This window comes from Apis florea, unplaced genomic scaffold, assembly GCF_048593485.1.
Source record: "Apis florea isolate Af1SG1 unplaced genomic scaffold, ASM4859348v1 contig_2508_pilon, whole genome shotgun sequence".
Lineage (NCBI taxonomy): Eukaryota > Metazoa > Arthropoda > Insecta > Hymenoptera > Apidae > Apis > Apis florea.
This window is the reverse complement of record NW_028256599.1, coordinates 264,422-408,600: the sequence shown is the minus strand read 5'-3', so window position 1 is coordinate 408,600 and position 144,179 is coordinate 264,422. Positions and strand designations below refer to the sequence as shown.

Here is a 144,179-nt window from a genome sequence, read left to right as displayed (position 1 = left end):
AATGAAACGTAAATGAAATTGCTCGGAGGTCTCGTATAATGCGATTCACTTAACACGAAGAGAAATTTTTTTCCTTCCATATGAAAAGGGAAGATATAAAATACGATTGTACAATTCTACGATAAAATTTTTTCAATTCGTGATTTCATTAATTAAATTCGTTTGAAAATTTTTTGTTTGGAAATTCAACCTGAATATTTTCATTCTGTTCCTTTCGAACGAAAAGAATAAAACGTAAATATATGGTAATTTTGATGGAAATAGAGAAATTATTCGAAAAGTCAACGTAAAATGTATTCTTTTGTCCTGCGTGAATTTCATTCGTTCGTATTATGTGAAAAATTCTCCTTGAACTTTTTTGATAAAGAGTGTCTATTATATTTTTTTTTTTGTTTCTTATTTATACTCTCTACAGATAAATCGATTTTTATCCTTTTCTTTTTTATATATTCTTTTCTTCTTTTCTTTTTTTTTTATTTTTTTAAAAAGTTGTTCGAGATTGAAAAATTAATCCGCATATCTCTTACTGTTTTGTTAAATTGTGCCACTTGTTGCGAATTAAATTTCATGTCTTTAAATCGTATTTTCAAGTTCCTTCATCCCTCGTGATTTTACCGTAATTTAACGAGTAAGGTTTCTGAAGAATACTACCACAGTTTTCACTTTTTTGTAAAGAATGTGTGCTTTTTTTCTAAAAATTTTTACTTTGTAGTGAAAATTTCTATTTTTCCCTCTCTAATGAGACGTGAGTTTAATGAGACGTGAAAGAGAAATGTAGGAATTGCGCGAATTTGATGAAACGTAAAGGATGCGAGTGAAAAGTGATACGAGTGAATCAAATATTTTACATTTAAAAAGAATACCAAAAGTTAAAGTTAGAGAGGTTATACAGAAAAATTTATTATATAAAATAAAAATATTATTAATAATAATTACATAATTATATAGTAATGTAAAATATACATCAATTAATTATTCTATTAATTATATTGTAATATGATACAATAGAAGGTAACGTAATATCACTATAATATATCGTGTAATTATATCATTCAGAAAATTATATTATGTAATTATATAATGAACAGTGCTTTCAGAAATAATTATTCGTAAAACACATATTTAAAATGTTTTTAAAATTATTAGAATATCATCTTTTGTTCGAAAATTTAATGGAAAAAATAAAGAGAAAGAAAAGAAGGGTGGTCGATATATGTGGAAAAGATTAAAACAGGAACAAACTTTTCGCTCGAATGAATTCCGATGTTTTCATATAGTCTTTTCATATTACTGCTAATGAATGTAGTTACTATCCGGAAAAGTAATTTTAATATATCGCATTGGCAATTTTCATCGCCGCCTGGGGCCGTAAAACGTGTTAATAGTTTCTAGTTGTCGAGCAGCAGCCAACATCCGGTTAATTAATTTTCATCTCGATCCTCCCATTATAATGGGCTAAGCGATTCCCCATTTTATTTCGCAGAAGTCATTCCAAATCGAATATAAAATTATATTGATCATGATTGTTTCCACGAAAAACAATATCATATTTTATCAAAATATTGACAGTAGTATTGAAAATATATAGAAATAAAATTCTGACTCTTCTTCTAATTTTATAGAATTTCATAGAGAAAACATTTTTTTTTTTTGCAAACAATTACTTTCCTTATTATTACAATTATCGAATCTTTTGTTGATTTTGTTTTGATACTAATTAAAAATTAGTATTATAAATATTCGTAATAATTTTACTTACTTAAGTGTATAGATTCTTTATGGAAAGAAGGAATATTGGTCAATATTGATAATATTAATATTTATTGCGTATTAATTCCAAATATTCCATTAAATCTCTCTACGAATTCAAATTGCAATTAAATCATTTAACTAAAGGTATTTCTCGAATTTTTGACAGTTAAATGTACCGATCAACTATAATCAAATTCCAAATCTATTCTCAAATAAAAACCAAATTAATCCCCCCTCTCTCTCTCAAAAAAAAGGGAAAAGAAAAAAAAAGAAAAACGTACAAAATGGAAAAAAAAATTGGTCAAAAAATTTCTCCGCCAATCTTCTCCATGATTGATGAAACGAATCAGGAGGATTCCATTTCCATCCTCTGTCAACCGAGCGCGTACCAAAATAAATCATATCCGACTACACAGAAAATATTTACAAAAACGAGATCGATTATAATCCAACCCAGAAAGAAATATCCAGATTTTTACCTGTAAAAATAAAAAACCCCTCTCTCTCTCTCTCTCTCTCTCGAGCTCAATAATCGAAGCTCAAAAAAAAAAAAAAAAAGAAAAGAGAGACGGAAGAGCAATAAAAATCGGTGGGGAAAAGTGATCGAAAATGGACGAAATATTAATCGAATTCAAGTAGGGAAAAGTTTCGAGGCTATATCCCGGGATTACTTCATCCCCTTCCACCCTCTCGTTCATTCACCAGTGTGCGCCAACGATTGAATGCATCCGGCGCCAGATTTTTCAAGGGACGAACGTCACAATGAATCCTGTCAAACGAGTGAATCGCAAGCTTTATTTCGACCGCGTCAATATTTGACGAAGGTTTCGATATTTCATTACACGGATGCGCCCCGCCCGCTTTTCAACCCCCTGTTATTTCGTGAACGGCCATGACGAGAAATCTCCCGGAGCGATTTGCACTCCTTTTAACACGGCCGCCATCGAATTATCGATCCCTTTTATTTTATTTCCACCCGTTGGAAATTGTGTAAATCCAAGGGAAATACCGTTACCCTGACACCTGATGCAGTTTGCCGCGTTTAACTTTCCGTGTCGAGGCTCGCGTATTTTACGGTCAAACAATGTTGAATTATGATCGGTTATAACGTTTGTTCAATCCCTGCTGAGGGTTTCGATATTGTGATTTTAACGATATTTTAGAGAGACTTTCTTTTTTTCTTTTTCTGGTTTTATTCTTTCGTATGTCGTTGTTCCATTCTGTTGCAAATAGTGTTCAATAATTATTGTTGTGATTATCGTTACGTGAAATCTGTTGTAATATCTGTTTCGAACGAATGTTTTTATAACAAATTAATACAAATTATTTTACATACTGTGTGTCACGTCATTTATATATTTTAAAGTTGTTAAATATTCCCATGTTTTTTAACATGTATGCAATATCAAATATTAGTGTTACGGAAATCACAGAATATATAGAACTAAATTTTGAAATCATTAAAATAAATTTCTTGTTAATCACCATCCCTACCCAAAAAAAGAAAGAACAAAGAAATTGAAAATTTCACATAAAATTTTCAAATCTAATTACACCAACATAACAACTCTCGAAATATCAATCGAAAACAAACGAGCAAACAAAGTGGAATAAAAACCGATAGAAACGAAGCTTAATTGATTAAATGATCGATGCAGTAAACACGGTGTTTAACTCCTTAATGAAAATTTATCCAGAGTCAGAGGCAACGATTTCCACCACGAACGGTGTAATGAATCGCGGAAAATTCGTGAGTGGGGGAGAGGGGGGATTAAATGTAATCGGTGTGGAGGATCCTGGGCCGAGATTGGGTAATTTGCAACGGAAACGTGAGGCTGCAAATTAACCAAACATCTATGGCGGTTTAATGAACGTCAGGATTTAACGAACGCAATTGGTCGGTGGCCACGTCGAATGTGCTCCTCCAGCAATTTCGACCGCGTCTCCATGACACGATTACTTTCATAATCACGATCCCTACCCCCGATATTGCGTTCGCGTGCAGAATTTTAATTGAAATCGCTCCCCCTCGTTTTCCGTAAATTCCCAAAAATTCCGATATATCGTTACCCTCAAACGATGTTTGCGGCTTCCACATCCTTCGGGTATTTCAACTATTTTAATTTCGCGTGTCAACGATTTACGTGATAACCACTCTGTGTTGTTTACGTTGTGTACAATGAAAATTAACGAATCTTGCGATAATATTCACTCTTCTGAAGGAAGGAAGAGAAACGTGAAATTCTTGAAAGGATATTTTAGAATGAAAATCATAATCGTTGATGCATAATCATCGAAGTAGCAGGAGACGAAACGAGTGGAAACGAGGATCAAGGTCGGGCAGAGGTTCATGAAGCAAGACTAACAGCCTTGACGATGTTCACTTCGCCGGAAACTCGTCCCCAAGACGAGTCACTCGATCGTGGCGGCCAAGAAATTCGTGTGGAAGTTAGCAGTTTCGCAAAGATCCGAGCTTCAGACCGAGACCTCGTCACCCTTGAACCCCGAAAAGTGCAGTGAACGTGTCCTACAGCGGGATGGGAGACGATAACGAAGCTGGATCGATCGACAAATTGCGCTGAACGATTGACCAGAATAAAAGAGATTCTATCATGAAATCATTTTCAATCGACGATGTGTTACGTTCACATCTTGCTGAAAAGATTCTGAATTCGAGATTTCTTTTCTTCTGTTTAATTGGTCCAAGAAAATAGAAAAGTTTAGAAACAGAGCGAGTTTGGTGAATGGAGAAAGGAATATTTTCTGTCTCATAATGACAGCTTTCTACTATTTGTTCAATTATTTATCTTGCTTCTTTTATTCTTGTCTAGTTATGATTCTCCTGTATTATATTTGATTATGGCACTCTATTTATTTGAAGGTATATTTGACTTATTTATTTGTTTCCTTGCTGAATTCGAAAGAGATTAAATACAAGATTAATCTTCTCAAAAGATAAGAAAAGTGCATTGGTCCAACAAGCAACCAACATTGCCATCGAAAATCAATAAATTAAATTCTTCAAATTACAATACAAATACCATTCTTCTACCAAACCACAGAATGGGTAGATCCATTGTGGATTCCTATATATAAATTTCTATAGAAACGATCCTTTAGAGGCCATCCTGGTCGCGACGGTGGTCGCGAAAGAGCTCCTCGAATGATTACGCGACCATTAGAAAGTTTGGACTAACGAAATGAGAAGGTCGGGTTCTAAGATATTCATACGAATGGAGTCCAGGTCGCTCGAGGAACTCTCGGGACAAAGGGGCAAGAGAGAAAGGGAGAGGGAATAAAAAAAGGGTGATACGAAGGTGGATGCATTTGAATAAAGTTCGAAGAAGCGGCCTAGGGCATCTTATCTCTGGGGGTGGAAGATGGGATAGTTTATTCAAATTGAACGTGACAGAGGCAGAATGTCTGGAGCCACCGCGTGCCCGCGGCTTGTCAACTTTCCATTTTTATTTGTCTGACGTATTGAGTCGAGTGAACTTCCCATACATCCTCTTCGGGGTTGAAAACTCGAGAATTTTTGTCCTTTTGATAATGGAGAGGGGGAGTGGGAAATTTGTTGAAATTGCATCCGAATGCATCAATGATCGAGACGTAATTTTCTTAAAATATGTAAAAATATATATAATCGATAGAGACGAAGAAAATTTTATTATTTTTTTGAATATTATTTTAATAGGTTCAAATTTATTAATGATTTCGATATAAAAATGGAATTTATTGAAAGAAATTGGAAAAGAACGAAGGGGTAGTTTATTATGAAATATATTGATAATGGTGGAAGATTAATATATTTATCGAATGAAAATTGAAATTTAAATCCAACTTTTTTTAAATGCATAATAAAAATATGTATTATATCTTCATTAAAGTTATTACTAAAATGAATTATTCGAATTGTAAGTATACTTCAATAGAATGTAAAGAAGTTAGAATTCATTCGGAAGAAAACGTATCCAATTTTTAATGGAATTTCAAAAGAAATATTAATCGGCAAACCTGTTTTCACGAAATTTCTCGTCGAAGCAAAATGGTACAAAAATATTTCACTTTTCACGCAAAATTAATTCTGTAAAACATAAAATTCAATTTTTCAAACAAAGCAAACTTTTAGCAAAGTTAAACAACATAAAGTAATTCCATAGCAGAGAGAAGAAGAGAGAGAAGGATAAAGGTAGAGACAGATATTTTTTCACTTTTGTTCAACGATATATTTCAAGATAGTTCGTTTTCATGGAAAAAGTGGTAATGATTTTCCTTTTATTTGCTTTCCAAAAAGTATTAATTTTTAAAGTAAAGAGGAATGTTATTTAATTGGTAGTTACAGTTATGATGAGTAATCACAAGTTGGCGCGACGAAACTTTGGATTTCCTTCGGGCAATAATTTTAACCTCATATTTCTCAATCTTCTTATTTCACTTGGCGGGAACTTGCCGCGAAAGTTTCACGATCTGTCCGTGGTCGGTGCAACGCAATATAGAGGGACGGAGACAGATAAATAGATCATTTATAAGACTGTCAGGATTGGAGTAGAAAGCGTGGACAAAAGAAGAAAATTGAAAAAAACGCGTAACTTTGTGGACGATTTTTCAGAGTTTTCAATTAATCATGGTGAATTGAACTCGCTATAACTTTAATTCCCTTCTCGACTTTGATATTGTCGTATCATAAGTGATTCAAACTATTTCGATTCTTACTTAAAATTACTTTTTTATTTTTTATTATTTATATACTTCAAGTCATTTTCTTTGTATTTCTATCGATGTAATTTAAATAACATTTTTTTTTTAAATCAGAAAATATGTGAATGAAAATTTTGAATCAATTAATTAATTAATCTATTTAATTAATCTCCAATAAAATAAAGGAATTATTAATCTCTTTCTCTAATACAAAAATTATTATTATTCCTATAAATAAAAATACTATAAATAATAATGATCGATATTAAGTTGCACGATATTAAAAATCAAAAGAGGAATAGCAAAAGTGAAATAGTGGAAAGATAATGTTCCACTTCAAAAAGACATTTGATTTAGGACAAAAGAAAAATCGAATTCGATGTCGAAGTCACGGTTGGATACTAGTGTCGAGATATCGTGATTTAGGGTTGCGGCCCTGGAAGATGAGGGGCGGCCGTGAAACAGTATATTCAAACAACTATGGGATAAAACTAGGGGTTGTAGATATCCAGCAGCTAGCGTGTTTGATATTCAAAACCATCCCTCGATGCCAAGTAATACGCGTAAATTTTTCCATCCCTCATCAAACATTTATGGATCTCACTATTTTTTGTACAGACATTTACGATGTATTTATTAAAATCTTCATAGTATAAGTCTCTATAAAATTTGTAAAGAATTTAAACAAAATTATTTTAAAATTTTGATTTCTCATTTTTTCTTTACTTTTTAATAATAAATTTACATTTTATCATTTTCGTCGAATCCAAAACGTATAATATTAAAAATCTAATTATAACATATAATTTTTTTTCCTAAACATTTATTATTCTTTTCTTAGCTTGTAAAAGGATAAAAAAAGAAGGAATTAACAATTCTGCGGCTTTCGCACAAATAAAATAATCGCGTTACTTATTAAGCGAATAGTAATTTCGCTCGTTGTCGAGCAAGCAACCAAGAAATGCTGAATCCCTCTTGTTCAGCCTCTCTTTCTCTCTCTTGTTACTCGTAAAAACGGGAGTTTCGTGTTATTAGAGAAGTTCGTGCTCTTGAATATTTTACTGGGCAAGGGCGAAAAAAATGCTTTCGTCCGCTTACGAACGTACGAGAATATGTAGTCCCTGGATACGGTGTGAAATATAACACGCCTCTGGGAACATACCCGCCCTCGATGTTTCTCCAACGTTCAAGAAAACAACACTTGGCTTTGCAATTTTTTTCTTTATATATATATTTTCCTTCTTCCTTAATTTTAACAATTCCCTCCTTTCATCATTTTATAATTTTTATATTCTTCGAAATTCTTTCGATTGGAATCCTTATGCATCGAGAAATCAATACTACTATCCTGCTTTCAACCTCAATAAACAATTCTAACAAAAATTCTTAGAAAGCTTAGAATTGCAAAACGAGTTCATGCTTCATTGCGAGAAAAGAAAAGGGGAAGAAAAAATACACGTCGAAGTGGAATTCGTGGAAATGGAAACAGGGAACGATTATCGGGACGATACACGCGGCCGTGTCGAGGAAACAAAGAGACGTGACAACGTAACAGGACGAGAGACAAGTTGTTTAAGTTGGCGGTGAAGCGACGACGCCGGTCTCTCGTTATTAGTTACTGCCACTCGGGGGAGGAACTCTTTTTGAAAGTGCACGTAGGAGTTGTGATTAACTCGGAAACTTTCGGTCTAATAACATGCGACACAGGACCCAACGATTTACGAGCGCGGTTGCGGTTTCGCGGTTCAACCTTCCTAGAAAACTAATTCCGTTCGGCATAAATTCCATTGCGTTTCATCTGCAACTTCGCCGCGGGGATCTTTGGGAGCGGAAATTTCGGAAACTTGCCGACGATTCCGCTTCGATGGGCGCAACGCCCAAGAAGAATCGTCCGATTAATAATACTCGTCGATCCCTTTCTGCACAAGGAACGTTTTGTTAGTTTCTATGGAAAATTTCACGACAGGCGTGAAGAGGAAATATGCAAGAAAAATTGTAAAAGTAATATGTTATCACTTGGTCTGACCACCGTCGCTTCAATCCACTTGTTCGATTATAATTATTCTGTGCTACTTGTTCGTCCATAACTATCTTACTCCACTGTTGTTTATCTCGTGTTACTTGTTCGATTATATCCGTGCTGTTAAAAAGAGAATAGAAATTCGTTAATTAAATTACGTTTTACTCTAAAAATATTCTTGCCAGTATTATTCTTACAATTGTTAAATTTTTCCGCATATTCGACGATTTTCGATGTAAAACAAGAAAGTGTAATATTCGTTAGAAACCATTTATACAATCCAACAACAATTCAATTCATCGAGACGAGTTCGCGCAAACATCTCGCAACAGGAAGCAAGAAAACATGGCAGAGCTTCAAAATGATGGGAGGGGGGAACAAACTATGGCCAGTGTCGGTCGATTTCTCGAGACTTTTATTCTCGTCCCTTGCACCGTGTCCACGAAGACACCCTGTCAAACCCGATTCCTTTTCCGGCGTATCATCTTTCGCCTGGAAAAAAGATGTCGCCAGACGACCATGGCCACCGGACGTGGAAAATGGAACGACGAAGGCAACATCCCACCGGGATTCCTTTTTACCGCCGCGCGAAAGTCTCGTCTCGGGCAGGGCTTGCCAAGACGTTGTCGGCCACGACTGATCGAGCATCGTGTCGATAAATCAAACTCATCGACGCCGTGGAAAAAAAGGTTGCGGTGACCGTTTCAGGAAATAGTTTGCAGCTGTGATGAAATATTGGTTCGATCGGTAATTAAAGCGAGACGAGTTGATGAATTTTTTAGAATTTTTTCCCTTACGTAATTGATTCGAGGTGAACCTTTACATCCTCGATCGCGAGTTTTTGCTTTTGGAAATTTTCCTCATTCGAAAATTGTTCTACATTGAAATCTTCACGGATCGGTTAATACATTTCTTTAGAATCCGTGTTTAGACTTTAGCTTTCGTTAAATGCCTCGTTAATCGCACAGCCAATTTTACCAATAATTGCTTCGAGTCATCAATGTTAAAATTCGAGTAAAATCATTATACGCGAATTCATAATAATCGTTGGGGAATTGGTCGACGCGGTTCGCGCCAAATTAACCCGAAATCCATGGCAGTTGATCGGCCGCATTAAATAAATCCGACAACAAAAGATCGGGTATTATCGAAATTTCGATAATCCAGGCGGGATAATGAGAGTCAGTTGCCGGACAAAAGGGAGATCTATGCGCTAAACACCGGTATCGATCATTCAGAGTTTCTCTGGTTTTATGAAAACGACCAATTGAGAAGCTGGTTTTTTTCTTTTCCAATCCATCTTTTCGCACAACTTCCTCTAAAAAAAGATCATCGATTAATACGCACGTCTTTGTTAATCGTTCGTGGAGAAAGAAATATGTGGTGACAAGAAAAGAGAAAGAGGAACAAAAGAGGGCGAAGTGGAAGGATGTAAAGCGCCCGACTAATAAAATGTTATTAAGCCTCGCCGTTGGGCTTTAATATTCGTCGGTGTGCCTCGTTAATTCATCATGGCGTGTGATTTATTGCCGGCCGATTAGAATATTGGATTAGCGTGTTAAAACGATGACGAGGAGTGGTCGTAATGAACGTGGTCCGAACTTTTCGTAATATCAGCGTGAGATACTTTAATCCTCGGTTAATTAAAAGGAATAAAATACGAGGGAAACGAGTTGCATTTTACGAGACGGATATTAATTTCGACAGGTTCGCCGTGATCATGGCCGACACTATCTTTGATCCGTGACGAATCGTCGAGGGGGGATTTTGCTCTTTAAAAGAAAGATAGAGATTCGAGAATTTCTTATCGAACGTTTTATAAGAATGAATTATAACAATTTTGTGATTTTTTTTTAGATGATCCCTAAAAAATGAAAATTTTGAATAGAATTCTCTAAAAAGATTAGAGAATTGCTGATATTCCAATTAAATATAGAAAATTTGCATTATATAATCAATCTAACGTAACAAATTATAGAAGTCATTAAAATTGATATTTCTCGATGATCCAATAGACAAATTTGTCCTTCCAAAATCAAACAATGGAGACATTTCACGATTCAATCTAAAAAAAAAAAAAAAAAATCCATTTAGCTTAAAAAGCTTCAATTAGCCGACATACCATCAGGAGATTGAAATCGATTCAATTATGCTAATTAAAGTTTCCATCGTCGCGCTTTCGCAATCAAACAAATACAACTTCCGGTCCCAGGCTACTTAATAGAAGCCAAGAAGGGAGGGAAAAATCCACGTGGCTCTGAAAAACACTGGGCAAGCTTCGTCGACCTTCGACGGAGGGATGGTGGTGTTCACGTGGCGTAACCAGACTCGTGGCGAGAGTGGGTGGCTGGTGTGGTGACGGTCGACCATTGATTCGAGCCTGGAAAGTTCATCGTCGACGAGCGGCGACAAAACCGCGGGTGGCTTTTATTAAAATGTTGAATCCAGACCTTCTCCCCTTCTCCCTTTCCGCCTGCTTGCCCTGACTTACGTTTCTCATCCGCCCTCGCAACGGGGAGAAATCAATTTGGCCCTCCCCCCTCTTCTCTAGACGCGATATTACCGCGTCACACCCTTGAATATACTCCCCCTTAAAGCTTCGCGTGTGCCCCTTCCTTTTCTTCGAATTTCGATTTCGTTCGAACTCGAATAATATAATATATTTTAAATAACGAAGCTTCACGAAGCTTGTCACGAAGTTCTAAGGCGAAAGTGATGGGAATTTATGTGAAAAAGAATGCGTGCACTTACTCACTTCAATTTTTTTCATCTCTAAAGAATCTCATTTTTCGAATTAATATAATATTTATCACGTTTCGCGTGTCTATTTTATTCTTCTGATATTACTGTTCTATTTGTTCAACAATTGTCCGAGTCTACTTGTTCTTCTTCTGCCTGTTAAATCACGAGTATCTGATTACAGCAAATAATTTAACAATTAATTTTAAGAGTATAGAATATACAACTTACCAATCACTGTATAAAACTTTACACGAGAAAATATTATACACTCTCCACTTCCTATGTATTTTATATTTTTTTTACGTTTTATCTGCTTTATCCCTTCTCGAATCACACCGTGACATCCTGTACGTACATCCAGCAGCTATCGACTCGCACGATGGATTATCCAAGAACGAAAGCGTGGGGAGGCATCGAGCGAGAAGGTAAGAAACACGTAGAAAATCGAAATCGTAAAAGGAGCGAAATGGAAAGATATCGTGCACGAAGGGGTGGTGAGCTCGCGAGAATCGAACTCGAAAGGGTAATCCGCCGCGATCCTCGCGTGGCCTCGCGTGCACTCTGACACGAGGTAGGGGGAGGGGGGACACGCCCTTTATTTCCTTATCTCCACCACCCATTTCTCGAGATGTATTCGTAAATTGACTTCCATTCTGTCAGGTTTTACACTTCAACCCGCATTGCGCGCCGATATCCTAGAGATGGTATCGCGAACCAGAAGGGAGGGGGGAACACGAGAGTAAAGAAGTTGGCTACGCCTATTTTATTTTCGTGATTTCACTTTTCCATTTTCGAGAAATCGCGACCCGATCGAAACATCTTCGACGAGGATTTTTGTGAAAATCTTTTTCCTTTATCGATAAGGAAATTCCTGATGGGATAGGAATTTGCCATCACGAATGTAATATTGGATATTACGTTTCAAAAAAGGATAGAAGGAAACTTACGATATATGATAAATATATTATAAGTTATATAAACTGGATAATCATTTTCAATAATTGCTACGTAATTCAATACGCCATCAATCCTATTATTTTCCAGATTCGTCGCACAGTACTTGAAAATACTTGGAGAGTTTAATATACCCAACTGTAACTGCAATATTTGTCGAAACACCAAATAACAAAATTACACGAATCCGCACGAACGCGAGTTCATTTCAATCTTGTGAGTTTTCTTTACCCTTAACAAAGCCAGTGAGACGTAATTTCCTGCCAGGAAGCAACAAACGGGGAAGCAATAATCCAGAACCACGATTCACAACACACACTTGTCGCGGAATATTATAATTCAAATTGCGCGCCCTTCGAAGAAATCGGCCTCTCAGAAGCGTGGACGCTAGATAAACGGAAGTCTCGTTGCATAATTGAACATTCTTTCCACGGGATGAAAAGAGCTTCCTCTTTTGGGGGGGGGGAGGGAGGGAGGGGCGGAAGGAAGTAGAAATCGGGATGTAGATAGCGAGGGGTCGTTCGGCCGGGATGAAATTCTTCGCCGGATTTTTCGTACGAATTTCTTCCACCCCCTTGTCTCGTCTCTCGAGTTTCTTTCTTCCTTCCGGCGAGTTGGAAACCCGATGACTTTGGAGGTTTTTGAAAAACTGCCAAACGAGGATGGGGAGAAATTTCTTGTCGGTTATTCCAAGTCGGGTAAGATATTTTTAATTGTTACGGAAGAGGGATGAAGTTTGACGTGATGAAGTGGAGAAAGATACGAGGAATCGACTTATACGGACAATTTTTCGAGAAAATAATCTTTCGATTATTTGAAATATTACAATAATATGTATTTGTTATTCAAAGAATTTTCGTATCGTAAGAAATAACGAGGATAAGAAATGTTTTAATAGCCAATCTTCCTAATTGAATGATGATTTGTTGAAAGACTCGTTGAAAAATATATTTCATTTGAAAAACCAAGATTTAATTGTCGAGAGAGATTTTCAAAACATTTTCACTTTATTATAAACGCGACATACGCTGTACGATGTACATATTGATACGTACTACTGATAATACATTACTTGCAAAAAATATTCGTAAAAAGAGTGACGCTGAAGAGACAAATATCCGAATATCCCATCTCTCCGAAACCGATGTTAAACACACCCCGCATTTAACGTCACTGGGCTCGATTCCCTCCCTCGAGGGAGGAACGGAATTCCTATTCCTCTCGAAAAATTCCGCAATCTTCCAGCGAGGGAACGCGTGGCCGGCCGTAGAAACGTGAAACGAAAGCGGATGTCGCCCATCGCGGCTACCGCGACGCGGAACGACGATGGTAGGAGGAGTTGAGATCGCTAAAAGGAATGCGCAGTCGAGCGAAAGAGGCCTCAGGGGGGCGGTAAAAGGGAGATAAAATAATGTAGGAAGAGGTTTAAAAAGCTTGGGCCGAAACGGAGCGGAGGACCTCGAGGGGGGGGGGGGGCCCTATTTTTTTACTCGCCTCCATCGTTGCTTCGCTATCGATCGATTCAGGAAATGAAGAGGGGGGGATGGGTCACGGGAATCTCAGTGACGAGGAGGAGGAGGGATGACGATTCCGTTTCTTTCGACGATTTACATTCGCCGGTCGAAAATCGCCGCTGATTCCATCGAATGCATTATGCATGACCGAAGTTTTGTCTTCTGGTGTCGTTGGTGAGCTGTCAGAGCTTGCACAGCTCTGAGGAATATTCTGTTGCCGAGACTTTGTTCAATCTTGGGTGATTGTGAGACGACGATTGTGGAAACGTTGTACACGTGTTCTTGTTCGACTATGTGGAGGTGATTTCGAGAATTGTTGTGGGACAGTTTGTAAGATTGATGATGAATTGTTGGAGTTTGGAGAATTTTTTAGGTTGAGGTTCGAGAGAGAGATTTGATTGGAAAATTTATTTTGTAAATCCATTATATGTTGTATTGAACTCGGTGTAATTTATTATTGCTTTAAAAGTGATCGATGAAATGTAATGTCTGATAAAAAGTGCTCCACTTTTGAGCACTTTTGCAGCTATTATAAAGAGAGGATATAATAAATTCCCACACGGAAGCCAAAGTAATTAATTGAATCATCGATTGATTTGATTTTTAGAAATTGTGTAATAATGGTGTAATGAGATACTGCGTGAAATATGAAAATTGATCGTTTAATATTAATGATGTATTGAAAATTATTATCGTTATATTACTCATAATAAATTACATTATATGATTTAAAATTATATCAGAGATGGATGCTCAAGATCGATAAGAAATTCAGTAGTACGAACTACGAATGGTTCAACACTTTGATATCAGATAAAACAAAATAATCATTATACGTTACGTTAATTTTAGTATACTACAAAAGTTAATAATTCATTTATAATTTAATTCTCTAATAAATAAATGAATAAATATTTTGTTGTAATTGGAACAACATTGAAATAAAAATAAATCAATCCAGAAATTAACTTATAAATTATGAATTATTTGCATGAAAAGGAAATTATATCAATATTTATATCATATTAAAAATAAATTTTTAGTCAGAACGTTTAATAGTAAATAAAATAGCAATAAACGACATCCTCCATTAATTAAATAATGTTAACGAGATTGTTGAATAACATGCTAATGGGATACATAGTGTAGTACAGACGCTTTGACGTTTTCTTCCAGGAACAGAGCGGAGGAACAAGCTTAGTTTGCGGGTTCTTTCTTGCCTCTGGGAATCGGAAGTTGTTTGACTAGTTGGAAAAGCTTCGTCGAGTATTAAGAGAGTGTTTAATCGGGAATTTACATCGCTTCCCGTCGAATGGTAAATTGTCGAAACGCCGGGAAAGCATATGTAAGCAGCAACTTGTTGCGCGTTGTTCATTTCGAATTTCGGCGCTTTACGTTTCGAGTTCTTTGAAGATATTATAAAAAAGAAATTACGGTTGATTGCTGTTTGCTGAAACAGAGAAGAATTTTCTAAACGAGCTTTAATAATATTAAATTAACCGTCTAAAAATTATATTTAATTTAGATGTTTTTTTTTTTGATCAGTGAATGAAGTTCAGTGATATGAACTGAGAATGGGCCGTGTAATGCAAGAAAATGTAATAAGAAGTAAGGAAATTAAATAATTTCATATTTTAATCTAAAATATGTAATGTATTATAAAAAATATATGTTTGTACTTTTGATTTTTATATTTGCTCTTCTTTTTATAAAAAATTTAATTAATCACAAGTCAAAGAGGAATTAGTATTAAGAGGATGATAAGAGGTTAATAAAATTTTTCTTTAAATCTTAATCTTTTTCCATCAAAATTTAATAAGATGTAAATTCCTTTCAGAATTTAATAAGATGTTCCGTCTAAGAAAAAGAAAGAATAAATTCTTCACTGCTCCCTATATTATAATTTAAACGATTGAATCGATTATATATTTTAATTCGCTTCAATTTTTCTCAATTATCCTCCGTGAAATTTCTTGAACTATAATTATTTCAACAGAATTTTCAAAATTATGAAAAAACTTTTATATTAATATTTTACACAGAACACGTTTCTTCCAAAGCATTCTTAGACGATGGAAACGATTAAATTCCCTTCCACGATCGATTCACGTGTACGAACGCGTCGATTCTCGATTGTTTGTTAGCCTCGAGAAACGAGAATCACTCCTGTGGTCGTCAAGCTACTAGTATCGACCGCTCGAACTCTTAAGTAGGGTTTGAAGGTGTTCCCGAGAGGCTCGTCTTTGGTTTATTAAGGCCGTCTTGGATCTCCAAGAGGTCGAATCTCGCTTATTACCTCGGCCACCGCTCCTCCAGGATGTGTGAAACCGCAACATCGTCCTCGATCCTTAATTGAAACGTTGTCTGCATAAGCGTGCATAAAGATTCTTCGCCTCTTCGAAGGCGAGAACGCGGTATTCATCCATTTTCCAAACACTGTACTTTCTGAATTTTTGAAATTTCTAAAAGATTAATTATTGAAATTTCCCTACGAATTTTTAAATTTTCCAAGCTTCAAAAAAGAAAAATCAAATATTTATATTACTTCTTCAATTTCCAAAATTGTTAAATTACTATAAATTGCTTGAATTTCTGAATTAATTGTCTTCCAAATTTACGAATTCCAGTAACAATTTTTCCCACTTGAAACCACATTCTTATCGAAGCTTTGCCCTCCATTACAATCCCATTATCTTACTGCGCAACAATCCGATCTTATCTCTTATCTATAATGGTTATCCCAAAACTCTAGTCGCCACGAAAACTTATAGGAATCGTTCTCTCCATACAATCCATACAGTTTCGCGTAGTATCGTGTCCAATGTCACGTGATAGACAGAGGAATGGAAGGGAAAAGCGGCGTGAATTTCTGTCGAAACGAGGGGAGAGCCTCGTCAGAGGGTTTAGCGCCTGCAGCTGCGAACGAAAAGAAAAGCAGCCTCGTTAAGGTGACTGTTTCAACCCTTGAAAATTCTGCAAACGGTGAACAGGCGGTGAACGAGGGTCCGGACGTTGACGAGAGGAGAAGAAACGTGAGCTTCGACGCGCGAAACTAAGCTCGTGTATTTATTTTAGACCGCTCTACCGCTCATTAATCGTCGCGCGTAACGTTTTAAGGGCAGCTGGGAGGAGAAGTGTATCTTTGAACGACAATGGAGAAGAATAATAACGTTGATCGGGCGTTAATTCGGCGTGTTAATCAGGAAAGAAATTGTTTGGCAGGTTTTTCTTTTTATAATTGGCTGTTGAAAAGAAATGTGGGTTATTAAATAAAGATCGAATTTAATTGAATTCTTGATTGAAAAATTTAGCTTATATAACTTCGAAGATAGTTGTTTTTAATCGAACGAATGAAAGATCGTTGGAAGCGTGGAACTTTAAAACGCTTTTTCATTCAACTCGATACGACTTCTGGTTCCCGAGATATCATTGTGAATAAGGAAGTGGATAATTTTTAATCGTTCGATATCTTCATCCTTAGTTGCTTATTCGAATCTCTTGTTCGCACTGTTCCAAACTTTAGACAAGTGGCAGATTGCTGGAAAAATAGTAGTATATACAATTCCAAGAAAAAATATGTAGGCCACTAAGTTGTGGACTTACCTGTAATCCCTGCACTTTTGTTTTAAGAGAAGACTTTTAAGTTCTTATATGGTCGAGGTAAAAGAAAAAGTGACTTTAATGGCACGGTTTCCTTTATTTCTTGACTAGATATTGCTAATAAAACTTTTATAACCTTTTCACGTTTTTTTTTTATTAAAAATCCAAGTTTCATTTGTGATTGCAACTGAAACTGTTGTCGTTGTTATAATATTACATAGAATGGTATATAGAATAGTTGAGAACAGTGAAATGTTATAATGTAACGCGTGTATATCCTTCAAACGACATAAGGTTAAAAGAAGAAGCGATAAAAATGAATTAAAAGTCACAAGAATTGATGATGAAAAGAAAAATTCCATTTTAAGACTCGTCAATGATAAAAGGAACAGACATCACAAGAGATTTAACATTATATTTCGCGAGGAAATGATAGACAGTTTTTGTCTCGTTTAGTTAATCTTACGGAAGTCGTTAGAAATATTTTTGCACCACCGCGTACTTTCCAACGCGGTTTTTCGCAGTTTTAGTTTCGCTCACTCGTTTCTTGACGCGTTAAACTTGCTCGACAGGAGATGCGCGTTAATTTTTTACGAACTCATGAATAATAACACGCGCACGAAAGTTTGGAGGATCGTCTAATTAACGAAAATTTTCTGAACAATTTTCGTGAACAATTTGCAAATATTCTCGCTTCTTAATTTTCTTCGTTGTTTCCTTATTAACAATTAGTTCAATTTTCCAATCTTTTTTTTTTTTTTTTTGCTTTTGATCGGAGTTAAATTTTGTTTCTATATATTTCATTCGATATTTTTGACCAAATTTATCTCTATCGTTAATCTACGTCTGAAAAAAAATAAGGATTAATTTACGATTTAAAATGAAAGATATAATGAAAATAATTATGTTGATGAATTTGTTGAAATACAATCAAATGTAAAAGAAAAATGAGATAGTAAGTGTGATGATTAGGAGAAAGTATTATTCGGTAGGAATTATTATTGTTCGTAGAAGTTAGCACGTAATGATAATATTTACATGGAATATTTGAAGAGAAACGTTGAAATCATCGCTTCAGTATTTTCATAATAAACATCTGAGAAATTGCATGATACATATAATCGTATAATTTTCTTCTTTACACAAATTTTGTTTGATATTTTTTTATTGAATGTTGTTTAATAATTGGTAATAATAATTAAAGATTATTAATATAATTTTTCATATATCAAATATCATCTCTATCATCTATTGTCAGAAACTGAAACAACAACAGAGATTAGAATATCGAAGACCATCAATTTATTATATAATTTATAAATAATAATAAGAAATTTCTATTTCTATAACGAAACAATTTTTATTTCTACAGGATCAAATTTATTTCTTATTATCTATGGCCAAACAATTCACCTCCCTCTTTTATTCCCTTTTTTCCCTCAAATTTACATAATAAATTACTATCAAATTTATATATATTTATTATAAAATGATTCACGTTTATATTGGAAAATTATGAAAGATTTAAATGAATAATAATTTTAGAATCGCAAATACCGGAAGGATATAAAAAGCAACTATTTCCTTTTTCTCGATCGATCTCGAGGAAGGAAGTTTCGTTTCTTCGTTCCATGTAATAGTAAGCAGTTTTGCCATACCCGTTCTTTACAGTTCCCTCATGATGAACACTGCCAGTAATGCGCTTCTTGGTGCATTAACCTCGACCTGCACACAAGCTCGAACCGAGCACACGGAATTTACAATAGAGGCTTGCTGGTTTCACTCAGAACCTTGAATTTGAAACCATCACGGAAGATCTCTTCCTCCTCGATGCACGTGTTAATTGGAATCATTAAGTCTCGTGTGCATGTTTCAAATTAATTTTCAATTTTGCTCATCTAGATCTTGTCAGTCGTTTGAATTATATAAATGCAAAATCTCGACAATACAAATAAACGTGGATCGCTCACTCAGTTAAACAGATTTGTGTAAAGTTGAATTGCGATTTGAAAATGAAGTAGTGATTGTTTCAATGTTTCCATAGAAATGATTTTACCGGAAAAATATGAAGAAAGAACAGCAATTACGAAAGAAGATGAGAATAAATAGGATAAATTTGTGTAATATTTTCAAAAAAAAAAAAAAAAGAAAAGAAATATAAAATATTAAACTTTGAATAAATATATATAATGGATCGAAAAAAAAGCCAGCCAAAAAATTATTCTTTTCTGAAGTATTAAACAATAGAAAAAAAATATATGTTATCGAAGAAATGTCAAAACCATAAACTATCTCGGACCGATTAAAAGAGTTGACAGGAGTATTTCCACGAGAATGGACAACCGCTCAATTTCCGTCAACATTTTCGCGAGATTTAATGTTTAACAACGGTTCACGATCGGTATTTGCTCTCACGGTGGATTCATGGCTTTCCTGGCTGCCTGTTCCCAACCTATAATTTCTCGTGTCGACTGACTAAGCATTTCCACCCAACGTGGGCCATCCAACGTGGCCGACCAAGCGTTCTCGGACACTGCCAGATCACTTAACCGACTTGTTCCGTTCGTTTCGTTCGCCGACAATCTGCTTCCGATTATCGTTAGAAATTCTCGAATTCTCTCTCGCCGCGTTCGATGTTCGCGCGATCTTTCGTTATGGAAATTCGCGCCACTCGCTTCGTTTCCTTTTCTTCACCCATCTATATACGATGTTCAATCGCTCGTGATCAGTGATAAATAATCGTCCGTATAAATGAAGAGAAAATTTTACATATCTTGTATTTCTTATTATCATTCCGCAAGAAAGGATCAATAAATTTATTCTCAGGATCAAAAAATATTAATTTTCGTGTCAATATCCAAGAGTATCCGAAATTGTTAAATATTTACTGCTCATTTTAATTCCAAGATCGCAACTTTATTACTGTAGAATTATTGAAATTTTGTACGAAATTGCAAAATTAAAACTTTTGATATGGAGGCTTAGAATAAAATCTCTTCAACATACCCTGCCAATCGGTCTCACTCATATCTGTAACAATTTTTCAAAACGAAGCAAAGCCATCAGGTAATTGGTTTGCATTCTTCAAGGTAACGCAATTTCATCATTGGAGAATCTTGAGAATTCTCATCTCACATCAATATCGCATACACCTGCCATTCTCGAAGAATAATTCGAAAGCAAACCTCATTCATTTCTCGGACGTTTCAACTTTACGACGTTTCAGAAAATAGAGAATAATCTTCTGTGGAGTGGAGGCAGCGTTTAAAGCGCATTCGCGCTAACGAAATGGAGGCTAAACTGTGGCCACCGCCAACCCCTCCCCACGTAGAAACGAAACAATTACAACTATTACCCCCAACCCCAACAATTTATAATTCCTCGCAATCCTTCGCCCTCTTTCGCCACGAGGGCGCAGTTAAACGTTATTACTTGAGCCGTTGCAGATAATTTCCCGCCGTTTATTCGCCGGGGCATTTAATGCTATGCAAGCGTCCCCGCTGACGAATTCGCGCCACCGAGAAACGCGGAGGATGAATGTAATTCGGCTTTAACTCGGCTGGAAACGAGACACCGGTGAATGAAGGAATCACGAGGTGTGGGCTTGTTGTTGGATGGAAGGTAAATGGCACGAATGAATAAAATTGTAGGAAGATTGGGAAAGGATTATTGGAGAAGGAAAGGAAGATGTTAAGGAAGATAATTGATATTAATTAGGCAAAATTAAAAGTGTTGATAAAAGTAGTAAGTATTGGAGGAATGATAAGAAGGGAAAGAGAGAAAGAGATTAATAAGAAATGGGGAAATTAGAAGATGATTGAGCGGGGATGAAAGGAATTCATAGAAAAATTATTAGTTAAAAGAAAAATATGGGAGATTATATAAAGTATGGAGAAGATACGTAAAAAGACGGATGAAAAATTGATAAACAGCAAACAAATTGTTATAATATTATTAACAATATTTTGATGGCACATTTAAAAGTGATTTTATGAGAACATTATTATGAGAGCATCATTCGTATTTATTTTAATATTCATGTTTCTTTATGTACGTGTGTTAAACAATATTTATGTTTTGAATGGAAATAAATATGATTAAAAGAGAAGAAATAATTTATTGATAAACACCTAAATGACTGAAAATATAAATGATAAAATAAATAACAAAGAGAGACTTAATTAAGTTCTCTTTACGTATGCATGTAGAATTTATACTTTCGTGTATATGAAATTCTATCGTAATTATATATATATATATATTTTTTTTACTTTATGAATACTTTATTTATGAATAATTATTTAACGTTTTCTAAACGAAATTTATTTTAATATGAAGATTTAACTTACTGTATTTCTCATTTGCAATTATAATTATCAGTGTGTTCGAATGTGTAATAATTACAGATCATTAAGTAAAAAGTAAAACTTGATGATCATTTTGTGGTAATTGTTGTTTCTTTATATCCTTATATCTTATATCATTTTATATTTTTATTCTTTCAAGACTAATTATATATTAAAGATTTTTTTAATAACCTTTTTTTCACTTCGTATCTCACTTCTTCTTCAATTCTTGGTATTTTAAAACTTTTTTCTTTCAACTTTTATTATTCCGATTCCTTTCTACGCGTTTTGATCCAATTTCCATTCTTTTCCTGTGAATTTCTATTATCTTTCCATTAGTTCTCTTGACTTTTATACTTTTTATTATCTTTCCCTTTCCAATTTTAAACTTTTTTCAATTTATATTATGACTTTGTCATTTATCTTTCAGTTCCTATTATTTTCTTTCTATTCATTCCTTCTTTTTATCACTTTGTCTCACTTCAATATTTCAAAACTTTTTTCCTACCAATTTCCATTATTTAAATTTCTTGTCAATTTTCTCTTGTCAAATTTCTTCTATCTCTTTTCCATTAAATTTTCATATCTATAAATTTTTATTATCCTACCGTTATATCATTTCGATTATTATCTCTTACGCCACTACTTTCCCCTTCCTAATTTCAAAATTTTCTCTTAACAAAATTCCTAACAACATTTGTATCTTAATTCAACCCTTAATTATCATTTGTTTAAAGTTGTTAAAATTTTTTTCTAGATTACAAGTTTCAAGTTGTTTCAATATTTTGTGATCTCCTCTCTTTTCATCTCTAACTTTTTGATCGTTTAATTTTGTTTGTCTTTACTTTAGACGTAATCGTTTTGAAGTTTCAGGAGAAGAGTTTCAAGAACTTGGAGCAAGTGGAAGCGGATTAAGAAAGAAAGCGGGAAAGACGTCTTATCGATAAGTATTAAGTAGTTATCGCGCAGTTCGAAGTCGTAACTCTGCAGATCTTGTAACTCGCCATTCTATCTCTCTCAATATATCAAACATAATAAAAAAAAAAAACTGAAAAAGTATAGATATAAATAAATATTGAAAATTAAAAAAAAAAACGAAACAGAAAATACGAACGTGGTTAATATCCAGAAATTTTGAAGACAATTGTAAATAAATAAATGTCTCAAAAATGTGAAAGATATCAGTCCATCGATATTTCATTTCTTCCAAATTTTCTAAAATTTCCAAGTCGATCCGATCTACAAACTTCCACTGATAAAATTAAATATTACACAAAACTCTAAAATCTCGACACAAGACAATGAAAAAATTCCTAACCCCTATATCAATGCCCAAGCACATCGCTTCACTCGACATAAAATCGTTCACCCTCCTCAAAATTTCCATTTTGATCTACACAAAATTTCATCAGACGAGACGGCTACGAAGAGATGAAGAATTTTCTCAAACAAAATTAAACCCGCAATTTCGAAGAATCCAACACCTGTCGCCCAACACTAAATCTCCATCGATGGGAAAGACTTGCACCCAGAAGAAATTTTTCCAAAAAGTTCGTCACGTTCGATCGACGATAAAACTGGAACCTTTTGGCGTGGGCTGCGGCCGGCCAAATTGCGACAAATAAATTCTTTCCAGGCGACACGATTCACGCGATATATATATATATATATCGCGGAAACCGATTGCTCCGCGCCTCCCCTGTTATTGGGGCCGAGAAAATCGAGCTCGTATTGCTTTCGAGGGCGCTTTGATGTTCCGCAGGGAAGAAGAACTTTTTCGCCACGGCAGAGCGTAAGGGAGTTCCGCGATATTGTATCGATATCGATTCCGCCAATAAAACGTCACGTCTGATCGGGCACGCACTGAAACACGGACAAAAGCCACGTCGCTTCGGCTACCTGTTTTCATTTCGCAAAGTCAAACCAAAGTTGGACGAGGAGGAGGAGGAGGAGGAGGGGCAGAGTCAACACCTGCCTGTCGGAAATTATCGCGTTGCAAATGGCTTTTGGCAATTTATAGTTCGGGATAGAGAGGATGGAAAGTGTCGAGAGAAGTGATGAGATGGAAAGTTGGAAAAAATTTGAATTATTTTCACTTGATTGTTCTTCTTTTTTTTTGTTCTTCTCATTGATTGTAATTAATCAAGGATCTTCAACATTTGATATTCCGATGAGTCTAATTTGTTCTGAATTGGTTTATTATTGCAGACTAAAAAGGAGTGATCTTAAAAAATAAAATAAATTGAAACATCATATTGTTATTATTAAAAAAGAGTGTAAGAGCGTGTGTCGAGAAACAAGAAAGAACAGAAAAATCAAAAAATATCTCAGCAATCGTGAAAATCTTCGATCCATGGAACACGAGAAAAGACGGGAGTCCAAAGTAATCCCAGATAAAATTTAGGTAATAAACCCGGGGCCAGGTGGGCGTCTCTCAAAAAGATATGAATCACAATTCCCAGCGCGAAATAAGGGACATCGATCAAGCGGAGAATTCCATAGGATTCCAAAGAAATTTCTGATCCAAATTCCACGAGCTGCGAGAGGATTGCACGGCCCTCGAGAATCGAGAGGAACGAGATCGAGGTCCAGTAGTAAAGCTCGATATAAATCAGACCGATCCTTCGCTTTCGAGTTTCGACCACGTTTTGCTCTCTCCTTCTCTCTCTCTCATCCTCTTTCGGGTTATCTCTCGCGTCCATCCTTTTTCTTCCCCCCACAGTGGCCGACCTGTACGCCACGGACACGTAATTACGAGCCCTTGCAGAAGAACTTCCGGCTTCCGCCGCTTTTACCTCCCCCAACCGTGATTACCCGACGATCCACGAAGAAAGGAACGCACGAAATGAAAACGAGATCTTCGACAGCGAGGGCACCGCCTCTTTGTAAATTCTCCAAGAGTCTTTGTCTTGGAGCATCAAGAATGGGGAATTATATTTGATTAATTGTTATTTTTTTTTTTTTGTTTAATTCGAGGGTGGAAGGATCTTGCAAGGGGAGAATGGATAGTTTGCATTTTAATCGGTTTTTCTGTCTTAGAGATAGATGCTTTTCGAGTGGAATTTTCGATTATCGGGATTGGTTCAGAGCGGAAGAAATAGTACAAGGGGATGAACGTGAAAATTGAAGCTTTAAGAGTGATAAATTAAATTAATTTTGGAGATTAATCCGTATTATATGTGGTTGAACGTGGTATTAGAAAAATATATACTATACTTTTCGAAGAATTAAATTATATGTAATAAATGTATTACTAAACACAATAGGATGGCAGAAACACTCGTATAAAATATTCCTTAATTCACGTATATCCATTACATCCAATTTCAACGTTTTCCATATTTTAATACCCGTTTCAGTTCGAAATCAAAAATGTATCGCCGGAATCGAGCGATTAAACGCGACGTAATAACACACAAAGTCTCCAAAAAGGGGAGGGGAATTACACACATTCGTATCCCCCTCCCTGTACCTGATTAATCCATCTAATGGAAAAATTGAGTAGAGACTTTGAAACACGAGCACGCGGTAACACGAGTTAAATATTCACAGGGTACAGGGGGAAAAAGTATTTTTCCCGGCAGTAGTTTCGAGGGCTTTTACATTTCGATTAAAATTTCGTTCGGAATACCGGTGGTGGATTTTCAGCGAAATTTATACACATACACAACCACGCGTATATATTTCTCGCGTATGCTCGCTGTATGAAATTGGCGAGCTTTCCGCGTGCTTATATCTTCGAATTCACGGCGTGGAACGTACACGGGCTTCCTGCGAAATCCGCCGGCTGGCGTACACCACGAAAATAAGAGAAAGAATCGGGGAAAATGGAGGAAACGGATCCGCTGGTGTGTTCTGCATGACTTCATCACGCGTGTGTCCTCCGCACGGTTCGAGACAACAGGGGAAATATTTCGCCGCCGATACACCGATGAAAAATTCCCGCAACCGCGACGACAATGGTAAGATTGTCTCGATTTTTTCGCCTTTCTCTCTCTATCGTATTTGAAACGATCGTTATTCCATTCGTATCGGTATTCTTCGGTTCAATTTTATTATTTATTATAGGTTTGTCTTTTTATTTGAGAAAAAGGTGTTTCGTTTAATAGTGGAATTGTTCAATGTTTTATTTTATATATGGAATGATCGTAACTCGAGTTATGTGAAAAATAAATAGGTGGATGATCGTTATTTTAATAAAATTAATAAAACGTGTTGTAATAGATAAATAGAATTATTATATATAAATATGTAATGCAATATTGGTTTGTTTAAATAATTGAATTAATTTTTGATCAATAAATATTCACTTTTCAATATCCTTATCTTTGGAATTTATATTGATGTGCTAGTTTATATTTGATTATCATAGTTTGTATTTGACTGCACATCTAATAATTAAATATTGACAAATTGATTGATTAATCACTATATTCCTAGAAATTCTATTTCTCATTTTCCATGTATAATATTTTTCAAATATTTTCATGTAACGCTTATAAAAAGATCCGTCAAAATTGGATCTTTGGTAATTCTAGATTTAACTTCCCATAAATACTTGACAAAATGACACCTTTAACAATTCCAATTCCAATAATATTATAAATTGGATGTTCTAATCCAATTTTTCTGAGGAGAGTTTTACATAGATCTAAATGTTTCCAACCCTTTAATCTAATAAAATTATTAGGATAAAATTCTAAAAATTTTATAATTTTCTAAAAGCTTAAATCTAAAGACCGATTTCTCTGTTTGCTCTGTTATCAAACGGAAGCCGGAAGCTTCTCGTGGAAACGAGTCGGGACTCGATAAATTGGCTGCTAATTACAGCCAAGGCAGACGAATTATTTGGTAGGAAATCGAAGGGATGTCGCGTTTTATTCTTCCGCTCGAACGACGATCCCATCCGACCGATTTTTAATCGAGCCAGATTCATCGCGCATTCAGGAATACCAGACTTTCCCTGAATATTCTTTTTCTCGATTTTCCTTTTATCTTTCCTCGTTCACGCGCTAGATTTTATCCGAGTAGAAAGATCCATCGATACAGATTCGTCGATTTCGTTATATTTTTTACTACTTTTCGATCGATTGGATTCTGCGATCACGAAAATATTTAATTCTATGATGCAGTCTGGAGTGGAAAAGAAGAATTGAAAAAAAGACGTAGAATTTTTTAAAAATCCGTTGATTTGTTATAAAGTCATCGTTAAAATATTATATATTTACATAGATGAATAAATAATTTTATCAGAAACAATGCCTTTCTCTCTTTTTTCATACTCACGCAATAATTGTAATTTCTTGAATATCTATTTATAGATTAATTTTATCATTAAGTTTATTACTTATACGTAGATTATTAAGAATCATTTTTTTGAATTGCATTTTTTTCGAAGAATAACTTTGTTATATTTTCTTATCGTCAAAAAAAATTTCTTCCTATATAATACCACAAAATGATACACTTTCGTTGATTCCTGCACATCTTTAGCAATTAAATGTACCTAGAATAGAATTTATTTCTTAATTTTTCTATAGAAAAAGATTTATAGGTTTCGAAACTCTTCCAATAAATTATTACCATTGAAACTGAAAATATTACGAACGAAAAACATACAACACTTTCGCGCATTTATATAAAATACCATCGTAAACAGAGTAGAGAAACACGGATAAACAATTTACACCTTTTCTCGGATAATCTCGGAAAATCCCTCCCCAAAAAGAAGAGAACAAAACCGGAATAACCAAGTAATCCACTTTCATCGCGAAAGCCGCCCCTATCCCATTCAACATGTACACGTTTTTATTTAATAAAGCGATTCATCTCCCGAGGAAACAGTCTCTCGAATATTAAGAAGCCGCATCATTGGCAAAGGTACAAACCTTCCTTCCTCTGTTGGAACAAAGAGGCAACTTGTGCATATACCCGATTCCAAAGCGGTTCATGAATTGTTCAGACGCGATTCTCAGTTGAGGAGGATCATGGATGTTGACTTTTCAACAGGGGGTTGAAAGTGAGATTGATACACCGCTGATATTTTTCACATCTCCCAGGAAAAGGGAGAAGATTGCAAACTCGATACGTGACCGGTGAACGAACGACTTTCGGATTACGAAAATCATCCCTTATTCTTTTTCCACCGCCTCCCTTCCTCGCGCGTGTTAATCATCACGTCTCGTGTGATATTTTGCCGGATCATCGCTGATTAGAAGCGAAGATCATCTTTTTACTTTATAACATTAGATGAGATTCTTCTTCTACGCGTTGAAATGTGATTTTCGAGTTGTGAAAATTCTTCGACGAATCACTTGCTGCGATTTCTTCTTGGTTTTCTTTTTTTTTTTTTTTTAAATTTGGTTTTTTCGTCCTTTCTTCTTTTGAAGGAGAGCATTGGCGAAATTCGGATGGAAGAAAGATTGTGTTGATAATTTGAATTAATTAGCGTTTTTCGTTCTTTCTTTAAATGCTGATTAAATAGCTGAGAAAATGTGGAGTTTTCGGCGAAAGTTGTGGAAATTCTTCACCTTTTAATTTGGAGAAGTTTTTTTTTTCTTACGATTCCTCTTTTTGGAGAAATGGAACGAATTGTAAGAATTTTTTTACTTTTCTGCCCTGTCCTTTTTCGAGGGGTAAATTGTCGAGCCCATGAAAAGAAAATTACCGAGAAGAAGAATGGATCCTTTGCTAGGGATGAAAATAAAAAGATTTTCAAATGGCGTTAAATGTACATTAAGCTCGGTAAATTGCTCCCTTACTTTCTAATTTCAAGAGATCCCAACATATTTCTTTCTTCAACCCGATTTTTTTCCCTTTCTTTAATAGTCTATCAAGAGGTGATTATTAAAGACAGATAGAACTAAAGGATATCCGACCGTTCAATTTTTCATGCAATATCAATTTTGAAATAACTTTTTAAACGTTCAACTGCTCTATCTTTTTTTTTTTTTTTCTTTTCGTTTATGTTTCAATTTCGAAGGATCTCAACTTTGCAAACTTCTCTTCCTGAAGTATACTTTTAACCTTGTTATAAGCGAAAAGATGATAAAGATAAAACTTTGGACAAGCGTTCACAAATTTTTCAACCTCAAAACGCGGTATAATATAATTTGTAAACGTTCGTAATAATGAGCAATTTAATAATATAATTTATAGAATGGCAAACTTTGCTCGACTTTGATTTCGCATGAAAGCTTACCACTGAGGAGAAATAATCCACAGGCCACCAGAGTTCTATGATCCGAATAACAATGTCCAATTAAAGCTGAAATTGTAGCGGCGAGGACTAGAGCCACAGCAGCTACTTGAAACGGTGCTGAGATCCTGAAATGAATTCGTGTGTACCATTAGTCAATTACAACTAGAACAAAAGTTACGAGCGAAATTAAATTTATATAATAAAATCATGTTGCAAAATTTTTTAGTTTTTTATATTGACAACTTTTTTTTTTCACGATGTTACGAGAAATATATACAAAGCATGACAAATGATGAACATCATTTTTCTCTTTTTTAACGAAAAAATGGTAATAATAACAGAACTGTTAAATCACTACTACCGTTGAATTTTTCATTTTATCTGAAATTTCTATCTCCAGTTGTAAAATATATTTTCATCAAAAACAATGTCGTGAATTATTATATATACATCGCGTAGAAAATGACGTCTCTTAAAAAAAAAAAAAAAAAAAAAAAGAATTTGAAAAATGCGAATACACAAATGATCGCGCGCTTTTAAATACAATCGCATATTAATCGCACGAACGAAACACTTTATTTATTTCAGAATCTGTTTATTGATTTGGAACAATCCCCGTTGTAAATAGCGCGATGTACAATGGATATTGAAACGCGATATGAAACAAGCGACTACAATGGTGGATGTGTGATTGGCCGACAACGGCACACGTCGTTGGAATCTTGAATATCTATTGTCGCCACGTTCGAATATTTCACGGTGGTTCGCGGCTGGAAGTGAAATCGGACATAGTTGTCGGCCGATTTATTTATTAGAGGCGAATCGGGTAAGAATAATCGTTGCCGTTTCGATCAATCTACGAAAAATTTTTCGCGATTGATAATCTTTGATCGAACGAACGATTTATCTTTTTTATTTTTTCTTTTATCTCGTGACAATTTTATTTCCCGTTTTCGCGAGTCAAAGTCAATATAGGAAACGCGAAACTGTCACTTGATTACACGTATACCCGTAGCAAATATCTCTTCTGTTTTTAATTTAATGAAATTTAATTTTGCTGATGTTTAATTCGCGCCGTTTCCATTAAGTGAATTAAATACAAACGTTAAGCTATCACTCGATTGCTTGAAGTTGGCGATGGGAATATATCTGCGCTGTGTAGTTAAATAAAACAAGTTTTGTGTACTTTGGGTTGAAAATTAAAAGCGCGAATTTTTGTTAAATTAAAAGGAAAAAGAAATTATTTTTCTTTCTTTCTATTTTTTACCGTGTTAAATAAAATTAATGCGTTGTAACGTGGTATTACCATGTTTCCTGCGATATTTTTAATCAATCGATACTTTAATGAAAATTTTCTAACGCTTTTTCTTACAATATGATTTATATAAAATTAAACTTTATTTTAATTTTCATGCACAAGTGCAAAGTATTATATAATAATCTTTACGCTCTTCAAAGTTGTGTACTAGAATTTGATTTAAAAAATATATTTAACAACACGTTCAATCGTTATATTTTTTCCAAGAGACACACGAGTCGAGTAGTAACAGTAAGAAAAGAAGTTGACAGAACATTTATTGAGCGCGTTGGATCCAGTTTGAACTGTCACTGAAGACACAATACACAGAGACATAATGCTAAACGCATTAAAACTATTAACTATAAATATATATTGTTACACAAATAATTAAAGTATCATTGTGAAAATAATTGAATTCTTTTATCTCAATATAAACTGTTAATAATTTTGCTTAAAGCAATTTTGCTATGCATTTTTAACATTGTAACTGTAGAAAGAAAAAAATTCCAAATTAAATACCCATAATTCAATAATTCTAACACTAGTGAGAACATGATACATTCTGCGTTCATAAAGAAATAGCAATAATTGAAATTTTTCTATAAAATTTCTTTTCGAAAAAAAAAAGAAATTTCCAAACGAGTCAAGAAGTCAATATTTGTTTCGCACGAGAGATATCTCGTCTCGTGAAGCTCGACGCAATTCTTTAAATGCGATCCTATTAAGCGACGAACGGCATTAAAGACTGAAATCGTATTTGCATTATTAAGCGATCAATTCGACGCAGCTCGGATCTCTACGCCACACACCTGACGCTCTTTTTCGCCGCCAATATCGACCCATTAGCTGTTTATGGACAGTGAACGAGTGGTTGAGGAAAAAAAAAAAAGAAAGTAGAAAAAGGAAACACAGAGCAGAGATATTCCAATTTGAAACTCTTTAATTGGCCCATCCTGCTGCACACGTGGTACTCTTATCTTTAAACTTCTGCACATTGCACGCGACCTATTATTTCCGCTCGATTTCATAAGACGATGCATTTAATAACCGAGCGGTGGTATCACGAGATTCTATCATTGAGAAGTACCTGCGAACTTCATTTTTCTCACCTACTTTCTTTGAAATATTGTGAATTGTGAACTGATCTGAATAATTTAAAATTAAAAAAATTTTTCTATAATCGAATCTTTTATTTAACCTTAACTTTTTTCTTTTCTCGATGAAATTTGAATTGCGAATAATAAATATAAATTTTGTGTAATATTTCCGTGATTTTCAAATTAAAGTTGTTTTCTATCTTTTGTCTTAGCTTTCCCCCTCTCTTACTTTGTTTCTTTGAAATAATCTGGAAAAATAATGAGAACGTTTGAATAATTGTGATTCTAATTTTGTTTAAATTTTTACATGAAAATTGAAGTGTTCGTTGTTTCTTATTTTCACTTATATATCTCTATATTTTATATCGTTCAACAGTGTTAATAATTCTACTAACAATGTAACATTTTTACAATTGAAAATTTCGTACATGCAATCCATACGATGTAAAATTGAAATACTCATGGTTTTTCTTCTTTCTACTAATTCAAACATTTTCTATCGTGCCTTTCAAATATTCTTCATTGTACCAAATTGTAGAAAAAACGTTTTAACAATTGCAAATTTCGAATCACGAACTTTTATATCCACTTTTATATCCAATTAAAGCACGGAGATTAAATTATGCGCAATTTTATTTTATTTTATTTCTTTTCTTTTTCTTTTTCTTTTTTTTCCTTCACATTTAAGCAAGAACATTAAAGAACTCGATGAATGCACGATGAATTCACTCTGTGTAACCGCAAATAGCCGAAACTGTTTGCAAAAAGAAAAAAAAAATACTTCACCCACTGTTTCACTCTTTCAAACGCCTACAAACGATTCCAGCAAGGATCGCCAGGAGCTAACTTTCGTAATCGCAGACGCTCGCGAAAAAAAAGCTCGTGAACGAAATTTCGCACCTCCGAACTTTTCCCTGACCAATCTCTCTTTCTCTCTCTATAAAAACAAGCAAAAAAAAAAAAAAAAAAAAGAAATGAAATAAAATAAAAAAAGCAAAGATACAGAAAATGATTCAACGAAGATAAAGAAACAAATCATGTATCCAATAAATGTATATATTAAACAATGATATAACGATATATTTTATTCGAACGAACCTTTCCTTTTCCATGAAATCGAGGAAAAATCAGCAACCTTTATCCTTCTAATTTCAAGCGACAAAGTCGCGAATAAATTTTCAAAATGGAAGAAAAGAGATTGTCTCGTCCACAGTTTTTCCACAGTTGGGTGAAATTTTCGCGATATTGTCCCGCGGATCGTTTTGTCGCGGATGGTCGTCGTTCCAGGTAAAATGGCCGGAGAGCAAGGGTGGCGGAGGACAGTGTGTCAGGGTGGAGGGGGCGAATTTCGATACAGCGGCTGTAATACACGTATTCGTAGCTATCGGGGTAAATGGAGCATGCCGGGTAACGGCACATCTCGCTCTAAGGGATGCTGCTTGCCGGGATACGCAATCAACTCTCCCTCTTTTTCTCCTCCTCCTCCTCGAGTTTTGAATCGATGCTCGTTTCACGCGGGTCATGTCGATCAAAAATTATCCGGGGATCGAAAAAAATGGTCGTTCCACTCGAAACATTTTTTTCTTTTTTTTTTTTTTTTTGGAAAATGGAGAGAACCGGAATTTGAAGAATTTGAAAAATATTCGCTGCTCGTGAAAGAATTCTTTCAACCGACACTTGTGATTCTTTAAATCACAATGATCGTGATCGTTATAATTCGAAATATTTGATATTTGTTCCAAAAAGCGTAAGATTCCTTTAATTAATTATCGTTTCTTTTTTTTTTTCTTAAAAATATAAAAATTCATGTTATTCTTAAAGTAGCTTGTTTATACAAAATTGATTAATATAAAATTTGTTAATTAAATGACGATCATACTTTCTTCTTAGAATATTTAAATTCTTATGCATAAAACTAGAAAAATTTTATTAGTATATACCGAAAAACGTTATTAATTCTCTTTCAATCACGCGACACCGTAATCACGCGTTAATCAACCCCACGTCTCATAAACGTCGTTTATAATGGCTCATTCTTCGTCATTCACAATGGCTGCCACATCTCGCTATAATGACACCGACGACGCGATTGCACGCCCGTTTCATCGTCAATCTATCCATCTAATAGCCAGCATTTATTCCACTTAATGATCCCTGTTAACAATCATCAATATTCAGCTTCGAGTCGTCCCGTTTCTCGTTTATCTTCCCTCTCTTCAAATGTTCCGAAAAAAATCTCTAATCCATCTGATCTGAATCTGACTCTGCCTTTCAGATTGGTATAAACGTATATAAATACATCGAAGAGAAAATCAACCAAATCAAACATTTCATTTGAAAACTCGTCTATGTATATTCGCAATATTTCGTACAAAACTCGTTCCAACTTTAATAACACAACTTATTACAACTCTCACTTAATGTATACCGGAAGACCTTCGTGATTAATCGTACAATACTTTGTAGACGATAAAAAAAATGTTAGGAATCCAAACGAAATTTCGATTCTTTTAAACCGTATGGCGTATGAGTAAAAATATCTGGTGTAGGATTAAAAAAAAAAAAAAAAAAGAGCGTAGGCGAAGTAATGGAACGTTTCTTTAAGCGGACCCGCACATTTTTCCATTTTTCCGTTTGAAAGTCACGTCTCTCTCGTGCCTGTTTCTCTCATTCGCTCTGCCATGCCTCTGGAAAAGGCCTTTTGTCACCGACCTATCGTGAAACTATATTCCGATACACCTTTTTATTCGAGAAATCGAAGGAAAATGTGCGACTAGAAACGAGTTGTTTAAAGTTGGGGTAATTGAACGGGGAGCATGGCGGGAAGTTTGAACGACGTCGATCGCACACACGGAGGAGGATGGGACCACGTGGAAATATTAAACTGCGGAATTAATAACCAGTTTTTGCGGAAGCGCCGTGAGATTGCACGGGATTGTACACAGTTAGAAATATATATGGGAGATTGGATGTAGATTTTTCGATCGATTTCGAATAGGAGATTGCGAGGGGGAATTGGTTTGGATTTAATGAAAAATTAGAAATTGTGATGAAATTGTTAATAATTCACCAATATCTTTTTATATATTTTTTTAATTCACGTATCGTAAAAAGTGCGAATTAATTTTCATATTTTCTACGATTCAGATCTCTATTATTGGCCTCGAAAAATTTTCAACGCACAAAAGAACGTATAGAAATTTCTTTTCAGAGACAACTTTTCAATATTAATTACCCGTATCTGGCAAATTTTAAAATCAGATATACGTATATAATATTCATATAATTAATGAAATTCGAGTCCTCTTTATCGAGTTTATCTCCCCATTTAATCATCATTCTTCTGTCCTTCGTTGATCGTCGCCCAAGCGAAACAATGTAAAATTGATTAAAATTTTTGGTCGATCGGTGGAACCGTTTCGCAAATTTACGCCTTCGTACGTAAATTATTATTCAATTTTGTCGTTATCATGTGTCATCAGCTACCACGGCCGCTAATTACTGTCCGGTTTTAATGTTGTATTATGTTTTAACCGCGATACGTGCCCATTAAATCCAAAGGGGATGGGGGAGTATGGGTGTGCATAAAGGTACACGTTTTAACGAACAGCACTACCTGGCTGGCTTTTAATTAACAACGCGTGAAATGACCCCCCCCCCCCTCCCTGTGTCTCGACGAGGTTATTACGTCCTCGTTTTTCGCATCGTGTGCACCATGGAGAAGTTTGTTTCGACTTCTCGTTTCGATTGGAATGATTTTTGGACTGCAGATTGAACTCGAGTTACAATATCGTCTTGCTACGTGTCCGTGTAAAAGATTAAAATTAAATTGGCTCGTGATTTCGGTTAATATTTTAATTGGAAGAATAATATTTTGTCATCGGAAGATCAAATATTGTTTTTTTTTTTTTTTTTTCATTTGGAATATTTTTATTTTCCATTCTTTCGATTCATCGATATACGCGAGAATGAACGTCAGGATGAATGCAAAATTGAATTTCCTATTTTATGATTATGCAGCGAATGTAATTAAACTTGACGATGCAACTTTGATACGCATAATGAGACAATCTAATTGTCACTGACTCTTGTTTATGTTGCCCTAAATGGGACAACTTGCGTCGTACTAAACGATCCAGCTGTTTATATATGGTTCTGTTGAAGTTAACTTATCAAGATTCATTGCGTCAAAGTAAACTCATCTCTGAACTCGTGATAATCTATTTTTAATTACATTCATATCAAAAGCATTTAACAATTACCGAATCTTATTATACATTTCTTGTAAATTTTCCTAATTACCAAGATTATATTCCTTCTATACATTTATAAAAAAATATTTAATTCGTCAACATTTTTCACGGTATAATTCGTATAATCGTATAAAATATTTACACCCTCGAATATTTCACGAAATAATCAACATTGATCCAAAAAAAAAAAAAATTTCTCGAACATTATTTTTTACCACCATTCAAATTTTCAAATTTTCTTCGAACCCTCTCCCATTTCTCCCAAAGATAATTCATCAATCACCACGCTGCAGTGCTTCAAAAACACTCGAACCCCTCGGTCGATATCTCACCCCAGAAATTAGTCCAACCAACGGTACCAACGCGGTTATACACCCTCTAGCAATCACCAGCCCCGATCCAACGCGATTTTACAAAGGCATCGTCACGCCAATCACCTGCCAAAAGACCCAAAACTGCGCCTTCGTATCGAACATTATTCCTCGTACATTATTCAACCGCGACGTCATTTTCACTCGCGCAGCGCACCATGAATTCACAGTTCGATCATTTCGAAATTAAGATAAAATTCTTTCGAGTCCTACAAAATGTAAACACTTTCGATGTCGGAGAATGAATAATAAAAAATATATTTCAACGAAGAAGAATATCGCTCAATATCACGAGGATTAAGGTCTAAAAAAGAAGCAACGATGGATCAAAGTTAAGCAAGTAGTGGACAAGAATCAACAATTCGGTCAGTGTCCAGGGTGGGCTCCCGTTAATAACGGGCCGTTGTCGCAATAAATAACAATAAAACTCTATTAATGTGGTGGTACCGCTAGTTACCGGGCTTGGCAGTCGGCCAGAAACATACCGGGACGGGTATTCACCCCACGGCGAGGGTGGGCCTCTGGCCAGGCCTCCAGCTGCTGTTGTTGCAACCGGCATACCTCACTGGCCGTGTGTAATGCAGCATGGTTATACAGTATTGCACGGTGGAATGGTCCCACCCTTTCGGTTCGATCGGTGGTGAAGATGCACAAGATGCTCGCGAAATTGTGGAAATCGATTCGAATGCCTTTTGCTACTGCGGGGCGAAAGAGAATGGGGTGGATGTGGATGTTGCGATGGAGGCGTTGCACGGTGAGAAAGTGACTCTTGAGATTACATCTTGGGTTTAGTTTGTACTATGATAGAGCTGTGCTTGGTGAGATAATGTTTTGACTGTTAATAGACCATGATTTAATGGGGATGGGTTTTACACAACCGTGGAGGTTAAGAAAATTGAAAGAAATATAGAAAGTGAAGCATTGTCGATTGACGTTGGACGATTAATTCTATGAAAATATTATTTAGTTAATCAAATTTAATAGACCAAGAGATAATCGAAGGTATTCTAATTATGACTTACTTTTATCTACATCATGTAACTGTCATAAATATTGTTGCATGTGATTATTGTATCGTAATTTCAATAGAATATTTTTACTGAAATTGAATATTACAAAAACTAAATGTGAAATATGTACACTCAAAATTTCTCTTTGAACAGAAGAATTACTAAACGTAATCTGATTTCATTCGAGATACATAAATTAGCAATATCAAATGGAAATTATCGTTTAATAAATTAATATTTATAGAATGATAAATATCATTTGATATAGCAATAACGAATCACTTTCATAAGCATGAACATCATTTCGCGCGCAAATATGTTCGCACATGTACTGATTAAAATATTCAATATGAATATTTTTTGTAAAAATAATTAATGTGCTATAATTTTTTGCAACAATTTTACATAGATTATTTCACGATTTTAAATAAACGAGCAGCTTGTTTGATGCGCCTTCGCAATCGCCAATGCATCAATTTGTCGTGCAATAAACCGGATACGACTGAAATTTGACTTTGACTTCAAAGAAGCCAAGATGCAAAATCAAGAATATTTGCTGCTCTCAGCTTAAAAATTCCGTTTGCTATTTAAAGATAAAAATTATTCCTGCTAAGAAACTATTTACTCAATTTTCTTTTTTTCTTTTTCTATTAAATCTTTCTTTATATAAAATATTATTTTATAAATTTTGTATACGAATCATTCTATGTATATTACACGTAAATATTACACATATATTTGTAGTGGAGAATAATCAAAATTACACGTTCGTCTTTCACATTCTATCTCGATCATCTCAAAAGTTCCAACAACCACATCTTAAAAAGAATATCTTGTAGCAACGAAATTACGTCTCAATATTCTTCTCGACGAAACAAAATGTCATAAAAACATCCACCAAATAAAACTACAATGGTATCCACCAATGTACGACTCTTACACGACTCGTACATAAAAACAAAATCCAATCAAGCTTTGATCGTCCATTTTTTTCTGCGTTCATCGTGGCCGAAAGTTAGTTGGAAGGGGCGCGATTTCGAAGACGAAATGAGGAAACGTCGATTACCACTCCCTCCACTTTTAGCCGAGTTTATCGAGACGAAAGGTTGGAGATCAAGAGAAAACTCGAGGATGTGAAAAAGTTTCTTTCCTGGTGGGTGGCGCCGACGACAAATACCGTTTCCATCTCGATCCGATAGCAATCGAGAGAAAACAAACGCCTGTGCTCGAGCAGGCCCTTTTCCCTTGGACGACGGATCACTCCAAGCCCTTTCCTTATTTCATCCCACTCGCCGACTTCCGCCGCTTCGGGGCTGGTTTTTTGCGGACCGTGCTGACGCTCGTTCTTTGCCCTCCATTTTTTTCAACTCGCTCGAAATTATTACTTTCCACGGCTTGCATGCTGTTTGCTTTCGCGAAAGTTCGCCAAATCGAAGATCTTGCAATTAGGAAAAATATTTTATCCGTTGGAAGAAAAATTAATTATCGAGAAGGAGCGTTTGTCAAGAGAGAGAGAGAGAGAGAGAGAGAAGTTTTTCTAATTCTTTTCGAGTCTTTCATCTTTGTTGAATCATCCCTTGTTTACCTTTGAATTTATAAAACGTGAATATTATATTCAAAGGGAGGAAATTTAATAGGAAAATACGAAGCAGTTTTCGAAGTGAAGAATGAAAAATTGAAAAATTTATGCATAAACACAATTATTCAACATATTCGTAATTCATTCGTATTCACCCTATGTTGAATTATCATTTTGTTAAAAATCCCTTTCGTCGTATCTCAAAATCAATCTCTTACGACGATGATTTTGCAATTTTTCCGCATTGAATACGACCGATGTCAAAAGGTGGTGTACACGGAAAAATGAAAACTGTTGCGTTGGTTGGGTAGCCACGTGAAAAGGTTTTTCTTCCGTTGTAAAAGGATAAATGTGGATGAATGTATGTGCGGGCTTGGAAAGCAGACTTTCGAGTGCACTAAACCATTGTTCGTGCCAAAATACAGCACGCTTAAGTAAAACACATTTTAAGGAAAGACTCGGCTTTTAAGCTCCTTGAAATTGAAGTTTCTCCCGTGCATTTTTATTTCGTCCTTGAACAAAGTTTAATGAAAATATTCAAGATTCGTATTATTATGAAAAAGAGATTTCCTATTCGTAAAAGATTTTTATTTTCGTCATTTCTTTTTTTAAAAATTAAAAATCCAATATTAGTTTTATTAAATTTTAAAGATTATAATATTAAGCACAAGAAATAAAAGAAAAAAAAATAGATAGAATTAAATAATTATTAGAAGCATAAAAATTCAATCCAAGAGTATTTTCTATTCCTTTCTTACTTCGTATCAATGACAATTTATGAAATAATCCTCTGCAACGTGTTACAAAATCGTAATAAATCAAATGGAATAAGACAGTTAAGTCTATACAATTAATGGAACAGTGTCTTTGCGGTCATTCAAGCAGAATAAGATTATTCGAGCGAGCAATGTCGGCCAATCATAATGAATAAGATAATCCTAGACAACTGGCGCAATGAAAATTATAATCGAACAAGTCAACCACAGATACCTATTAAATTGTACGATATAAGTTCGATACACGAGACCAAGTTGAAACAATATAATACATAACATTTCAGTGAGATTTCATTATTCCATTATCTGCACTTGTAAAGTATTCGTTTAAACATTGTCGAACTATTATTTGTTTCAATCGCTATTTATTTCTATTTTTTTTTTTTCTTCCAAACTTTCCACTAAGTATAAAAAGCACCACAATCTCGTCCTCATCGGCATGTGCGCGTCGTTCCCGGGGTCGGGGAGCGAGCTTTATTCTTTCGATACGGCAGAGAAGGGGTCGTTACAAGCGTTTCTCAATATTACATTATATATCAACCGACCTTTACACGTTTCGACTTTTAAAACTGCGGTAGCAGTTCCAGAGGGTGGAAGCATCGTGCGCTGGAAGATCAATGGCTCAATCTCGAGCCGCGAAGGCGCCTGCATTTTTAAACCGTGTAATCCTGTTTCTCTGGCTATGGACGAGCGAAAAGGGAGGCAACATGGTAGATAAGAAGAGGAAGGGTAATTGATAAGCTTTGGTCGTGAGATTAAATCGAGCGTGACGCGTGGTTAGACCATTAAGTTTCTCAAGATCGAATAAAACGTTTACTCCAGATTGATCTTCAGTTTCTTTCGAATTTTTCTTCAACGAAAACTGTTTAATGCCTCTGTTCTGACGAAGACACGACAAAAATCCAATTGAGAGAGAAAACCACGTTCCTGTCACTGAGAAGATTTTGTCGAATATGGGTAAGGACATTTATGAAGATTTTTCCTCGATGAAAGGAAGTCTTTCCTTTTGTTTCGTTTTGGACATTGAAAGATAGATTTTGACAAGATGAATGCATAGTATTGAGGAAATTTTTGTGGAAGATGATTATGAATGAATTATATTATAAATAATATGTACTATTATATCCTATCAGTTTCCAAAAAGAGAACAATATGAAAACAAAACAATCATGTACAAAAATCACCACTAAACACCTGATAATTCACCTGATAGAAAGCCACTTGCCACCGTAACATCCGTCGAACCGTTCTTCTTTATGAAACTCATCCAGATTCCATAACTGATTCGATAAAAAAAATTATTTTGCGAAAGATCCGTGGAAAAAAGTTGGAATCTCGCAGGTGGACGCAAAAGAGGGGAGAAAAAATTCACTCGAGGCAGGCTTTCGAAACGGCGCGCCCTCATCATCGCGCACCCCTTCGAACCACCACGATTTTATTTCACGGTGCACTGCACCCGCGCAGCCTTTTCCAGAGTGTATTAATGGCCTTGGATGCAAGTTATACCGGCGAAATACCCGCCCGTTTCGAAGTGTTTATCGCTGGATTAGCAATTCTGTCGTCCGCACCCCTGTCACGTTGAGAACAGCCTTGAGATTTAATGGAAAAAGTCGTAAGACGGGGGGCATCGATTTCGCGCCAACCGATTCCATTCACTTTGTTTTGCTTCCATTCGTCCCTCTCCTTTCATTTTTTCGATCATTCGTATCGAAGTTTCTTTCTGCCATTGCGTTTGTATCGCGCGCAAGCTTTTTAGTTCGGATAGTTGGGGAGTTTTTGTTTACTTTTAGAGGGGAAACGAGAAAGGAATATTTCTTTGATAGAACGAAACATGTTTTAATTAAAATAATATGCTCATGTGATTTTAAAAAATCATTTGTTCATAGCGACACTAAAGGGTGTAATGCTCTTATTTTTCCCCGAGAAATTTAATTAAAATGAAAAACATTAATTCGAAGAACTGGTTTTTGTGGTGGAGGGGAATGCTTGAATTACAAAAGAGCGAAGGCATTTACATTTGATCACTTCGGTTTTAATTAAGCTAGTAAATTTCACGTCTCTCTCTTTTTTTTTAAAGTAGAAGTTGAACTGTTTTAAAGTTGGATTAAATTCCATTTTAAATTTAATCGAAATGATGTAAAAAAAAAAAAAAAAAAAAGAAAAAGAAGAAAAAAAAGTAAGCGAAATTAAATATTTTAAAATTTATCTAGAAAACTTCCTTTCGATTTTTATTTTAAAAATATTATCCGGATCATTCAATATTGGTTTATTTTATCGATCGAATAAAATAAAAAACACTTCTCTCCTCAAATTTTGTGGCCGTTGGAATATTTTTAACAGAATAAATTCATATTTCGCGTCATCTGTACGAAATACACCTTCGGCAATGCCATCATCGCAACGATTGGTTGCAACCGACTGAAGGTATGACCATAAGGAAGATTCGTGAAAATTCTCGAGGATAAACTCGATATTTATAATCTTAATATACATAAAATTCAGTGGTTGTCGTTGCCAAGATGCCTAGTCGAGGTTGTCGGCCGAGAGCAATGCGCTTTATTACTACTAAACAAGCCGCACTAGGCAGTATATTACTAGTGGACGGGTCTGATATATTACTAGGCAGGTCTGCCAACCCACTGGCCAATATCCATACCGAGGTCCCATCGGCGGCCAGCTCGTTGCCCCATCCCCAGAGCGTCGCCTTTCCTTCCAGGCCAAAACTATTAATTTTGGTTTCTCCTACGCTCTGTTCAACGGCTAATTCAATTTGCGGCTTGGTCACCATGGATCAGTGGATTATACCGAACTCGTCGTCGCCTCGCTGCAATTTATCTTTAATGAGAAAAATATAACTAAAGTTTCTTGCTGTTTCCTAAATTAAAAGTTCCAAAACCGTCTGTAAAATCGAACTTGAGTCCGAGAATTCGTCGAAATAAACGTCGTAATCGAACAGCACGAATTAAGAATCGAGACGAAGTAGTATTACACGATCATGAGCAGGCAAGTAGTGAAGACTGATCGCGTACATCGCTTAAGATCAGACGCGTGGAACAGGACAGTTATGGCCGGACAAGTGGAACAGGTCAATCGTAAACGATGGTCAGCCAAATAATTCTTTTCCATTCACGCGTAAAATTAATTCTAATGCGAATTATTATTGATCACGAAGAATAAACACGGATTGAAACTTTTCATACTTTAAGCCCCAAAACTAACAACGAGTTATTATTATTACTCGACCACTGAATGAAAACTTCGAACCCTAGTAAAGCTCAATTTCGTTGAATACGAATTTCCTCCTCCTTTCGTAATTGGAAGTCTTAAGAGGTTTTATTGAGAAAACGTTCTTTCATCCATTTACATTTCTCAATTATTCCACGATGCGAAATTCTCGAGTACGCGGCATCTTAATTACCGGCAAGTGGGCACCGTATAATTTAAACGCTTCAAAATTAGACTCCCTTTTCCAGTTTGAACCGCGCCAGCTTTTTCCCTTCATTTTTTCCCCTCTCTGTTTCCCTGGTTTCTCCAACCGATCCTCCTCCTTCTGCCCTTCTCGAGGAATTGCAACAGAACTTTTGCCCCGTGAAAAATACGCTTAAACATTTTCAAAAACTCGGTGAACTTAGAAGCGCTCGCTAAGAATTTAATGAAATGCTTTCTTTAAAATCAAGCAGTAATAATCTTGGGTTCAAGATAGAAGAGGCAATTAAAATAAAGCAGGGGAAAGGTATTAATGCTTTTAACCCTTTAACCCTTTCAAAGGAAAGAAACTTTTTGAAGATAAATAATATTCTATATATTGTTATAACAAATTTTGTTTATCGCATAATTTTGACTGAAAATGGAGAATTGTATAAATCTACTACACGTTTTACGTTTTCATGTATAAGAAATGAACTAAACTGTGTTTAAAAAAAAAAAAGGGAGAAGAAACAAAAATATTTCAAAGTGGAAGAAACATTATTCGTATTATTACAACCAAAAACCTCAAGACGAAAAAATCCTTTCATTCACACGGTCGAAACAGATTATAAAATCACTCTCCTCAATTCTATCGTTTATTAATTCAGGAAGCACAAGATATATTTATTATATTATATTATAATTATGTGATACATAATTAATAACGCTACCTTAAGCGTTTTCCAGATATTCAATCGAATGGATTCAGGGATGGAATGATCAGAATGCCCGGAATAATACGATACGAATTCCACGGTTCGAATTCTATTCTATTTACTTAAAATCACGAGTTATCACGAATAACGGCTATAACCCGCTCACCTCTCGAAACTGTTTTCCTACTAATTACTCGCTGGCTGATCCAGTTTATTCGGCTCGATTACAAAAGGAATTATCTTGGAAATTTTTATGCAACGCCGCCGCCGTGATAAACGCGATTCATTTTTCTGCCGAATAAATTGCGACCGCGATATCTCGCGTCTCTGATGAACGGGCCAGTAACAAGTTGTTGGGCGAGTTCAAAAGCTGAATATCTGGTAGGCAACGAATTTTTATTCTTTAATCCGGCTTCTACGCCTCCTATTTGCATACACCAATTTTTTCTTTCTTAATACATTCGATTCGGGATGATTTTTGGGGAGAATTTGAAACTTTATAAATCGATGTGTTAATATTTGTGTTTACAATTTCTTCTCGCTCGATTTATATTTGAAGTAAGGATGTATGGGTGTTTTATTAAAAATGCTTTTTTACGTGAATTATTTTTAATTGAAGCTCCTATGCGTTAAAATTTCATAGTGGTTGTCCTCTCGGAAATTGCGTTTTTAGGATGGAAATTCTTTCATATTGCCAAATTGGAAAATATAAATTTTGCGATATTTATTTTTAAAGAAATTAATTAAGATGAATTAAAATAATAAAAATATAATATAACGAATTCGAATAATTTTCTCATTGTATGATATTTTTTATAAATATTTAGCACAAATATATATAATATATTTTATTTCGCCGACTTGGATTCGAAGATGAAAAAATTTCTACTTTTTCGAGTCGCGAAAAAATTTTAAAACTATCCAAATTAATCTAATTTAAAATTTTTTCCAACTAAAGTGAAAGTTTCGAAATCAAATTTTTCGACGAAAAAGCTTCCAACAATCTACAATGTACTCGACATACTGTATTCCTTCAGAATCAAAACGGGTTGCCAAATTAAAAAAGGTAAATTACAAAAGTAAAGAAAGACCTCCTCCTTTTCAAACGATTTTGAAACCTCGTAATTTCCAAATTTCATGGAATTTTTATGGTTCGGGTTATCGCGACACGAAATACAAGAAACGGTCGCTTGTTCATAATAAAGTTACACCTTCCGCAGCTGCTCGAACTCGCTTGCTATTCCGGTTTGTACGTAATCCGAGCACCGCCATGCATTTCCATTGGCCACTTGCTGCGGAGGCGTTCATCTTGCCGGAAGCTACTGAAAATGCATAGAGGCCTGGCTCGAGCTTTATTTTCGATTAAACAGAATGTTGCCTCCCTGGATGCAGCAACTTTTTACTACGCTCCACGTCGATATCACGTTGTCGATAAGCTTCAAAGTGCATTTCCTAGCGAAAGCACTTCTTCTTCTTCTTCTTCTTCTTTTTTTTTTAGTTTCTATTTCAATATTTATTATGCCATTAACCCGATGTTCCAGTCTCACTCGATTCTGGAAAGAAATCTGATAGACGAATCGACAGACTAGACGATTAATTCACTCATAAATCGTTGTTTTAATTCCTCCACGAACCCTTGATTAATTAAAATTATATTTCGATAAACCCGTTTCACCAAATGAAACTGAGAATATCTTCATTTTAAAATATATCAACGTGTGATGCGATACAATCAAAATGAATCAAAGTTTAATTAATAAACGATTCGAATATTTGGTCCACTCTCTTCCGCTTAATAATCCTTTCGAAGGAATATACGAAGAAGATTGTCGGACAAAATTTATACGAATATCTCTTGTTCCTAATATACATCAGGGGAGAGAAGTGAATTTACATGATCTTTTTCCGACGATCCAATGTCTCTGTTTTCGCGCGCAATTTCAATTGCACAATTAAAAGCTCGAATCCCGACGAATTTCAACTTTCTCGGGAAATGGAACGTTTCGAAACGTTCACGGTGTGCCTCGGTGGCCCGGCGACTGTACACCGTTTATAATATATACCCGGCCGAGCACCATGCTAGACCATTAGCGCCCCATGAAAGAGGGACGTCGAATAATTTACGCGCTTTGTCGGCAATTTCTCGCGATAAAGCTACCGGATATTGTTCGCGTCGAAAGAAAAAAAAGAGTAAGTAATGTTTTTTGTATAAGAGTGTGAAATTAAGTATCGGGATGGATCGATCGAACGGAGATATAAATGAAACGTTGATTTTTTTCTAATAAGAAGAGGAGAAGTGGAGAGAAAAGTGGAAATTCTGTCATCGAAATTCAGTCGGGAAATAGAAAATATTATTGAGATTATTTTTCGATTCGACCATGATATCTCAATTTAATACGTAATATAGCGTGAAAATGGTACGAATAAATCTAGTGGCCTACATATTTTTGGAAATGCGTACGTTTTTTCCAGTAATCACTTGTCTGGAGTTTAGGATAGATCAGTGACACGAGATGCAAGGGAAAGATGTAAATAAGCGACAAACATGAGGAACGATTAAAAATTATCCTTTTCTCTGAACGATGGTATCCGGAAGTGATATCGAGTTGAATAAAAAAGCATTTTAATAGCGTTCAATCGAGTTTTAAATCTCTAAAAAAATATTCCTCATAACGATTATATATAATCTACTTCATTGAAAATTCTGAATTGATTTAAAAAACTTATTTCGAATCGTGTGTTCGAACATTTTACAATCAAGCTTTTTTAAAAGCTAAGAAAAAAAAAGAAACAAATAAAACCTTAGTTATTCTTCGTTTCCTTAAATTTTCATACATTCTTAATCGTACCTCCTATCTATCATACGCGATCAAAAATTAGCAAAAACTTCGAATTACAAATATAATGATATTCAATTTCTTCTGTCCAATTCTCAAGTAATATAAATATCAAGTTCGCGTAAAAGTTTCGCTCTTGTCGTAAAAAAATGGACGAAACTTTATCCGGGGCTCGCATTAACGATCCCAACCCCAGGGAAAGGGAAAGTATTTTAATTATCCCCCCTCCGAGTTTACACCCGAGGTTATACGCGATGCAACAAGATACTCGACATTTAAGTCAGAAGAAATATAGTCGTTTTATCGACGACGAGGTTTTCAAGCCGAGGCACGGTGACACGTTTCAGATGCATTCTACCGGTAATGCTAAAATCCAGCGGAATGTTTCAATTGTCCGCGTGGTTCGCCGCTGTTCCACGTCCGATCCTTATAATCTATTACCGCCCACCCCCGCCCTCGATGCAAATCTCTGTTATCCGTTACACGGGAAACTGTAACGAGCTTTCTAATTTCGAAAATATTCGAGGATAAATGGGGCGCGATTTCCGGCAATTTCAATTTGTAATTAATATTGTAATCGTCGTGCGCATCGTGATTTTGAATAATAACGCGAAAAGGCGGAATCGTAAATCGTATTTGCCCGAGATAATGCGATAAACGACGAGGAACAATTTGTATAAATTTGTAGAAAATTCGTGAAAATTCTGACTTGGGGAATTGTAATTTTTACAACAAAAGTTAACAAAAGTCTTCGTGTTGTACGCGTTCTGTAAAATATTTTATTATTATTGGAATTATTATCCCACGTTCAGGAGATTAAGAATTGTTTTGTTATTGTTTCGTTTTATTTAAATTATACTAAGAAATAAATTTATGAAATGCGTATATGCATTGTTTTAATACAAATACTCCTTTATACGTACGAAGACTTTTGTTTCGTATAATATAATATGTAAAATTTCTATTATTGTAAATAAATATAATTATTAAAGTAATCAATTTCGCGAGTTTGTTCGATTAACTTTTGATTTTATCAAATTTGCACGATAAATTATTTTGTATTAAAAATATTATACATTTTTTTATCACGAGGTCGATACACACCGCAAAAAAACACTTCAATATCGAAACTTTTACGTTTCACGAAATAAATTCGAACAAGTTTTCGCGAGCGTACTTTGTAAACATACCGCGCGAACGTCGTTGGCATACTGATTCGTCTTTCTCGAATAACAGTAGTCTTAAACTAGACTATCCCCTCCACGTTCCACGCGATAAATTAATTAAACCAATTCTTATCTTTGTCCTTTGTTTCCTTTCATTGCGATTGTTTTAAAATTAAAATATTTTCCATTTTTTACATAAAATTCTTTCGTTTCAAGTAAAATATAAAAATATAAATATAAAAATGCAATTTATACATTTATACAGTTTCCTTTTTATTCGGAATCTTTCTAAAAAACAATTTATCGATTAAAAAATTAAACTTTTTCCCGTATATATATTTATAAAAAATAATCTTACCTTTTCACCGATTAAAAGTATTTGCTTTACTTTCTATAAAAATTAATTTTACAAATTTTAATTCATAGTTAATTTCATTTATAAAAATACAATTTTTACATTTACGTAGTAAATCCTTTTCATTCGGAATTTTTCTAAAAAACAATTTATCGATTAAAATATTAAACTTTTTCTCGTATATACATTTATAAAAAATAATCTTACCTTTTCATCGATTAAAAATATTTACTTCACTTTTTTTAAAAATTAATTTTACAAATTTTAATTTATAATTTATAATTTCCTTAACAAATTGTGGAGAATTTCTGCAAACAGTTTACATTAAAAAGGCCATGGGAATCAGATTATACGGAAATTAATGTACCGACGATCAATTTCAAAAAGAAACAAATTGATCACACGATAGAACGATCATGAGCTATTTGTTCCACGATTCTAATAAATCTTCGCTCGATATCTCGCTCCTGCTCGACGTGAAATCGTATTACATGCAGATTTTCGTGCATCAAAGATTCTCTTTAATGAGATTCGTTCACGTTGAAGTTGTCCGTAAAGCTCAATTGTAATATCTCGTTCTATCATTCGTTGATTTTCATATCACACGTCTTAATTAAGAATTTTCTACAGACGTTTTCAATCGAATCAAGTGTTCCTTCAACGTTTGTCAAAGTCTGATGAATTTTTAATTCCTCAACTCTCCATACTCATCTACTAGCTTCACACTATCAAATTATCAGGCCAAACCAAAAAACGCACAAAATACAATTCCCCCGATCACGTAATTAGACAAATCGAACAATTCCAGCAATGAAAACAGATCCGAGAAAAATAAATATTTCCTTAAATTTCTTAAACGCGACCGCGTTTCACAACTTAATAACAACGTTTCGCGGCAGATTTGCAGGCGACGGTTCCTGGAGTTAGTTAATGAAAACACGAGGCCTCGTTTTTCGCGGATTCCCGCGTAAACCGTGACTTACTCGGATCGCGGCAGCCGGTGATCAACGAGCAAAAACAGCGACGAGCCGCCACGCAACCGTGGAGGAACGTGGGTTATACCTCCTCCTCCCTCTCCCCCTCCCTCTTTCCATCCACCCTATCCTGGGACAAGGAGAGAGAGGCTCGTAAACAAATAAAAGCAGCCGTTGAACGTCGCCATCCGGTTCTCGTCGGACGGCTGGGAAATGCTTTAATTTTCCGCCCCCGTGTTTTCAACCCCCCACGTTCTCCATTCCCTCGCGTCATCAACGGCTCGACCCGGTGTCTCGCCGCGAAAATTTCAACAACGCGACCAGTCATACCGCCGCCGCTATTCAAAAAAGCGACGCGTGAACTTCGGGAACATCTGTCTGGGGATGCCTTTTTTGTTCTCCTGCCCGGGACACCTGTGCGTTCCGGGAGGGGAAACTGTGATAAAAAAAAGCGATAAGTCTGCAAATTGAATCGTAAATTGACGCCTCGATATGGTACGTATTTCGTATCAGAGAGAACCATGGGTGTTTCATTGATCGTTCTTCTTTTTTTTTTTTTGTTTTTTAAGAATTGGAGTGCACGATTTTAATTTGGAACGTTGGAAAGGTGTTCGATTGATAATTTTTAGCAACTTCGCGTAATTGAGATGGAACGGATGTGGTTCACAGGAAGATATAATTGGAGAAAGTTTTTGGATGTTTTTTGAAATTTTTTTAGAATTAATCGCGAAATGGAGGATGATAATATTGTTTTGATAAGGAGATTCTGTATTTACGAAATATATAGAGATGCGATCGAGATGGAGTTTTTTTCAATCAGAATTGGTATGATCGAGACGTGCAACGATTGGATATTCGAGCTTCTCCGTTCTCTTATATTGTTTTTTAAATGTTCCATTCTCGGATTTCATTCTACGAATCCAATTCCTTTTATCAATAGGCGATGAAATCTAACGTTACCGACGTAGAGCCTTGTCAACCTCGTGTCGTATTCGTGAAAGAAGATAGGGTTACTCGGATCCAAATTTGATATTCCATCCCTCTCCTTTCCTATTATTTCTTTACAAGATTTTCCTTCTATCGTATACACCCTCTTGAAGAATTCGAGGAATATTCATCACGTTTCATTTCTTAAACAATTATAAAATGCATTGTAATGAAAAATTGTACCAAAAAGTTCTCAAAAGTTTATCACAAACAAGAAGTAAATTAATTCGTTTTAATATCTTTTACCAAAGTTCGAGTGTACCAGTAAGTGTAAAATCAAATTTCTTTGTCGATATTCAAAATAATTGAAAGAAAAAAATTAATATTCGCCAAATTTCGAGTATCAAACATACGTGATTGAGAATTATTGCCATATTGCAGGAGCTGTTAGACAGATTCGTCGCCTGTGGCCAAGAATTTGGAAAGAGCCTCGCTTGGTACGATTCGACACCGAGCAAAGTAGCACTCGCACGAAATCGGAACCGTACTCTCTAGTGACACACTCCAGCAACAATTCCCCTCTTCTGAAATTCCACTCTAAGGTAAAAGGAGTTGCCAGGTACAGTTTATAAACAGATACTCGACAGGAAGATCCCGAAAGATGTATATACTCACTCATCTCCCTGAAATAGATCTTACTCCTTGCGCTAATTAATTTCCATAATTAGTTTGCAATACACATTTGAAGGATCCTTGTCAATTATTTCAAAATTTCAATTTTTTTACGACATATTTAAATTTTCTTCCACGAAATATTCAATTTGTATTCACACGTTATTGTTACACGTGTTGTAAACGTTACTTGCAAATTATATTGCCAAGAAATATTCTAAATACAAATTCTGAAAAATTCTGATTTTAATAATTATTCACTGAATATTTATTCCCAACCAAACACTGTTATTGATACGACAACAACAGATCCGTTCTAGAATTCGAAACTGCATAAATTTAAATATCACGCATAATCATCGTGGAAAATAATCGGGTCGAAAATTCGCAGGAACAACAATCCTGTGTTCCAATGTAATTAATCGCATACGAGTCGATAACTTCTCTAACTAAGTCGATATAATACGTAATTTGTCTTCATTTAATTTCATAATTCGCTTGTCCCGATATGTCCACGCCAATGATCAAGTTGATGATAATTAGATTTCCGCGGCAGCGTATCGAAAACCTTTCTAACGGTGATAATCGTATTCGGTACGAATTTAACACGACCCCCGAACGGGATCATCGATGTAATATTCACGATTCGGCGAGATATATATATATACATACGTATCTCTGTGTTGTGCAAATTTATCACGAGATACCGGGCGGTGCATCGGTCGCATCTACTTATCTAGAGCGTTCGAGGGAACGTCTTAGAACACGAAACGCGCGGGTAAATTGCGCTCGCCGAGTTAAATGTTTCGGAATTCTCATTTATCATTTACGAAGCATGCGACGTTCCACTGAATTCATGAATCTAGATGCAACTATCCGGCAAGGGAATTACTCGTCAATGAAAGATCTCGAGATAAAGAAATTGCACTGCATAATTTCTCTGTGCTGCTCTTCTAATTCGATGCGATTGATATATGATTGGTATTCGAACGAAATTTTTGAACGGGTCTGGATGGGCGATTTCTTTGTCGACACGTATTATATGAATTAAACATTAGATTGTTCTATGACCAATGTCGTTTTAAAAAGGACAATTTCCACAGATACACTCTTCGATTGATCTTATTCTGATTCAATTGAAGAGCTTGTTCAATTATTTATTTTTTATAAACAAAATTATCTATTTTGATATTAATTCGATACTGGTATATATATATGATTTTATAAATGCATCATGCATGTTTTAATTATTTATGAGATTGCGTTCGAAATTATTAATTAATCTAAACGCCTCTCTCAATATGAAATGTTTATTATTAATTTTAACCAGTAATATTCGTATGTTTAAGAATTTTTAATTAAATATAATCTCTATTCGTGCCACCTGTTATAGTGTACAGTATTAACATCATGTTCCAGAATGTTGGATGTACATTTCAAATAAAAATTATGAATTTCACTCTTGATAAAATTACCAAACAAATTTAATCGAATTAAAAAGTTTTCGAATATAGTTATCAATGAAACCTCTCGAAAATCCACTGTACGCTCCTCTTCCCAGCGAGCAGGCACATCCGCAATCGCTCGTAAATTTAATTTCCACGAGGGTACTTCGCCAATCTCGATCTTCCTCCACAAAAAAAGAGAAGCCAGCTCTCAAAAATTTTCATTCCGCCTGTTTAGAAATTTATTCAATTTTCCGAGTGGCGGCCAATTTTCTCGCCTCGATTTCATCAAGAAATTCCCCGACCCCGAATTCCACCAACGTTTCACACGGGAATGTATAATAATCTCATTGTTGCGGCCATGTTGCAACTCTGAATGCGTTTACCTCGAAAAGCAAGCCACGAAAGCTGAAGATATCTTTTATCGACCGGAAGAAGCCGGAAGGCTTAGATGTTACCTCGTGTTACCTGACCCTCCACAACAAGAGAAATTCGCGCAGATTCAAGCTTTGTTCGAAGATGCAAAAGTTGATTTTCGAACGTGTTAAAGTACAGCGAAAGTCGAATTAATTCTGACACTGTTTCGATCGAGCAAATGATCGATCTTCGAATATTTAATGGTGGAATTTGCGACGAAACGGAAGGGAATATTGTTAAATATTACTTTTCGATGATTCGATTGTTCATTTCGTGAAAATTTTTTTCAATTCTTTTTTGTTATCTTGGGTAGAGAAGAATTGTTGGTGTTATTTACATTTAATTCTATACGTTTATTTAACACGTTTAATCCGAACTGTAATCAAATCGAGTGAATTTATATTATTTCTAACGAAATTACATCGATAAATAAATATTATTCTACAAACAGATTAAATTTCGAAAACATATAAAATTCAATAAACCAATTACCAAGACAAACAATCTATCGAAATTTATCTTTGTTTAAATATGTCCAAATTTGCACGATTCCTTTGAGCGCACAAATATAAAATTCTACCAGCTTTCCGGATTATAAATACATCCCACTATACGATAAAATCAACTCATAAAGATCCTCTCAACAACGCCTGAAAATTTTCAAAAAAGAAGAAAAGTACTATTCGAGCAATTTCAAATATCCTTCAATCCTAAAAAAAAAAAAAAAAAGAAAATAATCCACAATCAGACTTACCCAACAATGGAGCATCAAATCCTCATCAAACACCGTCCAACTTAACAAATTAAAAACGATTCCACCAAACCCAACCAATCTTTCCACCCTGTCTGTGAACGCCTGTCCGTTCTGACCATCGACCAGACCTTTCTCCACCATTCTTCCTATTATTCACCTACACGACATCGAACACGGTGTACACCTGCGTTCGAAAAGGTAGAAACGCCAGCTCGTCATTCGTCCCGTTCCAAGCATCCCTCCTCTTTTCAGGCCTGGCTTGGCGTCTACAGACCCGTCTTTCCACCCCCTCGGGGGCCATTGTTGGCCAAGCTCTCATTGTCTCCGCGGCGTTATCGGCCGTCCGCTGGAGGCTGGCATTCCGTGGGCAGATTCGAAACCGTGTCTCTGACCCAGTCGCGCGCCAGGACGCCGCGAGCCAACGCGCCACGATTCATTCCCCACCGCTTCATTCAACCGTGGAATGAATGGGGAACGAAAGGTGGCGCATCGCCGAGAATAACGGAGATTGGACGCGGGGCCGCGGTTCCAATGGGCCGTCGATTGAAAAAGCGCGGAATTCTGGTAATGGACGCGGCCAACGGGGATGGAAAGTGACGAGAGTAATTTGCTGGACGCGCTGGCGACTGTTCTTGGATTAAGGGGGGTGCCGCTGGAATGCGTTGGCTCGGGGTTGTTTTCTCTCTTTTTTTTTTTTTGGAAAATTTGTCTTTTTTCGGTTTTTATATCGGTTTAAATCGGTGAAAATGGATCCTTTGTTGGTGAATTGATTGCACGAGTATGGTCGAGTAGGAGTGAATTAGTTTCTTCGATGGACAAACCTTGAAGGACAATGTTTATTCGATACTTGCGTGGGAGAAGAAGATATTAAAAATGGCATTAAAAATTTTGATAAGAGCACCATAAATATATGTACTAAGAATTGAATTCTTTTTTTTTAATTAAATCAAACGAAGATTTCGAATGTCTCGAAATTTTTTTATCACAGCGTTTTATAGCTCTGTGAAAGGAAAAATGTCTGACTTGTTTCCAAAAAAGTTTTCAAAGAAGCTTCATTTATTTTTATGCAGAGTTTTACAGCCACGTTTTATAGGCTTAATAAAAATAGCTACAAATCACCAATATATATTGGATAGTGGAATCCATTATCGGATGGAAACGACTTTCTAACAACGACTGATAATTTCGATATCAGTTTATATCAAAGAATCGACGTAGTCGTGCAATATATTACACTTTCATTCAATTCAACGCCCATCGAAATAACAGATTGTCGATATACCAGTTATATAGATAGAAATTTCTCAGAGGCAATTACAGATCTATCAAACTCGAAGAATATTGTTGAAAAATTCTCACATGTTGAAAATTTGATCGACAGTACAATATTCTTGTTCATCGAACCAATGCATAGTTGGCAGTGTGGACTTTTTATTTCTCTGAATATCGCGAAACTTTTCCGATAAAACATTGAATACAAAATGTGAGTTCGAAGTTTACTTTTTGAGAATTTGTGAAATTGTCAACAGGAAATTTCGTTGATAAGAAAATCTCCATATTTATATATAAAACAGTAAAAAACTTTATATCAATGCCGTATATTCTTTCATTTGAAAATCAAACTCAAAATTCAAAATTGTCATCTTCAAAAGATTTTCAAATCTAGTTTCAAATTGTCGTTCTTCAGTGCATTCCAGATTATTATGCACTTTATAAAACTATTCAGATATTTTTCGATTTAGAATCATATTTAAAAATTTATTATCTTATTATTCGCACTATCATAATTGATTTTCCTCTTCGAGTGCACAATTTGGATGCAAGTTGCATTGTAAATTTTACAACCACGGCTCTTCTGAAATTTCGTCTCCACCATTGAAACGTCTGAAAGATACCTTGTTGAGTGTTGATTGTTCAGAGTGTATGCTCGAGATGAGAAAAAACTGGACACAAGTTTAAGCATTCGAGCCTTGTAAAAAGTCACTTGAGTATGAGTATGCACTTTAATTAAGATAGATATAAAAAAGTAAAACTTGAGTGTAAATCCTTGGTAAAAGATTAAATTATTTTGTGCTTCTCGGTCAATTAAAATTTACACGTTCAATTTAAAATATCTTCTTGTAATCGAAAAATTCACTATTGAAAATTTTAATTTTAATTTAATTGTTATTTCTTTTTATATAAATTAAGAGATATCGTTCTGAAATAAAATGCATCTTTAAATTCGAAACGTATTGAACGCGTATAATTACAGTTTCGGTTTATGCATAGCTTCGTGAAATTTCAAACATCGAGCTAGTTTATACCCAGAGATTGGTCAACCTCGAACCAAACGAAATAAACTGAATTTCCATAGAGGTAAACCGTTATGGTGAAATGATTATCAAACTTTGGATTCACGCAATGCGGAATATCAAGCACGTGTTACACGAGAAATATAAATATAAATTCACTTGTAAATATCAGCTTTCTTTCAATGAAATTTGTTTCGATAATTGACATTTGTTCGAATCATTTAAATTCTTACGACAGATATGAACCTAAAAAAATAACTAAATGAATAAAAGTTTCTGTAATTTCTGATATTAGCAAAAAGATAAAAATGTAATAAAAATTAGGATTAAGAAATATATTGCTCTAAAACCGATCAACAAAATATCAGAAACGTGTACGATGAAAAGTGCGCGACCCAAAAGATTCGCGGTTCGATTCAAAACGAGTTTTCACCGTGGTTAGTGGCACAAATAAATGGGTAGAGAAAGACTAGGTGAAAGGACGATGGTGGACTGAAAACAGATCGATATCTTCACCAACTATGATGCGAAACACACAACCTATTCTCTACTTCCAGACACAGAATCTTTTCTTTTCTGCAAAAATAAGAAAATTTCAATATATAAAAATTACTGAAAATTTAAAAAAAAAACAAATTAAAATGCTCGTACAAATATAAATTAAAAATTCATTTTACGTTTAAATATTTCCAATTTTCTCCCTTTTTCTTCCCGCTTTAAAAAGTCAAAATAACAGACGTACGGCCATATCCGTGGTTCCACGACATCCGAAAAGGTTTTGCATTTTCGCTTAATGGGAGGTTTTTTTCGACCGATTTTTTCCATGTCGAATTTATTGCTCGCAGGATAATCCGATAGCGGCCAATTGCGGGGATATTTTGTCACCGATTAGATGGCGATTCGCCGCGGTAAATTTTTCCCTTGGACGCGTTGCCACCGATTAAAATGGAAATTCCGGCCGCATTTGCATAAATAACGGAGAAGTGGCGAGCACCGTTCAATGAAACTGAGAACCGATCCTCCGAGAATTTATGTATTCGATTGTTTTCTTTCTTCCCTTTTTTATCGACGATCGGTATCGGTCACCCTTCAGGGATCTGATCATATTCCATTAATTCGGCAGGCGACCGCCACGATTTCGACAGGAAGTTTGCGCGCTACTGGCAATTGTATCGTTGAATTGCAAATACGATAACTTAATTGAATTTCGACGGACTGGAGTGGCGCGTGGATCGCGCAGCATCCGCGTTACGTGTTATTTTAATGGATGAAAATAAAAGCCCGGGAGTGATTTCGAATCAGTGATTTGTGTACCATTTCCTTTGTTCCCACTGTTCCAATTTGATTTTCAAGCGTGCACTCTTTTATTTTCCACCTCGTTTCGCCGAAAATTAAGAGAGATAAATCTCTCCAAGATCGTTTTATCATTTCCTTCCTCGCGTGCAAATTTGAAATTTTGCAATGCAAAAAGTACGGCTCGAAATACGAATTACAAATTTTAGAAATCTTTCTCCAAGGATCACGAGACAAAAAATCGAGCCTCGCCACCTGAAAATCACGGGAGAACAAGCGAAGGACAAACAAATCCTGTGCTTCCAGGGTTATCGTTAACGGATAATCCGATCCGTGCCGGTCTTAATTAAAATACTGGTGCGGCGAGGCGGGAAGGTGCGGTGGGCTAAAATTCGGTTGAAAATCGAACGCGACGCCGTCGTCTAGGGGGCGGCTAATTCGAGTCTACCCTTTAATTATGGTTGCGCGGGCCGCGGGCGCATCACCAGGGCCCGGCCTAATTAGATCAAACGTTCACGACAATTTCATTTGGCCGTGATTCCCCAATTAACGTGGCACGATCTCCGCTCTCGCTTCCCCCTTCGATTCTCGCCCACCTTCGCGGACCACCCCTTTGAGTACGCGTGTGTCATCGTTCATCTCGATTTCCACGGTGTCCACTTTCGCGCTGGAAAATTGAGTGCTCGGTTTTGCGAGCATCGATAAGTGGCGTGAACGTGTTTCGCGCAATTAGAAGAGGAGGGAGTTTCAAAGGGGGTTTTCGAATGATCGATGGCGTTGGAAAGTTGGAGTGGCGAATGTGCTTGGCCAAGGTGTTCAAGATCGATCGGTGAAATTCGGGTTAATTTGAGATCCTTGCCTCTTCGGTTTTTGCGACAACAGTTTTCGTAATAACGGTGCATTGGAATGTTCCTGCTAACTATCGGGACAAGAGAGTGAGTAAGTTTCAACGCTATTAGGAATTATTTTATGGCGGGCAATTCTTTTAAGCAAACGATCGAGTCTTGATTTGTTGTTTGACGTGAATTAACACGAGGCATTTTTTATTATAAAAAGAGAAGCCATGAATTGTCAGAATTGTCAGAATGTAATTCTAAATTTTCGTTTAACGATGAATCCTGTTATTTTATTCTCTCTCTCTTTCTCTCTCTCTCAATTTCATTGATTTCCTTTCGAAATAATCGAAATAACATTAAACGACAGATAGTAGATAGCGGAACGAGCGACATTAAATCAGAGGATCGATCTAAAGTGCAACTTTCAATTGGTCCGATTGCATTTTAATAGCTGCGGGCGCCATTAAGTTTCTATTGCGTTTAACACGAGCATCGAGGCCACGGGACAATGCGGTTTACAGTTAATGGAAAACTGAACCCAGGAGAATTCTGGTCGCAATCAAAAGTCCACCGTAGCCGAGCTTTTTGTCCCGGCCGATGTTTGTTCCCCGCATTCGTCGCGGCTCCTACTTTTTCTCCTCGCTCGTGGCCGTCGCTAAATGCGAAGATTTCAATCATTTTATCGTTCAATTTCGTTTCGAGAAGAGAAACTTGTTCCTCCTCCTCTGCCGGAACAAACTACACAGAACAAACGATTCAGATTGAATTGAATTGTCTCTTATTTTATTTATTAAAATATATATATATATAATTGAATAAATTATTATTTATTGAAAGTTTGAAAATTGAGAACGATATTTCGAATTGCAATAAACGATACAGAGAAACATCTTTTCTTGATTTTTATAGATTTTTGAACGGAAGATAACAACAGAATCATAAATTATTATTTCTCTTCTCAATTTTTCGATCTACATTTGAATGATTCCAAATTTTTTTATTTTCCTATCCTTTATAAACGATTTTATTTTTGTACTTTATAAATCGGGGGAAAAGTTCGCGATATCAATTTCCACTCCTCTTCCTTTTACGATAGCACCGATCATAAAGTGTAACGTGATCACAGCGGGATTATAAGGATGTGTAATAAATAGCCACATAAAATTTCATTCACTATTATGGTTTGATGTTACATAACGAGGTTTCGCGTTACGGAGTACTGCGGCTCCAATTGCGGGGGTGAATTTAAGTTACCCGGAAACTTTACTCGGAAGCTACCAGCAACAATTATTTCCAGACGTAGGCCGTTCGATGGGGAAACTTGGGTTCGAAACTTTTCTAATGGTTATCTCCAAACTCTTATCTCGTGTTTGATCTCGTTGATCTCAGTCGTGATTACTTTTAATCCTTGTTTTACTACGAAAATTTTCCCTATCTTTGCAATTCTTCAACTCCACTTTCCTAATTTTTCGAGTCGAATCTTTACGACGTTAAATCAAATTTGTTTATGTCACCCAGAATATTTTTGATTGCTTTCTTTTAAATATAATTTTTTTCTCTATTTCTTATACATATTTTTATTGTATTTCATTTATTCGTTCTCGTTATAAATTTTTAAATTATACATTTCAAATCTTGCAATTGTGAGAGTTAAGATAGCAAAAAATCACGATACTATTTTATATTATATTAAATATTTGTAATAAGATAACGTAATAAGATATTAACATATTAAAGACGTGTGTAAGTGTATAGGATTGAAAAGTGTAAATGTACGGTATTTAGTGATTGGATCCACATTCGTTCGGAGTTTGGATATCGAGTAACTATATGTCTGTGGTATTGAGCCATCTCGGATTCGTGGTAAATGAGATAGAAAGTTAGACGAGGCTGGAGAAGTTAGGGAACCGACTAGGAATTCAAGTTCAGAGGGCTCTCTCGTGATTATTATTACCGGGAAGAGCTTAGGCGAATCGATTTTAGACATTCAATCTTATTACACTGGCTTATGGTCGTAGGAAATATTTCGATAACGAATAACTAGATACACGATACAAAAAACTATGGAATAAGTTGTATAAGCAAGTAACAGAAATTCAAATTAATTTCTATATTTGATAAGAGAATAAAAAAATTTTATCCTTTTTAATTAAATATTATATTACCTATACATCATTCTCTTTACTTAAACAAGTTAGATAGATTTTTAATTTTGTAACTCCATTTGAAAGATAAGAAAACATCTGGACTTTCTAATGTTAGCGATAAATCTTGAAAAATGAAGAAATGAAAGATAACAAATTATTTAATTAAATAGGACAGAATATCTTTTTCGAAACTCCCTGCCAACATGTGATTATTATTTTATAAAAATAATTTAATTATGAAAGAAAAGGAATCCTACTTCTCTCAATTTGTATTTCGTTAAATGATTTCTAAATTAATTAAAGAAAAAAAAAAAAGCATCACAAACACGTTCAATTAACCCAATTAAATTTCCAGCAATCAACACCTCAGCCATCCCTAATTCGAGGCCGTACAAGGTTCACCCTAATGCAACCCCATCCTTCATCCCCCTCCTCCATGTTACGTCAAGCTAATTGAAACGAATCGTAAGGGTTGTGAAAATTTTCCAATGCGCGCGACAATAACTCGGGATTGGAACATGGACAAATCATTTCGCGGATGGAAACCATGGCGGCCATTATCACCGTGATAATTAGTCCGGCGTGTGGAATTTACACGAATTCTCGATTACTCTCGACCTGCTAACAGCTTTTAACTTCCCTATCTAAAGCTCTGGATCTGGAGAAATCGAGTAACAAACTTTGATGAAGCCGTGAAAGCGGCGAGGAAACAGGCGGTTCCGCAGCTTGTATTCAACCAACTTTCTATGACAAGAAGTTAGGGGGATGACTCTTGGTCTTTGGCAACTTATCCCACAAAACGGCCCATACGGAGTCCACTATGTTTCAATCGTGGCTACTTAATCTGGCAATTTATCGGATAATTGAAAATCAGACACGAGGATGCCTCGACTATGTACAGTAATTTTTCGAAGAATTTGATGAATTATCCTTTTAGAAATTGTAAAATTTTTGAAGATTGATAAAAAGAGGAATAAAGTAACTCGTTGTTGAAGAGATTTCATGATATATTCTATTTTTAGAATGTAAATCGAAAATTAAGAGGAAACTTATTATACTTTTAATATTCCCTGTAGAAATTACTTTTACTTGTCTAATATAACATTTGGCTATATTAAAATAAATGGAAACAGGCAATTTTTTATCGCGTCAAATTTTCATTTGGTAAACACTTGCAATTAAAAATAATACTCTGCAACCTGGTTACAGAGGCACAAAATCAAATTACTAAGACTTTCCTGAAGGAAAATATAAATCACTTTTACGTATTACCGTTTTAAAATTGAATCGAAGTTTTAAGAGCACTCCAAGTTTCGAACATTTTAAATGTTTCGAGACATTGTAGGAATTAAGAGGTAAGTCTCTGTGGTGAACTATTAAAGTATTAATTATTATTATCGTCCCCTCTCGCATACTTTCGCGACAACATAATCATTTTACGCGGTATTAAGATCCCGAGAGACGTTCGGCAACTAAGTTTCAGCACCCTCGAAACTTTCAAGACGTTTCTCCGTTGTAGACGATTTTAAATACTTTGACACTCTTCGTGTAATAGATAATATTTAATTATTTCTCGAACCTATTAAAAAAAATAACATTTTCTCTCGACTTGAGAGAAGAAAGAAAAAGATAATGGAATAAAAAATTAAGAAAAAATCAGATTAGAATTTTGTTACTTGACAAAAGTCTATCGATACGTAAATAAAATTACTGTTAATATTTTTTCAGTTTTAATTTTAAAATTAAACTTGAAGATTCGACGATTGAAAAATTGAAAAATTGATTCGAAATCGTATAGTAAAAGTATAATGGAACGTGGAATATTTGGAATTTGTTTTCTATTGAAGAGAATTGTGATGAAAGATAAATACTTTTCAGATATTTGTAAAACAAAACAATCCATAAATAAAAATAAAAAGATACCAAATTGAATAATGTAAAACGCGTATCTTCCTTTTTCTTGTCCATGCATCTTTTTATGGAAAATATATTTCTCGTAAAATTCACGAATCCTCGTTGCTCGTTTTACATAACAAATTTACCACAGTTATAATGGAACGCATTGCACGAAAAAAAAAGTATATAAATAAATAAAAATAAAAAATCCAATAAAATTCTGTCGCAACGTTAATGCAGTAAAACTGTACTCTGTGCAACTACCATTTTCCAAATATTGTCAAACGAGAGCAAATATAATAAATCTAGCGTTGAAACCTATTACATTCAAACGTTTAAAAAATATTGAGAAACGACATTCAGTCGACAAAATCGTTAGAATAATATCTATTTCAAAATTTGAAAAACACAATGATTGAGAATAATTTCTAATTATTTAAAATAAAAATAGAATTATTGAATTTGACAAAATTTCTATAGAAGAATCTATATGAGAATTTCGAGAAAAAATTATTCATCTTTAAAAATAAATTAATGAAATTATAACCTATCTAATATAAAGTGATAAATTAAACAAATGACGTTTAATTTTCAAATATGAAGAATGATATATCAATTTTGCTTCTTTCTCTTCTCTTCAATTTACACTTCTTAAACTTCTCCGTTCCAAAATTTTTCAGAAAATCCTTCAGTTCCAAAAACTAAACTAAATCTCTCATCCCTACTTGTCACAACTTCTTGTTGACGATGATATTGTTATAAATCACATAAAAGTATGGGAATCATAGTGACAAGGGTGAATTTGGTAGACAGCCGAAGGGATTACGAGAGACGGGGCAAAGTTAAATCGTGTATCACTAATGTTGAATAAATGTACTGTAAGCAGAACAAGAGCGCGCAGCGAACATCAACTTGTCTCGATGGCTGAAATTACTTGTTGGTTTCGTAGATATCGTCATTAATCTTGATCAACCGATATCCTGCGCTTGGCCTCTGTGCGCGCATCACCTCGACATTGACAGAGAACTTCGTTCATAAATCTAAGTCCGTCAAATATCTTTATTTTGTCTTTATTATATAGGGACTGGGAGGACGAATTCAATTGCAAAAAAGAAAATGTACTTCGTTATCGTGAAAATTATTCAGAGAAGATGGAGAAATAGAAGAAACTCGAATTTCCTTTCAATAATAAATTAAAATGACTTAATACGATGAAAGTAACACGACGAAGTAGAAATTTTTAAATGTAACAGATTAACTGTAGATCTAAAAAGAAAAATTGGAAAAAATATTGTTGAGGATTTTGAAAATAAGTAAAATTATTATACTGTTGATATTTGTGTAAAAAATTAGCACGTAATTTATTACGTGTGTTAATTAGGGATTAATAAGATAATTTATACCAAGAATCTTTCTGTTTACTTGGTAAATAGAAAGAGAAACACACCAAGGGGAAAAGTGTTTCTCGGTCGCTGTTTCTGACCAAAGTTGGAAGTTTCTACTTGCGCTTGAGGACTGTTTCAACTGAAAACAAATAAGCGCGGGAAGTGGAGACGTGCGAATAAGTTAATCTTCTTGTTAACTTTCTGCTCGCAACACTTTCAACATTTTGAAACAAGTTATTCAGTTTAATTTAACCGCTTTGTTAACTCTTCAAACTTATAATTTCTTACACACCACATTATTATTATTTTAATTATACTTTTTTAAACAATTTTATAGGGAAATTTAAACGCACTAAGTGCAATATATTTTTGCAATATAATTATTATTATATTTCTTCTTATAATCTTATTATAATTAAAATTCCTTAGATTTCTCTTCAATTTTTTCATCTTCTCAATGCAAGTAATAATGAAAAAAAATTTTTTACGAATTGTTCGATTAATCTAACACTTTTGGAATGGTTTAGTTGTCAATATGATGACAATTTTAGTTGTCCCTGATAACGTGGCGAATCGATAATTTATGACAATTACTATGGAAATCTTTCGATAAATTTTACAGTTAGCTGCAATTTCAGCCTGGTCTTGTACTTTCTTACAGAGAAACTCTCTTTGTCCAGCGATTGCTACGCGTCATCCGTTCCAATTTCATTTTCTGCGAAAACATCGATCGAAAATTTTAAATTATTCTAAACGACAAACAAGTTTCGAAGGATAAGATATTTCTCGATCGATTAATGGAAATGTTCATACGAAAATTAATAATTCGTATTTTTTATCATTTCATCATAGATATTGAAAAAAAATAGTGTTTTAATGCATTAAAGAAAGGTATTTGTTTGAAGGGTCGTTACGCGTTTCTACTTTCGAAGTTCACGAAGTGTCGTAAATGGCAGACTTTCGAGCGTCAATTTATAGCAATGCCAAATGTTCCAAACGACAATCACATTAGTATGCGGCTGATTGCTCGATTCCTAGGTATTCTAAGATCTGACAGTTCTTCCAGACGTTTGAGTCCAACTGAGCGATTAAGTTTTCGAGATGGAAGTTCGTCAAACTCAATCGAACTCGAACACCAAACTTTCTTAAATGTCTCTTCTGACCAGACAGTTAACAATTGAAAAACGGGATGAAATTGTAGAAATTGTAAAAAAATTATTTTTAAAGGGCAAATTTTATTTTTTGTAAATTATTATTTCTTGTCACGATTCTTCTTTATTATTGATTCCCAGCGAAGAACATTTTGGAAGTAAAATGGAATCGTAATACACAGAGTAAATTTCGATCGCGAATGCAATTAAATGATACACCTTTCGAATAAGTAAGTTTCCACATTGAATGAGTGAAAACAAAGAGGCACCTGAACCCTTTGCGTGTAATGAAGGAAATCGACTAGAGGGAATAAGATCTCTATATGGTTAAGATCGTATCGATTAATTAGATTATACAATGTCTAACTTTCTCCATTAATTAATACTGCTAAATAGTTCAATAAAATTTATTCGAATAATTTAAAAACATCTTTAAATTATATTTCTTCTTTTTTAATGCAAACAATATCTTAAAAAAAATTTTTAAATTTTACTTTTCAAAAATACTTTCTGTTTCTAGAATAAAATAATAAAATAATTTACTGACATCCTATGAGACCGTACATTTCACTGTAACACTTGAAACACAATGAACTCTCCCTAACTCTCGTCCATTCAAAGAATCGACAACCAAGAATCTTCTCACAAAACCAGCATTCAAACTATATATATTCTGTCACTCTTATCTCTACCCCTAGAGAATCCTTGATCGTTGTAATGGAATAAATTATACCTAGGATAGGATATAATTTATACACATACACGAACATACATGCACGACTCATAACTCCTATCTAATTGCACATAATGTGACTCTATTGCGCTACATAACTCCTTGTACTCGAAAATGACCAAAACTCAATTTTACAACATTATTATGGAGTGGCAAACAGGACAATATCATTTATTCAAAAATGATAGAAATATAGACTCTTTCAACTCATTCGTTCCTCTCAACATTTTCATCTCTGTTCTACCCTCGGATAAGCAAATATTAATTCAAGTCTAATTTACATTAAATTCCTTGAACCAATGATGAATCAATATCAACCAATCAAAGATAATTTATAAACTACTTTACAACTTAATCAACCTTTCCTTCATCTTACTATGCTCCATCTGTACCGTTTTGGAGAAAAATATAGAAAGGATGTATTTACCTATATTTAGACAAGATCCAATGCGGAAGATCAGTTTTCTTCCCATTTTCACCAACTGCAATAACTATAGATCCGTTTCTCTGCCCGAACAACGTTAAAACATCAGATCGCATCCGATAAATAATATAACAGAGGCGCGAGATGGAATTTTCGCCTCATCAGCGATACTCCTCTCGAGGAGGAACACCCTCTCCGCCCAATAACTGAGTTATCACCGATGGCCGGCGGACGATACACGAATAGGGCGGTTGCGCGTATCCAGTCCGGCTACACGTCATATGGTGGATCCCTTTGTATCAGCCCATTCGAGGGAACATCGGCAATACCGGCGTCGCGTACATTCTCCTGGCGTACAACGAGGCCGGTATTCGCGCGTAATTCGTGATGGCTCGCTCTGATGGTGCTGGTGTGCGTCGAAACGTGAGCAGCCCTAACGACGCGGAACGCTGGAATAAACCGTGTCCCTGCGTCTGGCAGCTCGTCGTTCCATTTCTCTCCCCCTTTTGTGTCTCCGCAATTCCCTCCAAACAGCCGTCATTTCTCGCCACGCGTCTCTTTCTTCGCCCCCTTCGTTCGCTGTTAGCTTCTACGAGGGTGTAAGAATTCGAAAATATGGATCTATGGATCTCGTCGAGGATAAACACTTTCGATTCTTTTTCTTCTTTTTTAATACGACACGATTCTTAAAGTTCGGCAAACTATGAAAGATACGTTTCTGGAAAGATGGAATGCCGAATATCTCTATGTGGAATTTTGAAATCTGAATATTCGAAGAAACGTCTTCTGCATTACCTATTCAAAGAAAGTTCGTCTCGAAGTACGGATTTCGGTTCTCGAAGTTGCAAGAATCTTGATATTTGCGATAGTCCACGAGATACTTTCGAGCATCCGAAATTTTCGAGTTCTGGCGCACTTCTATCTCCGCTCGAGATAAAAGTCATTATCGATGGGTCCTCGTCCGGCCGAGAAAGCGATCGAGTCGAGTTCTACTTTCTACGGGAAAGGAGGAATTGGGTTAAGCCCGAGAGCGAGTAGTCGAGGATCGCTCTTACCGAAACATGCCAATGGAATCGGTCGAGGATACAAGTGGCGCGTAGTAGTTCGTTGCTACGGTTACCCGGAGGATTTGTCGTTTTTCGTTTCGAGGAGTTGGAAGTTGAACGACAGTCGAGAGAGAGAGAGAGAGAGAGAGAGATGGCAACCTCTCTCTTCTTTCTTTTTTTCTTTTTTATCATCAAGGAAATATCCCCGTTTGGAGGGGATGGTTGGCGAGGAACGAAAGTTTTCAGAGTAAGATTTCTGGAAAAAGAAAAAGTTGCGAATGCGTCTCTACCTTCGATTGATCTTCGTTTTTTTATTTTTTCGTTCCTTTCTTTTCTTTTTCTCCCTCCCCTGTTGGAATGGGTATTGCCTCGATTCAAAATTATTTGAATGGTTGAAGTGTGAAGTCGTAATTATTCCCTTGAATGGCTTGAGGCAGGATAATGGGCAATGGCGAAAGTTTTCCAATTTCCATTAAAGACGCTGGTAGATTCCTCCAACGAGACATTTAAAGTATTGCAACAACTGGGAGACTCGTCGAACTTCTTTCGAGAACCTTTTTTTCTTCGAATAGGGAGAGAGAAGGGAGAGGGGAGGAGGAAAGTTTGTGGTAAAATCTCACATCGATTTTCAAAATATAAAATTCCTTTTTTTTTTTTTCAACTCGTAGAGCTTTTTCTCCCTCGAATATTGGTTCGCGCGCGCACACGCGTGTTTTCGAACTTGTTGATTTTGTGTTGGTAAAAGTTAGAGTTGGAAATATTTTTTTCTTTTTTTTTTTTTTTTTTTTTGCAAATGAAAATACGTATATTTATTATAAGCAATCGCAATGTATCTATTTGATTTGATTTTATAACGTTCTCGCTTGCAGATATCGAATCTTGTTATCTAATAGAAATTTGAAACGATCATGTTTTAAGAGATAATCGAATTAAAGTTTCGAAGAACGTCGAAAGAGAGAAATCTGACTGAAAATAAAACTAATTTAATGCGAAACTATTCTTAGAAAAAAAATTTGCATTAAATAATGTTCCCATTAAAACAAATATATATATTGCATTTGAAATTATTTTTTTCAAACAAAGAATAATTTCCACCCTCTTTGATGTTCCTATCAGTGCATAAATGGATTCTTAATTGTTCTATTATTTAACAAAAATAACCAAACCAAACAATTCTCCATTCTCTTCATTTAAAACGATCATGTTTTAAAAGATAATCAAATTAAAGTTTGGAAGAACATATATATATATTCTATTTAAAATTATTTTTTTCAAACCAAAAAGTAATTTCCACCTGGTCTTATTAGTACACAAATGCATTCTTAATTGCTCTATTTCTTATCGAAACATGCCATTATTCAACAAAAATAACCATCAATTTTCTATCAAAAACCGATGAAAGTGTCGTTTCGAAACGCGCGAAATTGACACGATCAAACATCATCCATCCATATCCAAAATCACGGTCGGGTCCATATGTCGTCGTTCAATTTAGGGGGCGTGTTTCTCTGGAATTGCCCTTCTTGCAAATTTTATATCAAGAACCGGGTTGGCCGCAAATAAACGGGACAACGAACATTCTCCCTGATCTAATTTCGAAGGAAGCCACTCAATTTAAATGTCCGCCCCTTCCTCTCCGCCCCTCTTGTCCTTTATCGCCCCGCCGGGAGACGGAATTAATTGCTTCTTAAGGAATTGGAATGATGTTTTCAAAAGCCACCACCTCGAAATTTTCCACCGCGGCTCGGACACGTTGCGGAAAATTGATGCTAAATAAGTCTGTCAGATCAGTGTTTCCTCGGCGGAATAATTAGCCGTAATAACAAGCATCGTCTCGCGGAATAAATTCGAGCCGAAAATTCTTTCGATAAAGTCTGTTTACAATACGGGAAGCGAAGATAAAATGAGTCTTCTGGAATTTTCGTTCGAGAGAAGGCTCATTTCGTGAAAAATACCTGTTACGACGATTGGAAAGATTACGGAAGGATTAAAATTACGATACGAAATAATTATAATCGTAATTGTAAAAAAATAAGCTTGGCTAATAAAATAATAACGACAGAATTAAATTGACCAATCTCAGGTTTTTGTTTTTTTTTCCTCTCTTTTTCTCTCTCGTTATTACTAAAAACATCCAAGATTTTATTCCTCGCTCGAAGAGGGAAATTATCGTATCCAATTGTTTTTATAATAATTCCTTAACGACGCGACATTTTCATCCACAAAGATTATTAGCTTTCGAACATAAAACGTACAATAAACAACGCAATATATATAATCACGTATAATCCTTTACATTCCCATTTCCACCACCGTTCAAACGCTTAAAGACGTTCCGAAATTGCTTGGAATGCGAAAGGAACCCGTAAAATTTCGCGTCATCCTTCTCAGTTTTCTCATTTCTCGCGTCTAATCTCCGATCAAACGTTCTTTCGCCCGTTAACGTAAACCGTTATCGTTCGTGTTTCCATTAAAAAAAAAAAAAAAAAAAAAAAAAAAGAAAAGAAAAAAAAGGAAAAGAAAAAAGAGAACCGGTTCTACATCCAGGGTTGAAAGGTATTCCTCGATCGAGGGGATGAAAAGGTATTCGAGGGAATCGTGGAAGGGTGCAAGGAGGTGGCGCGAGAGAAACGGCGGAGTCTCTCTCGCGTGGGAATTGCAAATGCAATCACTGGAATAAAAATTGGCTGTCATCTGACGTGAAACGGGGGAGGGGGAGGGGTAGACGAGGGGGGAAACAGTGGAAGAAGCAGAAGGAGACAGGAGGAGGGAAAAATATACGTAACCGTTAGATGAATCGAGCGGAAATCGATTTCGGGTAGCGTGACGCCTCGACTGGATTGCAAATACGAAATTGCATATGTGTATCGCGTGAACCAAGTTTATCGGATTCCTGCCCGACCGACGTTTCATTCCTTTCGTAATTCAGCGGATGCTTTGAATGAAATCCGTGGGAAATTTATACGGACAAATGTCGCTTTGAATTATTTTTCTTTTTTTTCTTTTTTTTTTTTCTTTTCTCTCCCCCACTTTTCTCTCCCATCCACATCACTTTAGAGAGATTACATTCGTGCAAATTGGAGATAAAATTTGTTGAGGTTATTCGGATTTGTGTGGAAATTGCGCGATAGACAATTTACAGCGGATATAAAAATGGCGATAAAAGAGAGATTGGTTTGGAAAGGGTATATATCGATTCATTCGCCGTTTCACGCGACAATACCCGTTTAAAATTCTTTTAAACCTATTACGTTTTCAATTTTGCAATTCTAATTTCGCAATTTCGATCGCAAAACAAGCAACAACTTCGAGATAATATTTCCCGGAGAGTGAACAATTCGCCCAACCACTTACACATCGACGTACCTATGAAATAAACTGCAACAACGGAAACGATCAAATCGAAACGCGCCTTCATCATTCTTCTAACTTATCATTTACCTATTATATACTTCGTTAACGCAACAACGAACGGGAAAAGTTTCGAATGAATTCTCAAAGCTGAATAATTAAGATACGAGAAGAATTTACGAGCGAGCGTACGAGCCGAGAGAAAGAAAGAAACCCTCTCGCGAAATCCCTTACGTTCTCATTTTCCACAAATCCTGTCCGACAATTTCCACTCCGTGCGTTCGACCCTTTATTATTTAACCGAGGACGAAACAAATGTGGAGAGGAAATGGAGGGGAGGACGGCCCGCAGGATTCGAAGCCAGCCGAAATCCGGCGTCTGATAAATCGTCGAAGGGGATAGGACGGATTCTCGTCGAGCACACTCTTCGTTGGTCGCCTCGAGGCGAGAGGTGACACCTCGCCATTCTTTTTTCTCTCTTTCCTCCGCTCTACACATTCTCCACGTGTGGAGGCGCGCCGATGAATCTTCCAAGTTTCCTCCGAAAACCGATAAGGTCCCGACTGCGCCAGCGAAAATGAGTACGTTAAAGCGGCGGGCGTAGTCCTCGATAAATTTCGTGGAAATCTTATCTTCCGGGTCGGATGCGGCATGGCCGACTCGTAGAATGGATGAACGGAGAGAGAGAGAGAGAGAGAAGAGAGAGAGAGAGGGAGAGGTTTCCTCCCTCTGTCCGTGTATGGCTCTGCTCAATAAACTACGAGAGAGCCTCGTCGAAACGAGAGATCCGTAATAAAGACGAATCGCTGTTGGAAAGTTGTTAAGTGGGGTTATCGAGGTGTATGGTGTACGGAAGAGGGTGTGTTGAAGCGGAAAAAGTCGAAAAATTGATGGGGAAAGAACGAGGAGCGAGAAGATTCCGTCCGATATGACAATAAAATTTGTATTATACGGCGAATTTGTGAGATTGATCGTATCTTTTTTTTTTTTTTTCTTTGTACGATATGTTGCTCCATCGTTCGAAAATTGTTTGAAAATCGTTTATGAGAGAATGGTATTTTTTTTTTATTGGATATTAAATTGAATCTAAAAAAAGAAAAATTCAAATTTTCATATTTTATTTTGAGTTTATTTTTGTAATCACGTTATTCGTCACTTTGTATTTCAATGATAATTTTGATATTCATTTTTACGAATAAAATACTCGAAATATTTTTTTTTTTTTAGTGAAATTATTTAGTTAACTAACTAACTGTAATTGCTTGTAGAAAAAGATCAAATTTAATTTTTGTAAAAAATAAAAATCGATCGACAATTGATCTTCAATTAAAATTGAATTGCTCGTTAAACTAAAAAGCAAGTAATCAAACAAATAGTCGTAAGAAATATAGATGATCCCAGTTTCCGATTGATGCGCATCTACCAGTTGTAAAATTATAATTTAGATCTCCTAACTTTACGATTACGCCTTTCAATGTTGTTGTAAACGAATCGTTATAAAATTGTTTAACGAAGAAAAGAAATTGTATCACGCACGATTCCTTTAAACGTCTCATTTATATCGCGTTCATACAATTTTTAAAATCGATTTAATAAAAGTTACGACAAAGTTACGAGCCACGAAGTGATTCAAATGCAGATAATAAACCGACGATGATAAACCGAACGTTTCATTCGAATTTCTACTTTATTTCAAAATTGCATAGAACCGATACAAGACACTATTATTCAAAAAACAATTCAATCTTAATTCAATCATTCGAAAATTAAAAATTTTCCAAAAATTTCATAAGTGTCGTGTCGAAGATGAAGAACACGATCACCATCTCGTATATAATTCAATTCATTTTTTCAACGACTACGCCGATTTAAAACGTTCTTCACTGTTTGCATTTTAATATCGCATCCGAGGAGATGCATCGCATCGGCGCAACAGGTGACACGATTCAAAATTGTCAACATTTCGTTTGACGATCGAATCAGATCGGAGTTTGCATGTTACATCTTCCTGTGAGAAGGATCTTAGACAATTTTTCAAATCGTTCCACGTCGATCAGCCAACATCATGCGTTCACACGTCGTCGTGACGCGTTTGAATATCGCGCAATCGCGAACAATTCTTCCTTTTTGGTACTATTCGATTCGACAGAAACTGTACGGTTCGAGGAATTTCTACTATTTATTTTTATATATTGGATCGTAAATTTATTGAAGGATGTTGTGACATTTAAATTGAAACGTCTAAATATTTCTAGTTATTTATGGTTTTAATAATATGACAAAAATATCATTCAAGATAATCGTTACTTTCACGTATATTTTTTAATATATCAATCCGTACACAGCTGCTGGTCATAAATTTTTCTGAAAGTTACGGATGGAAAAAAATATGGACGAATTTTGTAATTTTATTAAATAACGCGATAAAATTATCACACTTTATCAATTTTTTCTCGAATTAACGAGAAAGCGTAAAAATAAGTAGAGACAGGTTTTAAAACGGAATTCAACAAATCTGTAATATGATTACAGGGAAAAATAAAACATTTCACAGAGAATAAACAAGGATATAAAAATTGCAAATCGTAAAGCATGCTGTGATGCGTGCAAATAACGAAAAAAACGAATACTTAAGAAAAGCGTTTGCAACGAGCGGACAACGAAACGTTTTGTTGAAAACATTGAAACGCTCATCTGTACACGTAGATTGTGCAAAGAATGGTTAAAAGGAAGGAGGGAAAAATAGAAGGGGAGTGAGGAGATCGGCGAAAAGGTAAATGAGACTGACTCTGAAATATGTGGCTTCGCTATACGAAGGTTACGTACTATCCTCCGACCAAGAAACTTATCCTTAACTCTTCAACGATTTGCAATCGCGTTAAAAGCGTTTAAAAGTGTTCATGTCTGCGTTTAATACAGGAGGACTAAGAACGATGAATATTAAATAAATTTCAATAAATTTTTTTCCAAATGAATTTAGAATTATTTTGATACGATTTTTAAATTTAAATTGTTCTTTATATAGAAAATTCTGGTCACTTGGCGTGGAAAGAATTTTCTAATTTTTATGCAATTCAATTATTAATCGAGCAAAATTTATGCACAACATTTTTGCAACGAAATTATTTTATATCTATTGTTAAGGTATGTTAAAAAACGTCTAAAAATGATTAAAATAAAACAAAAATCTGAAACACAAACCTAAATTCACTCTCTTATATCGCGACGCAAGTTTCACAGAAAGATTTATAAAAAAAAATCTGCGATAAAAATTTCTAGTTGGCAATATTTTCCCGGGTTTTTCGGTAAATTAAATATTTTTCCGGTGTAACATACAGGCCTCCCCCTATATATGTCTATGTGAAAGGATTTTCGGTGGAAGCGGTTCCGCGATGAATTATTGACGGGTCTGTGGTCGACTTCGTCTCGTTGGAAAAGTAATTTATAGCTGGGTGCAAGCTCTTAGCGAGGCTTGTAATAACAAGCGAGGCTACGATCGAATATTCTTGCGCAAAGTGTCACCGACAGCGTGAAAATATCGCGAATCCTTTACAACAAATCGTAGTCGATCAATTAAAGAAAACAGGAAAGGAGGATGGGAAATGTGTTCTGTCGAATTATTTCCAAGATGCGTCCAAATGCAGTGAAAATGATTTTTAAAAAATTGGACGAGTTAGATCTCAATCAGAAAATTTTGAGATATAAATTTAATCACTTTTCAATTATTACCAACTTTCTTCTACTCATCGTGCAAGCAAGTCGAGTTTCTGTCTAGCTTTTGACATTTCTCAATAATTCTCATTTCTCAATTAAATTAATCCAAATAGATTAATTTAAAAAAAGAAGCTAAATATTTATAAATTTTTCCACACCAAACACAATCGATTCACTCCGTCTATTTTCTATTCGATTTCATCTTCGATTCCCTAGGAAAATATTCAACGAGCCGATATCAATTCCACCCTTTCTTTTATCTCCTCCCCTCTCCCTTCAAAAAAAAAATCTATCACGATCGTTCAATCAGAAAACTGAACCGTAGATATCGCGCTCGAGCGATCCAGCATGAATTCCAGAGAAGATTCAAGAACCTTCTGCCTTGTTAAATCCGTTTCAGATTTCCATCGGTCAGCCGCCGCGTAACAAAAACGAAATACGGCCGACAAGGAAAGTATTTTCGGTTTGGTCGAGCTGGTAATATCCGGTGTTCATTCGACCCAGAAAATTCCCGAGTTCCAAGAAGAAAAAAGCACGATCTTCTGACGCAAGAGGGACGAAGCCGCCACCTTGTTCCAAGGTTTCGTGCACAATGGCAGGAGGGTTGGGGCCATTCCAGGGGGTGAAATAACGGCTAGTGCGATTTCCAATCTTCGGTGGCCGAAAATCGCGCTTGATCCTCGAGTGGAGGAGGAGAAGGGTGCTGCTTGCAAAGCCTGGAAAACTTCTCGACTTCTGGACCACGAAAGGAAGAAAAAAGAAGCCGAGTCGAGGGGTGGTGGTCCACTTGGATTAAAGGCAAAATACGTAGAAATTCTTTCGTTCCTTAATATCGATTTTCTCTCACCACGTGTTGTTTCAACCTGACACGATGGATCGGAGAAACTGATTTCGAGATGTTGAGTTTAACGTTTAACTATTTCACGTTATATTTTCAAGGAAGGAAAATTAAGTTGAAAATTTAAGCAGGGATTTCTACGTCTTCATATATAATGTTGAAAATTTCTTCGATTTATATCGCATAAAATGTAATCATCTATTTCCAACAGAGTTATCGATTACAAAAATTAAACGATCGATCGAAGTCGACAAAATAAACGATTGAAACAACTGGCTAGCTACTCTTGAAAAACGCAACCTCTGTTTTGCTTGCCACCACTTTCCCAGTTTTCCACTCTAACAAGGATAAACCTCTCTCGAGAGGATAAAGACACGGCGAGGAAGAAGTTGAGAAATGAACACGGCCAGGCAGACGAGGAGAAAAGGAAAAAGAGGAAGGGAGGGTGGTGGCGCAGAAATGCAGTGGCGGGGAAATAGATTATGGCCTGAGGCCGCGAGAGGGACTCCGTTATTCCACGAGGAAAAGAGATTACAAGATGTATCATCGGCGATGCTTGCCAAGACTTTATAGAGTTGTAAGCGTTGCCACGATCGAGACGTTAATGCGATGTAATAATTTCGATCTGGGTGAACTTGACTCAACCATGCAGAGAAAATAATTCTTTTCGAGTTTTTATCGATCAATCGAACACGATTTGGAGTGATTGATCGAAAGAAAGGAAATTGAAAGAATTTTACTAATTGTTATATTAATGTTAAACTTGTGTATAAAATTTTGTTAATTTTATTTACTGTGACGAATTTTAAGTAAAGATTTTGATAAACGATGAACCCCGTACGGAATACTTAAATTTCATAAAATTTACATACACTATTATACAATCAGCTCATAATTTTAAGAATGAATGTACGGAATAGATATAATCTACAAGCTAAGACCTCTCACTTATATATGCTTTCCTTGATTGGTGGTTCAATAAATCTCAGTAAAAAAAAAATGAAATTATAAAAGAGCTTCAGCTTAAAAAAGGATTTTGAGCATAACTCCTTAAATACCCTATTACAAATGAGACTATACATTTCATTTAAAAAATTACACGAATTCCTTTCTCTGGAAAATTCACTTGGAAATATATACCGAATCCCCTTTAATTCAATTTCTCAGGATTATCACACATTCCGTGCACACCATAATAAAAGAAAAGAATAAATAAAGAAAATATCACGAAAGCTATAAGCGTTGGAATCTGCCATTAGAATCAGGGCATTATTTTCATGCTTCTCTAATACGAAAATTTCGAATGTTTCGAACAGCAATGGGGCTTGACGTCCAACCCGATTCGAGAAAATAGGATTTCCAGAGGGATTCTATATTTTCGCTAGCGACAACACGGAGGACAATGCGACCCACGATTCGAAAAGCTGATCGTGTTTTCTGATAATGATTTACGGTATGTATGTAATATTCGAACGCGGATTTTTGGTCGGATGTCGCCAAAATTGGTTCTGCTGCCTCAGAGTTTTCCTCCAAACCGTGAATTTTTTCCCGATCCCGATGTATTTTTTAGTAACGTCTAAAGTAAATATCAACCGCAAATAGTGGCTGTGGATGCGGCAGAGGTAACAGTAGACGATCGTCGATAACCTAAATAAAAGAGGTAAAGCTGCCGGTATGTTTATTTTTCTTTAGTCGAAAACGTGGATACACACAACAAATAATTTAACATCTCTCGCTTTTTCCCTCCCTGTGTACTGTTTCATGTAAATTTGTCCTCTCTCTCTCTCTCTCTCTCTTTTTTTTTTCTTTAAGTTTTTGCAAAACGTTGGCAAAGATCCATCGATTTTAAAAATTCAGTAGCAGACCCGTGAGAAAATATATTCACACGCATCGAAAAGTATTTCATCTTTTTTCTAAAAAATGAAATACATTGATAATATAATATATTTAATCTGAATTCAGAATCACTTGTTCTTTTGAAAAAAAAAAAAAAAAAAAATACCGAGAAAGAATTCCGCACCCTCAAATCGAACAAATTAATTCTATCGATTCGTGGCCACGAATCAGTCTGAGATCACTTGGTAATCCGCATAATAAATCATTAATCCCTCGCGTCCGTTCGTCTTGGCAAACAAAAGAGAGTCCAGAGTTGGCAGCGGATTTCTGTGCCGGCGAGAGAAGCGACTTTTAATAACCGAGTCTGGTTAAGACTTACTTAAACAGACCGAGAAAGAAGTAAAGGAAGAAGAGGCGAAGAAAGACATCGATCCTCGACGCTTGTTGCCAACGAACGCGTACCCGAACGGTTGGGAAAGAGGGGGAGGTTGGCGGGGGAGGCAGAGAGCGGATCCCTTTTGTTCTTGGCCGCCGTTTTGTTTCTGGATTACGAGCTTATGAAGTATTCGCGTTTATCTGCACCGACTACATGATACGGCGACAGGGGTGCGTGGTGGGTAACTGGAGCGAGACAACTAAAAGCCGGGCTCGGCTGTCTGTTAATCTCCGGCTGGTTCTGCTGATTTCGAATTAATTATCGCGTTTAAACCGATGTTCGCGTTTAATTCGTGTTCTGCTATTAACTGGTTACCTTCTATCGTGAATAATCGATCCATTGATTTTTTTTTTTTAACGTTTCCTCGAAAAGGAAATTTTAAATTTGGCGAGGGGTATTGGTCTCGAAGGGGCGAGGACGAATAATAATAATACGATTTCTTTTAATTCCTATCCCGATGTTGCATTGATTATTTCCACAAAACGAACGAGTGATTGCATGATTGATATTTTACTGATTATTAATGGTTTCGTCAATGGGATTTTTGTGAAAAGGGAGGGAATCTTTTTGAGGGTGGTATTGAAATGTTTTTTTGGAAGGAGGAAGGGGGGAAGTTTTAATTCAACAAACCAAGGGGATTCGAAGGGATGAGGATGAATGGAAAAAAGGATAATGTGGATTGGAATCATGGAGAATTATTTCAGAATGGAGATGTAAATGGTATTGGGGTTTTTTTCTTTTTGTTTCCTATTTGTGACGTGAATAATCATATAGGGATTTTTGTGAAAAGAGGATTGGCAATTTTAAATTTGAAAGAGTTGGTTTCGAAGGATTGAAAATGAAAAAAAAAAAAAAAGTAGTAATGTGGATTGGAATTATGGAATTATTTGAGAATGGAGATATAAATGATATCGAGGGAATTTTTTTCCTGTTTCTGCCTGTTCGTTACTTTTATCGTGAATAACCACATTTCGCTGATTTTTCGTCGGTCTCGTTGATGGAATTTTCGCGAAAAAGGGATGAAATGTTTTCGGGAATTTTTAACTTGACAGAGTAGGATTAAAAAAAAAAAAGGAAAAAAATAACGCATCGAAATTGTAGAATAATTTTGCGAACGACGATATATAAACGATATTGATTTTTCTTACGATTCGATTGAGTTTGAGAAATTTCTCTCTGCTCCTATAAATAATCCTTTAGCCTCAATTTAATTAGAACACAGCTCTCGATTATCATTTAATTAAACGCTGTAATAACGACACGTTACGTAATTTGTTCGCAGCAGTTGAGTAATTACGGGATTAAAGAAACTACAAAGAACGAAAATCCGTGACGTGAATACAATGAACACCCAGACACGCGAATTTCGAATTCGCGCTACCATCTAATCACAGAGACTCAACACGCGCTCTTTAATTAAATACCTCTTTTAATTTACATTTAATTAAATCCATCTCATTTTTCATACTCTAAATTACTCTATTTTTTTCCTTACAACACCTCTTCTTTCCTGCATAATAATCACTTTGAAAAACTCTTCAAGCTTATTTTTCAATTATGTTATTACATACATTGTTACTTCGTGTTCTACATTTGATACGATATATAAAAAAAAAGAAAAAAAATACTATTATTAAGTCTCTCATATACAGTGTAGATAAAATGTAGAACAATCATTTTCCAATAAGTTTCATCTACAAAGAACTCGTCCTCTTTTAAAATAGATTTTCCATTAAACGTGTTTCAGAAAGCATCGCCATTATTCCAGTAACAAAAGGGTTATTCAATTCCGATAAAAATGCATCACACAGTGTAAAAAGGGTTTATAATAGACCCGTTTACGGTGAATTAATATTGCATGCGTGTCACAGGTCAATCAACTCTTACCTTATTTTCGAAACGACGATGGGGGTGAACTCCAGTTGATGAAACCCTAATTCCTGCGGCCTTACATCCTCCAGGCTGCTGTATCTTACGTAAGTGCAGGGAGGTGTGGAAATATCTGAAACAGAAAAAAATGTCAAATTTGTTAGTAAATCTGCACAAATTTATTTTTACAACGCGATTAAAAAGATCGCGATTTTTTCACGAAGTGGTCGTCCATCCTGGTATGGTGGCAGCTTTAAAAAAAAATTGTATTCATCATTCTCGAATGATTTGTAACATATAAATAATAATAATGTATATTTTGATATTCAAAAATATATAGATATCGACGAAAAAATGATTGAAATTGGAACTTTGTTGCAGTAATCCAACTTCACGATATTTATTTTAACAATTATTGAAATGAATTTTCCATCGTTATTTGTTCTCCTCAGACGCTTTCATATTCCACTAAAATTTCTCATCGAATTTATTTAAAAAATCGAACGAAATTATTCTTCAATCTTTTATAAAATCAGGATTAAATTATTTTTATATCGAGGAAAATATATAAACAAAATTAAGTTCTACTAATAAGAAAAAATTAATAAATCAATTAATAAGAAAACAAATAGTAAAAAAATATAATAAGGAACTTTAAATCACACAAAAAACATAGACACGATCAAAAAAGTAATCTGGACTAATTGAACTAAGATAAATTAGAAAAAGAACTTTTAAAGGAGCATAAAATACTCGAGCAAATAGTACAAGTCAATCATATCACAAATAGCATAAGTTAACCATAACAAAACAAAATTATTCTTAATTTTCAATACTTTTAACACGATCCTCCGATCTTTAATTTTTCTTCGTTCAACAAGTCTCAACATTTCCATTATTACACGAAGAATCAAGATTCATTTATTTATTTTTTTTTTTTTATCACTTGCAAAAATCCTCCCCACCTAATTTCGTATTTGAATCATGGTCCGCGGCATGAAATTGATCATCACGCATTTTGGACTTTTGCCGGCTAGGCCCGCTTTGTTCGTCGGTGGAATCGCGTGAAAAGCTGAAAGGGGGCGCGCTCGAATAACGAGGCGGCGGCGTTAACGTCGAAAAATCAATAGGGCCGCGTACATTCCTCATAAATAAATATGAATATCTCGTATCCTTGCTCTGCGTGGACGAGTATCGAGGGTAAATTTATTATAACCACGGTGTTTCGCGCCATCATGCGATCCCATTGTCGAGGCGAGAACTTCGATCGATCGATTCGAATTTCGATTTCTGGCGAAATCGATCAACCGCGCAACGTTCACGCGGCCGAGCTTTGACGCTTTGCGCTTTGACGAAAAGTGAAAGCGGATACTAAAATTTCAATCGATGTTTTTTTTTTTTCGAAATTTAACAAATCATCGGTCGTTGCGTGGAATTTTCTTTAATTCGTAAATCGACCGTGTTACGTTTCATCGGTGGGAATTGCGTGACGTTAATCCGAAATTGTTCCTCGACAAAACGAGATGTAATTCAGCGAAGATAATGGGATAAAAGTTCCATTTTATTTTTCTTTCGTGAAATGGGGAGGATGATGTGATGATTCAACTTGAAAATTCGAAATTCAAAAACAATTGTATGGATAAAAATTGTTGTGCGGAGAAAGAGGCAAGGATTCTCTTGTTTTGAAGCAAAGCTTCTTGCTCTTAAATTCTCAAAAGGGAATTCGTGGAAGTAAATGCAACGAAAAGTGATATTGATGAGGAAAAAGGATAGGTTTTTGATTTAGTACTTTCAATTTCTCTTTCATTTTGTAAACGGAATTTTCATCGTTTTTTTAATAAAATAGTGATGAAATTAAAGGATTTTTCATTCTTGATATTTTTAGATTATTGCTTTGAATAATTTTTATCCTGCAAATTCAACTGCTTTTTAATTTTCTCGTAAATTTTTTATCCGATGAAATTTCTTTCATTTTGACTTATTTTTTCCAATCTTTCTCATGTTACAAAGTTTAAAGGAAACGAACACTTCTTCCCTTTGCACATAAATTTTTTAAACTTTCGACACATAAATATAAATTTTTATCGAAGCGTGACGTTTCTTCCTTTAATAATAAAATGAAAGCATTCTTTTTTTTTTTTTTTTATCTTCTGCAATGAAAAGAGCCACTGACGATGAGAAAGGGATGAAACGTTGACTGATGGAGTGCTCCGTGATGAATAAATTTTCATCAAAGCGTGGCATTTCTTTCTTTGATAATAAAATTAAACAATTTATTCGAGTTCTTTTTTAGTCTTCGAATACAGCGACAAGAGTTACCGATGAGGAAGCGTGCCGGGCTTGAAACGAAACATTTTATTCATTTGTGACATTTCATCCGTGAAATTTTCACCAAAGCGTGACGTTTCGAAACAAATAAAGCGATAAATTGAAAACAATTTATTCCTAATTTTCTTTCTTTTCGTTTCGAATTGATTAGGAAAGGGAATATCCAAATTGTTCAACAGAATCGATAACTTCCTTACAGATATATGTGAACTTGTCAAAACTCTTTTTTTACACTTTTCACAGTTCAACGATCAAATTAATTTCTTTTCTTTAAATAAACATAAAAAAAAATATTTCTTGACGTTCCAATTTCACACTCGATTCAATATCGTAAGATCCAGCAACGATAATGGAAAGTACGATACGAAAACCAACTTTTGCTCGAACAAATAACCAGTGAAACGAGAAGAAACGACAAGTTGTAAGAATAATGCAACTATATCATCGTTTCACGCTGTCGTTTAAGTATCTCATTGTTATTAAAGGATTATGTTCAGAAGAGATTAATTATTACAACAAGAATGAAATAAATTCTTTGAACGATGAAATCGAATCTTTTTTTTTTTTTCCGTTCAGTTAAAAGTATCCTTAAATGTAAATTATTCGAAGCTATAACTTTTACAACCTTTTCTGGATTCCATTAATCTGAAAAGTGCCTACAACACAATTCAGCGAGAGAGAAGTTTTACGTAAATCTAGATGAAAAGTACTTAACGATAGTAATCCATTACGCGAGAATGAATTTCGTCTCACTGGCATCACGACTTCGTAATTATCATTACGAGAATCTCGTTATGAATTGTTCACCTGGTTTTACGTGAAGCACGATGAAATAACGAGGGAGGGAGGGAGGGAGGGAGAGAGAGAGAGAGAGAGGAAAAAAGAAAGGAGAAAAAGGGAAACAAAAGCTGCGACAACGAAGGAACAGCGAGCAGCTGCATCGGATTAAATCGCGATAAATCTGAAAGGATTCATCGACTGTACACTCGAACGGATTGAAACTTTTAATTATTTCGTGCATCGTGCTTGAAACCGATCCGTACCGTCCATTATTTTTCTTTCGAAATTCATCATTTATCCAGGGCAAATATTTATCTTGACGAACGTTAAACTGAAAGGAAAAAATTGATACACCTCTGAAACACCAATTTAACGCAATGATACTTGAGAAAATGCAACTTTTCTTACATAATCTTAACGATTCTTAGATATTTCACGTATAATTTGAAAAAACAGCGAAGAAGTCGAAATCAATTATATGATAAATCCATAAATCCTAAAAAAGTGAATGAGAAGAAGTGAATTGTATCATTTCAAGAGCATAAATTTTCGATCTTTCTGATCATTATTTGATAAAATTGTCTTACGCTTTAAAAAAAAAATCCCCTTCTGCGAATACATCGATGATCCAAAAATGCATCGATGCAATCGACCAATTAATTCTTTATTCAGTGGATAAAAAAATCCAATTGCCATCTCTTCAATTCTATTCGTACAACTTCCTCCCTGTAACCCAAAAATGTATCAGTCAACTGCTCGATCGGTTATCATGATACAAAAATGATCAACGTCCCTACGAGTTTATTGTAGACATCTCTCCCGCTTCGAGAAGGGCGCGCGAGAAATAACTTCCTCGAGTTGCTTTCATCCAAGGAAATTTGTCGCGTTTTAAGCTCGGCTGGCTTGAAAAAAAAGCGAAGCGATCCCTCGATTTCGACGGCCTCGAAAGAACCCGATGAACCTGGCTCGCGCCAGACTCGAAAGAACCTCATCGATTTTACAATCTACGCGGCCTCCCCCCTCCCCTTCACAGGCTATTACCTCCGCCAAGCCCCTCACACCTGATAACTCCGTGTCCCGAAAATTCTCTCTACCCCTCTTTCTCTCCCCCTGTCGCTCCTTTCTGTCTCACGCTTGTCCCGTCCTTTTCTTTTTCCACCCTCGTCCTGTCCATCCCCCCTTGGAAAGCTTCTTTTTTTTCTCTCTCCCTCCCTCCCGGCCCGGTATTATGTTCCGCTGATTCGCAGTTAATGAGGCGAGAACAGAGCCGTGAAGCTATCCTGCATAAACCGAGGGTGCTTGCAAATTATGAAAAAAAATTCCTGTCCCTCTTCCTCCCTCTCGAGTTTTTTCGCTCGAGCATGGAGAATACTACCCCGCCTCGTTTCGCGAGGAGGTTTCTCACCGGAAAATCGGAGGAGAATGGTACAAGGGTGTATAGTTTCTTCTTGCCATTATTTTTTTTTCTTTTTTTTTTTTTTTTACGGTTCTTGGAGATTTTGTTTTCCCTTTTTTTTTTACGATGTTTCGATCGAGCACGGATGGAATTTACGTACATTTCATTATCGAATGTAGTTTTTTTTTATGGTGGAAAATTATTGATCTTTCAGAAATGGAATTTTTTTCGCCACGTTTTAAATATCAGATCACTTGATCCAAGTATGCTTAAAAAATTTCTATGTATAAAAATATCGTACTTTTATTCATATTATTTTGGAGGAGGATGGTACGAGGATGTATACTTTTTTCTCGTGATTATTTTTTTTTTTTTTTATATACATTATCGAATGTAGTTCCTAATTTTTTTTATTCTTAATGATGATAAAATTATTGATTTTTAAATTTTAGAAATCTCATAATAATAATAATAATAATAATAATAATAATAATAATGTTTAAGAATAGTTTAAAGTTCGTCCAACGAGATTTCTCCTCAAGTGTCAAACATATATCGACGGTATTCAATTTCATTTACGCGATTTCAAATATACAAAATTAAAATGAAAATTAAAATTATTGATCGGATCTGAAAATTGGCCGTGAGGGAACAAGTTTATCATTGCAATTGGAGGAGGAGTACAAAAGTTTCTCTCTTTAAATTTCGCTTCATGCTCGACGAAACGTTGACGCTCATTCCCCGCGCGTTCCGTATCCATTAATCCCGTCGCAAAAATGAAATAAACGGGCACAATTGAACGCGGGAGGGAGGGGGGGGGCGCGAAGATTTTATTTGTAAGCGGAATAAATTTCGTTAAGTAACTTAATATTTTCGTACACTGGCCGGCGAAAAATAAGCGTACGAGCGGCGAAATTACGCACATCCTATCCCGTATTTTCGTGAAAAACTGTGTGATGCAATAAAACTTTATACGTTGTGTAAACGATCATGAAAACTACATACACGTTCCGACGCGTGTGAGGCAATTTAAAATTGTTTGCCCTGTAAACGCGTCAGAGTTCCAGACACGTATTTTGCCGGTGAAGTTAACAATGCGTTTCGGGCTACATGTTATTTTACGCAGTTTTCCGAAAACCCCCGTCGAAAATTGACCGATTGCATTCCCCTTACCATCGATTCGAAGATCGAGCCGATGAAACGTTCCGCTCGACGACCTTTCTTTAAATAAATCGAGCGAAGTTATTTCATTCCTCCAACCGGAGTGGAGAAATAAATTGATCGATCGATCGCTCGTTCCTTCAAATATAGATACAGTGCGGAATTTTACTTCTGAATATTTTATCGGAATTTATTTATAGTTTTGTAAAAAAGGATCGAAATTTCGTTTCGAATATTTATGAGACGATTTCGAAGTCGTGTAATTTCTTAATATATTTAATTTTTTAATTTCGAACGAATGATTTCCATTATCCTTCGTATATATTTAATTTCACAAGTCTTGATGTAATTTCGTAATGTAAACTCTGATAATACTTCGTTAAACGTTAATAAAGATTTGATTAAAACTCCGTTAAAAACTCTCGTTAAACTTTATCAAACTCTGATGCTGTATATTTCAGTTTGCACGAGTTTGTATCTTCTTTTCTTTGATAAAAATGAAAAAGTATATTTTTCGATGATAAGTAAGAAATATTTATAACTCGTAAGAAATCGTAATATTGGACACTTTTTCCAAGCTCAAACTCTGTCAAATCTTGTTGATCTCTGTGTTTGACAGGTGTCTAAATCTTGGATGTGAATCGCAAGTGCATCGATGCTTCTACATACGCCCATCTAACTATTTATTCATCGATCTACCTCTGCCTCTTCGCGTATTTACTTCTCGTTAATGTTTCACACTTGGCACGTTCCTATCTTATTTAACTTCACCGTTTGCTCCTTTTGGCTTCAAATCGTACGACGGATCATCAAACTCGACATCCAATTCAAAACGAGATGTTGGAATTATTCGAGTGTTATCGGATCCGATATTAAGCTTGTCCAAGGATAGCATTAGGATCAAGACGAATTTCGACAAAAATCCCTCTCGACTGACTTCATTCGTTACATAAGAGAGATCCTCCAGGAAGCATTGCCGCGTGAAAACATCAGACAAGAAGACTTACCGCCTTTCACGACCAGATGACGACGTTTCATTAATTACAAACTAAATCACCACCACCACCACGTCTCCTGGTTCAATTAAACATAAGTAAAATCTGTAAAAATTATCTATTGAAAATTGTTCTAGAGAAGAATTGAAAAGTTCTGATTAAAATAAATTTGATAAATTTTCAAAATTATTATATATCATATTACGAAGTTGACAAAAAATTATTATTTAAATTGTCATAATGAAATCTTAAAATTAAAATTAAAATCTATTAAGAAGTAATTAAAATTGCCATCCAATTAAGTAAATTAAGTTCAATATCGTAATCACAATTATTATTAGAAAAAATGATTTCAAATATTTCTTTTCCATATTAATTATAAGCAAATGCAAAGTGATGATAATTTTGATTGAACACACAACTAAAATAGTAAGAAATTCTAAAATTCTATCGTTCTTATAAACTGATTCGTTAAAGTTGATCGAATTTCCACGAATAGTTCCATCTGATTTTAAGGGTGAACATTATACCAGCGAAACCAGGCAAAATACACTTCGCCCCTGCACAAGTTCCATCTCTGCACGATCGTGAATCATGTTAACAATTAATTGAATACGTTGCACCCATGAGACGAGGCGTGCACGGTGGACGAAATTTCCTCGCCGACATTTCAGGCGTGTAACGCGACACACGTGCGTTACAGTGTGACATCCTGGCCGAGGGTAGATTTTCATGAAGCTTTTGAAAATCCAAATTAGCTAGACCGGTGACAGGTGCGTCATCCAGCGTAATTTAAAACGTGGACCGGCCCTGTTCCATGAAATAGCTGGTAATCACATGTAATTGATACATCTCGCGCGAAGAAAATAAGGAAAGTGTTAGAATCAATTTCTAATTTTCATACAAATTCTTGCAATTTTCAAAAAAAAATTATAAATTTTACGCTGCAAATTCTCTCGGCAATTTTTTAAAAAGAGATCAATTCAACAGAAAAGATACATAATTTTGCTCGTGAAATCGTCACACAAATTAAATAAACCGCGATGCACGGAATAAAATATTGTTAAAAAAATGAATTATTCGTCGAATCAATGTATAAGAAAAAACACTGCAATTTTCACGATCGAACCACTCGAACCATCGATTCGAATTCAAAGACAAAATCTGCCCTCTTCGGAGAGAGCTGTTTCTAGCCAAGTTCCGGCGATCTGGCATCAAAGGACGGTCTGCTGCTTTCAAGAGCGACGTTTGGAAAAGGCACAACACACGCCACCGAAAAGGGGTGGCGCGGCAAACGATCCCCTTGAAGGCGGACAAGCCAGTGCGCGCCAGCAGGCCAGCCAATTTTTGTGAGTGCACCTTGAAATAATCATAGCTTTTCGAGCTAAGTGGAGTCTCTGGTACCCTTCTACATACACGTGGAAATACGTGGGGATCTACACGTGCGGCGAGTCTGTGCGGCGAGGTGGAAACACGTATATCCGTCTGCGCGCAACCAGACTACGTGGACCACACCGCGAGACTGCTCCCCTCTGAGACGGTTGTAAAGATACCGAGTATCTGGCAAGATGATGGCCGTGCGGATACCATATAATATTCATGCAACGATATTGCATCTTGAGTGGTGCTATTAGAAGCAGGGAGTCAGGCATCGCGGTCTCATGGCGGTTTGTTGTTGTTCTCCTGGCGCCTTTCTCGCTATTCAACCATCCCCTCGTTCCTCTTCACAGCCCTCGTCACACAGTTTCTCCAGCCTCTTTGGCATTCGTGAAAATGTCGCTGGAATTAAATTTATAACCGAAGGGACGCGCACTGCTCCCTTGTCTCGGCTCAATATTCACTTCTTATTAAAAAAATTGCATCCCTCGCAATGGATTCACAAATTTTATCTCCGAATCGTGGAAAGAATTTTTTTTATCTCGTTACGAGTTATATTTGAAATCTGACTTCTTTCTTTTTTTTTTTTATTAAAAAGTCGTTTCCTCGATAAGGGGTTGGCGTTCCCGATAATTGTATTTCTGATATTATATGACAGTAGGATGATAGATAACATTATAGAATTATAAGTTGTGATTGATCACAAACATTAAACGATTTTCTGACGATAATAATGTCGAAACGTAGAGCAGCACGTACGATAACGAGACACGAAGCAAAGTCCTCGTATTCTTCTGCATTGAAACGTTTCGCGTAAAAATTTCAAATTTGGCGATAAGAGCATGGGACGACGTGGGACGAAATTATTATCGAACGTCGCGTTAAAGTTTCGCGGTAACGAGGCGGCATTAGCACGCTACGTGACGAGATCCGCGTTAACGACGAAAAATCGTTTCTTATTTTTCGTGTCGGCGTGGAAGAGGAGCGCTTCCAGGGATCAAAAGCGTTTTCGTCCCGCGCGGTTCTTTTTCGGGGGTGGGGGAAGGGCGTTTAAGTATTCATCTGGCGTTTTCGCGTCTTCGTGCCTTCTCGTCACTCGCCGCGTCGTCGTGTCTTCGAAAGTGGGATCTCAGAGGCACTCCGCCCCTATAACCGCCATTATCGCTCGCTTTCCACCCTCGATTCTCGCTTCCTCGCCCTTCGACTTAACGCCCCTCGTCCGTTCTCAACGTCGTCGCGTCACCGGCTCGATATTACTTATGATATTATTATTCTCGAATTAATTTCAAATATATATATATATTGCAATTAAAAGTTTTTGCAAAATTTCTAATTTAGATAGATTCATTTTTCACGAAAGTATGAATATCGAACATTATTGTCGATATATGGAATACGATATTTAAATGGAACAATATCTATTTCGATTGGTTATTACGTATACAGATTATATTAGGATAGAATTCTTGGTTCAATTTTCTTTTTTTTTTTTGTATTGATTTTAAAAAAAACTGATTTAATCATATCGCAATAATGTCTATACAAAAGATATGAATATAAATTTCGATTCCAAATCGAATGATTGAAATGGAACAAAATGTTCGGAATTAATTTTATCCTTTCATTCTTCGTGAAAAATGGATAATAAAAGGAGAGCGTGTGTTTCAAAAAAAAAAAAAAAATGCGAATAATTTTTAAACATATCTTGCAATTTTTATGCAATGTCCCTTCAATTAAAAGTAATATTAATAAAAATTTAAATATTGAATAACAAAAACGCGTATATATTTCCCTATATAAATAAAACAAGAATACAACTAAATAACAGAAACAATTAAATCGCCTATACTCGCAACACCTCATATTTTTTTACAAAAAAAAAAAAAAAAAGAATGAGAGAAAATCAAAATCAAAAGTTTCCATCCGTTTAAATCTATCCACACGCAACACGTCGACGTTGCTTCACAGTAATTGCAATCTCCACTCTTTTTTTCCATCTTCAGTCACAGCAGACGGCGTATCGCAACAAATAATTACGTTTTCACTCGGCCCTCTTAAATCGTCCAGCTCCATTTGCCGTCCGCCAGATAACGCTGGATTGTAACGGATGCCGACATGCTAAGAGCTTTTCATTCCACCGCCTACTCTTTCCAGGTTTATAGGATTTCGTGGCTTTTTACGCCGGCTCCTGGGTTACAAGGAAGGAGGGGGCGGTGGATGGGTGCTGGAAAGCTTCCACAACGAAATGGATTGCGGGGACGAAAATCGTAAGCCTGGCAAGTAGCGTCAGAAGGAGCCTCGTCTGTCAAGTCCAAATACTCTTCTACGAGTACCCGTGCATTCTGTGTCTGACGTCCTTCGAAATTCCCCGAAACTCGTGGAATAAGAAGTTGGCCGAAAATCTGACGAAAATTGGTTACGTATCGAGCGTTTCGTTCTCAATTTTACAATTGAACGTATTTACGTATTCCACGTTTTAATTGCGTACGTGATTTTTATAATTTTAATGACAACTGAGTCCTGGTTATCGAATTTAATAACCTATCACAACGATATCTTCGTTTTAATATCATTAATTTGATATTAAAAGCAATAACGAAAAATTGTTAGGTTAGGATTTCATAACCTCAAAAAATTCTTTTGCGAAAAATTTATATAAATATATAAGCGAGATTACTTGGCTACTATAAATCTATATTTTCAACATATTCCACAAAACAATACGAAATACAATAACAATAATTCCGTTTTATTTAATCAAAAAAAAAAAAATAACTATTCCAACAAACGTAATTACTCGTCGACCAAAAATCACTAGCAACGAGAAAGAATGGACTATCCTCGAGCAGAAGAAACCTCGCCAGGGATGCATTATTCGAAGCATCATCCGGGTAAAAATAATCGTCGACGCAGCGAGAGAGGAACGTTCACCCAGGGAAGAGTTCCAGTCATTCCCTATCCCTGAAGCGGCAAGATGGCCGGCCAAAACAAAGAGCTGGGAATGACGTTGTTTACGAGGCTCGATTGTTTTAAAAAGGGACGAAGGTCGAGCATCGCTCCCTGTGGGGCGACGAGGAGGAGGAAGGAAAGAAAGAACGAGGAGAATCGTGGATAGTGGCGAGAGGCGGGCGGTGGAAGAGGAGGGGGTTGAAACGAGGAGGGTGAGGATTTCTCTCCGACCTCATCGACTTGAAGACACTGCAGTCGCAGCGAGGAAGGCAGAGGAGAAGAAAAAGGGGTGGAGAAGATCTCGATTGTTTTATTGGGTCGGATTAAAAAGCATACTCGGGGCCGATTGTTTGTAATTCTGATGAAAAAGCTGGCCGATAAAGGAATCGTTGCCCGAGGGCTGCACCTGGTGGAAACGTTGCATCAGGATCCCTCTTCTCTCTCTCTCTCTCTCTCTCTCTCTCTCTCTCTCTCTCTCTATAAAGCGTGGCCGCGAATAAAACGCGCGGATTTAAAGCCGATCTATCGGGACCTGGGCTCCTCGAGGGCGGATTGAAAAGATGCGTCATTGCCATCGAGAGAGAGATTTTGCAGGAAATTTAACGGGAGATGATGTGCTTTTATTTTTCGATTAATATCTTGAGAATAGTATCGTTTCATTTTATGTAGAAAATTATATATGAAATGTGTTGAAATCGCGTTAACATGGGCGTGGTCGTTAAGGGATTAATAATGAAAGGGATACCATTTTTGGTACTGATTTTGTAAGATTATTATTATATAGGTGAGTTGTATAAATTTTTTTTAAATATTTTGCGATAGATTCTTTCAAAATTTTACGAAAGACAGGTATGAAAAATTCTTCTGTTTTAAAATGTTTTAATGTTTTATTCTAACTTTCTTTAATTTCTGAGTGAAATCTAAAATCAATTGTAATTCATTATTTTTCGCAACGAGAAAACGAAGTTATAATAGAGGAAAATAAAAATTTTTACGTTTTCACGTACAGTTTTTGAAATACTAGAAAATACTAGATATTTTAAGTAAGAAGATCGGGGTACACCTTTGGTGACTTCTATACGACTTGGTTTAAACCAGGCTATAGTCTGTAAATCGTTGAGAGGAAGGGAAAGGTAGCAAAAAAGCACGAGTTATAAATCAGAGCTTTCCCTCTCTCTCTCCTCGCGACTACTGTTCTTGGTTTACGACATTATCTAATTTATTATCTCGCGTTAAATACATCTCTGGAATTGTTCCTGTAGTTCCAAATTAAATCGTTTTGAAATATAAATTCGATTTAAAAGGAAATTTTAAAGTGGAGATAATATTTGCCATAATCTATAATATAAATTTAAACATAGGAAAAGAATATAAGAATTTCCATATGTCCATCGTTTAACATTCGACAAATTACGGATGCAATAATAATTTTGCACAACGCAAACCTTTTTTCCCTTCGACCACGGACGAGACGTCGAGGTCGACGCCCCGTGAGACATTTATTACCGCAATGAAGGATCGTTCAGGATTATTATGCGCCGTGCTGCATTTTTATGCAACGCTTAATCGCCTTTGTTCAACACTCTTGCGAGCCCCGCCAATTCATTCTGGAGCACGATCGTTAGAAGAAGCGTGCATCGTAAAAATTTCACAAAGTGAGATTAAATATTAACGCTCTTCTACTGCTGGAAGTGTGGGACATAAGAATGAAATATTCCTTGTGCAATTCGTTATCGAATAATTTACAATCCCGTTGAAAATTTCTATGTCTATTTCCGAAAGTTTCGTCGTCGAAACGGGTGTTCAACCACCGATATGATCCTCTTGTCCAGGAAACTTTGTCCGATTTAGATCCGCCATTTCTTTAATGAAAAATTTTTCACTCGGGAAAATTGGAAGGTATATACTCTTTCCAAGTATCTGCCACAGACAGGAATTATATATCGGCGATTTCACGAGAAATCGTTTACAAACATCTTCCTTATCAATCTGTAAGTTTCACAATTCGAGACGAGCTTATGAATACAGGTGCAATCACTGAATGTGGCACAGCAGGTGAATTTTTATGCCGCATTTAAATGTCGTGGCTCGCTACTACCGTCCTATTAATTCCCTGGATCGTTCCGCTTCGAGCTACGCGGAAAAGAAACGGCAAAAAAGAAAAGAAAAAAAGAAAAAAAAAAGAGACGCGACGTTGGAATTAAAAACGTTGAAATATCTGTTGTAAAAGCTGCCAACGAAATGACGCCCTGTATATACATTTGACGGATCAATTTATCCGCGACTGGATTCGAATTGATTTCTCGAAACGTTTCGATTCGAGACAATTTAATAAATCATACCGTTTTATTTAATGATTAATTTAATTTACGATTAATTAACGGGAATATCAAAATATGTGGAATTAACGTTGCAATTAAGGTAATTTATAACAATTATCGAGAGAGTGTAAAAGTATTAGGAAATATTTCAAATTTTGAAATTTATAAATATCGTCCACATTTTTTTCTCCTTTCGATAATTTATACTCACATGGAACGAATTCTTAACATCTTGTCAAAACTTTAGAGTAATCAATAATATTAAAAATTGGCAAAAAAAAAAAATAACAAGAAATAATAAATAAAATTAGAAATACACTCTTGAAAATTTACAATTGGATTATAATATAACACGATCTTTATATTTCAACATCACCGGCACAAACAAAACCCAGTGCGCAAACAGAGAATCGCGGAAAATTCCCACCAATTAAATCCCTCGAAAATGGACGCGAATAATTTATGAAAACGTTCACATCCAAGCTCCCTTACCCAAGCACGTGAGTACCCGCAATACATTTAACTCGGCTCCGTATTTCAAAGTTTCCTTCGAATTAAACACGATGATGTCCCGATACAGGCATTAAAATCGAGGCTAACTCGCGAGGAGGTGACCACTATCGCCAATCCATCGACCAGTGAGAGAGAGAGAGAGAGAGAGAGGGAGGGAGATTTCAGCAAAGCGTGAAATTTCCAGTAATTTCGCCCGAACAATGAATAATAATTCAGGAGTCATCCACTTGTCGAACAATTCACGACGACCGTATGGCGCCACCAGCGTCCCGCTAATACATCGCAGGGGCTTTTGATAAAAAGCAACGACTCTCTTTCCCCCTCTCTTCGCATGTATCTGCATAGACCGGGCATACCGTTCCGCAATCACGCACACGTGGAATTAAGCCCCCATTGAAACGGCCAGTCATTATTCACGACTCTGTTTCCGCTCCCCATTAAAGACAGAAAATTCACCGAAACGCACTCTTTTCCCCACCGATGCACCTTCGAAACGAGAGTTATATTCGCGCCAGCCCAGCGCCGGACGATCGATCACCCGGAAAGCATTAATTAAATCTTGTTAACCGATCAATCGATGCAGCAACCTGAAATTACACCGGTGTGTCTAACACACTTGATCATCTTGTCTCGTATCTACGCCATTTTAATTGGCTGCTTTTTTCTTTGTTTTTTCCTACCAAAGACTCCTCTAATTTTTTTTTTTTTTTCCTTCGAGTTCCAGTTTCCAGTTTCTTTATTTGTTCGAGTCGTCGATACGGATTAATCTGATTTTCGAGCGATTATTTCGTTGACGAGTTGTAATGGGACAAAGGAGGATTAAAAATATCCTTGTTCGGAATTGTTACGTATGTATCGATAAAAAACTTGCGCGATGAACTCGTGACACCATTTATGATTACGCCGATAATTATGGATATTCTCCATTGTTCCATCTTCTTGAGATTATGGTTTTTGTTCAATGGGTATGTAGGCTGGTCCACTTTCTGTGAAATTTAATTATACACGTTCGTAACGTTTCGTAAGTTTTCCTTCGCTTTTATCAGAAACACGCGAATGATTATTGATAATAGTATGAGATTCAAATCTCGAAATTTTGCATGAATGCAATTCATCGATTTCCAATTTTTTATTTTTTTTTTCGAGACGTAAAATTAATCCATCTACTGAAAGACTTGATATACTCTCAAGCACAGATGTTGGAAAAAACATGAATTTCTTACTATCCAGAAAAATCTCGTTTTCTCTTTGCACAGAAGGAAATTACCTTCGTCCAAGATTAAAATAGATTTAAAATCGAAAAACAAATTGTTGCTTTAAAAATATATAAAGTAAGAGAAGAATCAAATTTCCAAGATCAAGGAATGAATCCACGATATCTAAGAAGAATGTCTAAACAATTTCGTTGTCAAAAAAAAGAAAAAAGAAATCAATGCGTGCACGCGTTATCGATGCACTTTTTGATCCTATCCTTGACACGGGTGACCCGGTTCAGGGAAGTCAATAACTCAATAACCGGACGGGCCTGGCAAACAAGTAATGGATCGATATGTTTGTTCGTCATCCGCGTGATTGATGATGACCAACATGGAACGATGGAGAGACACGAGAATCTGGCCGGTCGCACGTGACAGACCGATAAATTTCAACCTTTCGTTAATTCGACTTTTTCCCTCCTCCGGCTTTTCCACCAAATTGCCTAACTTTTGACGCGTTCATCCACCGCAGATACATCCACCTTCAGCTTCTTTGATCGCCACGATTTGCGGTTCAATCTCGTTTATTCCTTTTTCTTCCGATTCGACCAAGGAGAACGTAATTGGATTGGCAAATCTTCGTAGCTTCGGGATCGAGCAAATTTTTTTTTCACTCTTTTATTAGATTTATTAATAAATCTGGAATCTCGATTTTAATCTGACGCTTTGCGTGCGATGAGTGTGGATTATTTAATCTTACAGTATTTTTTTTTAGCGCACTGAAGAATCTGAGACGCGAAACATTCCTGAAGATCGAACGTGATTTCATCATTAAGTGGAATAATTAATATTCAAGAATATTAAAAAGCAATGCTCCCTCGAGACCATCCTCAAGAATAATCCTCGATTCACACTCGATTCAAGACACTCGGTTATCCAGTTATGAATTAATAATTGGTCCCTCGTCAACGACTGTTCCAGAAATCAAATCAAGCGACCACGATCGCAATCGCCTCCTCCTAATCCAAGTAGAATCCAACCAATCGATTCCTCGTCGACACGTAACGGCGGAACAAGTAAGGATCCGATCCAATCTGGATCTACGCGTGTCCAGGAATTCCGCTGGTACGTGGACGGCGGGTTATGGCAGGTGGCATCTCGGCGGGCTCGTAAAAGTCGTCGTTCAAGGTGGCAGTAAATTCAAAGTGCGGAGAAAGATTGCTGAGCTGGCCGAATCGTCTCGATTCCCTCGATCGGGGAATAGAAGAGGATTATTACTCGCCTGCTTCCGGGCTGTCTTCACCCGAGACGCGTTTCGGTTAATCCGACGGTGACACTGATTCGTTCTGGATTAACTCTTCTTCAAGGCGGCGTCACATCTCGGCTGATGGTGTTCTCGTGTCAGCTTAAATAACACAACAGGGTGCGGCCTCGTATTTCGAATAATTTTAGAGTCTCGGTGAGCCAGTGCTGACCGAGAAGAGATATTTCTGAGTTGACTTCGATTATTATATATATATATATTTTTTAGATCCAATCCATGAGTAAGAAAATTATAATTTATTTTCAGTTGTCACGTTGAATCGTACGTTCGACGAATGTTCGACTATATGAAATATAAATCGTGTATAATATATTATTATTATTGATTTTAAACACGGTAGATAAACACGGTGAGAGCACTTCATCATGTGATATTGTGTTACGTGGTGGAAGTATCCTGAGATTCATTGGTAAATAAACTACGGGCCGGAAGGTAAGTTCTCCGGTAATCATCAATTATATACGTCGGGGAGAAAAATCGATAGCGTGCAATGCGACCTACAACAGCGCTGGACATCTGAAACTTACCACTTACAATTACTAAACTTTGGTATTCGGTTTCTAAAATATGCTGCTTCGCGTTTCGATTTTTTTAATATTTTGTCCGTACGATGAAAAAGTTTTTCTACTACAATAAAAAGTATGCATGTTCTGCTCTGACAATAATTACAAATAATAACGTATTCATCTATTTTTTTTTTCTCGTTCCAACACTTTGATTTTATTTCACTTGATAGTCCAACACTTGTGATATAATTATTACCATTTACAATTAATAAAATGACTGAAAATCCATTATTATTCTACAGTATAACAGACTATCGATGCAATGTAAATAAATTATAAATATTATATGCAACGTTAAATAAAAGAAATAAAAGTTCGCGTGCCACGCCATCCTTCTGTCATTTCATAGGAATCCATATACGACTAACACTAATCCCGGCCTAACGTTAAACTAACAAGTGTCCCGTTAACAGACGCGAGGATCTTCTTCGCCGGGGAAGCCGATTAAAGTAAAACACACAAATACTCGAGGAATCAGAGAGTTACACGGGGAGGGGGATTGTACGAAGCGATGAGTCGTGAAGGTAACCGAGCGGAAGCGAGGTTGGACGAGCGCCAAAGATCGAACACGAGTGTCTCGGTTGTTGATGCCCCCGACAAAAGGGATTACAACCGAGTTATCTCGAAAAGAAGAGTCGTCGCGATGATATTCGCGATTTATTCCCGATATACGTACACCGCGGCGTACGAACAGATGGCCGTGTGCTCGATCACGATGGGATCTCCCGGATTTGCCAGATTTTATGCAGATTTAACAGATAAATAGACCGATTGCGCCCGATTGTTCGTGCGTGTTCCACCGTCGATCGTTCACGGGAATATTTTAATCGCCGCTGCAAATATTGTTTGGGGAACAATATGGAATGGAGCTTTTTTTATCGATCAGGTTTCTTCTTTTTTCTTGTTAATCGTGCGTGTAAAAGTCATCCAAAAGATCCCTCTCTATGGAATTGGATCGATCAGAGATCGAAGTATTAGGATATTCATTTTTTGGAATGTAGATAACTTCTATTATGGGGTTGAAATTCGTTAAAAAGAGACTCTACTATATACTTCTTTCTATATCCTACAGATCTGGACGAAAGGGACTTTCTTTCGGTTAATATTCGCTGGATCGATCGATCGGTAGTAAAAAGTAAAGCATTGCCGTGTCCTGTCACTCTATTTTTGAATGAAACGAATCGACGGTCCCACGGAACTCTTGATGGATATCTCCATCAAGCTTTTGTAAGAAGAAAAATAAATAACGCGCATAAAACTGTGGCTCCCTTTGATCCCTCCATGTGTAGCAAGTATGTACATTAATCTTACATTGGTGGCGATCCTTTGAAGAGAACGTTCCGCATATTTTAAAATACAAAAGGGATTTCAGGCCTCGTCCTCCCTCTCAAAGGATTAACATTTTTATAGCGTCCGGTATATTCACCGGTAAATTCGTCCTGTTAATTTGCGCGGCCAAAGGACACCGGGTTGTCCTTTTTTTTTTTCGGTAGCAAACGTTCTTTGATACGTGTGAAATTACTGTCTCTCCCCCTTTTATTCTTCTTCTTCTTCTTTTTTTTTTTTTTCGTTCACACAAAGCGACGTCACGACGGTTCCAAAAGCTCGATTGTGCAAATTACGAGCAAATTAGACGGCAGAATTATGAATATGCAAATCAAACCACAAATCTTCCATTCAACGCTCCTTCATCCAATCTCTTCTCTATCAAAGATCGAAAATGCAAACACGAAAACGAAATCACGAGTATCTCGCGTCTCGAATCGGCGGCTCAGTATTTCGAGACGGATAGTCTAAACAACCGGAAACGGAAGGAGACGGCGCGGATAACGATCGACGAAGGTTCATTAAGAGTAGATCGATGGACAGGCAAGCGGACATTAGCCACGGAACGCGCCATCTCTCCCGGCTTCATCGATTTCCGGATTTGCCGACGACGACGGTAACGACTCAAAGCTCGCCCGCCATTTCTCATCGAGAGAGGGGTGTTCATAAATTCTTGCAGCGGGAGGCGAGGATCCGTTCGAAGGACACCGGCTCGAGTATTGAGACCCGCGCCTCTATCAAAGGATGATCAAAGGAGCACGCAATGAGCAACCGTGGTTATACACGTGCTGGCTGTGTTGTGAACAACCATATTTGAGGGGAACAAAAGGCGAGGAGAGGCAATTGGCTGCGTGAAGAGTACGAGCAATAAAGTAAAGCGAAACTCGGCTCCTGTTGATGCCCGTTTTACGCACGCTCGAGGAGTTGTCTGTATTTAGATGGAAATGAACCAAGTTTCCGCGGATCGCTTTATTGCGTTGTTATAGAATTTTTCGAGCATTCGCAGCGGCGAGTATTGATTTTAGCCGCGCGGTCTACGCGCGGTCTGATAAGATTTTCGTTTAATTGGAACTTGGTGAATGGGTCGTGATTGAATTAGGGGGAGTTTCAGGGATGAAGGGTGCTTCGAGGGATGCTCGTTGGTCACGTGTCGCGGTTATGGGATTTAGCCTTTTGGCCTGTATCTACGTGTACATGTTTTCTTCAACTCAACAGTTTCTTTGCAAAATAATTTCTTAAAATTGTATCTAATCTATTTAATAAGAATCTCGTTTTGAAATTTCGTTTATTACGCGTTCATCTATGAAGAAAAATCGTTGATTCAACGTGTGTATGAATCTTTATATAAGAATATTATTTTTCTAACAAGTTTCTGGATAGATATCGCTAGTTGATTCACTCCGTGAATGAGATCGATCCGAAAAATTTCGTCGGAATTACGGAAAAGTGGCGCGTTTTCTATTTCTGTATTGTCGTGGAAATGAACAAAAAAAGAAGAGAAGAGAAGAGATCCTTCAATCGCAGGCGGGAAAATACGGGCAGCAATCGTCAAAGGCGGATGCAACGGGCAAAAATATTCCTTTTCTCCTGTCTATCCATTATTTCGGCACAGAACGTAGCTATCCATTAGTCTGAAAATGGATTTTATAAAATGCTTTCACGTCATCAACTACGTGAACATTAACAAAATGGACGTCTAGGCAGCCTGCCACGTAATAGAGATTCGAATTTAAACTGAACTAGGATTGCACTCTCTCTAAAATTTTAGAAAACGGCATATAATTTATAGGGAAACAAGTATTCGATGAGAGGAACTCGACGACGAACGATGTAATAATTTTTTTGAAATTTATTCGGGTTGAATTTCATCGAATATCGAATATTTGTTCAATTTTCTGTTTGGAGTTTATCAAAGAGGATATCAAATTGGTTTGTCGCAGGATAGGGCAGATTTGAGAGTCGACATCTCAACGGGAGACATTGTCGGCTTTACAAGGGATACTAACGCTAATGAGACTTGCTCTCTTGACGAGAGAGAAGGACAAGATCCTTGCCAATATCCTTGTGTTTGCGTTAAACAGACAATCTATACTTTGAAGTATAACGCTTTCTCTCGACGAATACATAGAATATCAATCTATTTCCAAAAGCGGGATGTCTCGAGATGATGATTCAAATCATCCGTGGATTGATTCAGCATTTTTATTAATTTATTCATCGTGAATGATAAAATTTAATATTTAATTCGTTTGTATCTTCTTTGAAGAACGAGCAATAACGATTTAATTAGGGGAAAATTATTCAATCGAAATATTTCCTCTGCAGTTTCATTCTCAAATCGAATATTCCAAAATGATTTTAACAGCGATATCGTTTCGGAATTTGACCCGAAAGGGGCGCAAAGATGATAATGGAATAAAGGAATATTTCGATCAAAGGAAATTTTGATAAAAGGGATAAAATCGGTTCAACGGTTGAAGGAAATGCTTAATCACGGAGGATTTAATCCGGTTAGACATCTCGTGTTAATGCTAATAATTTCGGAATTCGACTCGGAAATCTCGCTTAATGTAATCTCTGTATTAGCTACCAATCCCCTATTTTATCCCATTCGATCCTCAATCCTCGACTGCCTATCTCAGAGTACAGCCATTGGTGGATCTTATTTGAATTTTCCCACGATAGCTGTTAATATCGTTAAATTGCAGAAACGATATCAATCGTTCAAAGTTCTTTTTTTCGTTCGTATATTGTTTTTTTTCTTAAATTTTTTATTATCGCAACAAATGACGTGTCTCCATGTCACATAAAAATTTTTCTAATATGTGTATTATGCCATATCTAAAAAAAAAAAAAAAAAAAAGAACAAAATTTAAATTTATTCTTAAAGATATAAATTTCTCCTAAAAATATTATTTTGTGATTTTCATTCTTCCCTGAATCTAATGATCATAAAGATATAAATTCATTCAAAAGATAAATTGAAAACATTTTCTCTTTTTCTCCAAATTACGTTTCATCTGAGATGTTAAAAATATCGATTCCAGCCAGATCGTTCCTTGTATTTCCTTTCGCATTTTCACGCGTCGTGAAAATTTGCGACTTGTCCTGTTTCCAACGCGGGAATATTTGCAATAAATTACTGCAGAATAGCGTGAAAAGAAGGTAAAATATTTCTAATCGTGCAGAAATCCACGCGAATCATGTATCCGCCGACCTGTAAAGTTCGATAAGAAGGCAAGTGATAAAAGTCGACCTTAAGGACAGTAAACTAGGATGGTTTATAGTCTTCTTAAATCGCAACCACTGCCATCTTGAGGCAAGTTCATCGAAGATGCATCCAAAAGTTTCGATGCGAAAATTTTCCCCCGTAAGAACTTTTTAAAAACGATCGATCATCATTCGTCGTTGAATTATTTCCCAGAAATAACTAAAGGGAAAAGAATTCCCTTTTTTAATTAAACGATTCGAGGAAAAAATTTCGAGTAAAATTCGAATTTACACGAATTTATCGAAAATGATATGAATCATGAAAAAATCATAATTTGCATAACATTTCAAAAGCATACAAACTTCCAAACAAACATGATATATAAACAAGGCGAATAAAAATTAAGTAAAAAAGAACAAAAAAAAAAAAAAAAGGTTAAGAAACGCTCGCCATTTCTTGTTTACGTTAATCCCAACCCCTCCTCCATTTCCCACGACACGGTCTCGTTAAGGTTTAATTGCATCGCGCATCCTATTTTGATAAAAGTGTCCCGGAGAAAGAAGCGCGCCAAGACGTCCGTCTTGTCGGACGGAGAGGAGAATAACACCGGTCCGTCGGTTGGGGAGAAAGAGGGAATCAAGAAGGGACGTGGGTGATATTGATTTTGCAGCAACAAGGGGGAGGGGGGCCGCATTTCATAGCTCACGGCCTAGGGCCGAGTCTGCGAGAGCAGAAGCACTCGCAAAACAGCAAAAGTTAGCGAAAAGTTCCGAATTTTCGTGATAAATGCAACGATGCGACCAGCTGCGCCGAGTAAACCAGTTATCGACCATAAAACACACGCGCGCGCGGGCCCTGTTCCGCTTTCTTTTTTCCCTTAATCGATTTATTTTCCGGTGTTGCGACACCGCTCGTTACTGTTCCAAGTTATTAATCGTGAATTGGAGTTGGGGATTGGACCAAATTTCCCTCTCCAGCTTCGAAGAGGTATCGATAGCTGCGGAATCGTGGTGGAAATTAGAATCCTCGCAATATTCGGAGATATTCTTCAGATTTTACGTTTTGAAGTTCTATACTTTTCTCTTGGATGAATTAATTTTTTTTTCACGGCAAAATGGAGATTTTTCGACAAGTTTATTCCATTTTGGTGAAAAGAATATTTCTCCAACTCTGCATATTTTTTGTAAATATTGCACTGGAATTGGAACTGATTTGTGAGATTTTTACGTTAACCGTGATATCCCAATTTTAGAATCGGACTTTTAATCCAATAAAACACTACGGTTGATAAAAATTTACTCCAGAAATTTACTCGAAATAATTTTCAAGAGACGCACACCAGTTTCGTTTAATCGCACTCCTCCTTTGATTAAAATATTTAATAAAGGCAGCATTAAAAATTGCATGGCTTGCAGTCTGAGACTCCAAATAGTCTTGCATTTTCTATCTTTTTCAATTTCGTTGCGAACGAACGTTATATCGCGTATAAAATAAACGAATAACAAATTGGATAAAATTATCGATTAATTTTTCCAACGACATTTTCTCGTCCCCCAATCGTAACAATTTTATTACAATCGAAACAAATCACGGATGCTGATCGCCAAAGGTTTCTTCACAACTCCTGAATCCTTATGAGGTACATTTTTTATCCCCCTATCTGATTCTCTGCCCGATTCCCGCCGCCATTTATCAAGAAGGAAAAAGTCAGCGAAAAGAAAATATCTTGTACGCGCTTTCGTGTACGGGAAAAGGTTTTGATGTTTAAAGGTTTGCATACTTGGCGTCCAATTTATTTCTTCAATCCATTTCGCTCTTTCATCCTCGCTAGGAGGATGGAATATTTTTACCTTTTTATCAATACCAATTTGTCTCTTCATTATTTATCACGACGAAACGTTTTTTCACGTTTTATTCCTCGTAAAACGATCTTCTCATTATTTTCATCGCGATGAAACGTTTCATGTTCCTTCTTTCGAGATCAAAGCATATATATATTCGAAAAAAATTAAGAAATATATCAACGAGTGTCTAAATTTACCATTTTCTCTTTCCACTTGTTCTCAATTTGAACAGCCCGACATTTCGTTATTATATTAAATTTTGAAATTATTCCACGATCGATCTTCTGGACTCGTGCCATTTTTCAAATTCGACAATCAAGCTGTGACCCTGATTCAAAATCGAGTTCAAACGGAGCCAGGATTCCCAAGAGTTTCGCTTCGAAAAAATATTCCAAGTTCCGCTCGATCCGCGGAATCCGGTTTGCGTAAACAACGAGGCCAAGAATCCGTGAAATCGGGCAATCTTACCCCGAAAACGCGTCCCCATCTCGTAAACTTGGGCCAACGACGTCGAATCCGCGGACAAGTTGGTGAATTGTCCAAAGGCTCCAAAGTTTTCGCCGATAAGGAAGAAGATATGGGAGGGGGAAAAAATCAAACCCGACCAGCCTCGTCGACAAGAAAACTGCATTAGCAGAGATACAACTGGCTTCTGTCAGCCCCTGTAAAAAGTTTCGGTTAGACAAAAGAGAGGGTGAGGTGGAAAAGCTTCTTTGTCCACGGTGGCCAATTCGAGGTATTTGCTCGTCATCCTTCTTCGTCCCTTTCGTCTCTCTCTATCGGCCCGTCCACTTTCTATCGGCCACCTTCCCTCCACGGCTAGATTCGATTTCACGGGTAAAATGAATTACTAATAAACTTTGGTCGGTCGGATCTATCGGTCGGTTGCTGTTACTTGATACAACCACTTGAGTTTTGCGAGCGAATAAAAGAAAATTGTGTTTCTACCGCGGAATTCTTATTTCTCTATTTTGTCCTCTTCTTTTTTCCTTTTCTTTTTTGTCGTGCGATTACTCGTTGTATCGAAGCAAATGGCCACTCGTTTTATTTTTGTAATCAGATACGTTTAACAACGAGATAACCACCCAGAGGAAAGAGTTATCCGTTTTATCCAATAGAAATTGTATTTACACGATTGCATTTGACAGAAAGAAATTTCATAGAAAATTCGAGATAATAATAAGAAAATAGTTTCGATAAATCGAATCGAATTGAATATATTTATAATTTTATCCCGATAGAATATTATTTACTCGGCACAAATAATTAATTGTGAAGCGTGATTGCAAGTGACGAGGGTGCCAACGTATCGAAAATATGGTTTTTCCTTTCTCGTTGGCCACACGAAGGGACTTCTTTTTTCTTTGTTCTTTTTTCAGCTCATCCGGGGACAGCGAGTTTTTTTCCTTGGCTCTGCCCGCGATGCTTTTCCATTTCCAGCATTGGCCGGTTTTGGCAACGGAGTTCGTTAACCCGTTTACCGAAATCCCACGGAATGAGAGACGGACGATCGGGCTATTTTTAAATGGAACTGGAAACGACAGTGGAATTAGCCACGGAAACTTTCGCGAAAAACCGTCGAGAGTTTACCTTCTTTTTATTAATAAATATCTCGGCTATATTTCAATAATTAACGCTGGTTGCAAAACCGCGCCAATTCCTCACTTTTAATACGTGTCGATGTGATTAGAGTGTTTTTTCCCCCACTTCGATAATTTCGTACAAGAATTTCGTCTCGCTCCAATGATCGGATATTTGAATAAGAAAATCTATATTATTGTCTCTGTCTTATCAAATATAAAGGAATCCAGAAGAAGATAGAAAGTTTATCCAAAACTTTCTGTTAAGAAAAAAGAAAAAGAAAATGATCATATAAGTAATTTAAAAATAGGTATATTGCGTTCAATTCGTTCGATTCGAATGATTCATTGTATATTCCGTGCGGGCAAATCGATCCAAAGTCAAGCGTTTAAAGGAGACGAAGCCTTACGAATCGATTATCAATAGTTGAAGTCGCACTTTTTCGAGAGGAGGTGTAAAACAGGCGAATCGTTCTCGGCTTTTAGCGATTTTCAACGATCGATCCGTGGGATAAAGGAGGAGGGCCTGCAATTTGCAAAACAAATTTAACAGCCGACAAAAGGTTCATTGTCAGTCACACAGCGGCGCTCGAGTCTACTTATTCAGTCAGGATCACTTAACCCACTTCTTCCACGGGGCAGACATTACCTCTTAACCCCGTGCCCGGCATCTCCCGTCCCTCAAAGAAACTCAGAGGCGAGGAGAGAACGCATTGAATTGCAGAATCACGCGGCTCTTCCTCCTCGAGGCTTGATGAAATTTCGCGGCAAATTCTCGCCATGTCGGTCGATTTAAATAAACGCGTGTACAGTTGCTGAATATGAATCGTTAATTAGTCTTCCTTCTACGTTTCCTTTTTTTTCTTTTTTTATCATTCCGGTTTTGAAAACCCAGAGAATTCGAGCAATTGTTAAACTTTATTTTCGTAGTTTTTTTTTTTTTTTTCGTTTCGTTGAATTTGTCACTCGTTAAAGGAATCTTAATGATTCGAGAGGAACATGACGCTTTTAATCCTCTTGATAAGTTGCACGAATGTTGCGTTGAGACGAAACTGCAGATCGTTCGATATAGATCAGAGAAGTAAAGCATTAAGTATAATTAGAGTATTTCCAAAGACATGTTCTCTAGATAATTATCGATCCATAGAATTATCAGAGAGAATCAAGAATAAAAATGTTCACTGCGATGAGAGATTATCAACGAATCATTAAATTTATCCCATTAACTCTTTCGGGATAAAATTTTTTTTAATAATTATTAATATTAAAATGACAACGTGTTAAAATTTAAAATTCGTCGTATTCGAAGAAAAATATTAAAAAAGTATGTACAACAAACTATCTAAATAATGAAATGTTTCAATTAAATTATGCGCAACCATGTTCAAGCATAATCTTCTAAAAAAGAAAAAATTTAACGCAATAGAAGGAGCAAAAATGGCTGATGAACTTCGAGAACGAAATTCTTCTTCCCATTTTTTTTTTAAAAGTCGCGTTGTTCGAGTTCATTCCAAGAGCAAAAAGAATATCTTTCTGGTCAAGAGGATACGATTTCAAAATTAGGTTTGCATCGCAATTTCAAAGACTCTTTTGACTTTTCTCAAAGATCCGTCGGTTCAGCTGACACGGAAGCACAACACGACTACCCTGATGGAAATCTTCTCCGATCCCCGAGGAGAGATTCCCTCCATTCCACGTATCCGGAAACGCCTCACTCTTCGCTATTTGCCCAACTTTTCAACGGCTACGTAGAAGGCGAAAGTAAAATCGAATCGGCCGTACGTACGTACGTAAGAAGAAGAAAACTTGTTACGAGTGAATGGAATAAAATAGCAACACTCGATCTTGATACACAAAGGAGAGACATATTATCACAACATGTGAATACATTGCACAGATATCGTGCACAAAATTTCCTATTTGTCGAAAGAGTGATACGAATGATGATAAAAGAAAAATCTTTCGAATATATATATATATATATATTCTTCAAAAAAGATATTTTTGAAGATTCGATAAATAAATTCCTCTTTAAAATGTAGATAATAATAAAAAATAATTAACATCTCGATTCTCGAAGAATCATTTTTAATTATTACAACGGTTTCTTCGTCAATTTTAACGGAAATGACAACACGCGTTCTTGGATTCAACTACGCGAAACAGAGACTCTAAAACGGATCGTTTGAACGAGGAAGAAAGGCGCATCTCTCGAATTTCTTCGCAGCCCGATTAATTTAAATCGAACAGTTTCGAGCACGTTTCTTGGGCGTGGCGCGAAATGGTTGGCCACAACTCGCAGCTAACTTAACGAGCATAATACGTGTCAAAGTTCTCTCAAAGCGGTCGCACTTGCAACACCGGGCCCGTGTTATACGAGGGCAACAGGATTTGAGCACGCCCCAACTCGGCTTCAACTTGCCCCCAACTTGGCGGCAAAGTGCGTGATCCAAAGACGATTCTAAGCCACGCGAAGAAACCAGAGTCGCTTCGACGTAAAATCATTCGCTGAGCCAGCTTTCCCCAACGCTTCTTACAACTTCTAACAACTTTGCTTAAAGAGATTCGCTTCAACACCAATTGCAATTCGATTTCAGATATTTCCTTGTTGTTGTTTCCTCGATTTTTGACGAATTTTTTACGAATGGAAGTGTAAATGCATTTTCTTTGGATATATTCATTTAGAAATTTGAATCGTTCGAAGTTGAAGCGAAAAATTGCTTGATAAACTTGATAGAATTCACGATTTGTATATAACGAAGAATTTGAGTTACAGTTCTAACGGGAAAAGTTGAGAAAATTGTTGAAATCTTCGAAGTAACGAAAATACTGTTTTCAATATACTTGCTGAATAACAAAGAAATATATCTACAGGATATCTTTCCAAAATGCTTCCAGAAGAAAAAACCATTAACTGTGAACATTAAATAACATCACGATCTATCTCCACGAGAAACTTTAAACTTTCCTATTCTAATTTTACTATAATCCGAAAAATTTTTATCCTCCCCGACGAGATCGTGTTTTCAAAATCAAAACCTCACCGCGAAGACACGCGCAAAGGAATTCCTTAACGATGATTCGATCACAATGGAATCACGAGTGAAACGAGACGAGTTCCACGGAAATATAACGTGTATAACGACGAAAATGTTCACAGATGTACACGCCCTTTCTCTCCCATGCCACGGCTCGACGAACTTTATGGTAATGGATCGCGAAAGAAGATTCGGTTCAGATGAGCGAATACGAGGCTCGGCATTTTCTAGACACGGCCAGTTAATCCTGGCCGGCTCGATAAGTCCCGAAGCCTCGTCGATTTATCGTCCGGCACAATACGTCGTCGTAGTTGCGAGGGAAGCACGCGAGCGGTTGCATTCCAGGGGAGGGGGGCAAGATCGATCGGCAAGGCGGGCCGGTGAAATTTGTTGGCATAATTCAAGCTACCTGGGATCCTGCTGGTATAAGAGCACGAGATTTCGCGGATCATCTGCCTTGGTGCACGGTAATTACGAAACTTCTCTATTATCTCAATTAAACGCGGCATCCCGATGGAATTATTACTTTGGCCAGGCGGTATTAATCAAACATTTGTTCCGCCCCAATCGGATTGATTCGATCCAAGTATCGACTCGATATATCGAGTTTTATTATATTTATCGTGTAATCAAATGAATCGGTTAAACGTTGAAGCAATTATTAATGGAAAGTATTAACTTTGAAATATTTTGTCACGATCGTATAATGATATTTCGCGTAGAATCGATTTCAGAGATATTTTTAATAATGCGTAAGTAACGACAATAATATTCATTCAAACTCGAATCTATTTCACGACGAGTTTGACAAAATAATATTATTACTCGTTTCACGTTGAAACGAAAAAATTGTCGAATGTACAAGTAAAACGTGCAAACGTAGTTTCTTTTTTTTTTTTTTTTTTTACAATGTATTCCTGTTTCCGATCCAACAGAGAGAAAGCACGCTGGGAAGAAATTCTGACACGCATACCAATTTCATCTTTACATACATCCACGTTGAAAACTCCGGAGAGATTTCCTCTCGGCTATGCAGAAACTTCTCGAGCGAAAATAATCTATGAAAAGAAACGCTAAGCGGTCTCGCATTTAGACATCATTCCTCCTACGACTCGCATTTTTCCCCATCCAGAAACTTTTCCTCTCCCTCGTAGGAAACGTCGATGCGTCGTAACTATCGTGTCCGTGTACGTAACTTTTAAAGTGTCGTTTACGGGGAGAAGGACGAGCCATCTCCCCGTTTTATTTCTCGCCACCTTTCTAAGTGCGAGAAAGGGGTGCAAAAGTCGATGACCAAATTCTTCCGAGAGAAGAAACTTCGAAAGAACACGCTTCCTCGCTGTTCTATCATCTACGAGGAGAAATGAATCGACTATCACAATTTGTTGATCGAAATTGATCGTAGAGGATGTTGGGGTTGTTTTCATTTACGAGCATTTACGCACGTACTCGAATCTTTTTCGCAAGAGAGGATAGCCTTTTCTCTTGGTATCTTCTTCGATTATGACCATCCCTTTTTCCTCGATTCGTCTTTTTTTCCAATCGTTTCACTGTAGATCGCTGCGTATCTATGTAGCCTCGTTACCGGAGGGGTTCGATAACGTTGCAATTTACGATGGATTTTCCTCTTGGCTGTGCATTTTATCTCGAGTTATCCGTCGACTCCTCTTTCTTTCGATCTCTTCCGTTCCACTCGAACCGTGTCATCGAGATCTAGGCCTTGTCGAAATAGCTCTGATCGTATCCGATTGGTTCATAATGGAGGGTCGTTTTTTAAATGGTGATTTAAATTACTGCAATTTTCATTGTGGACATACTTTAGAGTTGCAGATCTTATTAAAATTGGTAATGAAAATTGAAAATTCCGCTTCTAAAATTGTAGATGTTTTCCACTTTCGTTCAAGTTTAAAATTAAAGTTAATTTAAACTTTATTCGAGAAGCTCTTAAACAATTATATAAGAAAGTTGCTAACGTTATTATTCGAAAGCACGAAATTCTTCCCTGTGCATCGTTATCGTTACGTAAAATTCAACTGTCGTCCTCTTCTGTTCAATTCTCTCAAAGGAGAAGATTCGAAAGTTCGTAAATTTTCTATGAATGCATAAATTGTCTCAGAAACTTTAGAAAAATACGGCCAATATGAAGTTTCACAAGTTCGACGTAAAATAAGCAACTCGAAATACATATTACAGATCGAAATTTCAAATGTTTAACTGTACTCGTGTCTAAAAGAGATCGAACAAAAAAATTTTCCGATCCATCTCGCTCAAGACACAACGCAAATATTTTTTCAACCCATTCATAATCTTGCATTCTCATCTTGCTATAATATTTCGTGGCAACTATGCGAAGCCTCGGCTTCGAAGGCGAAATTTATTCATAACTCCGAAAACGTGTTTCGCCAAGCGTGTTTTCACGAGGAGGAACATTTTCAAACTTGGTCAAACTGCCGAGGGAAAATGTTTCGTTCAACCAGTTAAATACGCGCACGTCTTTGTACACGTCGAATCGATTAGAATAAATTTCAACTCGCGTTACATATATTTAATGCTCTCAAACTATTAATTGCTAATAAATTTGAACTGTCGTCTGATCGTAGAAATCGTTTTACTACTGGCAATCAACCAACCTCTTGTCATCCATTTTACAATTTCAAATCAATGTATGTATATTTATTTTGCAATATACACCAGTGTCTAATATTGTCAAATATACGTCTCGTTTTATTGTCAGTAGCCTATCATCGATTTTTCTACTTGATTATCTATAATGTCAATTATACGACGTACGACATTATTTATTATATATTATGGATATATTAATGGTTGATCGACAATCTTTCTACACGATGAACCGATCAGAATATTTCAATTCGTGTATATTTATTATTCAACGTATATCGTTGTCAAACGGTGGCCAAATTTTACGTTGCTCCACTGCCGTCCGACCATAGATGCCGTCTTACTACTGACAACCGACGTCGTAGTCCATCACCCACGGCCCAGCATGACGTATAGCTATTTAGCGAGGGTTAACCGCAGTTCTGTTTGTCTCTACTGTCTGCAGTACTCTGGCAGCTTTTACTTTGTGTACACTCCTGGACTCTATGCTGGACATACGCTGACCTACAACCCCGTGGTCCGCATACAAACTTCCGGAATATGTAATGCAGATTCCAAGCGATTTTCGTCGGTGAAAAACGTCGGGGAATGGTGAGCACGAAACGAGAATCTACCGAGAAAATAGGGAGGTTTGTGTACCCAAGCTTTCATGATCTCAGAAAGAAAATGTGTATCCAACATCTTTCGCGTAGAATGAGAATTCGTCAACTTTGCTGGAACGATTTTGCGCCATATTATGATCCGTATTTTTTAAGAAAGTAGAATTTAAGAATAATTTCGTAGTTTTAATTATATCTGAAAATATTGTAGGAAAGATTTTAATCTAATTTGAAAACTTCGTGTAAAAAAGTATCCCAATTTTCGTTACTTATTTTATGCAACAAGAACTCTCTCATCGATATTTATCATCATTATTAGTAATTAAAATTATCCTCGACTGGAATCGTATCTGTAATTTCTTTTGTTTTCTATTACAGAACATTTTTCGTATAAAAGTGCATTATAAAAATTGTTGTATCTCCGAAAAAAGTAGAGCGATCCGTTCCAAAATATATCTTGGCCATAAATTCGACGATTGATACGATTTTCTTTTTCTCTTTATTTTTTTTTACGAGATTCGGCAATCGAAACATTTTTATATTTCTCACTACATTGATTTCACGAGCACCCCCGTATCTCTGAAATGACTATACCCAATATCGATACAATGTATACACGGTGGGGTGGAATAACTTTAAAAAAGATAAACATAAAACGTTATACCCATCACAAACACGAAATACGTTTCAACGTAAATAACAATCGAGCTATTGATTCCCTCTTCACGATCACGCTCCTTCATCCTCGTCGTCCTTCCCTTCTTACTTCTTGCTTCTCCACACCTCGTCTCGTCTCGTCTGGACGTGTGCAACTTTCACGGATTCGCGCTCGTAAAGCTGAATTTGCCGGCAGGCAAGGATAAAAAGTGGCGGGCGAAAAAGGCGAGAAAGTGGGCGAAGGAAAAAAGGAACGAGGATGAGAGTCGGCGGGGGAGGGGGACAAAAGTTTCCCTCCTTCTATCCGTGAAAAAAGCGGCGGTTAGGGAAGGGGAGAAGGAGGAGAGGAGGAAGGAATTCTCTGGAATCGAGGTAGCAAAGTAGCTGTTCTCCTCTTGTTGGAATAATTCCAAATTCGAAACTGATGAAACAATGCGCGAATATTAATTGTTTGTTTCAGAAGGATATCAATCGTTTCCAATTGTTTGTGGAATTCAACAACGCTTTCTTAAGAATTCTTTTTTTTTTTCCTCTCTCAGATACTTTAAATCTTGGAAAAGAATTATTTGTTAGATCTTGAAAAAGAATATTCCAATCTCAAGTAATTAACAGTATGAAGCAGTGATGAAACAGTAAATTTTAATTTTTCGATTAAGGCTTTTAAAGATATGCTTAAACGTGAAATTACTGTTCACAACGTACAATTCTGTAAAATGTTACTGTTTTATATCGATCTAATTAAATTTCATTGCGAAATTCCGAGAAGAGGAAAGCATCAGCACAAACAAGTCAAAATTTTCCATGCCGATGTGACGCATGTTCGTACAGTTGAAGACCTTTTAAACACAGGCTAGCATTTAATTAAACGCTTGTTTCATTATGCGCGTATTTTCTCTGCGTTCTATTAGCGCGTGAATTTCCGGACAACGTTCAAATATAACGTACGATTAAACAAGAATTTTAAAAATACCTGAAATTCTACTTTCTTTTTTATAAAGAAAGAAAAAAAAAAGAAAGAAAAATTCACCAATCAGAAACCAATCATCGAATAGAAAGTTCTTCGCTCAAAGAAACCATGTTGAATCAAAAAATCCAAGGCGAAAAACTTCTCGTTCGATGAACCGTGATTCGCAAATTTGCTCGATCAACATTCGCCGCCCTTCCAAAAAAACGAATCGATCCTCGAGGAAGGTTGCTGGACACATTGGTTACGAATCGCAAACAGGACGCAAATGTCGGCAAATCCGAGTTTGATGAGATTCGATTCGCTTTCGTCGAGATCGATCGTTTCGAGCCGCGGCTTAATTGCCGCGATAGATAAATTCTTAGGGGCCTCTGTTGCGGCGTTTCTCAAAGCCACATTAATTCAATCGTGGTCGCCGGTTAAACGAGTCGCGGTTTGCTAACAGAGGGGGCGGGCTATTGTTATCGTGGCAAAAAAAGCGCCCTCTCGTGGCGATTAAAAGGCCTTTAAGTGGATTAAGAGACGTGACGAAACGAAAGAGCACTACGATTATTTCTTGATCAGAACCTCGATCTTTTATCGAGAAAAGAGGTGTTCAAGAGGCGTTCCTTTATTTCGAATATTTTTCTGTATTACGTGCAAGATGCTTCTCTTCAAGGAAGAATAGAAACGTGTGATTTGCCTTACCTAAGCGATTAAATGTGGGAAAAATTTGAACGATCGTTACGATTTCGTTGTTGGTTAAGGTGAAAGATTTCTATCGTTAGAAGAATCTTGATTTCGATAATTTTCAAATTATGCTTTTTCGAGACATCGTCGTGTAAAGAGAAGGATAATTTTTATCCTCCATCCTTGATCGAATGATACAGAGAATCTGAATTTATTCTAATTTCTGGTTTATCTATTTATGTAGCAACAATATTAATCTGAAATATTATTTCAATATCGAACATCATGGAATGTAAAGAATGTTTTTTTCGATCGTGCGTATACGTATATCGTATCAGTGATACATAAATCTGGTACTACGATAAAATATTAATTAAAAAAAAAAAAAAAAAAAATACGTGGAACGTAACGTTAGATTCTCGCAAATGGGATGGGGTTTGCATGTTGAAAGTTTCATTTTTTACGAGCAATTTCAACGTTGCATTGTTGCCATCGTCAAAGGTAAATGCGCGTTATTAAACAGTTTCCATTATGCCTTGAAGATGCCCCACCAAAAGAAACATCGACCTGTTCTACGCTCGCCGGATAAAAATGTAAGGAGCACGAAGTTTGAAAGTAGTTTTCATGGAACTGAAGTCCCTTATTACATACAAAGTGACTTTAGATGAACAGTAACAAGACTGACGGCCATTTTCTTCCCGGGCGCGCAATTTATGGAAGTTTGCGATTCAAAATCTTCTTATAACGAACTCCTTCGAACCTGTCATCGGAATCACGAAATCAATTTCACGAGAAAAAGATCGAACGTAGCTTGAATCGTAAATTGCTGTCGATTGCCATTGTTATTATTATTATTATTATTAATAATTAATCGAAATCGAGTCGAATTTATCAAATAAATACCCCTTCAACCCCTCTGTTCAATGCGAAGGTTCGCGCTTTGAAGTTTATTAAAAAATGCATCGTTTCGTAAAAAGATACGTGAAAATTAAACGCGCGACTTTCGTAAAATAAATTGCAACTTGAAATTTTAAAGGGATTTGCCATCCGATTCAACTAAATTGCGAAAAGGCTCGATATTCGCGAATCTTTATATAAAAAAAAAAAATCTCTCGAGTACCGTGTTTTAAGCTGAATATCTCTCTCTCTCTCTCTCTCTCTCTCGCTCTCTTCGTAATATTTTTCTCGTTAAAACGTTTTTTAACTAGATGTACATCACTTTGATACAGTTTCCTACCCGCGAAACTTAAAATTACGTTAATCATTTAAGAATATTACAGTACGAAGCAAGATTCAATTAATTCGGTCATATTTCTCTGGAATGGGGGTGGATCCCAAGTTCTTAATAATCGCGTCGTTAATTATATCGAGTTTCATACGCTCGGGATACTTAAACCCCCGTTAAATTTTCATCCTCCGTTCAAGTTTAAATATAATTTTAACACCGATTAAACAGATTTAACGACATCCCGTTTAATTTAATACGCATTATAAGTATTCAAACGATCCGTCAAACACGTTGTTTTCATCGATTTAATAAAAATTCATTTAAACTCGCGAGCAGAAGCAGATTTTTAGATTGCTCAAAAGCTGATCATATTTTCATTCGTTGCTATTGCTTGATCGAGACTCATCGTCACGACACGAAAATAATTTAGAGAAATTACGAAGATTAAAATAATTATCTTTCTACAATATTTTCAGCAAAATTATACAAGAAAATCTCGCGAATATTACGTTGAACGACACTTCGAAGATCGTGTGTGTTTTAAATTTCGAATAAAATAAATTTAAATGATATTTAAATTTCAAATTAATGCTACGGAATTTCCTAATATCTAAGATTCTTGAGAAGTCCTCTTAAGAAGAATTTCTCGTAAAAAGTTCGATGAAACTATATCTGCATATATACGTCATCTACGCCCACAACTTAAAGGCAAACAAGTACTTTCTCAGTTTTCCAATAGGAAATAACAGGAAACGTCTTTCCCCGACGATACAAGCATTCCTATCGCGTATCTCGAGTTAAATTCGATTCGAGACATCGCGTCTGCTTTTGAATGAGGTTAACTAACCGGAATTGACGCGTAGACAGCCGCGTTTCAATGGGCCACGAATCAGATCGAGAAGGAGGTACGCGTTGTCCCTTTTCGATCTTTCGATTCCACGTGGATTCGGGCGGAAATGATGCGAGCACTATCTTTAATCGAATGTGAGACGACGCTTTTCAGAAACGACCTCCAAACGGCTTTTGATCCTTTTATGAACGACTCGCGTGCTTGCAAATTCAGGAAATAGAACAGGAGAGAATCCCACGTCGGGAATGTCGATTCGAATCTAGCTCCTGCGATTTCCAAAAACTCTGATTGTTTATCGTCGGAGCGTAGATGATGATCGAGCAGGAATAATTTTTAATGACTGACGATGATAATGCAATGATGAAAAATCTTTTAAATATATAGATCGTGGATAAATATATTAAAATATATCAATGAAAAAGTGTTCGTGTAATTTCAACACGATGGTATCGAACAATAGCGAATTAACATCACATATATTCTTATTCTTATTTACACGTGATATGAAGATTATATCTCATTTCATTTAGAAAACATTAGAGATTTTTCATCCTTAACAAAAAGATCGGGGGGAAACGTTATAATATAAGATCGTATAAATTGGAGGAAAGTGGATTGCTGCCGGATCAAAAGATGAAAAGAAAACAAACAGAGCAAGGATACAAACAAAGATTTCCCTAATTCATTTTATACCTCGATGTTTCCATTCAAACGAAAGAAACGCAATCCCTTTAAATGCCTGTAACTCGAATCTAAACGAAACCAATTATTAAATATTAATTATATTTTTATTCGAATAAAAATCAATATCTAATTTTCGTCAAAAATACGCACACACCTTTCTTCCTATTACAAAAATAAAAAATACAATTGCATTTCGATTCACTTCGAATTATAGATAAAATACTCTCCTCGAAATCGAAACGGCTGCTGCAAATTAACGACGTAACCGGTGACAAATCGCGAACACGGCCGACAAAGCGAGAAGAAACTCGGGAAATCAATTTTCTCTCGCCACGAACGGAAACGTGAAAAATTATCGAGTTAAGAAAAAAAAAAAAAAGAAGAAGGAAATAAAGGGGGTGCGAGGTCGAGTTGCCAGAGAAAACCAGAGAGCCTCGCCTCGCGTGCGAGAGAACGAGCTCACGAAATTGATCGTGGGGGAGCAAAAGTTTGGGAACCATGCGTCATCTTAATTGGCTTAATGCCGACAAGTTACAACGCTACACACACAGCCACCCTTCCCTTCTATTTTCCATCCTCCATGCCTCCGTTTCCTTTCCACCATCAGGCGCAACCACGTTTTAAGGGGAGAATGGAATCATCCGCAAGGTTTTTTCGCGGCAATTTTCACGTCCTCGTGGCTTTCCACCAGCCTTTTGTGTGAAAACGATCTCTTGTTGCGCGTGCAAATGCCTCGTCTGGCGTACAGGTCGAGTGTCTATCTACGCCTCGTGTGTGTATTCCCTCCTCTTTACGATCTCTCCAATTTTTTTCTTGGGGCGAAAAGCGGTGTCTCTGAGTATCGGTGTCTCGTCGATTTATCGTCGTGTCTCTGAGTATCGTGTCTCTGAGTGTCTGTGCGAAGCCGAGAAATTGAGAGGTATTGCTTTCGCGAGAGAGCATTACAAGGAAAGAATAGAATTTTCGATTTCTTGGATCGCAGTTTCCCTTCTCTTAATGTCACAAATTACTAATTAATCGTTACAATTATCGTTAATCCATCGAACCGAACTAATCCAAACTTTTCAAAGCTTATCTCGACGATCAATGGCACGTTTCCCCCTCAACATCCCCTAATGAACATCCGCGTTATCAATATGATACACGTGAGCGTGATACACGAGCGCGAGAAGCATTAGAAGTCGTGAGGCTGATAGAACACGAGGCCGAGGTGAGTAAATTACACGGCTCTTTTGATCTCAACCCTCGCGAACTTGGTCGGACGACTTCGGATATCTTTTTCCATGCCATCGGCCCTTCCATTCCTCTCTCCGTCTATCTGGACGTCAAAGAGCGCCCCGACCCTTCCCTTTTTCAGGGGACACCCATTACACGAGGGCTGTTTTATTGATAGGCGCGACGTTGAAAAGAGGAGGGAGGCACTCCTTGGATCAATTGCTGACTTTCGATGATTTGTATTTGGAAGAAAAGGGAAGAAGAATATTTCGAGGTATCATTTCTTTTTTCTATTTTTGTAATTGTATGTTCAGCCTTTGCGAAAAATTATTTTATGGCATAATATGTCTGGACGAGTTACATAAATGACGATACAAAAAATGCTCGATGCATTTTGCGATGCGGAATAAAAATGAAGGGATTATTTCGATAATTAAATTTTTTACAAATTATCGATGGCGAGATAAATATCAAGATACGTGAACGGTTTTATATATATATATATATATATATATATATACGTGACTGGCTGTTAAAGCAATAACTCTAGTCGAGAGAAATTCTTTTTCGAGAGAGGGTATAAATCCCCAAAATATATTACGCCTTCTTCGACACTTTCCCCTTACTACCTTTTTATTATTAACTCTTAAGATACGGTTATTGCTTTTCGAATTTAACTATGATATTAAATAAATTTTTAGAGAGGAAAATGAATGGAAGAAATAAAATAGATTCGATTTAATTGTTTGCTATGTACGCAGCTCCGCCATCACTTGACTGTGACGACAGATTCTGAGAAATTAATTATGCATGCGTCCAATCAACAATGTCATTATGGACATTGCTGTTGTATTGAGAAATATCGAAAAGGTAAACTGCTTCATCGATGACATTACGTTACTGTTAACCTACGAAAAGCAATCCTATCAATTTTCATTTCTCTTCGCAAGAGTTTTATAAAAAATTTTATCTAAATTCTTTTACCATTGAACTGTATATTATTAGTACAATTGTCTTCTCTGTTAAAATTATTGATATGATTCAAATAAAAATTGAAAGTTTAACGAATAGAATATAAAATTTTTTAATTTTTCAAAATCCCACTTAATATAAAAATTTAATATCTATTTTATCATTATTAATTGATAAATTATTATCAATATCAATCCATTGTTCCCGCAAAAATGTATTAACAAGAGATAATTACGTTACCAATTTAAGACGATTTCGAGTCGAAAAGATAAACTTAGAATCACCACGAGTTATCGTTATCGCGACATCGTTTTCAGTCCAGAAGGATTTCGACGGGGAATTACGGATGACGAGCTCATTATGGCGGTAACGAAGCCGGAAAATTAATTTATCGGCCGAGTGGAATCACGGATTGCGTTGTTTAATAGCCGCAGCGCGAGGGAAACTAGAAAGCCGGAAGCGTGGTGCGACCGGAAGGTTGAAACTTGATTACCGCTCCGAGCAAAGATATCGTGGCTGATAACGAACCTGCTTTATCGCTTTCCAGTTGAATGCATCTCGTGGATCGATGAAAAAAGTAATTTCGTTCGATCGCGCCAACTATCTGACTACGATCTCGGCGAAAATACAGGTGGAAATAATTTTTCGATCACACCGTGAATCGTACCGTGCTATTAGTAGCGCGTTTTATTACGACCAGCTTAATCAGAATCGTCTTTTTACAAATCTATAATGACTTTTTGCTGTGTTCAGATTAAGCTTGAAGATAATCAATTTTTTTCAAACCGTCAAAATTTGATGATTCGCGAAAGGGGAAAAAAATTCGACGATATTAATCTTGTTGCGACTGGAAGGATGAACCGTTCTCAAAAATCCTCGAAAAGTCAAAATGGCAGTGAAACGAAATCCCGAAAGCTGCAATAGTAGACCAAAGTCGTTAAAACTGATGGGATGTGCTATCAAAAATGGCACTTTATCTTTATTTCTACAAAAATAATCTTGGGAAAAGATTTTCTTTCCTATTCATTTTATTACTTCTACCTAAACTCTGTCGTAAAAATATATTTCTCGCAAAAATTACTTTTTCAAAGCTAATTCCATCCAATTTCTCGCCTATCTATAACCCAAAGATTCGATAAATTTCTAAAATCTTCTCTTAAAATCGAGGCTGGAGAAAATTTTAAACAGTTTGAGAAATACTTTATTAAATATACTTCAAAGTAGAGTGATTATTTCTTTAAATTTCTATTTCGAAGAGAAATGTATTTTCCCTAATCCCGTTCAATTCATCATTGAACACGCGCAATTATCTAAGAAAAAAACAAGCGCCCTCCTCTCTTTTTTGTTTACGATCAAGAACGAGAAAAATATCTCCACGAATCCATAATCCATAATCTTCGTAACCGAGTATCGAGATTTCTCGAAACGATTCGAGAGCAGGGCTATAAAAGGAGAGCGCGGTTCTTTTCCCTCTACAACCCTCTCGAAACAAATAACTGTCGAAAATGGCGATAGGCGACTGTCGAACGGTCAAAGCGCAATAAACGCTCGAAAGTTTGGCATTCGATAGCTTCGTACCCACCACGAAACGGCGCGATCCGTATCGACAAGAAACACGCCTGTGTTCGTGGTTATTCGCGTGCACGTACGTGCATACAGGGTGTTTCATTTTTTTTTTTTTTCTATCTAATGTGATACAGCGAAGCATCTTGCGGGGAAAAGGTGTCACGAAAAAAAGAAAAGAAAATATATCCTTAGAAAAGTTTTGATAGGCATAAAGGGATGCATAAATGGAAGGCTTTAATTTTTTATCTCTTCTTATGAAATGGAATCGTACAATTTTTCTTTATAACTTTCTTGTAATATTTCTTAATATACTTTTCTTACAAGATTCACTGTAGACGTTTTAGATAAAACAAACACCCCGTATATATGTGCGTGTAACGAGAATAGGCTCGGAAAATTGACCGATAAAGATTGAATTCCGATATCCGGATTGGTTGATTGGCAACCAAAATATTGACGAAGATTCGACATTTTGATGAAATTCTCTCTTACTTCTTTTAATTATCATGTTTGTCCCTTTAGAGATTGGCTGGATAAAAAAGAATAAATCTCGTGGAAAATTAAAATTTAATTAAAAAAGAATAACAATAATAATAATCGTTGGATGTTCTATTTTTAAATTTTTAAACAAGAGTTTACCTTGGAAATAAACGTTTTTTAATTTCTGCGAAAATAAAAGTACAAGTTTGATAAAAAATTTTGGCGAATTTAATTTAGGGAAAAAAATTAATATAATGCCAACCTACTCTCTAATATTTTTTCCGTTAAAGATAACTCTCATTGCAAATTTTAATTTCAACTTTGTTTCTTGGAGAAAAGAAAAGAAAATTAATGAAAACTTCTTGTTTCTTCTCCTCTAGGGCGTAATATTTATCATTATATCGATACACGATATTTGTGTGCAAAACAAAGATAAAAAAATTAACGTATAACAATAACTTCTTACTTTTTCATTGTTCCGTTCGCTTCGAAAATAAAATGGTAGGAAACTTTCATTCGATTGGAATCAAATCGTTGAATTAAACTAAAGCATTTGCAAGTGGTTTCACCTTATAAGTTAAACAGTCATCGTATAAATTTAATCTTGTTTCAAGACCAGCAAGACTAGCAGGGTTATCCTCGTTTGAAGATGCATTAAAATAAACCGAACACAGTCAGCAAAGTACACGCTGCAAATGAATGTTTACCAACGGTCTATACTACGACTGGCGTTTCACATCCATTCTAATGAATCTAACATATCTTGATCACGAGACAAATTTTCCTTGATCAATCTTTAACGAATATCGATCTGAAAATATACACAGAACAATCTTCATCAATTTAATAAAACGTCTAATAACAATTTCTCAGAGAAATACTAATTTGATTCCAACGAAACGTACAAAATCATTTTTCTCGGATATCGTTTTAAAAGCGATATAATTTATGAAATATATTTCAATATTAAAAATAACTAGAATCGAAAAATGGAAAAAAGAAGAATTGTTCTTTTTTGATCTTAATAAATTCTCTTAAAAGACAAAGATATATATATATAGATAAGACAGAAATATTCATAAAATTTCCACGTAACATTCACGGTTGTTAAATACACATCCATTTAATTTTCATTTATCCGTATCATCGCCATAATCTCGCACTCGTAACTTCCACTCAAACGAATCTAGCCTATTTAACTCACAACTAGACAATCCTATTCATGAATGAATTAAAACTTACGATCCCCACATTCGAGATACACTGGACACTGATTTCACAGTGCTAATATTTGAACGAAAAACGTAGTTCCATCGTCGAAATTTCGCCCTGACCGTTTCACACTCGTGGATATCATCGAAATTTCGCACGTACTGATATTCCCTTTTCAAACTAATAATTAGAAAGCGTTCGTGGAAAATCTATACGGATCCATATCGATCGGATCTTTCGTGGAACGAAAAATTAGTATGGAAATTTAATTTTTTCTGAATGGAAAATAATGTTGGGAGGAAATGTCTATGCACAATGCAATTGTCTAATCCTTTCGGCTATGAGGTGCGATATCTCGATTCTGAGATCATCAAATTTGTTCGAATGGGAAATCGAGTATGGAAATGTTTTTCGAATAGGAGACAATGGAAAGAAAATTTTGAATGTTTGATGTATCGTTTTGTGCGAGCACGATTTTTCGAATCGTCCATGAATCGATTCATATTTCACGTTTTCCAGAATTTACCTGGAAAACCTAGAAATTTTCGATTTTTGTTTCGTCCAAGTTTAATTGTAAAAACTGCGACTGGAAAGTTCCTTTTGTGGAATCAAACTGGTGAGCTATATGAAACGACAGGAGTTTTTAAGTCGGGAATTAATGAGAAAAGTTTTGAATCTGGAATATTCATGTAGAAATTGGATTGATTTATCGATCGTGGCTTTTGGCCGAAACTTGCCAATTTATGCAAAATGCTTTACAGCGGTTCGTACTTAGCCACTACATTTTATATTCGCTTGAAACTCACGATTTGACTGCCGAAAATCTTCCGTTTCTGTGATCAAATGGATTTTCAATTTCCAAATATATTCCTTTATTTCTAAAAATACGATAGTTTATAAATTATCTGAAATATGCAATTGCAATAATTGAAATATAATAATCCAATTCATACGAATAGATTATACTTAACTATGATTACATTGTAAAAAAGAGCATGTATCTTCTGCCGTATAATATAGAGAGCTCATTTTCCACGCCCAAAATACGCCTTTTTATTCTCCCTCAGGTCTCGATTATTCGCAGGGTCTCGAGGTTAATCGAGATTTCATTGTAACAAGATTTTCCCTAATAAGAATTTCCCTCGGCAAGAAGATCTTTATTTACCTATTATACCAGAAACGAAATAAAAAAAAAAAAATAAAAAGAAAAATGAAATTTCGCGATGTTCGTGGCATAATTATTATCCTAAATGTACCGACAATAACTTTCGTCTCTCTTTCTCTCTCTCTCTCTCCCTCTCTCTCTCCCTCTGTCAATTCAAATTTTGAAATTCAACAGAAACACTGAAATCTATCATCGATGGCTTTTCCCTAAAATTAAAACGAATCGAGAAGCATGGAGACTAACCGCACAAAGGCATAAATTTTTTTTTTTTTTTTTACGAAAGAAGTTGGCAGAAGCTTACCCCAATGGACGGCCATTACGCTGAAAGCTTTCCAAAATTGTAAATCAAGTAGAGGATAGAAGCAGAGGATCAGGTGGTAAGTCGAAAAAAGTTTTCCCGTGTCGAGAGGTTGTCGATTCTCGAATCGACGAGAAGCACACCGAACATCTGCTACATGGCACCGGCCCATCACCCAGTCGATCCGAGTTTCTTGCTGCTTACTCGCCCCCACCCCCTCCGTCTTCCTATGCCCGCGACATTCTTTCCCTTTTTCCCCGGCTGTCTGCGACAATGCCGCAAGAAAATCCCGCAGATTTTCCTGGATTTCTCGAAACCACCGACCGAAAGATGGTCTCTCGACGCCACATCGATCCTGAAACGTCAAGTGTGTTAAGCTCGATCCAGAATTACCACCATTGACTACCGTTTGAATCCAATTTCCCTCTGACTTCGCCTCTGATTTCGCTCCAACGTGTCGGCCAAACGTTTATATCCGAATTATATGACGAGGACGGATGATAAGACACTCGTGTTTCCTTTTCTTTCCTATTTGGCTTCGCGCAAATTTGAACAGTTCTCATGTACGATGATTGGAACGAGTATTTTTACATCGTGGTTATTAGGTGGCAGGTAAATAAGAATTTAATAAGAATTTTATAAAAAGTCTGATACCTAATGAAAATAAAATCTGATTAATTAAGGTTTAAAATGTTAATAACTACGATACGCAAGTAGCTTACCACAAACAGGATAATTCTATCTACAGAGAAATAGATTAAAAATGTGCAAATCTGGCTAATAATTCTTGGCTAGCAGAGGCTATTCTACGTCCAGAAACGAGCAAAAAAAAAAAAATGTACAATAAAATTTTTCCCATTAGAATATAAATCTGTGGAATTTACCTTCGTGGGAAGAATTTTTTTTTCGCGAATTTTTTTCACAGATTGCTGCGAGAAAAAATATAATTCTTTGGTACCATTTTTTCGTTGATTTCTCCTTTGAATTTAAAAAAAAAAAAACAGCGAAATTAATTAAAATTCTTACAATTCCTCAAAGAATTATATTCAAGAATCCATTCGAAATCGATTTGTAAGATTTATATCGCAACAATCACTTTTTCAACATTAATTTTCCGATGAAATTGTTTCCAGAAATAAGTCGCGCGGGTGGGGAAGATTGAAGGAGTTGGGATTAGATTTTTCACGTAAGTAAACTTCGCCACATCTGATTTATAGCGAGAATTGTCCACGAGGAGGGTAAACGTGACGGAAATGAAATAAAGTTTTTTCAAAGGAGCGGTCAAACAATGCCATGTTTATCCTCGAGGAAATGTGTCAATAACAATTGGTTTCGACGTTAACGGTGAAGTTAAGTGGCAGACGCACCGTCAGAAACGATATTTAACGAAGAAAGCTTTCGAGATGAAGGTTCGAGAAAAGCTTTTAGTTCTATTGCGGCAACCAGAAATTGCTTTAATTCATCCTTGCGGCGGGATAATCTCATAAATGAAAAACAACAATCAACGCGAGTCGTCCAATTTCGTAAATTGTTCTTTCACCCTTTTTTTCTTAATTAACGACGTTTCGATTCATCACCTGAAACTGGTAACACTGGTCGGTAATTCTTCAAAAATATATACGTTATTTCGTGGAAAAGTGAAATCAAATGAAAAGAAACGTGTCGAATATTTCTCACGAATTTGTGAAAAAAGGAATGATTGGTTATTGCACGTGTAATATTTATTCTTCTTTTTTTTACTCGTTTTTTATTAGTACATTTAAAATTCATTCCGTGTAAAAATATTGGACGAGTGTGTGTTACACGTGTATCGTAAAGAAATCAAAGCGAAAAAATTGGAAAGCGAAACGAAGATCGAAAAGAGAAATTTTTCATGTTCATGCGTGTAATTGATGAGCACCATTGCCCGAATTTCACGTATGCAAATGTGAAACCTCAAAATTGTGCATGCATACTTTTATCCGACATTTCACGTGAAATAGAAAAAAATCAAGCATTTTTGAGCAGCCCGCTTAACATTTCATTTTTCCTTTCTTTTTAATATTATTATCCGGCATAACGCTACCTCTCCCTCCCTCAGCAAAATGTACGGATGTAATTTTACGATGGAATTGCGCAAAACATTTTTTTACGTTCTCGTTTCATCACAAAAAGATGAAAGGATCATACCGTCTTAACCAAGTTTCAAAAATGAAATTTCTTTTTTTTTCGCAAAATTCTACACTACATATTTAATACTTTAATTTTCCCTGCTGCCATTTTTTCATATAATAACATATGCAATTAAAATTTATTTAAATTTTGTTCCTACGATTCATCGAAAATTCAAAAACTATAATTCACTCACAATCTCTGTCCTTACCTTAACCAAAAAATTTATTTTAACAAAAAAGAAAAACTATTTTCAAATGCTCAAAATTCCCAAGGATCAAAAAACTTTTTGACCAATTTTTTTCAACTGATCGCAATCTTAAAAGTTTTCCACATACTTTAAATATTCCAATTCACGAAATAAAAAAAAAAAAAAAAAAGAAAAAAGAAAAAAAAGATTCAGCGAAACAAAATTAATTTCACACGTTCTCGAAGTTTCTTTCATCCTCTTCTCTTTTTTCTCCATCACGAGTATCCAATAATTAAATAATCCGAACAACTGCAATCGCGTAATCGCGTGACTAACAGAGGCCATATTGTCCACGATCAACATCAAATTTCATTGGCCGGCATTTAACGAGGCTTATGGACAGGATTATTCAAATTTCCGGAGTAACAACTAGCCCAGGAGGAGGAGGAGGAGGAAGCGGGGATCGCCGCAAGCTCGTGCGCAAATAAAAGAAAAGCCTCGGCTGGTGAGAGACCGATAGGACGGACACGGAACAGGGATGGACTTTGATTAAATTGCTTTGGCGCGAGGTCGAGGTGGAGAGGGGGGAGGGGTGAGAAAGAGGATTTCGCGACAGAGAGACCGGATGGATCGGGGATAACGAGAAACAACGGGAGAGGAGAGTGAAAAAATCGAGGAGGAGGAGGGGAAGGAAACGGAGGGAGGAAAAACAATGGAGATAAGGGAGGAACACTATTTCCTCGATTTAAAGAGAAGTTCAAGTGGGTATCGTGTCATTGGGGGAAGGAAGCTTTCCTGGTGAATGAGGGGGAACGAAAAATGTAAGCTCGAAAAACTCTAAAAGAGAAAATAAAAAGAAGGGGAAAGGAAAGAAAACCGAGGACTTTTCAGGAAGTTTTTAGCATCTATACACCGATTTAATTTTGCGCGCAACAAGAAAAGTTTGTTGTAAATTACCATTGTTCCTCCGGTGTATTACAAAGGAAGAAACTTGACGGAACTTTGCGGTTGTTTCTTGAGCAAAGAGTTTGTAAGCTTTCATGTATTCTATATATATATATATAGAATAAGAAAGAATAAATAAGTTGAATTTTAATAGTGAGTTATATTTGCGACGAGGTAAAGGGAAACGTTTGTCACTATTCGAGCCAATCGATCATTCAAAAAATATATAAATTATCGATTATCGAAATTACTAATAATAAACAAAACAAATAACGAAACCGGATCTAATCTTGAATCAAATGTGCGATAATTGATTCCCAATAATTGTTAATTAATTAAGTTTCTGACTAATAGATTATTTTACACGCAATATACTTATATCATGCAACGAAATTCGATATTAAAATTTTATTATACAATATAATTATTGCTAATTAATACTGTGCATAGAAAATCAAATTTACAAATATTGTCAATATTATAACTTTACTTCGCGCAATTACTTACAAATTGAAATTAATGGAAATGAATTTGTATTGCAATTTAAACATTTGCCAAAAATTATCATTGCAATAATAATAATAATGAAATTACAATATTTCTTCAATTATTAAACCTAATAAATAATTTAGAATCACCAACAAGGATATACATATTATCGTTAGATATTATATTTCCGAATTCCGATATTTCTTCCAAGAAAAAGGAACAAAAATTTCGCGATTTGCAAACGTGAATAATGAATAAGGAAAAATATAATCAAACTATCCTCTCCCCAACATCAAGAAAAATAAACAAAAACTTTACGATCTACAAACTTCTACTAAACGGAATTATTTCCCCCGAAACTAACTGCCAAAGGAAAGGAGAGCTAAATCCGGGACTAAGGTTCAATTTTACTCGAATCCGCGAATTCTCAGCAGCTCAACGATTTAATTTAGAGTATTCAGAGCACTCGTTAGAAGTTAATACGGCCCCGTTAGCGTTTTGCGCGTTTATTTTCAATTTTCCTCCCTTAAGCCCTCCCCCCGCCCCTCTCCCCTCCCACACTCTTTATTTCTCTCTCTCAGTGTTGGCAACGAAAAGCTTTCTTCCGCAACAGTTCTACCTCCGTCCTAGGTAGAGTCGTTTCGTTTGGGCGCGTTTTCCCCCAAGAGAAGGCGGACACCGTTCCGCGAGCGGAATTTTAAGCGGGTAAGATCCAGGAAATTAGGAAGATTTGATCAGTCGGCGCTGGAATTACAAATAATCTCATTATTGTGGCGGAGCAGTGTCGAGACAGTCGCGATTTATATTGTCGAATCTCCTTTTTGTTCGCAGAGAGAGGAAGAGAGAGAGAGAGAGAGAGAGAGAGAGAGAGAGAGAGAGAGAGAGAGAGAGAGAGAGAGAGAGAGAGAGAGAGAGAGAGAGAGTCATTAGACGATTTAAATTGAGCTCCAATGGGTCTACGGTCAATAACTCTTTTCGAAAGGGTTATTTCTTTTCTTGAGCGAAGAAGAAGAGGATAAAGGGTTGAAGATAACAGTGGGGCAAATATTTTTTTAAAGAGCGAACGAGAGCAGTCACAATGAGACTGATAATTGTAAAAATGTCTCTTCTTCTCAGAGGAATTGTTGGGATCTTTTTGCATTCGTGGTGAAAAATTTGTATTGGAGAAAATAACATAAAGTGTATGCACGAGGTGGGTATGTTTAAATATGCTGATGATTATTTGGACAGATTATACGTTCTAAAACTGAAAGAAATAAAATGAAAAAAACTACAACTTTATACTCGTAAAAAGAAAATTTTTCTAAATAAAATTATATTTTACATATCTGTATGTATACTTGCCAATGTTGATGTATTAAATGGAACGCTATAATTTTTAAGGTATCCTGTTTGCTCACCTAATCTAGCTTAACCACGAATGAATCTATTAAATAAATTAAGAACTCTTTGCTCGCTTAGATATTCAACGACATATACTTTCCCTGACAGAACACCATTAGAAACTTACAGACAAATGGTTTCATAGTTTGAACAGTTTGTGAATCAAACACGAGTTCAATTTTAGCTCAAATCTAAAATATTGCAAAACTTTTTTCGACAGACTGCATTCACTATTCGAGCTTCACACTTTCTTCTTACTAGTTCCATTCTACCAAATAAAAGTTTCTTCATTCAACTTCAATATAAATGCAAATTGCAACTTTACCTTAATTCTTCTCGTTGTATTCTTCTAGACGTCATAAACATAAAGTAGAATAATTCACACGTAACTTGACATTTTAGAAATGAATTTTATCTTTTTGATCTACTTTTGATCCAAGAGATGGTAAAAATCGTTTTACAAAATAAACGAATAATAATGATTAAATCGTATTAAAATATTATTTTATTTTGATACAAAGATTTAAGGCAAAACTTATTTTACAGCTGAACTCGATATTCTACAATTATTTTCTACTTTTAACAGTAAAAAAATTAAATATAAAATATCAAATACCTGAGCTGTTTGACTCTCAAAAGGTTAAGTGAAAGAGTACACCGATATATCGTATACCAACATAGCTTGAAATTCTCACAAAATTTGTTCTACCAAGAAATTACCATCTCCTACCCTTAAATTCCACGATCAAAGCAACCTAAAGTCAAAACGAATTTTTAATGATCATGTCCTTTTGCCCACGTCCTCATTCTTGTACCCGAATCATTAACAATTTAACCATTAATCCGTCTAACTCAAAGAATATAATATCTAATTATCTCATTTTACCAAAATTTTTCTTTTCACCTCGTTCATCGTCCAAAAATAAAAATTTTACGAAACGCAATAACGTTTCTCCGATAAAACCAACATAAGATTCGAATAAAAAAATTTAAACATTCATTATTTAACTCGAGCTCACATTAAATCCTAACATCTACATCAATTGCCAAGAATGTTAGACGATTAATTAGATCAAAAAGCTATGGATGTCGAGCGATTTGTCTTCATCGAAGAGACGACTTATCAGATTGACACGATGCGCGCCAAGAAGAGAGATCGGTTGATAGAAGAAAAAGCGAAAATGAAAAGGAAAGACAAAGGAGGGTGGATTTGCTACGTACGTGGTGGAAAGAAACACGCGCTATATTTTACCACTATCCGTTTGGCTATCGAGCCATTCATCAATTGTTTTATAATATCACAACGTCGTTTGTCAATGTTTTTGTCCCTGATCCCTGAGAAACGTTATCGGAAGCCGTTTACGTTTCGAGTAAAAGGGGAAACAGCTGCTGAGAAAGCTATACAGTTTTTTTTTTGGAAACCAATCGTTAGCTGTCCATGTAGAAAATTATAGAAATTTCTCTTCTGTATCGAAAATCTAAATTGGATGACGAAATTAAGTGGATTTTTTTTTATTGTTATTGTTACATTGATTTCGTTTTGAGGATTTGGAAAAAATACTGTTTAAGAATAAATTGATCTTGACTCTCAAGTCAAGAATAATAAAAATAAAAAGATGTTTTGAATGAAATCTTTACAAAATTCGAATTTCGAAAGATTTTTTGTGATTGAGATTATTATATCAAACAAATAAAAAAAAAGGAAAGGAATAAGTTAAATGATCGATAAGATGAAAGCTATGAAAATTTTTGAACATTTAGTACATTTTTTCATTCTACTGTTCAGTTCAAATTCACCCGCGATTCAATTTTGATTCAAAATAAAAATTAAATTCGCTTCTCGAATAAAATTTAGATGTTAATTGCTTGTCCGTTAAACAGTTTAATTCAGGAATTTCTATGGAACAATAGAAAATAATGGATTCCATATTATCCGCAATATTAATCTCCAGCTATGCGATTTTCACGCGAAATGTAGGTAAACCGATATGTAGCTTAGTTACTTGTTCATGACGTAATTTGATTACTTTAAAGACTACCATTACGCTAGTTGACACGAAATTGCGGTAATCGGTCAATTAGCGTGGTTTAATCATTCGCAGGTCTGCCAATCAGTGCGCCCTTGTATCCGATTTAGATCAATACGTGACATAGAATTTGGTTTAACATTGCAGTCAACACATAATGCCGATCATTAATACGAATAACGCTGTATAATCAGAGACATCAAAGCACTCTATATACTTTCTATTTTAACCAAATATATAACGCGAAATACGCAAACACCTTCAAAATATCAGATGTTTCGCATAATTAGGCTCACTCCTTAAATGCTTGAACCTTTCGAAGATAGAAAATAGAAAAATATCTCGTTGAACGATGGAATGAAGATCGAAGTAATTTCTATATTTTTTCAACTTTAATTTTGAAAAAAAAAGGATTAAAGTACTTAGAAAAGAAATATTTTAATTCTAAGTAAAATTAGTTAGCGCGTGAAGAAAAACTATTGTAAATCTAAATCAAAATTGAAATATTTTATAATATAATCGATTTACGACACAGGTATAATATGATATATTTTTTTTTATATAGAAAAAATAAGAAAACGTATCGATCGGTCTATAAAAAAATATCTACTATGCAATTTATAAAAATAGAATCGACCTTGAAATCTTCAAACCTTTATCTTTTAATTAAATTTAATTGAATTATTGAATTAAGAGGAATTGATAAATAACCGCGTGAAGGGAAATAAATCCCCAAATTTATTTTTCTAAAAACCATGTCTAATACATAATCATACAATACACAATATACAATAATATAATATATCTTCTAATAATATAATAATTAATAAATCTCCGTTCGAGACTTACAACAGCAATTTTCCACTCCGTAAGTACCGAAATCTATCTACCAGTATAATCAAACCCATCGTAATTACCAATCCATCGATCATTAAATCACGCTAACGCGTATTCTACACCGTGTCCGCAACTAACCCGTTGTCCCAATTCCGATCGACACGAGTGTGATCAGACCAAAAAGAGGTAATGTCTCACGTTGATCCATCATCATTTCGAAACGATCTCGAGACCGTTTTGTTCAACTGTCCGTCAACGACCACCGCCTCGATTCAACGAAACTCAACCTGCGAATACCAATGATTCGTTGAACCGACCTACGATTCTATGGAAGAATTCATCTTGGAAGGAAGGAAAAGGGGAACTGATGACGAGGGATAATAAGAACTCGTTAGAATCCCCTCCCCCCGCCCTCCCCCCTAGCCGGTAGATTTTGCGGAAGAACGAGTTCCTGGCCAAATTCCGCCAACTTTTTCCACCCTGTTCCACACGCTCTGTGAGATCAGCTTTTTAAAATGCCGGTAATTTCCATTTTTAACGAGCCGGGATGAAATCCCCAGGCGCCACGTCAGATTTATCTTCCTCGGTCTAACGACTCTGATCGCATAAGGGAAATTAATCGTGTGAAACTGGAGGGAAAAGCTCCGCTAGACTTTTCTCGCTTGTTTGAGGAGAGGGAGAGAGAGAAGGAATTTCGTTGAAAACATGGCGAAAAAAAGAAGACATCATCGACCACGAGGATAATGCCGAGGGATACTTTGGTAAAATGCAAATGGTGAGTAGCTTCAATGTAATAATTTTTTATCTTGATTCGTCTAACTTGTATTTTCAACTTTTTTAAATTTATATGGATAATTATAGATAATGAAATGATTGGTATTTTGATTGCGAATGATTCGATAAGAATTTATATATTCGATATTAATCCGTTTACGCACATTTGTGGCGCGTCAATTATAATGCTTCGACATTATCAATTGAATTAATCTATATAAATGCGTTCCATGTTGTTATATAGATGTTATTCAATCATTGATTTCAATTTAACTAATTAACTTCTAATATAATAATGGAGAATTCCATTGATAAAAAGAGGAATTGTCATCTCGAAATCTCGATTTACTCTAAACTAAAATTATACCACAATTATTATAAATTTTAAATCGAACAATTGTTTTAATAATTATTAGCAAAGATGTATATAATTATTTTATCGTACCAAATAATATCACGTTAATATCTACGATAATTTATTATGAAAATCTTCAATTTTCCTCTCAATTGTATTTAACTTCTCCCCCTCCCCCCCCCCCACGTTTGATTTCTATAAACGAATTTGTCTTACAGCTGCGTGTTGGTACGTCGGATCGTCGAGACGAGGGGAAAAAAATCGAGGCAATATCGGACAAGACAAGACCTCAAGGGAATACGTACACGAAGAAAGGATGAAGGGGATCTCGCTTGTGCAACTTTCACGGACTGACCCTTCCCGTTTCCCTTCCATTCATCGAAACTCAAGATCCGAGTTTCCTGGTGAGCACTCGGTGAAGAAGAAAATAACGAACGAATGAAACGCGAAACTTGGGCTATCCGGCTTAAAAGATTAACCGAAGTTTCGGCATCATTGTGCACGGGATTGCCCTTACATGGGCGTTAACGAGATGAAAGCTCAAAGCAGTGTCGTTTTTAATTAGAAAGAGAATCTTTTGAAGATGCTGGAGGAATGAATTAAAAATATTTGCACGAGGAAAAATCTATTCTCAAACACTGTACAACAGACAATCCTATTTGTTTACTAACACGAGATGCTGAAAGTTTGTTGAGACAGGAGGATTAAGATATTTCTTATGACAAATTTTAATTCTAAGAATCGATAAGAACTTGGATGATTTAAGATTACCTCACCTAATCGGAATAATCTACGTTATATTTCTAAAAATTTATAATTTCAAATAAAAACTAATTGTATCGTAATAAAGTTACCTTAAAAAAATAAAATTTAAATTTATTTATTTCATAATTTCTTCCATAAAATAAATACTCAATCGTTCATTTTACGAGCCTATTCGTTCTTGCCAAAGTGAATACGAAAACAAACTCGCGCAAGATCGACACGCCTATAGAAGACGTACAAACGATCTTCGCACAGATTGGGCGGCAAAAAAAGATCTTAGATCCAGGAAGCAAAGAGAAGAGAAAAGAGCGGACGGAGAGAAGACAAGATCCACGAGAGAAGAGAAGAGGAAGATAAAAATGGAGACCTCTCTTCCCTCGGAGGGAACGAGATGGAACGAAAATAAAAAGAAATTGTCATCGTCCGGGTGGTTGCAACCACCCTTGTAACCGTCTTCCTCTCCCATGCCTTTCCTCGAGACCCCGCTTTACAGCCACTATCATTTGTTTTTACGTTCGTTCCACGCCCGTCCCTGAAAATCCTTTCGCCTGTCGCGACCCATCCCCCCTCACGCGAGATTTCCTCTCTGGGAGACATCGCGCCTCCTCTCCCTCCCCCTCGTGAAAAGTTCAAACGCGGTGGCAATCTTCGGGATTCCCTGCCCCCCCCCCCCCTCGTGGAATAAGAGGGGAACGGCGCAAAGCCGACAGAAAATTTCCAAGTCTCTGGATAAAGGTGTTCTCGAAACTCCTTCCCTCCCCCCTCCCCCCCGTTCCTCTCCAGCTATCTTCTTCTATCGGTCCAAGTTGCCACTGCGGGGCTTCGAGGAAACGGAAGAGGGAACTTTGGACGATGTTTTCTATATATTTGTCGTGGTGTTGAACTTACCAAGGAGCAAGTTTTCGGGATGAAATTCTGTTCAACTGCAAGATCAACCGGGGGGAGATCTCCGGGATTAACTCGACTGGATATTGACTTTGTGAAAATGCCTGATAGACATCATCTGTACGGACGGAGAGTTTCGGGGGGAGGGGGAGAGGGAGGCTTGGATGATTTACTAGGGATTGACGTCGTCGACGTTTTATTCCCTCCCTCCCTCCCTCCCTCTGTCTCTCCTCTCTTGGAAATGTTGTCGGGATTCAATGTTTGGCTTTCCTCCATGGCGAACGAAATTCGTCTGAGGCGAGAGTGTAATTCTGCGATATGTATTTCTTTTAAAAATTGAATTACTGTGCAAAAGTGAATTTTAAATTTTGAACGATATCGATTGAAAGGCGGTGGTGGATTTTTTTATTATAAAAGAAAACGAAAACTAATGGATTATAAAGATATTATATTCAGATATCGAAATTACTATCGTAAGGAAATTAATCTAATCTCTTTAAAAAGAGAAAGAGTTTTGAATAGACGTTCTATGCTTGAACTTCACGGACAGTTAATGCGGAAAATAAAAAAGCTTTGGTTCGAGTAATGTTCGCGAGAAGGATGAATGTTGAAAACGAGAAAATATCGCGTTATCCTGTCAAACTATTTAATTAGCAAGATCTAAGTAGAGAAGATAAGAGTTTAATGAATGCAGATAGTCTTGTAATCCTAACAGTTTTCCTCTTATCTTGCTCTTTGTTCCTTAAGGAACACTGGAAATGAAGTGAAAATTTCGTTGTGAGAATAAAATTATTTTTTACACCTTTCAATTTTTAATACGATGCTCTATGAATTTAATCGTAACTCTCCTTTGTTTCTAATTTAAAAATTGAATCGAACTTGAATTGGAATTATAGAATAATCTGGTGGTTACAGGATTAATTCTTACCTCGAAACATCGATATTTTAACGAAAAGTTGTAACGATATAAAAAGAAAAAGAAAAAAGGAAACGATGATACAATTACTCACGGATTGTCAGATTGGCAGGCTTCACGATCATAGGGCAGACCCTGAACAGACCCAACTTGAAACGTACGCTCACACCATTGGCGAAATTGTGTGATAGATGAGGAAGATTCAGATTCAACTTCTCTTCGGTATGAAGCCAAGCAGGACCCAGAAGCGCTGTGCTCAGTGCTGCGAGCGCTGCAATTCCGCATACCACACCACACCTGGTCAATCTGATACCACCAGGGCCGGCCGAGCAGCACATCTTCGTCTATAAGATTCCTCGTTCTCTTCAGGAAGACATTCTATTATCCCCAAGGATAATCACCTCGCCGATCTCAACGATCCTCTCCTTTCTTTTCGACTGGAAACTTCTCGCCAACTTCGACACATTCTTATACGATTTGTCCACGAATCTATCGATACACACTTTTTTGTCCTATTTTGCCCGGATTCACTGTCGCACTCAAAGTTTCACGTATCCATCATCGTGTGGATGAAGAAATCCTGCTCTCGAAGCATTCCATTCGTTGGTGTATTAAGCATGCTGGAAAAATACAATGAAGATTTAATTAGTAGTTATTTTGCATTCCATGCATACAATGACTTTACACTTATGTTATTCTTGATTTTAATAATTCTTTAATAAGGATATTCTAATCACGATTGAATTGAAAATCTTTTGAAAGAGATTGGCTAGTAAAACTTGTTGATGCTCGTTATAAAATTTTGAGATTGTAGAAAAATCAGCGAAACGCATTAATATAATTAATATAATTAATAGTGAAAGTGTCTTATCTAATTTCGATTTTCACGATAAATTTAAAATATTTCACTGATGATTAGTCGCCCTCGTTCGATGAAAGCGAATAATCCAACTTCGATAAGCGAGTTATCGAGGTACCGTCGAGTTTGACTTTATCGTGTTTCTCTTGGGGGTTGCAGTGACCATCATGTGCCACCACCCCATAAGTGCCATTTAATACACAATGAAAATTTTCATGATCTGCACTGATTCCCACCAAACGAAAGTCGAAAATCGCGGATAAATAATTGGATAGAGAAGAGGTTTGTAAACTTTGTCGAAAGTTGAAAATTCTCTTTAAAACACTAAATGAAAGTTAACATTCAAGATCGAATAATAAATAATCTTCTTTCACAAAGGAGAAAACGAAAAAGATTTTAATGTAATATTTATTATTGAATAAAAATAGAAAAAGCTAGAAAATAAAAAATAAAAAATTAAATTTTTAAAATATCCTAAGAGAAAATTAAGATAAAAAAAGCAATTAAATTGATTCCAAAACTTCATGGACAAAATTAGAATAAAATAGAGTTTGAATGAAAATACCAAAGGTTTAACTTTTGAAATCTAGGAATGTAAATGCAAACAAAATTATAGATTCGAGGATCTAATTCTTCAAAATTTCCTAAAGTTACAATTGAATAAAATTTGAATTGAATTTTTCCAAATAAAGATATCTCTACAACAAACATTAGAATTCATTTCCTAACATGTGACAATTTCCGCATTGGAGTCATCTCTCTTACAAAAAGAAAAAAAAAAAGAAAGAAAAGAAAAAAAGAAAGGAAAAGAAAAAAGTAGAGTAAAGTTGATCGATGCCAGAGCACTGATGGGACGGCCGTTCATCGTTTTCGAAACTGGCATTTGGTTGAACAAAGAATAGTGCCAGCCAGTTGTTTACCGGATCAGAAACGTCACTGAGCTAGTTTTATCGATGCTGGTGTCGGAACACCGGATGTTCCAACACGGACGCGTACGGAATTCGTTGACTGCGAAACAGATCAGACCGACAACGATCTGGCTAGATACGAAAAGGGGGGAAAAAAGCAGAGATGAAAAAACCACGGCGTGAATTTGTTTTAAATGGCCAGCGGCTCTAACGATCATGGCCGACCGCTTTATGAATGACATATGCACGCCAGATTTCATTCGATTCTTATATTTTCCGGTGAGGGGAGAGGAGGGTAACGGGATCCAATTAAAATTTTTGTCCCACTTCCATCGTTACGAATGGAATTCTGGAAATTATGCTTGTCTAATTCTTTTTTTTTTTTTTTGACGGATTCAAAAACGGGAGAAACTAATGAAATTTTTCGACGAGGTTAATGATCGAATGATAAATTAATTTTGATATTGAATTGGAAGTTGGATAATGGATTTTTTATAATATCCATTTTAAAAATATTTTATACATCGAGAAATACACCGATACTTATTACAAATTGTTATTATTTTTGGAGCACGGATAGTGATAATTATTTTGTGTTTTATACAAATGAATGTTTAAAAATTTATCATTCGATTCGTAAAAGTAAAATGTATGTATACTTTTATGAATGGTGGAATAAAGTTTCATATATATATATATTTTTCTTTCAGCAATACCCATTACTTGCGGCATAATTCTTGTTTCTCAAATTCCTTTAATTAATGCCCGCAATAATTCCAGTCCCCTGATATATCGATATATCAACCTACATTACTGGCACGTATATACAAAGTTATATTTTACTCTATGAAAAACTAATTTTCAGATTCCATTGGTAAACTACGTTAATCATTTATTTATAATAAATAATTATATATTGTTATATAAGTATTATACTAACAAGAAACACGTATCTCATTTAATGATAATAATAATTCAAAGCAATGATATATAACTGATTAAATTTAAATCTCCCTTTAAGAAAACTATCTCTCAACAAATTCTCAATAATAAATTCTCAACACCTCGCAGCTCACTAAATTATATACAAATAATACACGAGCAAAGTATCGAAATTCCTCCACCTTCTCCAAACGCACCCTTTATCGAATCGCGGAAATAAATCATGTCATAAAACTCTCTCTCTCTCTCTCTCTCTCTCTCCATCTCTTCGCCCATCTTCGATAGCGTTCCGATCTTAAGCACGAGTGTTTGATGTTCGCTACCTCGTGCATCTCGCATTCGGTGTAATTTTACGATACGATGAAACCGCAAGCTTATATGGGAGTTTCCCTGGCCGAGCTGACGTTTGAGGGACGCAGGGTGAAACGAAGCTTTTCCGAAGGGGCGAATTTACTTCCGCGAGAATATATTTCCGTCTTCGTAAATATTCGACCACCCTCCCACGACACTACTTCCTGTTGTCACGCGAATTTCCGCCGAGGGAAGTTTACATCGTTCGCTCGTTCTAAGCAGCTGTGGCGCACTCATTGAAATCCTAGGATTTTCGGAAGTTGCGCCTCGCAAATTGCCTCGTACCCCCCTTTCCCTGCGTCATTGATCCGTCGACCCATAACTTTTCGATCGCGTTGACCTACTTTCTCTTTACTTTTCTCTATTTTTTTTGTCTCTCTCTCTCTCTCTCTCTCTCTCTTTCTCTTTTTCTCATTCATTCGGTTACAATTCGTATCCCCCCTTTTCAGCATCCATCGATCGATGACTTTTCTTTATTTTTTTTTTCTTTTTTGTAGTTTGGATACATAATTTGTATCCCCTTTTCAACACCGTTGATTCGTCTTTTGATGAACTTTTCGATCGTTGACCCACTTTTCTTTATATCTTTTTCCCCCTTCTTGTTTATAGTTTGGTTATAATTTGGAATCTTGGAGGGAATCGTTGAAGATTCGTTAGCAAGAGGCAACGTCGATTTATTCAAGAATATTTTAATGAGCTTCTTTTAGTGGGCAATTTTATTCCTTTAACTGGGTCACAGGGAGGGAAGGAATGAGAAAGAGAGGATAACAATGAAAGATCTTTATATTTCTCGAAGCATGGACGAGATGAGAAGGATAATATCAGGGATTCAAGATATTAAGGACTTAGACGATAGGGAAGTAGAGATCGTATCGATCGAGAATATGGCGTAATGTATGTAAAAATTACTGTTCCGTGAAACAAAGAGAAGTGTAGGGTAGAAGGTATCGTCACGCTCATTTTCCAGTTCGAACGTTTATTATTTTTATCCTCCACCGGTGTAAAAATGAATATTTACGATCGATTATAAAAATATCGGGGCACGTTTGTGGAGCACGTAGTCGAGCCGTTTATTAAATTCGAATTTCAATAAAAACAATTTCCTTGTTGAAAAAAGATCGATATATTTTATGAAAAAAAATTGGAAAATTTGAATATCTAATTGATAATTAACATATTATGACTACAAAAATTAAATGTATGGAAGTAGAATATAAAATATCAGAAGAGAAGAAAAATACTTTATACATCTTATCACGTCTACATACATTTATATATACCTAACTATTAACTAAGAATAATATATTTTTAAAAAAGACAATTCATAACCTGAATAATAAACTCCTTTCACCAATAATAATATCTACCATATTAGGTATCATTATCATTTCTCCTATGTCATTCATTCATAAAAATCTAATTGGAACGGACATCAATGACATTAGAATAGGAATCGTATTGCTTTCCATTATTCGATTATTCCATAAGTGCGCGAGAGAATGCCAAGTACGAAAAAAGAATTCGCGATTTCTCCGTGGTGGTAGAAAATGCGGTGGCGATAATGGTATCCCTTCCCACACACCGTGATCACCAGCTAGAGTGGTAGGCACCCTTTTTCAACCTAGCCGCGATAATAGCAATTGGAATTAATTTCTTCGAATGGTGGAAAACGTTTTAATGGTTTTTCCACATAACTAGAAACCCATTAACGCATCCCCCACTTATCCAGAGGGCAATGCTCCAATGAAGAACGTTTTCCAATCCTCTTTCAAACCCGTATAGCTTCTCCGCATATTTTATTAAATATCCTTATAGTATTATCATCTCATCACTATTATTGAAAAATCACACGTCGAATCACGACGATACAACAATTAAATATTCCGTTAATTTTCTAATTTATGATAAACGAATCGAAGCTTTTCTTTAAAGCTTTAAAGCTTCCCCTATTATCGCCGTTGAAGAATCACAAAAGTGACGTTCGATTATCAGACGAAACATTAACTTGTTAAAAATATTCGAACAAAATTTTTCCTATCGAAATGATCGCGTATATTTCTTGTACTGGGTCGAAAGGAACGAACTAACCTAGAAATCACATCTGAAAGAAGTAATTAAATCCCTCGCCATGCTCCGCGGCGCTTTCATCTCTTTCAGTCGAAATTCATTGGTAACCGCCGAGGGAGAAGTTTTCCCCGTTTTAAAAGCGGGACGACAGTTTTTCCGGGGTCCCGGGTGAAGAGCATTCGAAGAAGGCGAGAGAACATCAAAGAACGTTGTGGAACAACCGTCGGCATCCGCTCAGAAACCGCGGTCGGAATTTTTCAACTTTTCCCATCGGGCCGTCGAACCTGTCGCGACCTCGGGCGCGGGGTGGAAACTTTCTCGACAAAAAGCTCGATCGGTAAAAAAGGGAAACAAGAGGGTGGGTAGAAAGTCACGAGTTACTGCACTCCTCGGTGTCACTCGTGAACCAGGGAGGGGGAAGGCGAGCAAGCTTCGCGCCCTGATCCTTCCACCCGTGAATCGTGGTTGGTTCGAACTTTTAATTACCCGCTACTTAAGAAACGATCCGTGAAAGGAGGAAGGAAGGAAGAGCGAAATGGAGGGAAAGAGAAGAAGAGGGGAGGGGGAGGGGGGATAAAACGGAACGTGAAGGCCCTGGCGTTTGCGGAACGCGGACTTAAACAACCACTCGAAACTCGCTTCCTAACAAGAAAAATCTTTCGAGTATCCTTTCTGGGGTAGCCATTCCAACTTCTAACAACACTTTTTCTTTCTTTCTTTTTTTCCTTTCTTTTCTTTTTTTTTTTTTTTTTTTTAATTAATTAAAGCTGAGCATTGAGAAAGACTCATATAAACTGGCGGAACTGGGAAAATGATCCTGTAATTGGAATCGGTTGAGGGGGAGGGGAAAAAAGAAAACTGTTGATTCACGAAAGGTAAACACGTTATTGGAAAAATGCCAATACAGAGAGACGAGAAGGAAAAATGAATTGGAAAATATATATTCAACGTTATTTCATTCCACGATGCATGATTTTCCCTCTCGTTAGTTGAATTTCATAACATGTAGAATAGTGCTCGATTTCGTGCACACACGTGAAATTCTGATTTTTCATGGAAGTCGAGGACTGTTGTATTTTTATCTGAATGTTTCTACAATAAAATCGTTTTTTTCTTATATCGAATTAAAACGGATTTTCCATCGTTTCTTAAAAAATTATGCAATATTTTTATCCGATTTCGATACAACTGTAACTCTCGTGAGTAATGGAATGGCAATTTATCCTTGGACAAATTCAATAAGAGTCGGTGATCAATCATGGTGTAATACCCATCGTGAAATCATTTGTATCGTTTTATCATTAAAAATAATTTATTACGATGGATGTAATCCGTTTTACAATGTAAGATTAATCTTCGTGAAGGAAAAAAAGAAAAAGAGAATCAATTACTTTTCTATGCAGTTCCCTTGTCAATTTCCATTGTTACGAAAATATCGTAAAAACGTATAATTATTGCTAATTCCAATAATACTCTTCCTATTCTAATACCAATGTATTATAAATTATATAAATTAATTACTAGATGCCGAAACAATCAACGAAAGAATATTTTCGATAATTTTACTTAATATAATTAATTTCTGAATCACATAAATATAAAAAAAAAACACTCCAAATACAAATAATTTTATTTTATCCATTTTATTTTAAAACATAATTAATCGCAATCGTCCAAAACAACCAAAGAAAATATTTCCAATATCCTATAAAAATCTATCGAAAGTATATAACGTTTTTAAGAATCCTAGAAATAAACTGTAATTCGATCAACGCCCATGTAATTTCCATTACTTCGCAAGACTAATTATTTTTATTCTCAAAAAATCGAAATTAATAAAATGTAATTTAAATTCAATGTACATAATTAAAAATAAACTGGTTTCCCTTTCGATATCGAATTTAATAAAATTTAATAAAATTTCCACGAAATTCGCGATCAACGTGTAAACATGAATCTCGCGGCTGATTTTTCGTCACCCCCCTCGGCGTACAGCCTCTGTATTTCCCAGTGGACAAGTCTCGGTATATTTAATTGAAAAACATGTAATTCGTAATTTCCCAAGGGAGTCGGTTGCACGTCTCCTCCTGATAGTTAAGCTACGCGGCGGGAAATCCATGGAACAATTTCGAATAAACGACCAGCATTCTTCTATTCGTTTCCCCTTTTCTTTCAAATTCCTCGACTTTCGTAGATACCCGTTTAAATAAATTAATGCGTACCTCCTTATGATTATTTCTGTTAAAATTGTCGATCTCATCGTGGTAAATTTGCGTTCGATTTGTTACGATTAAAAACATTCGTTAATTGAACGAATTCGAGGGAAACGAATAAAATTTTTTATGGATAATGAAAAGTTAATGTTTATTGCCGAATCTCATGTTCATCAATATTAATGGAATGAAAAAATTTTGCGAATATAAAAATTTGTCGAAATAATTTAACTCTTTTTCATTTTAATCTTGAATCTATTTTTATAATTATAATTAAATACTTGTAAACGAAATTTCTAATCTAAGAGAAATTATAAATGTTCTCTGACTGATTGGAATTTGTCAAAATTTGTTGAATATATTTTTGAAAATTTACGTCTGAAAAAAATATTTATTATGTTTTATACATTTAATTGTTAAAAAGAGATGAGATTTTTAGTACAATGAAAATTTATGATTCCCTGGATCCAAAAGAATAAAATTTTTGGAAAAATCCTATGAATAAAAACAGAGATAATTTTTTTTTTTTTTAAATTCATTTAAAACGAACTGTAAATATATTTTTCATCGTAAATACAATTTTTAAGCCTCGAACTGTTTTTTTTTTATTTTTTTGGAAAAGCTATAATAAATAACGCGGTGGAAACGAATAGCTTTGTCCTGACGACTCGCTGAATTCTAAAAGAGGTTTAAACGCAACCCAGTTTTCAAAAGCTTTTTCAAGTCACAATATTCTAGGTATTTTTTTGCAACCGACGACAATCGAAACGTTCATTAACATTAAAAAAAAAAATCATAGATGCTTTTAAATTTTACATAAAATATTATAATGAATATTATAATGAATACACAAATGAAAGTAAATTTGAAGAATAATCAAAACGAATAATAATACATAAAAATATTTTTTCAAAAGAAATCCTTTGAAAAAATATTTTCTACTTTCTCTAATTATTAGAACTCCTAAAATATCTAAAGTAAACATAATTAATTAATGCTTGCCAAAATAATGTATTATCTCGTTCGCCTTTATCCGCGTTTCATTGATCAAAAATTTCTCAATATAATTTCGAAACATCTCATGTATCGAACTAATTGGAATTAAAATTCAAAATTATTCAATTAAAATTTCCCCGTACGATTTTCACGTTATCACGTTATCAATTATTCTAACGCTATCATTTATCAATTCTCTACGAGCATGCTGACAGGATCATGGCGAACAGCGTGGCTCACTTTCCGGAAATAAAAGACGTAAACAATTTGTGGGGAAAATGTGGCGTATCCCGACTCGCGAATACACAAGGGAATATCGAGCCGTTTATTTCTCCGCTCTGTGAATCATCTAGACAGAGATAATAGTTCACCTACCGCGAATTTTTACGATTTATCTAAAACGTTACCTCAGAATTCACGAAATCGGAAGTCCCTTGTTATCCGATAATTAATTTTCGATAAAATTTTAAAATAATTTAACAAATTGGCGATCGTGTTCATGAAAATACATCTAATTTCTTGCTGTTAATTAATAATATTACAGAGAATTAAATATGAATTGGTTTAAGATGAATGAAGATATAGATACGTTAACGGAATTATTAATTATAGGTGAATAATTTGATCATTCTGTAAGTTCTATTAATCATAGGATAATTAAGTATCCGTCAAATTTCGTGAACGATTAATTTTATAGAAAAGATTTTATACAAAGATTATTAATTTTCTAAGTTTTAATTTATGTAATTTAATTTCACTTCCTTTTTGAAAAAGGGAGCATATCGAGAAACAAATAATCGTGAATTAATTAATATTTCCTTTTCTATAAAATTAATTTTTTAGATTGTAAATCTAAATTGTGAAAATTAAATAATATTCTCGAAAAAGTGAAAATATAAAGGAAAGATATAACTTTCTTTAGAAACGAAAAATATACATGTATTGCGACGTGAGTAATAAACAAAATTCCAATCGAGTTCCAAGAATTAGAATGTTTATCTACAGCAGTTTTTGCCGTAACCGTGAGAACGGTATACACGAAGAAGAATATTACGTTTCATCATTATTAAATAAATAATTTAATTCAAATCAACGCTCGCGTTACATTTACGCATAATATAAAAATTTCGATGCAAAGAAAAAATTCAATATTTGTTTCTATGAAATTTAAAACCATAATAATAAAAATTATGGTTCTAATTTTGATAGAAAAAAAATATTGAATTCATTAATTCAAACAAATGTAATAAACTTTACTATCGATGCATATTTCACAAGTTATTCAAACCAATATAAAAAAATCTTATTTAATATCTAACTTTGAAATCTAATTACTATAACCTCTTTAATGAAATACATGCACTATCAATGATATAAACAATGAATAGATAATTCTAAATTCTATCTATATTATTAATAAAGTCTACCATTTAACGATATTATATTATAATTTCGCTCTTTTAACTAATTAAAAATATTTAATTATTTGTGGTACATACCTATACTCCAAACGATTCGTAAAAATCCAAACACACGTCGACCATACTGATGTCTTCACCATTCGATCACTATTCGTCACGAATTGTCACGTTGAACAGCGTATAAATGATACTGTAAAAAAAAATGATAATCGATAACACATTTATACACTAAAATTTCACGAAAATATAACACACAGCTGTAATAAAGCTCGCGTTATTCGAAAAACACGTCAAACGTCTGTATTCCACGACGGCCGGAGGCGAACTGCCCTTCGTAACGCGCGCGCCACCATCTAAAGCGTGCGTGCCACCGAACATATCCGAACGCCGCAAAGACAAACGAACTTACACGAAGTTTTTGCAACTAGTTTTCGCGCAATAAACGCTTATAAAATCAGAATGTTTTTTCAAATACGCGATATTTACGACTAATTACCTTCTATGATTATTCGTAATTGTTTAAAAAATTAAATAACACGTGAATTGCGTTTCATAATTATACATCGAATATTTCGATCGTTTCGATTATTTCGAACGTTTCGATGTGTTTACGAAATTTTACGATATTTCTGATTAAGATTATAGAATTGAAATATTTGACAATAACGAGTTATTTTAATAAAAATTGAATAAAAATTAAAGCGTTTAACATAATTTTATAGAAAAAATGAAGTCGCATATATATGGAAAGCATTTTGAACATAGCGTCGTTATACACGTAACGAATATTTACTTCTAGTGATATATAAAGGATGAGAATTATTAAATACCTTGAATATTTCGATGACTGGATCTTGTGTGAACACTTTTAAGAACATTTGACCATGGAAATTACACGAATCACTTATATAACACAAAAAATCACAGAGCTTGGTACACTGTTCGTCGATTGCATCTGGCGCGAAGCGTAATGGCGTCGAAAGATGTAATGTCATTTCATATTATTTTCGCGCGCCACCGATAGAGAGCAGTAATGCCACTCTAATAACTACCGCGAATTAAACCGCGGAATATGAAGCATTTAAAACGTTTATTAACAACCTGTAAATATATTGTGTTTAATATACTATGACATGAACTTCCAAGAATTTAATAAATTTTAATATATCAAAGAATATTATTTAATATATCATAAGAATAATGAGAAAAGAATTTTTAAAAAGTAGTAAATTAAATAATATTTATAACAAAGTTTTCTTGTTTTTGCAATAAAAACTTTAATTTCGAAATAATTGAACTTTTATGATAAAATAATTACTTACAATTTCCTAACTATTATGCAATTTGAAAGCACTCTCATATTGTTTTACATTTAATTAATATATACCTGAATAATCTAAAGTTAATGTTAAACTGATTAAACCATTAAAATGGTTAAAATGATTATACCAAAATATATTTAAAGCACTAAATTATGAATTATTTA

General features: G+C 35.8%; 1 protein-coding gene across 1 annotated transcript; it reads right to left on the bottom strand.

The window, feature by feature from the left end:
• Positions 1-28,827: 28,827 nt before the first annotated feature.
• On the bottom strand, positions 28,828-143,020 carry LOC100865516 (uncharacterized; the record flags this gene model as incomplete). The annotated part of the gene is made up of 4 exons (XM_012491873.3): positions 142,772-143,020; positions 133,031-133,556; positions 78,152-78,266; positions 28,828-28,952 (listed from the first exon to the last, which is right to left on the bottom strand). Coding segments are annotated over exons 2-4 (484 nt in total), but the record flags the coding sequence as incomplete, so codon positions are not given.
• Positions 143,021-144,179: the final 1,159 nt, after the last annotated feature.